At 37.2% G+C, this 121,896-nt stretch overlaps 1 long non-coding RNA gene across 1 annotated transcript; it reads right to left on the reverse strand.

Moving 5' to 3' along the window:
* Positions 1 to 48,176: 48,176 nt before the first annotated feature.
* LOC149919065 (uncharacterized) lies at positions 48,177 to 121,467 on the reverse strand. Its single transcript, XR_016464750.1, has 4 exons — positions 121,424 to 121,467; positions 58,027 to 58,210; positions 49,100 to 49,183; positions 48,177 to 49,009 (listed from the first exon to the last, which is right to left on the reverse strand). It is a non-coding gene; the product is annotated as an uncharacterized LOC149919065 (long non-coding RNA).
* Positions 121,468 to 121,896: the final 429 nt, after the last annotated feature.

A 121,896-nucleotide genomic window follows, 5' to 3' on the forward strand; every position in this document is an offset into this window, starting at 1 on the left:
ACGCCGGATTTAAATCTGTCTAAAGTTCATTATCCACTACATTAACTTTTATCGAGTTATTAAAACAAACTTTTCATAAATATGTTGTATTTCTACTAATGCTGTGAAGAGAGACAAAGTGAAATCCACAGTCCACCTTTCAGTACAAAAACATTCATCAAATTAAGTATCAACAAAGCAATATTTTATAGCACACAGGTATGCCTGTGCTTCTTTTAGCAGTCATCTTCCTCTTGTCTATAATCATCTTTCCAAGGGAGGTGGTTGAGCCACCATCCCTGGAGGTATTCAAGAAATTTTTAGATGTTGTACTAAGGAACATGGTGTAGTGGGAAATATTGACAGTAGGCGGACAGTTGGACTTGGTGATCTTGGAGGCCTTTTCCAACCTTGGTGATTCTATGATCTTCCTTAAACTAAATTAACAATGCTCTAGCCACAGAGAGTAAAAATTTACTAAAGTTTTTCCTGTCTATTTTTAAGCTGCAATTTTTGCTGTCTGCTTTGCATTTCATTGTAGGTTATTATGGCATGGGAGTGAAACTTGTCAGTTGTCAACCTCGCAGTGTTAGCAGCCTGGAAATGCTTGTGCTGCTAACTAGCAATTACTCACACAACAGCATGAAATCTGAGCAAGCACAGGCAACTCTGCAAAGACTTCAGAACTTCTGTTGCAGCTCCTGGTTCATGCCATTAGTGACAAACTACAAATCATGGAAAATGCTTTTTCAAATGCATGCATTCAGCTCAGGAGATTACCATTCGCCTTACTATAGCTCCAATCAAGGAACTTGAGGATGTGCTGATTTACATGGGACTTTACTGGCATTGCCAAGGCACCAGGTGGTACTTGGCCAATCAATAAATCAAAACGTGATTTTCAGAGAAGAAATGTGGCGCTGTACCAGGGCTCATATGTGATATCTGTATGCAAATGTATCAGAAATTTCTGCCACCAATGACTAAGTGCCAGCTGTAACTCAAAACTCATTTTTTCTCCCAAGGTGAAGGTGGTGTTTCTCACATGTGAGATGTTATTTCTGTGAGGAAATTTTGTTTGTTTCAAACTTACTGATAATGACATAGTAGTTAAAGCTGATCTTCTATTAATCAAAAACTTGCAAAAGATTTGCTCTTCTGTATAATATTTTTATTTTTCTCACTCACTGATTCTTTAATCTGTAACAAATCTTGTTATATTGTCTTGATTTTACATTTTTTTTCTTTTTTCGTTTTGGCAATAGAAACACTGAATAATAATAATAACTTTACACTGAAAATTTGACTGAAAGCACTGACATCAGCAAAATAGAAATTCACTTTCCTATGTTTTTAGTTTTTACCTGGCAGCAGGCAAAATGAAGTGTGGTTTAATAAACATTCTGTTTTAGATGACAATAAATCATTTAAGTGCATACAATTTTAAAATAATAATATCTGTTCTTAATCTAAACCATAGAACTCCTCTGAAAATTTGAGAGTTTTCCTCAAAAACCTTACTTGTTAGCTTTTACTCAGTTGTCATATCTATAACATTTTACATATAACAGTTACCTATCATCCAGCAGAACCATTAAAAAAAAAAAATTAAAAACCTCAGAGATTGTGTAATCTGTAAAGATTTTCTTCTACTTCTTGTACCTTTGATTACTGATAATACAGCCAAGCATGGTAAAACTTGTCATCCATAATCAGACTACAGTAATTAAAAATATTAACTGTCTCCAAGTACTCAAACATCTATTTTGAGTGGATGAACCATACAAGGTCCTTAGACTCAGTATTATAATCTGTGTTTTGTCATGAGCATCTGAGGATCACACAACAGAAAATAAGATTTGAGATTTTTCCTGACCTAAATTCTGCAGGCATGCATTTTATTCTTTGGAAAAAAATATTTATTTATTTATTTATTATTATTATTTTTTTTAATATATATTTTCACATACCTGGCTTCTCAAGCACAGGCTAGACTTGAAAGTACTGTGCAAAATTCACAATGATCTCAAAGCAAGATTCAAGTCTGAGGATGGCTAATGGCAATCCAGGGAAAAAGCTAGCCCAGTTCCAACCAGAAACTCACTCCATGATACCACACATGCACCATTACAAATTTTTAATTCCAAAGGGTGATCTCCTCCTGGCAATTCTGTCTCTTTTTAATGACATCCACATAAGACTTAGACAGTCATCTGCACATTCTTGGCCAAGAATCCCCTCCTCAACATTCACAATTTAGGAACATATGGGCTTCCTTGTCAGCTTATACTCAAGCCCATCTGTTCAGATGGCATGGAGTCTGCCTACAAGTCAGTCAGATGGCTGCTGTAGGGTACACGTGGCATGCAATAACAGGCTTAGATGAGCAGCCTGCTCAATACTAAAAATGCCTTTCCTGCTGCAGGATGCCTCTCTGCACCAGCAGTCAAGCGCTGGCACCACATGTCTCTTTACACTTGATCAAAGCTATCTGAATGCATTTGCAGAAAAGAAAAAAAAGAGCTATCAGCTGACCACTCTCACTGATTGTAGGAAACAGGGCTGTATGAGTAATAGAAACAGAAAAAGCACATTCATTGAATAAGCACAGCAGTCTTGGCTAATCATGCACACTCAGTACACAATGTATCTGAGAGGAATAGATAGGACCTCAACTGAGTAATTCAGTGAAGATAATGGCAAACCTAATATATAGCTAGAAACATCATTTAATATTTGCTTTTGTCTTTCACCATTGCTGGGAATATGTGGAGAACAGGCTTAAATGTCAGCAAAAAAAAAAAAAATTTTAGAGGAACAATCAGTCCCTCAACAAAAGTATGTCAGCCTCCCAGCATGGTGACACTCATGATGTAGGAACCTGTATTTCTTGTTACATGATGTGATTTGTTTTCATATTTTGAAGTAGTTCCTCCCTAGAAATACACTTCAAGGACTTCAGTAATTGACAGGGTCATGCACTGAGTTTTACTTGGGCAACCCATGGCATCAAAGGAAGAATTTTACATCTTCTGGGCTATTGGGCACAAAGTTAGATTTCAATACCTGTGCAGTTGCAACCCAATTAAGAAAATCTTACTACCTTCAATTAGAAGATTTTGAGATAGAGATGAAGAGACTACCTTCCTGTATGTCCAGCATACCATCAAATTGTACCAGAAAGGATACTACTATATACATATATCAGGACTTCATTTTTGGAAAATGAACTGTATATTTTCATCTTAACAGAGACTCCTGGCAGGAGTGTGAGAAATCTGCCAGCATTTGCTATATTGCTCTATTGCTCTTTCATTTAATTCAAATAGACAGCTTTCTTTGAACGTTTTTATATTTTTTTTAACAGATTAAAAACAAAATAATAGTAGCTAAAATTTTCAACTAGTATTTTCACAAATTAAAAATGCCTTTTCAGGTGTTTTTTTTCTGAATCGCATTAAAATTCTTCTTCGGTATCATGACAAATGTTTGCTAATCCCACTGAGTGGCATGTTATAGAAAGGGCCAGCATGCAGGCTGAAGTCTGAAGTGCAGATGACAAATGTTTCCAAACTCATTCCCATTCTGAAGAGTGTTTATCTTAACTACCTTAGAGATGCCTTGTAGTAATTAATTTACTCACAAACACACACACACTCAAAATTAAAAAAGTACAACATGTTGAGCTTGCACAATTCAGTCACCAAGAATTAATTAAACTGGTAGTTAAATTGCTAGAAATGTCTAATCAGAAATCCTCTAAAATGCTGCTTTACGTTATTTTTCTGTAGAGATTAAATTAGGAGACACCTGAACCACTTAATGAATATAAAACCACAAATAAGAACAAATACAAAGAAAATATTGTTTCAATGAGCAGAGATGATATGTCCAAGCCTAATACAGTTAACACTACTTGAATAGCATAAAGCATTTCAATTACATATTTGTTTAAATACTTTAGGTATTTTTGAATGTCCAAAAGAGTAATTTACCTAATGGAATCTTGTTAGAATCTGAAAGTACCTCCTTATGACTATTTTTTTTTCTCAAAATGTGGTAATGCAGAAAAGTTCACTAAGAATTTACTAACGATGAGCATTCTGCATGTAACATGTCACCACAATTTCACTATTGTTGAAACAACAGCTGCGTGTCCTTGCTATATATTCCTGAGTAGGAATTTATCTACAAGTTTAATAGGAAGCAAACTGCAAAATCTGTTCTACGATCATAAATATAAGCCAATTTTAAAATCTGTTCATAAATTAGTACAAATAAAGTATATGTTCAGGAAATTATAAAAATGTTGCAGAAAAGTACCCTTTACCTATCTGCCTATGCTATTCTGAGGTAATATTTTGTGGCCAATGTTTTTCCTAGAAGATAATGCAAACAGTTATTGCTCTAGTACTTGTGATCAAAAATAGGGGCCAACACAAGGTTTTCTAAGTAGCAAGTTGGAAATAAATCCTTCAGATTAATGTTGGTTTGCTCCTGAAGTGAAAAACTGTTCACTTGCACCTTGTTTCTACTACTTGAAGTACTTTTCTTCAAGAGCAAAGGAAATTAGAGTACCATAAAATGCATGAAAAATACAATTGCTAGATTTGGCCTTAGACCTTAGGAATCTGTAGAGCAATGATAAAGAGTCAAAATCCAATGTGACTCTCAAGACACTGGGCTTTACCTTCTATAACCTACTTTACTTAAGAGGAGACATAAAGACACCAATCCTGAATGATGTGCTATACAATTGACTCTTATCCAATATATACTACAAGGAAAAGCCATAATTTACAATAAGAATGTGAGGGCATTTGTAATTGAAACTGGCAACTCGAAAATAAAACTTCAATAACAGGTGAAACTGTGGTGATATATTACCTACAGAGTGACCACCTTTAGTAGATTCTTAGTGAACTTTTCTGCATTACTATGTTTTGGAGAAAAAAAAAATAGCCATAAGAAGGTACTTTCAGATTCTAACAAGATTCCATTAGGTGAATTACTTTTTTGGACATTCAAAAATGAATGCCACAGATCTAATATAAATAGATTCTGGAATACTTTTTTTCTCCAGCTTGCTTAAAATAAATACTAAATGCAAAGCCTAAGTATTCCTGTTGCACACAAATCAAGTAACAAAAAGGATTATCTATTGGCTTTTTTTTTTTTTTTTTTCCTGCAGAATAGCACTGCAAACTAAGGTTTTGAGCAAAATCCTAAAAATATGTTGACCGTGAAGTTTAACTATTAGTCCCTTGGCCCTTTAGAAAGATGACATAAAAGGGATATAACTAAATCTCTATTTACCAGTCAAATTTGTGGTTAGTCTTAACTGTGACAAACACAACATGCTGTACTATTCCAGCCCTTGTACTGTCCTGTTGTTGTAATATGTGAGCATTAAGTCTGCCTAGTCATTAACTTTCATTAACTTTTAGAATAGTAATATTTTACATTGAAGAAAAGAGCTGAAAAATTGGAAGAGAAAGTTGGCTGGTTGATGCATTACAATGATAAATTCTAGAAGATTTAATTATTCTGGATTTGTTGAAGGAATATCTGTTTGAGTGACTTAAGTTAATGGAAGAGTTGTTCAAGAGGAGGGAAAAGTTCTGTCTGCTTGAACAACAGGCTGTGTGAAAGCAAATATCAGGACTATTACAGAAAGGAGCTAGTCAAAAAGAAACAAGTGGGGGGGAAGGTTTGGAAAGGTGCATATTTCCATTTTAAATTCTGGAATCAGAGTTGGTGAAATCCATCCCTAATCTGCTGTCTAATTTCAGGATATCCCAAGATGTGGGGTAGCAGAAAAAAAAAAAAAAATCTGTCTATTTTCCAGAAATAATTTATCTGGTTTATATTTCTCTTATGTGTTCAAGTTTCTTTACTGTTGTAAAAGGTTTCATAAGTAAATAATTTTGCATGGTATGCAAAACAGAAATAAAGTAAGTTCAAATCAAAGTGCTCAGGATACAATGCTCATTATAAGAAACTCAATTCCTTAATATGTTAGTTAGTTTTTCACACATGCTCATTGACTTCCTTTAAATCAAAGAGCATAATATTAGCCTAACAAGAGAAAGAAACAAGTATGGAAAACGGTGTAATACTACTGGTGGATTTCCAGTTATAGACCTTATTAGATTGTTTCTGTTTGTGTTTGTTTAGTTTTCAAGGAGGAACAATTATTCATTATTAATGCTTATTGTGTGTGTGTATACATATATATGTGTGCATGTATTTAGATAGATACATAATGTATGAGCACAGCAAAGTCACACAGGTTTCAAAAGATGTCGAATGGTGAACTTCATCAGACTTGGTGCAATACATTCACTGTTGACAACTGCTATTTTACAGATCCAGATAAAGACTGAAGGAGAAATATTTTTTTCAGCTAAGGAGGATCTCTATAATATGCATGATAACTCCCTGATCATTCAACAGACCACAGTTTTGACTTCACTGTGCATCAGTGGTCCAACAGCTCAGAAAGTAGAGCCAGCTGGCACCAGCATTCTCTGAAGCAAGGTGAAGCATAAATTTCTGCATACCTATATATATATATTTGTATATATATATATTTGTGTGTGTGTGTGCATGTGCGTGTAACTAAACACAAGAATGAGGAGCAGAGAGTGAATGATTTGCAGTAAAATTACACTTCATGCTGGAAACTATTCAAAATATTGTATCCACTCTTCTGGATCCAAAAACAAGAGCATTTAAAGATGTCAGCTCTCTCACATGCAATCCGTGAGAAAAACAGATGGGCAAGAAAGATTTAGCAGACAGTTTCACTGAAGTCAGATCAGTAGTACCTACCCAACCCAAAAAGCAGACATGACCTATGTCCTCTCCCACTTCTGTAGAAGAAAAGCAATGCATGAAGATATGCTGCTTTTAGATAGCACTTGCTTTGGGTTATATCTAACATCTTCATCTAAATACATGCTATAAGAACTATGCAAAGACAAATATTGAGGGTATGGGTGTGCTTCTAAGCAGAACTCTGCAAAATGAACTTTGAAAAAAAGATGAAGTCTACTGATCAGGTTGGTTAGAAGTGGACAGCGCACTGATGGTTGGTTCTGCTTTCACAGTAACAGAAACTAGAACAAATGATCTTTTAAACTGGCAATACAATAAACTGTTTTCTATTAAGTGTGTATTTAGTTTAACTGTATGTGTAATTCTGTATAACAAAAACTGATAGGTTCACTGTAAGGCCACAGTCCTCCAGGACTCTGTCTTTGCCTTGAAATCTGAAGAAAAGAAGCCAGAATTTCTAGAAAAAAAAAATGTAAACTGCATATTCTCAACCTAAAAGAAGATGAGTAACTAATGAGAAACTCCTCAAAACAATGCAAAAATTGTCCATCAGCACTATCTGGCTGATTGAGCCTGGCCTGCCCCTGATAGGAAAGTGGAGCAAAGCAGCATGGCTATGGATGTCTATCTAAATGGTGTCTGTGCAGAAGACTCTGAAAAGCTAAAGCACTGTAATGGAGGGGCAACCTGGGACTGTCATATAGTGAATATTCATGGAACAAAAAAATCATTCAGTTTCCATACAATTAGGATTCCTGCAGACTGGAATTGATTATGCAGACCTGATCACCAAAGTTACTCAACCTGGAAACTGCACAGCCCACAGAAAAATATCTTCTGAGAAAGGTCTTGTGGCAAGGTTTCTGATTAGTATTCTGTTAGGGATTGATTTGATTATTCCAATTATAAGAATTAACTTACACGTGAACTTTCAAAAAATGAAACCATGTGGGAAGTCTCTTGCACTGCAACAGTAACACTGTCTTAACACATTCAATACATGACATTAATTTATTTAAAATTAGACTATTTATTTCATGTACTCACATAAAAAGAAAAATTTCTGCAAAATCAGAGCTAATAGACAAGGGAAAGTCCTTCTATTGCACTCGAAAGTTTAAAAGCATTTGTCCTTGAATGCAACAGAGGATGGTGATGCTCTAAGTTGAATGAGATGTGTGCAAGTGCCCACATCAATAAAAAAGGTTTGTACACCATTAAGCACAGTCCTTGGAGGTAAGCTAATTAGTAAACTAGAGAGTTTTAAAACTCTCAAGTGCAATCTTTGAACTGAAAAAAAGCTATCTACTAATGAAGTCCCCTGTGGGTTAACAGTCTAAATTTGGCAGCACACACATTGCTATAGCTGAATTTCAACTATGGTGATAGACTGATAGAAATAAGAAAAGTTACATTAAAGGACAGAAAAAAGGAAGAGTACATAATATACCCAGCAACCACTATCTCTCTGCACAATTATTAGTGTTTAAACTGTAAGGTGAGGAAGAGCAGTATAAAAGTCCTGCTGCTGAAAGAGAAGTGGCAAGCAAATACACATTTATGGATGATTGTTTTTAAGTAACACCTGAGAATTCTCTCACTCACAGGAAATGTAACAAAATTTATCTTTGTGAAAGTGGTGTAAGTATATACTTTCAGTGTATTCCACAGAAACATACAGCCTATCCTTTTCAGACTTAATTTCTTTTAAAAGATTATTTTTTGCTAGCTACTTCACATAAATATTCAAACTAAATCTGAATTAGAATTTGGACTGTCATTTAAAAAAAAATTAATAAAGAAAACCACAATCACCAAAGAATCTCCACCATAGTAATATTCACTTTGGAGCTTTCTGTAAATGACAAAATTAGCTTAATCCTTACAAGAATTTAGGACTATATCTGAAACAGTGTTACTCATTTCTTACTAGGAAAGCATGATTTATCACATTGCAATCAAAAGGTTGGTTACATGAGCTGCATTATTTAATAAAGATATACCTTTACATGGTGTTACGATTTCTTTTTTCTCTTCCTCTGCAAAGCCTGGAAAGTACACCAAAGTCACTTTGTGGAACAACTGAAACAAATCAAGCTGTGAAATTATCAGCTTCCTAGAACTTGCCACAAGTTTGAAATACAGAGGAAAAAAAGAGAGAGAGAGAAAGTAACAGGGATCTGGAATGAAAAGTTGTTTTTACTCTCTGGACGTAACACCAGGCCATTATAAAGCTGCCATCAAAAAAGCCAGGAATGTCAGGAAAAAGCAATGCAGAACTCTACACTCCAAAAGTGTCTGATAATCAGCAGGATTAGGATCACTGGAAGTTTGCATAAAGAAGGAAACAGGAGGGCTTCTCCAAAAGTAACACCTCTTATTTTGTTATGTTGGCCCACAACGTCACAGGCCAGTGTAGGTGGTATGGCAGCAGAGGTTGAACCTTCCCATCTATATTCCATTACATGTTGTTGCCATGTGACCCATGGCAGCAGAGAGGCAGTCTGACAAAATGACATCTGACATGGAGTGCATATGAAGCAAAGATCTGAAATTGTATTCTTCCATTCAGAAAAAAATAAATAAATAAATGTCATGCACTGACATTCACTGACACTTGCTGAACATTTTTGGAGACCAGAGGATGGGAACACAGTGAGCAGCAACAGGGATGTGAAAAATATGACAGGTTCTATGTGGTCATGCACAGATGTTACACCACTAACTCACAGAATCACAGAATTGCCAGGGTTGGAAGAGACCTCAAGGATCATGAATCTCCAACCCCCCTGCCACATGCAGGGTCACCAACCTTCCCACCTAATGCTAGACCAGGCTGCCTAGGGCCCCATCCAATCTGGCCTTGAACACCTCCAGGGATGGGGCATCCACAACCTCCCTGGGCAGCCTGTTCCAGTACCTCACCACTCTCTCTGTAAAGAATTTCCCCCTGACATCCAACCTCAATCTTCCCTTCCCTCAACTTAAAACCATTTCCCCTTGTCCTGCTGTCACTCACCCTTTCAAAGAGTTGATTCCCTTCCTGTTTGTAGGCTCCCTTTAGGTACTGAAAGGCTGCAATGAGGTCACCCCGCAGCCTTCTTTTCTCCAGGCTGAACAAGCCCAGCTCCCTCAGCCTGTCCTCATAGGGGAGGTGCTCCAGTCCCCTGATCATCTTCGTGGCCCTCCTCTGGACCCTCTGCAACAGCTCCCTGTCTTTCTTGTACTGGGGGCTCCAGACCTGGACGCAGTATTCCAGATGGGGCCTCACAAGAGCAGAGTAGAGGGGAACAATCACCTCTCTGTCCCTGCTGGCCACCCCTCTTTTGATGGAGCTCAGGATCCCATTTGCCTTCCGAGCCGCAAGGGCACACTGCTGGCTCATGTTAAGTTTTTCATCTATCAAGACCCCCAAGTCCTTCTCCACAGGGCTGCTCTCAAGGACTGCTCCTTCCAGTTTGTAGGGATGCCTGGGATTCCTCCGGCCCAAGTGCAAAACTCTGCACTTTGCCGTGTTGAACCTCATCAGGTTCACCCAGGCCCACCATTCTAGCCTCTCTAGGTCCCTGTGAATGGCATACCTAAATGAAGAGCATCTCTATCAGCTCATCTGTGTGAATAGGCTAATGGTGGCGAGTACTGAAAAACAGTGAACAGTAAAAAACAATAGCTGAGAATCTGCTTTATTGAGTAGTGTTATTTTGTTCTTTGTATCTCTTAGAGTTTCCAAAGAAATAAATAGGAAGCATTGCTTTTGGAGCAACCTACATATATTCCTCCAGTTTTTCTTACAAATAATGTTCAAAACACACATATGCCACACTAGTCTTGTTTCCTGACTTGAAGTTTGACAACCTTTTCACCTGTAACCGTGTAGGAGAAGAAGGAAGAAAGCATTCCTAGCATACATTAGAGAACATTGTATAGCTATAACATAAAAACTATAAGGGAAAATCTGGCCTCCAAGTTCTGTGGGCAATTTTATTTTTCATGTCATTATACCTCATCTAAATTGAGCTTGAAGTTTCTAGTACTGTAGGTTTTTGATTGCAACACACTTTTTCTTTTTGAAGTAAGTTAAACTTGCCTTGCTGACACGTCTGTTCTTTTATTTGCCAGATGGGACTAGCTTCAAAGGAGCGTTTATGTTTATTCAATCTCAATCTTTCGGCAGTTTACTGGTATTTAGTGAATACTTTAATCTAGGGATGCAGAAAACACATTTTGAGATGTGTTAAAGTCATCTGGGAAGAGAGAAAAGTGGCTGATACTAAATTTCTCACAGAACTGAATGATTTCATAGCAAAATATTCAAAAATGTATATTGCTGATAAAAAAAAAAAAAGTAGAAATGTCACAGGGTCACTATAAATGTTCTCATTCAAAAGGAAAAGGCTGTGTTGCTGTTCAGTAGGCATGGGCTCAGAACAGGCTTTTTTTTCTAGGAGGCTTCTGAGTTATTTGCTGCCTGTAGAGGTTGCAAATAATCCTATTATTTTTCCTCCCAGAACATTTACAAAAAAAAAAAAAAAAAAAAAAATATTTCAGAGCTGCAAAATGCAGCTGCAAAAATGTTAACTTGGATGCAGAAAAAGCACATTTGCATTAAAGATTTACTTTAGGAACACCTGTGTACTAATGCAATCAAGACAAAACTGAAGAAAAAAATCAAGGTTTCCATATACAAAAAGAAGTTGCAAAATTTATCTGCTGTGCTAGAGAAAAAAAATTGTCCCCAAGGTAGATCAACTGAAAGGACCTCCTTATTCATACCCTCTTCTCGTAGGCTTTAAGTTGCCTTAGCATTTTTTGAGATGCAGAGCGAGTAAAGAGACATCTGTCAGGTCACCAATGCCTACAGGTCAGGAAAGGAGAGGCCAGGAAGATACTTTTTTGTATTCTTTTTCTACATTCAAAAAAGAGTAAGAATTGCTCAGGAGAAAGTCAACTTTATCCAGCACCCTGCCTAGAAGCAGATAGTAACTGATGTGTCAGAAACAAGAGGGCAGTAAACACGATACACTCAGCTACCAGAAATCTATGCCTTGAGGTCTTACTAAGTGGCTGTTTACATCTTTGAGTTTAATAACTTGTGATGGATCTTTTTATTATTATTCTAGGAATTTAATCAGTAATTTTAACCTGTTTCAGTAAGAGTGGTTTTTTGTTTGTTTTTTTGCAGACAGTTGCCACTTGATCCCCTCTTGTTCTTCTACAGTGAAAAAAAGACTGTATTACCTCTCAACCATAAATGTGTCCTGGATTTATTTACTAACATATCAGTAACTTTAATGTGATCTCCGTTCCTTTCATACAAACTCCCTGCTATTGCACAGCTGAGCACCAAGCCAATGGCTAATGGACCCACATATGGTGATCCCAGGAACTATTTCCTGTGAAGCAATAGCTAATTTTGAAACAGTATTATTTTTTCTAATTGAGGCTGTTCCCCTCCCAAGCTTACTAACAGTGATCTGCATATGAACAGTATGCCAAACAAAGAAATATTACAAATCCAATACAATTAAAGGTCTGCCATCCTATAGAAAAGGTCAAAAACTTGCTGCTAATTGGCTGAAAAAATATGCACTTACTATATCTTATTGCCTGTAATCTGTGTTTCAAATAGCTGGCATTCATGCAGAAGAAGAGTTGTTTGAAAAGCAATGTCATGCTAATATAGACTGCATGAAACCTGAGGAGAAGAGTGGGAGAATCAAAGCTGAAAAAAAATCTTGATTTAGGAGTGAGGGGACAGGAATTGAACTAAGACAGGGAAAGCAAAAAAGAGGCCACAAATATACAGGAAGATGACTGCAGGACAGATTCACAGGTCTTCCTCTTATATTATTAGCTCTTATCACATAATTTCATTGCTGCTCAGCATGAGGCCTACAGGATTCTAGCCATTTATTTCATCTGTGAGGATATTTTAGAATGAAGAGAGGTGGTTCTGGTAATTAAAGAGATACCTCATAACTATTTAGGTATAGTTGTTTCTCTATAGATCCCGCACAGATATAAACAACTCTGTGTTAGAGAGAAGTAAACACTTAGCAATAGTGAGACAGTAATACAAAGTCTTCTCTAGATCACTTATGTATTCAAGATCTGGGGACCAAACAAACTAGAGAAACAATCTAGAGAGCTCAGGCGCATTGCATTTGTAGTGATTAGAAAACAAGGAATGCATTTGTTCCCATCTATTTCTTATAAACCTAATATCCCTCTCCAAAAGGATGTTTTCACTGAATTGAATGTCTGTTTTAAAAAACACAAGGTTTCTTCTTGTTTTTTGGTCTTGTCTTTTTGTTGGTTGGTTGGTTTTTAAGAAGACGTTTCCCAAAATAGAAATGTCATAGGTAAGTATCTACATAATTTCCAGGTCTTATTTTATTTTGCACTTTTGCATAGCCCTCATGAGATTACATTCAGACTAAAAGGAATTTTGAACTTTGCTAACATGCTTTTCATCTTCAGTCAGAGACTTCCTCAGAATGCACAGCTCATTAGAACATTCTGACTACTTAATTAACAAATCTTCATATCACAACTATCATCTAATTAAAATATATCTCATTTCAGAGCTTTATTGTGTATCATAAAGCTTCTGCCACAAGGTTATATGAAAATCACTGTTCAGCCTTCAGCTAATTGAATCTGCCAAATCATAGTTCTGCTATAAAGTAGCAGAAGCCAGAATACACCTAGGTAATATCACAAATTCTCCATCCAAAAAAATAGAGAAAGATCTTAGAAATGTTAAGTCCAACTTTACAGAAAACACATTGCATTGTATACCTTTATATCTACAACAAAACGATAATTCTGCTTTTAATAGTTCACAACACCTCTTGCACAACTAGAGGTGATTTTTTTAATATGAGATTGAATTACCATTATTTCTTTCAGGAAGAATATGACGTGTCACAATTTGAAACCAAACCCAATGAAAACTTCTCTTAATTGTATCACCTCAAAATCCATCAGCATAATACAAGCAGTGTCCCTGTACATGCATTTACCCACAGTCCACCTACACAGGGGAGACAGAAGAATAATTTTTGTGTTATGTCAAGCCTGCTTATAAATTGCAGGGGTGTGCCAAAAAAGACAACATAACTACGATAAATTATACCTAGCTCTGTTCCTCAATGTCACATACTCAGTATATAGATGTTCACCAGTCTGTCAGAATCTCTCACAGGAGAAAGAGGGAAGGGAGCCAGCAGATCACCAACTGAAGTGTTAGATAGAAGATGATTATCTCTTAATTGCATGTGAAAAAATGCATTTATAGAAGAAGCAAGCTCTTCTTTGTCAAAGGGAAAGCCCAAACCAGCTTAGGAAACGTAGACTTGGACAGAGATGTGACCAAGTAACCTACATTCACAGTGTATTAATTAGAAATTTTCATTGCTACTAAAGCTTGAACAGGAATATCACAAGGACAGCAAAACTGTCTCATACACACTGCAATGGCAGGACACTCTCGTGCTGAACTGCAATCACTACACAACAAAGAGAAGGGGCTAGATCTACAAACAGATAGAGTCACTGCAATTTTCAGCCATCAATGTATACTCCAGGTAACCCTGCTGCTGGAAGACCCTCTCATGAAAACAGAACACCATCTTTTAGCATTAAAAAAAAAAAGTGGCAGGATTCCAACATATCCACAGATAAAGGAAAGACACTTTCTTCTTCAGTTAGTTTAACAACAACAACAACAAAAGATCAAAATATAATTTTTAATTTAAATATAAATTAGCATAATTAACTTTAAAAAGAAAAAGAAATAAAACCAGCAATGGTTGGCAAAACAGATATAAGAGTAGTTTCTACTTTGGCGAGATCTCACATGGAGTACTGACTGCATCCTGATGTGGAATCCTCAGTACAGGAGAGACATAGACATGTTAGAGCACATCCAGAGGAGGGCCACAAAAGTAATGGAACACCTCTCCTATGAGGGCAGACTGAGATTCCTGGAGCTGTTCAGCCTGGGGAAGGTAAGGCTTCGGAGAGACCTGACAGTGACCTTTCTGTACCTAAAAGGGAGCTATAAGAAAGAAGACAGGCTTTGTGAAGCTAATGCAGCCAGCCCTATGTTGAAAAAAAAAGGAACTTTTGTTTAGCTAATTGATACTTTTTTAAATGTCAGATATGAAAACCCAGAACTGCTAGACATTTCCTGACTCATGTCTCTGCTCAGACATCACCATCATGGGACTCTCCTGAAGATAAGCATTGACAATAGCAGTAGGTTTTGCTATGTTGTGTTGTTTTTTTGTGTTTTTTTTTGTGTTGTTTTGTGTGTGTGTGTGTGTTTGTTTGTTTTTAAATAAGAGAGGAAGAGACAGATCTATTTTTCCTTACAGGTAATTGCTGTACTTTGGAATGAGCCTAAATCCTTTGGGGATTTGTATAACCATGGAGGAATTTTAAAATCTTGTTGTCAGCAAAAGAGTAGGACAAGAGGGAATCAAGTTTAATAAATATTTAATTAAAACACAAAAGAGGAGAGAAAGAAGCCAAACAAATAAGCAGAACAATATGACTCGTTGATGACATCTGGGAAACTTAAGCTCAAGATCCCACACCAGGACAATAAGTGCATAGGAACACTAAGGGAATAAGAAGAGGGTGGTAGAGGAAACAAGGATACATTGGTCTTGGGAGAGTGCTCTTCTCTCTGTTAGAGAAATTAGAACTGCATTTAGTTATCTGTATGTTTTATTTTCCTTGCAACGTGACATACAAAGTTGCAGAAATCCATACATCAGAGAAGCAAAGACAACAATACCTGCACATAGCAGCATCTACAGTACAAGGATAACAAATAATTTATTCAAATACAGTGGAACTTGACCTCAAGAATAATTCTCATTTTCATAGTAGGTCTAGAATTTTTTTCTACTGTATTTACATCCATCGTTGGTAAATTTGGCCTCTGAAATAAGGTCATTATTGTGCTTAACTGTTCCCTTACTCATTTCCCTTGGGCTTATATTACTTTCTTCCTAAATCTCTCTCTGATTATACTTGATTCAATAAGGAGGACCATTCTACATTCCTTCAATCCTTTGAGGAATTTAATTCCTAAATTGTAGCCTGGTCAGTTTACTTTAGAGGCCCAAAAGGCCATAATCACTTCTCATAAGAAAATGCATAGCAGCTGGCAGTCTTGGGTTCCGACTGAGCAATCTGAAGATCAAGACTTAGCACTGGAGTACTTGGGTAAAATATTCTGAAAGTTCACAAGTAAGATTAATTTTGTTCCCAGATCTCATATAGTAGTACTCTCGGAAACCTGTTAAAAGTGTTATTTAGCATATCAGTTCCAAATTCTAAATGGATGTTTTTTGCCAGTTTTGCCCTGGGGAAATCTTTCTTTTCAAGTATATGCTTAGACAATTTCTGATGTCAAATGGTAGACTGTTTTTGAGTCCTTTATTCTTTAAGCCTTTTCCTGGCCATCATTTTAATATAATTCCCATATATTCTATTCATTCACTTCCTTTACTTTGTCTTAATTTCTGCAGCTTTTATCATTAGTATTTACAAAAGCTTACTGCTGAAAAACATGCATGATTACTGGATTATGTAAAGAGAAAAGCAAGTAGTGAATACAATCTCTTGTTACTATGAAAAAATTAGATGAAGTTTTCAGGTGCTCCTCATCACTTCCGTACTTTGACAATTGCTGTGATAGCCTAATTTGAAGAGGGACAAATCAAAATGCAGGAAGTAATGGCAGCACTTTGACCAAAGAGGTAAGTTAAACTGGCATTGTAATTCCCAGGGGTGGCAGTCGTGTGATACTACATCATCCTGCAATAGCAGTACCTTTCCTTGGCCTACAAGAAATTGCAGACTAAAGGTACTTTGGATGTCACACTATAGAGAACAGTAAATAAAAGTAATTAAAGGAAATCTCATGCTCTCATTACCCAGCCTTTTAGGACTGACAAGACCTAGAACTGCCCCACTATTGTCAAGGTTCTGAAATTCTTAATTTTCAAATTATGTATGGAGTTTTTGTCAAAATATGTTCTACAGAAAACTGAATTATTACTGTTAGCTCAGGAGAAAACATGATATTTAATTCATAGGAAGAAAGCAACTGGGGAATTTAGACTCCTCTTATCAGTAAATAACATTAAAATAAGTGGCATAGAATACATTTCAACAGTCAGCCACAGGCTAAATGAGTGGGAAACAAAGCTTAATGAAGAAACATGGTAGATTGATTCATTATGTTTGCATACCATCAGAGCGTGGTTTACACCCTACCTTCAGTTAGAAGTAAAAAATAAAGGCAGACACTTCAACTTTAGCCTTCCTACAGTAATGAAAATATCAGTTATGTTCTCACAGGGAGGCTGTGGCAAAGATCACAGGCTGCTATATTAAGACAACAGCAGGAAACTGAAGTAGTAAGGTTTTTCTGTGCAAGTGTAACAATGGGAAATTCAAGTAGAAATTTATAAAAAAAACAAAGATGCACACAGTTGGAAACAAGTGGAAAAGATAATCCCCACCCCTATGACATGGAGAATACGCTTAAACAATTTTGTAGCATCTTCCCAACAAGGCATATTTCCCAGTGATTACTGCTCTAAACAGTACTCTTTGATTATTATTTTATCTTTTTTCCCCCAAGTCTTCTAACCATATCATAAGTTTTGTTTAGATGGCAATTCAATACTTGATTGCCTATAATAAATAATTCCTTGAGTGACAAGCAAAATAATGAAGTAATTTCAACCTCCTGTCATATGCTGAACTTATTGAACAAGTTTGGGTGGAAAAAAACCACAATCTATTAACCCTATTAAATTCAGAGAGAAGTAGCTTCTATTCAGAAGGTTGTTTTTTCTTGACGGAGAGAGAGTTAATTACAGCAGCAAAAAAGCATCTTTCTATTACTAACACTAAGCATTCTCACCTCAAGATCAGTAAAGAAAGCAGATACATTTGAGAACTTCAGTCAGCACAAATTACAACCCTTTCACATGATGGGCTTGAATGCAGAACATTTATCACTGAGTAAAAACATAACAGATGTAGGAAAAAAAAAAGATGGGGGAATCTACCTCCTTTTCACAGCTTCCTTCACATGGGGAAGGAAACGTTTGTAAGAGACAGAGTTGGAAACAGAAACAAACATCCTTAGTTTAAAAGACTTGCAGTGTTGGAGAATAATACCAGATCCAAATCCCTGTTGCCTGCAGCAAGAATCAAGTAAAAAGCCCACTTGTTCCTCCAATTAAGATTTGTGGTTTTCTTTTGTAGTTGTAACAGAGTTCCTTCCATAGCTGTTTTATGATGTTTTCCTGCCTGTGGGTCTCCAAGGAAAATGAAGCTAAACACCTCATCTTCATTAGCTATGACATTTATCACAATTAGTCTGCATATTTAAAATGTGACTGAGTCCTTTAAGAGAATTTTAAAAGGGGAGAGAAAAACAAAAATGATAAGAGCAGACAAAATCCCATGACAACAATTCAAAAGATATAATAAATGAAGCAATTTCTTGGATGCGCCGTCTAAGGAGACATTAATTCCTGAATAATCCTCCAGGAGTTTTCCAAGACATTGTATGAGAAGGAATACGCATTCTGGTTTCTTTTCTCTCTAATTTCCTAGTGTTTCCCTACATGTGCAAAGACAAACAAGACTCTCCTACTTTTGTTTCTGGGATTCCTTTGCTATTGTGTTTGTATTCCTTTGCTATTGTGTTTGTATGACTACATTCCCCAGCTAAAAACAGAAAGAAAACAGAAAAAGTTTACAATGAAAATAAGTTTAAGTAGTTTTAAAACATTTTCAGGCACCTCAAAAATGTAGAACTCAAAAAAAAAAAAAAAAAAAAAAAAGAGAGAGAGAAACAACACAACAAAAAAACCACTCTGCTGGAAGAAACATTTAGATAAAACAGCAAGGCAAGAATAGCTAGTTGAACCATAAATTCACAATATTTTTTGTAAAATGAATTAGGAAACAGCAATATATTATTTCATGTCTGTTGTTAATACATGTAATATTTCTGGTTAGTGCTGCAAAATACCCTTACAACTATCAACCTCATATATATTAGGAAAATGAATATTAAGAACAGTACACCACCTCCACTGAACTCTAAATTGATATCAGCAGGACCCTGGGATATGCATAAGAATTAATGCATTATTTTGTTGATATATTTTTCTAGAAAGATTTTGAAATTATGCTGGACATGTCCAATTTCATTACAAGCATAACTTCCAGTTTTATTGCATCTATCTTGGAATGCACTGGAACACTTCTTGTAGAAATATTTACAATGTAAAAGGGCTCTGAAAGTAATGCCTCCTATTTATTATGTCGGCCCACGATGTCATAGGTAGATGTTGGTGATAGAATAGAGGTTGAACCTTCCCACAATATTCTGTTACATTTTGTTGCCATGTGAGGAGCGGCAGCCCAACCAAATGGCATCTGACATGGAAGTGCATATGAAGCATAGGGGCATTGTTGATTTCCTCCATGAGGAAAAAACTGTACCCACTGACATTTATCAGTTCTTGTTGAATGTTTATGGAAAACAAACAATGGATGTGAGCACAGTGAGGTGGTGTGTGGTGAGTTTCAGCAGTAGCAACAGTGATATGAAAGACCAGTTGTGTTCCAGATAGCCATGCACAGCTACCACATCACAAAAAGAAGAGCAGCTCAGTTGGCTAATCTGTGCCAATCAACTTATGGTGGTAACTGTGTTGAAAAATAGTGTTTTGTAGCTCAGATTTTGCTCCATCAAATAGTGTTATTGTACTCTTTGTAACGGCTGAAGTTTCCATGGAAATAAATAGGAGACATTACTTTCAGAGCAACCTACATACATTCCCAGACAAACAACATTTGCTTACTTATAGCACATACTGCAGCCTGTCCAAGCTTCTTTCCCTCTCTTCTACGTTGGGGCCTGTAGCTAGACTTGCAGAATAATAAAGAAATGTGTTTATTTTTTCACTTATGGATGACTAAAAAATTTTGAAAGCCTAAAATGAAGTATAACAATCAAAGGAATCATCAGGGAAAATCAACATTTTAATCACGATTAAGCTCCATTCACAACTTTGCCATCCACACAATGTATGAAAAAGACTGTGTCTCCTTGAGATCAATGCCCTCTGGATTTTTGCTAGAATGCAATCAAAATTCTCATCTAATTCTAAAGCTTTATTTTAAAATAAAGGTATGAATTCTATCATTCTCTTCTCCTGATTACTCAAAAATCTTTGTATCATTCGTTATTAATCAGTTTCATAAGTTAGAACATTTTATCCACAATTGTCTTTATTACTTCAATAAAGAAGAATCAAAGTCAGTCTATTCACTTTCTCCAATTCCCTGCTCCAGATACTCAGCCCCCTCATCTGCTTTTATTAAGCATTATTTTATTTTCTGAGATAGAATTCACCAGCCTAGCAATGATTAAGCTGTCTCTCATTTTCGTTCCTTAATTTTTCTCCTTAATTAGCTGCTGAGGTGGTGGTGCAGGTGTCTCTTTCATGTTGTTGTTAAGCTGTTCATTCTTCTATTTCTTTGAATTAAACAGTAACAGTTTATTCACTAAGCATGCTCTTCTCACATAAATGTTTCAGCATTTCCTTGATAACTGCTATCTTTAAATAAAAAAAGTAGGGGTAGATTTTTGAACACAGGTTAGACAGTTCTATGCCTTTGGCCCTAGAAGTTTTGCCAGGTAACTTTGATGCTATATCAAGTCATGTAAATCTGGGGCTGTCTGCAGACAGAAAGAGATTCTCCCTTCAAGTTTATATCACAGCAATTGAAGGTCACATTTTCTGAGGTGTGAACACATCCAAAGACATTTTAATTCCAGATAATAATATGGCCTTTGTTCAGCTCCTACTATACAAAGGGGCTACAGTTTAGTGTAATAGTACAACAGCATGATATTGTGGCTTGGAGAATGTGTAGGAAATATCACATATTAAAACACAAATCTAAGTCACAGATCTCATTCTCTGTCCTCCAGACCAGCAGGAGTCTGAAGACTTCAGGGTATCACTTCATGGCAGCTGGAATGCTTGTATGCTCCCTGGTACTGGCCTAACAGCTTTCTCATTTCTGATCATGTCTTCTGAGAGAGGAAGGCAGAAAATCACAAAAAAAAATTATCAGCAGGCTCATTTACCCAAGCAGGAAAGTGCCTGAAAAGTTGCATTAGCAGACATTTGTGTCTATCATCTGTCCAAGTTATGATCACAGTGGACAAAGAATCTTTAAAAGTTTCCCAGAAACAAGCATTCAGAATAGATGAGAATGGAAAGAGAAACAAAAGTGAGATTCACAAGTTTTCTTAGCCAAACTGTTTAACGAGAAAGAAAAAAAAAACTTGCCAGCTCTTATTTTTCAAAATCACACAAGCATTTATCAGCTTTATTTTTCAATTATCCTTGTGGTTGCTTGCCACTGTTTTCTCTTTCCATCCCCTTCAGATCTAAGAAATTACTGGGCCAAATTGCTTTAGTCAGAAGCAGGTTGCAGTGTCCTTATAAATCTGCCATTAATTTTCTTCATTTTTCTCTTTATTGGTTCAACTTCTCTCCCCTGAAGCAAGTCAAGAAATCTTGCTTTATACTTAATCTTTCATGGAGCTAAAATCACTTATTTTAAAGATGTTTCCCAATCCATACTCATTTTGCATGTAGAGAGATTTTCCCAGTCTACACTCATCACGCATGCAGAGGGCTTGCAAGGTTAGGCTGCAAAGAAAAAAAGTTACTTGGAAAAGTGTTCCAGAAGCAGCTGAATATCTGATTTCCTAAGCTTATCAGATAAAGAGGCCATTCAAAATATATTGTTGGTCTAAAGCAGGAGTGCAGGAAAACCAGTTTACTTTTTTTTTTTTTTAACTGTGGTACATAAAAACAAACAAACAAACAAACAAACAAAAAACAAACAACAACAAAAAAAAACAACTCTAAAGGAAAGACAAGAAGATAGAAAGTTCCTTAGACTATAGTTCAAATATACTCTTTGTTACAGAATAGGCAGATTTGTGTCTCTGAATATGAGCAAAGTTTGCCCATGCACTCTTCACCACACATGCAATGTAATTAAAACCTTTGTGACGTTTTACAACATAGCCTGCTTTTTTTCACTAGTTCAAATTTCAAATTAATTCACATTCTGCTTTTGAAGTGGTACAAAAAAAATTGTGCCATCATTTTTCTTTGTCCAAAATGGAATACTGGGTGTTCTGGTGTGTCAGGCTGAATTCTTCCATCTTACAAGCATGCAAGCTTCTCATTTCTTCCAGCTCTTCCCACTGTACTATAATCCCTCTTGACTGTCTCTTCAAATTCTGAGACAACTGCCACATCAAAAAAGAATTGATGATCCTTAAGAGTCCCTTCCAACTCAGGATATTTTATGATTCTGTGATTATAGATTTCTAACTAATGGGTACAGTGACAGTGTAATTATCTCATAGCAGAAAACCTGATTCCTTTGTTATCAAATCAAGTAAAGTGCTACAGACAGGTAAAATCCTACTAAGGGTAAAATCTGAGATGTTGCCTGTGCAAAAAGATTTTGGAGAGCAGACAAAAGATCATTTATCCAACACTATTTAGCCTCAGTTATCTCAACAGAACTGGAAAACATTCCTGGTCTTTGATCATGAACATTTCTAGTCATCCAGGAGAAATTTCTGATCTTTCCTAAACTACATGTGTGCCTGGAGACAGAAGGCCAGATAGCCAACTTTCTTGTACCTCCTGTCTTGGGGAGCATCCCTAATAAACCTAAGTCTGTATGCTAGTTAAATTTAGGCCTCAACCTGAGATAAGAATAGATCTGATATTTACTGTCCAGGATTTGGACAAAGAGCCTGCTTTGAAAAGAGTATTTAGAGCATTCATCAGACTTGTTGACTACTTGGAGTTCATTCAGAGATAATGTCAAAAGATAAGGCTTTTGTTATTTTTGCATGATAGCCTAATGATCAAAATACCAAACAGATGGGAGACCTACTCCCACAGCAATGCTTCAAGAGTAGAAGCATATGGACGAAGGAAGTTTTGAAACATGAGACTACAAGGTTCACAGGTCTAGATAACTAACAAATGAAATGAGTATAAACCTACCCTTGATAAAAAGGACAAAGTAGGTCTCCGCTTCAAAAATATTCCTTGGTTTTATCCATTTTGTAAGTAATTTAAAAGACAAATTTTCCTAAGAAAATGCACCCAAAGAAGAACTAAACATAGAAATACTCTCACAGCATTAGATAATGAACAAAGAAATAAAGGTAACTGTTCTAAATATGCATCCACTGTGAATTCAAAATACTTTCTTCTAAGAAGAGGCAAACAATAGTGTACAAACAATAATTTGCTGAGAAAGATTACTTGATGAAGTAAAACAAAATAAAAATAACAAAAGATGGGTAATGTTAAGACAAATATTATTTCTCAGAAATTTTAACCAAATATAACAAAAATATTTGAAAATGGCAGTAATAGAAATTTGCTAAAAAATTTTGAGAAATTCTATTCACAAATTCTATTCAGCTACTACAAATACTCACTGGAATACATCATTTCAAGTTGAAAGCTGAAGAATAAAGGAATGCAAATATTCTCTCAAATCCTCTGAATTTATTCCTGTATCTTCAACTTGATAAATAAATTAATAAACATTTTATGCATAAGTTATGCTTTATTGGGCAAAAAGAAAATATAACTGCCTGCAAATGTTAGACACATTACTAGCACAACAGTGACAGAAGGCATTAGCTCAAAGGGGTGCAAAGTGACCAACTTGAAACAGCTCTCTGGGGAGCAGAATAGGCTAGCACACATTCACAGATGAAAAGTAGGAAAACATCAGAGACGGGGAATTTCAACAGCAAAACCGTGCCTTCCAAGGTATCCTGGAACTTCTGCTGTGCTATATGCTCTTTTCTGGGAGCCAAAATTCCAGTCACATCACTGAAGTTTCTCACAAGTAAGATAAAAATAAATACATGTGGCCTACAGATCTCATCAAAGAAAAGTTTTGCTGCACACTTTGAGAAATAAAAAAGTATATACGTACTACTTAAAAGATAGAAACAGTCCTTGTTATTTCTTCTTGTTGAACTCTAAATGCGTGTTTTGAATTGCTAAGGAATATACTTCTAGATACGAATTATTGTGAACTGCTGGTTAGAGGCCAGAATAATTAATTTAGAGGACTTAGAAGCATATTGCTAACTGACCAAGTAAACAACAAATCGTAAGACCTGAAGCAAAAATAGAAGTTAAATTTTCAAATCTAAGAATTGTACTAGAAAGGTATACATTTCTGATAATATTCATGTTATATGTTATACTGTAGATAAATAAAATATAAAACAGGACATTTTGGAAATAATTTACATAGTACTCCCATGATAAGTGAAGATCAAGTAGAATACTTAATCATCCTCACTGAGCCAAAAGAGATAGGACCAGCCACAAAAACACAGGAATAATAAAGAACTAACTGTAGCTGATTTTATCGAGAAATTCACAGTCAACTTAGAGAAAATATTGCCTTTAGTCAGAGAAATACATGAATAATAATGAGAAATAAAACATAATAAATAATCACTCTGATTGACATAAAAACTCAGTTATTACCAAGTGTTATAAGGGAAATTACTTTGTATAGGTTTATTTAGTCTCATTTCTCCAATGAGGTAGCTGGTGTGCCTAAAGAACTCAGTCAGTGGCTAAAGAAGACTGGGACACAGCTCAGCAGTCTTCTGCAGCTTCCACCTCATATTAAGTATGTACAAGGTTTTCAAGGAACTTAGCAAAAAAAAACTTGTTCTTCTTTTCTTAAACTGAACATCTGGGAATACTTTAGAGGGCCTGAGGAGATGCAGGAGTCATAAGCCTAGAGACACTGAACAGTGGGAGCTCCACCTTTTCTGGTAATTGGCTGTAGTGGATCATTTTGGTTAAGATACTGATGAATCTTTGAACAAATAATTCAGAGATTCTTTGCATGCCCAGTTCTAATAGAAATCAACAACAGACCTCTAAAATACTTGCTAGGATTTTAATGCCTATTCAACCACCCACAGACTGTATCTGGAACTAAAAAGCCTACATGAGAAAGGGAAGAATTTCTCAAGAGGCCAGCTGAGACACATCCTTTGTGTGCTAGAAACATCCTGAGGCCTATTGCCTGTATAAACATAGTTTTCCTCAAAAGAAGAGATGCTAAGTAAACAGAAGATATATTCCAATAGAAAAGAAGTTACTTGCCATATGAGAATTGTTAGGTCATGTCCTGAACCAGTGATTGAGCACCTGTTGAAGTGGTGTAGCCAGCCCTGGAAGCACAGGTGAAAGCAATTCACCTTTGTGACCAGAAGGAGTGGACTTTGGCTACAGCCCTCCCTAACTTCATTTGAAGGCTGGCAACCACAAAGGAAGCATCTCTACTTGGAAGTTATCTCCTCTGGAGTATTCAACAAGCTCTACTCCACAGAAAGAGGAGGCTATTCCTTCTTTATTACTGGATTATGACATCTAGATTTCTTGAGTGATCTGAAGCTGGTTTAAAGCAGCTATATCTGCTATTCCCTATTATTACATTTTCAAACATCTTGACCTTTTAAGAGATCAAGATTTAAGAAGTTGTACCTATAGAATATCACAGACAAAAACCAAAGCTATCTACCAGTAAAGAAGATCTAAGCCAACTTTGCTGAAAATGCACGGAATACAGAAGTATGGAAAAAGAGAAGATAATTATCTATAAAAGCCAATAAACAAAAATTCTCCCAGGAATAGCTAGAAAGTCCATTTTTAAATGAATCAACATAGCATTCTTTACGAAAATAAGCATAGATCAACACTCTACATGTAGACATCAAAATAACAGCTTCTGCCTTCAAAAAAAGGTATTATTTTCCTCAACATCCCATATTGCTTTTTCAGAAACCTTTGCTTAAAAGACTTTCCCTCACACCAAGGCACTTCTGACATATCAATCTCTTACAGAATGTTATTCTCATTATACTGGTGCTTACCTATGCCAGGTATGAATTACTTTGCTTCTCAGACTCACAAGGCACGCTCTGATCAATAAGGATGAAACATCTGTAAGGACTGTAAATTTCTCCAAAATCTTTCTGGTGCTCCTTTCTGTTAAAGCTTCAGTAGTCCATAACTAATAACAGTGATTCATGATGAGTAGGGTAAAAAATGCTACAGACTTCTTTGGCTTCCTATTCCAGAAGACAATTGTGATCGCAAGCTAGGTTTGGCTGGCTCTTGGGAATCTGTATTTGACAGATAACCCAAAATCCCTGCCTGACCTGCTGACTTAGCCCATGATTTTCAGGGTTCAGTCATCACCTTGGCCAAAGATCCAAGTGTTATCATGTTTGGACAGTGCTCCAGATCATCAACTGTGCTCTCTTGTTTTAGCAGTGAAAAGCAGATGTCCAGATTTCAGCTGGGCCAGTGAGTTGATTTTCTTCATAGTGTCTGTTATGCTATATTTTGGCTTTAGAAGAAAAACAACATTGATAACACACCAATGTTTTAGTTGTTGATGGGCAGTGCTGTAAAGCCAAGGATGTTTCAGTTTCTCAGCTTCTCATATTGTCCTGCCAGTGAAGGAACTGGGGAGCACTAGTAGCTGGGAAGGAACAGAACCAGAACAGTTTACCCAAGCTGGCCGAATCTATATTCCATATCATATAATAAATTATAAAACTAGTGGGAGTTGGCATAACAGGCAGCTGCTGCTGCTTGGGGACTGGCTGGGCATCAATTGGTGGATGGTGAGCAATTGCTTTGTATATCACTTGTTTTGTGTTTATATATACATATAATTATGTGTGTTATATATATGTATGCATACACACCATTATTTCTCTCTTCTTTTTCTTAATAGTTTCTTTCTCTTCTCTTTTCTTAATAGTTTTTATCTCTATGAGTTCTACCTTATTATTATTATTTTTTTTCCCCAGTACTCTTCCCCATCCCAGTGGGAGGAAGGGAAGTGAAGAAAAGTCTATGTGGTGTTTAGCTGCTTGTTGAGATAAAACACAATGGTAGGTTATGATGAAAAGCCAAAAAAAAAGGAAAGATTTTTTGTTATTGTTTGTTTTTGTGTGCATGTGTGTATCTGTTTGTTTGTTTGTTTTAAGAAATCATGCTTGGCAAATCTACTGGAGTTCTTCCTTTGCCTACATATGTTATATAAAAGATGGAAACAGGTTCATATAGAGAGAGAAAGAGTCCTATATACAGATTAACCTGCAAAAAGCAAAGCTTTTCACAATTTTTTATAAGCTATACCTTGTTATATATTCTCTTTAATTCTTTTTGACTTCTCAGTAAATGAAAGACTGCTGTTTACTCCTTATTAAAGTGCAGCCTTCTTTCAAATCTTCTGAAGCAAGAGATCCACCATGAAAACAAATAACTGCACAAGTGCCTTCTGTCCATTTTCTATGCGATGTAATAACAAAAATGTGAAGAGAAGGAATTACAAGATCCTGCTTCTGTTCTGTTCCAGCCCTGACTGAAGCACTCAATCTTCAAATAATGGCTCTTCTCTATATTTTGGATCCTGTTATCACATCTTTCCATGACCATGACAGAACAACTGTCTTCTCATCTCCTCTAAGAATTCCAGTTGTTTTGCAGAATCTGCAAGTGTTATTCTTCTTGGGCATTTTCATTACAGCCTTCATCCATTTAGTTTAAAACTTTCTCGTGCCCTATAGTGCCCCAGTATTTTGACATTTTTTCTTTTGTAGCTTTGACCACAGACACTGTACAAAAAAAATTAATCTGAAAAATTGAACAAATTGATGGTTGTCTAAAGAAATACCTTTAAGTTCTATTTAGTCATGATTTTCTATCACTAGTTTTCTTTAATTTATTCCTATTCCGTGACACTGATGGACTATCTTCTATGCTTGTCTCCAGTTGAAATTTGAAGGATAGGAAAAACACTTCAGATGATTTGTTGTAGTGAATTCTCACCAGCATAAATCTACTGGAGAGGCAGAGGTTTTAACCCACGTAATCTCTTGAAATAGCATATCTTCTCTGTCTCTAACCAATTTATGAGAGGCTACGTGGTAAATGATAGGGACAAAGAATCTCTATTCAAAATCCAGAATACATTAGTTTGTCAGATATTCATTGTGGTAGAGGAATGATATTTCAGTTGTTTTTTTTTTTGCAAGTAAGTCTGTATAACAGCATAGGTACTAAAAGACAAAAAGGGAGTTAAATTGTAAAATAATCCAGGAAGGGGATAAGCAGAGAATAAGCATTTAAAAAGTTATATTTCTGGTATTTTAATTGATGCTTCGTTTCATTTATTGAACCATTTAATTAGCTTAATTGAAGGTGACAATTACATATACTCTTCAATGATAAATTTGGACACCCAAATATATTTCAAATATATTATCAATTTCATTTCACATTTTTCAGTGCTAATTTAGGATAACAATAACTTTTATATTAGTTATACTATGTATATTATCTGAGCTTATTTTAAACATAGCACAAGAACAACTACAACTACAACTCTGAATTTTAATCAATGAGAATACAAGTTCCTGCCAACAGCAGGTATATTTGCAGAAACAAAAATTATTATTTGCCCACAAATTATTACTAAGTTGATTATTTCATTCCTCAATTAATAAAGGAGAAAATCAAAGGTGATATAAAATAAAATCTGAACTTATGGAAAACTCTGTATAAAACTACTATAAAAGAGAATAATTGTCACTATCAACTCCACTTTGGTTTCTGAATGAGAATAATTCTGATATAGATCTTGAAATTTTTCTGCAAGAATAGGTCCTAATTCAATATTTTTATCAGCATACATAATGGGATCATGCCTTACTAAATCAAAAACCTTGGCAAGGCCTATAGCTACTAAAGCCACCTTACCATTAGCTCTTTATTATAAATAATGGAAAGATATTGCCTGTCTTGAAACTGTTACAAAATATTTGAAATACATGCATGTATAGTAGCCAAAATCTGAATGTACAATCAAAAAAAAACAGATATTAAAAATATTCGCAATTGTAAGACCTAAAATCTTTAGTCTTAGGCATAAGAATAGTCTGATTTTCTTGAAGATAGCAGAGAAATCAGTAAACACTTTAATCATAATTTTCTCAGGTTTATTTGCAGGCATCATTTGAAAGTAGTCCAGGAATCTTTAACTCTCATTACTTCACATACTACTTTTTGAACAAAATCAGCCCTCTTTCATTATCAAGAGTTGACAAGGAAGTGATACATTTTTGCTTTGTGCTGTATGCTGTCATTTCCAAAATGACTGGTTAGAGGCAAAGATCTTCCACAGGTAGAAGGACATGTACTGAGCTTTCATCTGCATTTCATCTTTTCAAGAACTTCATTGTAAAAAAAAAAAATGTATGTCTATTTAGTCTCATCTAAACTATGACTTTTTCATGTTATCTGGCTTATTAGCAATGGATGTTCTTTTGTATGATTAAAATTACTTTAAAGCACAGTTTGTAAAAAGAAGTGGTATAAGTTAAAGGTAAGTATACTTATGCTTCCCACCGTGTTTCTAGCACCCACTGGTATGGGACGCTGTCCAAAATTCACATATCACTCATATTTATTTGTGGTGAATTTGCAATAAACTAAAGAAATTTCTTTTCAAAGATAACAATAGAAAAGATACTCAGATTTTCACCTTTTAGCCACTACATATGTCTTTAACTATCTCCCTAGGTAATGCTTTCAGTTAGATACAGAACAGAAAAACCTGGAGATCTTTGGAACAGTTCAGAGTAATATAGCTAGCACGACCTGCACTAGAAGAATGCACTAAGTGAAAGAAAAACAAGAGCTTTACTGAGTTGATTTCATATGTGAAAAGAGAAGGAAAAATGGAAATATAAAACATTTTTATCTCTGAAACAAGTTACACTGTTGTAGATGAGGGCACTTTACACAAGTATGTTCTCACAAAATGAATAGTATTTATATAATACTCCAATTACAAAGTCTCCTTCAAAGAAATTGCACTCGGGAACCTAAGTCAGAAAAAACTGCTTTCCTTTTGCTCCTTCTCCAAAACCCTGTAGCAGTGCAGGTATTTATCACAGTTTTGACAACGCTGTTTTGCCAGTCCTTACGGCTGCACCACAAAGAGCCTTTCAATATCACATCAGTGCTGAACTTCTCATAGCTAAAGAAACCCACGAGTTGTTGAGACAACAGTCAGTCTCAAAAGCTGTAAATGGGAGCTTGTACGGCTGCAAGCTGAAGTAACCAAGCTGCAAAAGAAAAATCAAACCTCTCTAGTTGAAGAATGCCAGAGGAAAATGTTACATCATATTTGCACTTTGCTACCTCACCGGTCTTCTGTTCCTCCCTGTAGCATTTTCTCCAAAGATTCAAGTTGTATCAGTTAAGTTCAGATCAAGACCAAGAATGTGCCAAAAGCCTGGAGCCCCTGCTGAGCCCTTTCTGTGTGGCACGGAGCCCACTGTTGTACAAGGAGCTCCAGCAGCAGCACTCCGGGCAGCTGACAGGCATCAGCCCACACAGTGGGCATGCGGCAAGAGAAACACTGACATCGGTGTCAGCCAAGTCATCAGGGTGTCTGAGCATAACAGAGGATGCGTGTTGGAAACTGTCCTGGCTAGACAAGTGTAAAGGAGTTTTTCAAGACATGACAGGAAACCAAACTCCTTTGGAGCTGGTGGAGAAAAAAAGAATGTGTCTCTAATATTATTCTCTTCCTGTGAGAAAGAAGAAAAATACCATCGTTACCCCCACATACTTCTCAACATATCTGTAAATAAAAGGCTACCATTAGTGCTTTTCACCAGACGTTATCTCTGTGTCAAAACTGTTTAGGGTGTGATTTGACATCCTCTCCTTTAGAGAGCATGCAAGCAAGAAAAAGCTGCCTTTGATTTATTAAAGATGAACTATCAGTACTGTAAAAGGCAGAATGGGAATATACATGCATATCTTAAAAGCAGGGCAGGATGAATACCAGCTTCACTTTTATATATAAAGCTTGGTCCACAGCCTTTCCTGTTTATTAGGCTTGTCAACATTCATGCAGCCACCATACATCTACACTGATATGTTTTGAGAAGTTTACCTGTGCATTATTCACCCATGATTGCACCAATTTAGAAAAAGAATGCTTCCCTGCACATTACGTATTGACTTGGAAATTAGGTTTTCGGAGGGAAATAAAACATGGGAAAGAGCACATGAAAATTAAAGGATTGTTTTTTCTTTTTTTTTTCTTTTTTTTTTTTCTTTCTTTCTTTCTGTTGTTGTTGTTAAATGAAAGGGTGACATTAATTGAAATTCAAGTACCGGAAGGAAGAGTAAACTGCTGACAGGCACGTGGATAGAAGCCCAGTGCCAGGCATTGCAGCGTGCGTTTCCAGAGTGAGACCAGTTCAGCATTGAGCTCAAGTCTCTGAGAGTACTCAGAGGCTGAGCAGCCAGTGCTTTGCTTTGAGCTGCACAGGAACTGATGGAGATATGCCCTCAAATTGTTGAATTTAGTCCTCAGTGAACAGGACAATGCACTGTCACTTCCAACAACATATAATGCAGTCATTCTTTCATTAAATCTATTAAGTAGAGTGCCTCTGGTGTCAGGGGAGTGTTGCACACTGCAGCTATTAAGCAGATAAGGCCTACAAGCCTTCATTTCCTCATAGGTGAAATGTCTTCATTACCCCTTGGCAGAGGGTGCAGGGTGGCTGCTGTATAGTGATGTTGTGATAATGGTGCTCCAGGTATCTCAGAAAACAGAAGTCCTGAGTCGGCAGTGATGTCAGAGCCTTGTAATGCCCTATCAGCTCCAACTTCCCACCACAATCTAAACATCCAGGATTATTCTGCAGAACAGAGCAGTTAACAGAGCAGCAGGAGGTAACTATGAGTCAAAACATATAAAGAGAATGGACAGTGGAACCAGTCATACAGCTCTTTGCATAAAGAGACACTTAAAACTCTATTATTGCACACTCTGTGCAAATGAAATGGGAAAAAAAGAGAAAAGTAAACTTGGTGTAAGGTGTTTTTTTATGCTGCTTACATCCCTAAAGCAAGGCTGCTCTTGTCTTTCACAACTGTCAGTGGCCTCTAGTCACTAACTCAACCAACATGAAATAATCTTCAGAAGCCAAGTGAGGAATAGCTCAGCGTGGAAAGTGATTGTTGGAGGGCTTTGTTGTCAGCACTAGTTTGGTTTCGTTTCCAAGCAGCACATTACAAAGTGCATGATGTTAGTGCTCTGCATCCCCTGTGCCCCTTTCTGCACTGCTGCTGCTAAAGCCATGTGCTCCCACTGGCAATAGCTGCGAAGAAGCAAGCATTTGCTCTGCCTCCAGGCATTTCCCCATGGGGAAGATAAGTGCTTGTCAGAGGTGGCAACACCTGCCAAGCTAAAAAGCAATTTACAGCGAGAAATGAGGGGAAATTATTGAGCATAACGAAGGCAGGTAGGTTCTGAGAAATGTCCCTCAGCAGAGAGAGGCACAGCCACATCCTGCCCTTCTGTATCAATACTTAATAAAGGTTAGGCTTCAGCTTAATCCTCGTGGAGCTCATGGCTCATTCTGGCAGAGGCAAAGTCTGCCAGAGTTCCGAGTGGCTTTCCCTCTCTAAATAAGCACTGTCAGGCTGTTACCACATTCTGTGCCAGATGGCACTGTGCTGCAGCAGAACAGACCATACCCCTGCCAAAACCGCAGCAGCCATGGCAAGCACTAGCCTTCACATCCAGCGGTTTGTGTCTGCCATTCCCTCAGGCAGGCAGAAGGAAAATGTGTTCTGAAATCTGGCACTTAGCTGTGTGGTTCCATATATTTTTAATATAGTTTTGAGGTGCCCGGCAGTGCTTTTAGCATTGCCTGAGGTAGCTAGGTTTACCTCTCATGTTTCTGTCACAATACTTAATTTTCCACCCATCTCTGTTGTTCAACAGGTAGGAAAATAAAGAGGCAAAGCAAACAACACAGCAGAAAAGGGCAACGGGAAAGTTTACACACGTTCCTACTCAGTGGGCCTGTGCAGAGTTCAGTATGAGAAATGTCCTGGTGACAGAAAGGGCTCAGCTGTAAAAGCTGGTCTATGATATGTGGCAGAGTCATCTTTGGCTCAAAGCAGACAACCAGTTCTAGCAATACAAAGTCTGCTGAAACAGGAGTGCAGTTTACAAGCCAGATTTAATCCATTTGCTTTATGGAGGTGTATGGCTGGTATACAAAAGCCCTGGAGCAAGGGAAACCAAGACAAAAACATTTCCAAGTTATTTTGGCTAGATGGTCTCCTGTGAAACCTTTGCTACCAGCCAGTTACGAATCAGCTCTCCTTGCATGCAACAAAAGTATTCTGTCAGATGGTTCCATTCCAATTAGCTGTGTCAGCACATCTGGGTTTGTATTTTGGCAACAAAGCATAGATTCTGGGAGAAATTAGCAGTAACAATGCTCAGCTTTAGACCATCTGAACGGAACATAGACATTTAGCCTAAATTAACAGCATGATTCAAGCTCAGAATTGATAAAACAACCTTTCCCTAAGCTATCCCTACTGTCTCATCTTTTCTATGCACAGTGTAGTACACCATGTCTACTATAAAAGCTTTCACCTCAAGACACCTTTCCAGTGCAGTATCATGCTAGGTCTCCACCTCTGACAATGTCTGAATGTGTCTCTCTTCAGATTCCAGCTATGTGTAACTGCCATCATTTTCTGCATAATGTATCTAATTTGGGGGTTTGATCCTTCCTGCTTTTCAGGTACACTGAGCATCATCATCCAATCACTTTATTTTCCATAGCCTTGTTCCCTGCCACCACCCTTCATATATTAAGTCTCACTCAGAACTGGAATATAGACTCCTCTTTCACTCGTAGTATGAACAGGAATCATAAAATACCACTTAATCTGCCAGCTATGGACACCTCTGGACACCTCTGTGGCTTTTTGTATGCTGACCCTCCTGTTTGGAAGCCGCAACATGCATAAGACTTTGGAAAAGTACTGAAAACTTGAAAGCTGCCTGACTCTTGCTAAGCCCCAGTGCCCTGCCACATGCTCAAGGCACAACATCCACAGCTACACCTGGTAGGTAATTCTGGCTCATGGCTTGTGCTGTTGCATTTGCTGAAGCCTCACACCATCAGGTGAGGACAGGCCAACCTGAGATAACACCTCAGTAAAAAGCTAGCTGTGCAGAGGCTGAGCAGCTGGAACTTAATTAAAAGAATCATGCAGCCCTGGCCATTTGCCTCCTCCTGTGCTCCTTGCAGAGCAACAACAGCCCTGCTACTCACCCCGGAGCACAAAGCTGATTCAGCATCATGATCACATTAGTGTCCAACCTCTTCCAACATATATATTTTGGGATAGCTACTGTTTTGTATTTTTCTCAGGCAGACTGTCTGCTACCAGTTGTACATGACATCTTGAGCATAGAAGAGACTGTGGGAATAAAAGTTTTGCAACTATTATGAAGAAACAATGCTTACAGAAACAAGAAAAATAGACAAGTAAAACCTGGTATTGAACATCTAACTCAAATAATGACACAAATAAAAAAAAAATACTATTAAAGGAAGCTAAATTTTCTAGAATAAAATCTAATGACTTTTTCTCTGCTTTATTTTCCTTTCCTTGAAGCCACATTTCCATGCATTAGGTTGTCTTGGGTTTCTGTAACACACCCAAGGAGGATTTGGGTACAAACTGCAGACCCTAAAATTTCTAGGAGAAAAAGCTCCATTCACAGTTTTGCCATGTCTGGTAGCATCTGTCCAGATGACATTAAAAGCAGAATGTGTGCAGAAAGGATGAATTTTTAACATCACTACTCTTTTTTGTTGATACTCTATATTATTTTTTCTTTTAAAATATTTTAAGTCTTCTTATAAGTTTTCCTGACAGGACAGATAGCATGATCATGCTGAGTATTTCTGTGAAATCACAGTTTGTCTTGCTGTTTCTCAGTACTTTTATTTAAGCCTTTTCATCATGACAGAAGGTAGCTAATGAGTGGCATTACAGTTTATAGCTAACAGACACAATTGAGAGCCATTTTCCCTACTAGTCATTTCAAATAACTCACATAATTCTTCAACACTGAAGCAAAGTTTTCCAAAGGTTAGAAGAACTGACCTGTTCATATCTACTCCTCAGGTTGTGTTCATGTTTTCAGAAACCATCTCTCGCTTTCTGTTTGCATTTCTCCACATATAAGTAGCATAAACCTTGTAACACTGTGAGACACAGTTTTTTGAATGATAATAGGTAGACAAGGATTATGTACTAAAGAGCAGACTACATTTAGGAAGGCTTTGCTCTTCTGTTAGTCTGCAAGTGCTAAAACATAATTTTAACATCTTTACATCTGTGTTCTAACATGAACAGGAATATTATGAGTATTTCAAAAAAGTATTCAGATGAGTTTCACAAAGTTAAAGGTATCGGACCAATTTCTCACAAGATTCAGAAGTACAGTCACAATTTTTTTTTTTTTTTTTAATCATTACGCCAGACCACTTCTTGAGTTTGGGAAGAGAAGGAGCAGAGGAGCAGACCTTTCTCTGAAATTATCTTTGCCTTCCCAACCTTGAGCTGTCCAGATTAGACTTCAGGTCTCAATGTTTTTCTTTTTAGAACCAACAAAACCAAAAGTGTTTTACAGATTAATATAAGTGAACCCAAATTAATAAATGTTCTCTACAGCCTTATTTCAACTTTTAATCACTGTTAGCAATTAAAATAATAATAAAAAAAAAAAAAAAAAGAAATGCACAAAACTTGCATTACAGCAGTCTAAGTATTCATTTCATCCTGGCTGAGAAATTCAAACCCAAGGTTGTCTTTTTGACTCCCATATTTGATCATGCATTTTTGACATAGCCATGCCAATGGCAAAAAAATAGCTTCCTATATTTTGTCATTTTTTGTGAGTTTAAGAAAGGCTATGCTTTTTCATTTACTGGCTCAAACTTCCCAAAATTCACAACATTCATTATAATTATTGTGTGAAGTGGAAGATAACTACTTCTATTAAGCATCAGCAAATACTGGATGTCATATTTATAATTAACACACCTCTAGATGCAGCATCACACTGTGTTGAGAATCGTAGATTTATATCCATTTTGTAGCTTAGGAGATATTAACACCATCTAAGTATCCGGCAAAACTACTTTCTCTGTCTTTTGTTTATGAAGCTAATCACTGATAAGTTCAAAGGTCTTCAAAGAACAGAAGACAAATAGGTATTTTCAAAAAATATTGAAAAACACATTGACATCTTGGTTTTGTTTATTCAAGGGAATTTAGAATCAGAATCATAGAATGGCCTGGGTTGAAAAGGGTCACAATGATCATCTAGTTTCAATCCCCCTGCTATGTGCAGGGTCGCCAACCACCAGACCAGGCTGCCCAGAGTCACATCCAGCCTGGCCTTGAATGCCTCCAGGAATGGGGCATCCACAACCTCCTTGGACAACCTGTTCCAGAGAGTCACCACCCTCTGAATGAAAAAATTCCTCCTAATATCTAACTTCCCCTGTCTCAGTTTAAAACCGTCCCCCCTTGTCCTAGTATTTTCCATCTTTGTAAACAGTCATTTCTCCTCCTGTTTATATGCTTCTTTCAAATATTGGAAGGCCACAGTGAAGTCTCCCTGGAGCCTTCTCTTCTCCACAGTAAACAAGTGCAGTTCCCTTAACCTTTCCTCGTAGGAGAGGTGCTCCAGCCCTCTGATCTTAGTGGCCCTCCTCTGGACCCATTCCAAGAGCTATATATCCTACAGGAACAATCAAAGGTATTTCTTAGGGTGGAGAGACATTGGAATAATTTACTCAGAAATCCAATGGATGTCCCAACCCTTATAGGTGTTCAAGGCCAAGTTGGATGGGGCAACTTGATCTTGTGAAAGATATGTTGGAACTCGAGGATCTTTAAGGTCTGTTCTAATCCAACCCATTTTATGATTCTATGATTGACTCCAGAAGTATTGACTGAGGTCTCTATCACGGCTAATTGGAAGTATTCCAGGGAACTGTTTTTCATGTGTAAATTAAGTTACATCTAAAGGTTAAGTTAATTTGTTAAGGGTGTCTCTGTTCCTCAAAATTGTTAAGTAAACCTCACATTCAGAAATGAAAATGTAGCTTTCCTCAGTGTTTCTTTAATGCTCAGTTCAACATTAAAAAGACCGCGGTGAACAACTGTGGGGCTGCACATACTCACCCTGAAGATAGATCCACCTCCTAGCAGGTACTCATCCATCAGTTACTTCCAGCAGCTATGCAAGCCCTCCAGTGTATGGTGAAAGCAAGTAAAGGCAAACAGACAGTATAAACATAGTCTCTTGAGTAAACATGCTGCAGAGAAGCAGAGAAAAGCTTGAAGCTCTTGAAATACAACTTTCATAGCATTGAAGTTAACATAGGTCAATGATGATCTTGTCTTAACTCATAAGCTCTGGAGACAGTTCTGAGGAATGAACTGTCCAAATGTAATCTGTTGGGTAGCTGAAATAATTAAATACAATTTCTCAAAACAGAAATGGTTACAAAATAAATTTGTTTTCAACATCTTGTAATAAATTTTATACTGTCATTAGTCATTACATCTGTGCTAACCATAAATGAAGTATTACGTTCAGGTCTTTCACTAGCTTACAGAATCTATTACTGCTAGTGATGCAACCCCTCCAACAGCAGATTTTATAATGTTGGTCTTTACTCCAGTTAGACCAGGATATAAAATATCTTACTGACCATATTCGACACAGCTTCTGCAATGCTGGCTTTTCAGAACATCTAATTTTGAACTTTTAAAACCACATGTGCAGACTAAGATTTTGCAGGAAACACCTTTACAATTAAATTTTCTTAAAAACAATTATCTATCAGTCTAGACATGTTCTGAAGACAGACACATGAGCTAGATCACACTGAGAACAAAGGAATTGCTGTCACTACTTCAACTTGACTAGGTTGAGTCATGCATTTCTGAGATTATGGATACAACTGTAAGTCTTTCTACTGTACTTTTTTACTAAGATATAAAAAAGTAAAATGACTTTTTTTTTTTTCTACAGATTCTGTGGCCAAAATAACACTAATAGATCATTTTAAATGTTTTTATATGAATCTGAGCTTAATAACAAATTTGGTTAGAATACATAGATTCTTTCAGTGACAGATGATTATAGGCAAGTGTTCAGGTATGTCAGGAACAGCCAAATGTTATCAAAAATTTCTTCAAAGATCTAATTACAATAATTACTACTCATTCACTGAATTCAAATTTTAAAAAATCTAAGTTATAGCTGCTGTGTAATTGCTGGATTGTGTTTCCTGCTGGCTTCAGTAGGTTTTCATCATTTAGAGTATTTGTTAATAATTTAAGAAATGCAGTGGTTCTTTTCCATGGTACGATACAAGTGAAAACTGCATGAGATCTTTGGAAAGAAAAATGTATGTTACCACATAATTGTTCAAAAATAACAAAATACTTAGAAGCAGCAAATATATGTTGCTAGTGTTCTTTCTCAGGGAGTGTTAAAAGAAAAAAAAAAAAAGTTAAAAGAATGGATTAATGAGAATGTACTAAGCTATAAATACCAGGCACCAACCCACATTTCAGCTGGGGAATCGAACATTTCAATTTGTTTACAGTTCTGCCTTCTCATTTACCTGAAATAATGTTGCTACCAAACCAACAATCCCAGTTTTTAACAGCTGACACAAGGCTGTTTATGACCAACACCTTTCTTCTTTTTTCTTTTCTTCTTTTTTCTTTTCTTTTCTTTTCTTTTCTTTTCTTTTCTTTTCTTTTCTTTTCTTTTCTTTCCTTTCCTTTCCTTTCCTTTCCTTTCCTTTCCTTTCCTTTCCTTTCCTTTCCTTTCCTTTCCTTTCCTTTCCTTTCCTTTCCTTTCCTTCTTTTCTTTCCTTTCCTTTCCTTTCCTTTTCTTTCCTTTTCTTTCCTCTCCTCTCCCCTCCTCTCCTCTCCCCTCCACTCCCCTCCTCTCCTTTGACTTTGGTATTAAAGTACAAAAAAGCAGTTTAATTCTATGCTTTCTTCTGCTAAGATTTCTTTTCTTCAAATAAGACACAAAAATTGCTTGTAGATACTCTGCTGTAGCTTTATTTTCTAATGCATCATATAAAACTGGATTATAGTGAATATCACTCAAATTAAATCTACTCCTGAGATGTGCAGTAACTTTCAATCAAACCACAGGCTCTCTGATTTCTTTAGGAACAAGACTATAATGCAGAATGAATGAATGTGGGTGAACACAAGAAATGTAAGACCATAGAGTCAAATAACTGGGGAAGAAACACTGCTGAATACAGACTGTTACAGTGTTAGAAACAGTATTTTGATTAGCGGAATAACTTGAAAATTATGTGTAATCTCACAAAAAAACATTTCTGAGAACGCAGGACCTCATAAATTTTCCTGGAGTGAAATTGATGTCTGAATTCCAGATCTAAATTCAAATGGCATACATTCAGAAATACATGAATTCTAGTTTAATTTTATTGCAGGAGGGATCGAGAATAATAAATAATTAGGAAAAAGTATGTAGTTTTTCTATTAGGCAGTTTCCAACCTTCTTTCTAGCTGCCTCTTGCCTACTCCATGCTAAGTAGGAAAAGTGGAGAGGTGAAAAAGACCAGAGCATTGAACCCATACTAGGAGAGCAAGTTCCCTCTGTACTTGGGCTAAAGCTCTTCCCACCAAATGCTGAAATTACCTATGTCTTGGGTGCTTCCAGGAGCAGGATGCAGTTCTGAGCCATTCTGACCACTTACCCAAAGTGCGCATACTGAAAGAAATTCCATGATACTAAAACTTCTGACACTCTCTTAGAGCCCACCCCATTTGAAAAGCCTGTTTAATACTTAAACCAAAGGGTCTCTTACTTTTTAACACCATTTTGGTGCTAACTATCCATTAGTTACTCTGCTGGTCAGACGTATATAGGACAAAGTAAAGTAACTGAAAATGTTACAGCTACAAGAGTTATGGAGAAATAGCATACTTTGAAGTTGATGTTTTCTAAAGTTGAGACAAGATAATTGCAAGGACTCTTTCTGCTTTGATGAATTGAAGGTGTTTTAAGAAAACTTTTCATTCCAACCTAATGCTTAATTGCTCATAAAAAACATATGCTCAGTGATCCCGTATTAGACATCTTATAGTTATACACAGACTGTGGTTTTGATTTAGCTGTTTGTGAAAATTGTCATTTTTATGGTGACTGGACCACTAAAAGTCTTTCTACCTGTTCTATGAAAAGGAGAAAAGATCTAACTGTCTAACTGTCCATCTACTACCAATATTTTCCCACTAAACCACGTCCCTTTGTATGACATCGAAATATTTTCCAACACCTCCAGGAATGATGACTCAACCACCACCCTGAGCAGCACATTCCAGCCAACTACATTTTTGGAGAATAAATTGTTCTTAATATCCAAACCGAAACTTCACAGTGACAATTTGAGGCCATTCCCTCTTGTCCTATCACTAGTTATGCGGGAGAGGAAAGAAGAAGATCAGGTTGGTCAAGAAGGACCTGCCTTTCATGAATGCATATGCTGGCTGAGCTCTATTAGTTTTTTCTTAGATTCCTTTAGACCTCAAATCAATTTCTTTATTCTGAAGAAAAAAAAAAAAAAAAAAAAAAAAAAAGCCTGCACATCGTGTAGCAACAAGTTTATAGGTTTAAACACAAATCATGAAAAGAAGTAATTAAGAATTGTTATTTAATATTTAGACCAAATGTAGCATTAAAAAAAAAAAGTCTACTAAGAATTGACTCCCTAGTTCTTTAGAAGATCTGTGATCCATATCCCTGGTGGTACAAACATGAGGAGCCTAGCAGGAAATTATAGATATGAATAATTTTGTGTGCAAGAGTAGTGCCATAGAATTTGCTGAAAATACACATTCCTATGTAAAGTTAATAGAGCTATTCTGGAATGTAAATTTACTTTTACACATCATTGGTTGCAGGCTAGGAAGGTAATGTTACATATTCCAGTCTATACAGTAATTACTTGCTCATCTTGCACAAACTGTATAGCTCAGTACAGTGTCTCTGGGTTACTTTTCGCAAGATAAAAGGATTTTAATCACAGTCAGCAAAAATTAGCAAATGTTACAAGAAAGCACTAGTTTCTGAATTTGTTGCTTGATTGTATCATAAAATTATTGCTAACTCAAGAAAGACTTAAATTTTTATCAAACTAGTTTCTCATAAACAAAACACAACTCACCTCCCCACAAAAAATCCTGAAGAATTCAGCAGGATACACACATATTAAGCTTTTGAAAGACAGAAATGGTCTCTTACTACACACCTGAGGATCTGCCAGTGCAAGAAGACTACCCGTTAATGTAGTCTGCAGTACAAATAACAGGCAATAAACAGGGGAAAAGAAATGATAGCTATATAAGTTGCTCATGAAACAAAACAGAATTTAAATGAGAATTATTTCTCGTATATATAGTCATATAATTTTTTCTCTGAATCTTTATATAGGTATATGTACACATTCTGTCCTTTACAGTATCACCTTTATTAAATTCTGTGTGTAAAATCCAAGGCAAATCCCTTCCTGTGAAGGTAACATTTTATACCTCAATTCATAGTAGCCTTCTCCACATTTAATGATTCAAATTCATGCAGCTAAAAATATCTCGCCTCATTGCTTATTAGTTCCATTTAGCTAAAAATTGAGCATCCTCAGATTCCACTGAAGAGAAAGGTCATGGGTATTGACCACCTCAAGGATGGGGGCATGGGGCCTAATTCATTCTGAACGTATTTATACAGATGTGTAGTATGTCCCAAGCATGTAAAATACATCTTCAATTGACTTAGAGAAAAGTTGCAGATACTCATTATGAAGAAATATGAATGTGGTAAACACAATTCTGTGTAAGTGGCCAGATTTGTGCCTGCAAACCTATTAGCTCAAATAGGTTTTGTGCATGCCCCTGCGGATCTAAGAATGAACCCTTCAGTGATCATTGGGTGTTTTTCTTTCCTAAGCTATCTGGCCTGCAGTTGAATCCTATGTTATTTATGTCCCAGGAGAACACTGTACCAATTTAGCTGAGTATTATTTTAAAGTTAAAGTGATGAAGGAAATTCAATAGCTTTGGCCTTTATTGTAACCCTCACTTATTTCAGATGTCTGGGGTTAGGTGAAAGTAGAGATGTTACAATAATATTATAGGGTATAAGGGTACATGAGCTTTATAATTAAAATGATATTACTGCACAGTGATACAACTTTATGATAAACTCCAAAATAGCATATAAGCTTGCAAGGTCTGATCCATTTGTTGGGTTTTTTTTTTTGTTGGTTTTTTTTTGGAACACAGGCACAAAGGTTTCTGCTGTTTGCCAGGTTTAACAAGCGAGACTGGTTAACATCTACAATGCACTGGTTTTGTAGCAGTTGTCTTTGGTAAGATGTGCAACATATGCCTGCTTAAAGACTCATTCCTCTATTTCAGGTTTCTGGAATTGTAAGTTTTACTCACTAGCCCACAGACCAAATCCTGCTTTGTAAGCAATAGATACACACAGTCAAGCAGCATGAGTCTGCCAGAGACTCAAAGAATGAATCAGCTTTTTTGGAACCCATCCATAACACTGGAGTCTATGACTTACTTAGGTTGTGCTACACCATGCCATATTTTCCACAATTTATACCGCTGCCATAACATTTGCCTACATGCAATACGTTCATCACTCAGCCCATCACTCAAGATATTTCCCAGTGAACATCCCTGACAAACAGCCTCCTTCTCTCCTACTAGTGTTTCAGTATAAGCATACCCACTGAGAGTCATATAGAAATTACTATTGCTTGCCCATTTCATTCCTCCTTGCTTGTCAGAAGTGTCAGAAGCAAAGTTCAAGCACATCTGACTGCTAAATAGTTTTTGCAAGAGATGCAAGGACTCTGAGAACCTCCAGTCAGTTGGAAAGAACATGATTTACTCTACGGTACAGCACTTCCAGCAGTGTTGGGTGTGCTACAGACAACAACAATAGCTCCGATTATAAACATTTTATTTTAACTAAATGAAATAGATAAATGTAGTAAAAGGTCTTGAAGGCTAATCTTTTCCACTGCTTTGGCAGTGCAGGCTGGTGCAGGAATGACATCACTGAATGCAAGTCATTTTAGTTAGACCAAACTCATTTTAAGAATGTAAAAACAGGAAACATGGATCAGTGCTAATTTAAACACTGTCTGTTCAGAGGACTCAAGAGACTGTGGACACCTATGCTAGCACAGAGTTGTGACTATTGGAATCATCTACTAGCACCAGTGGAAAGAACTTCAGAAGACAATTAAAAAGCTGCTTTCAAACACAGTATCCCTTCTGTTGAGTTGCAAGCCAAAGACATATCAGAGCAGAGTGTGTTTCTTCCTATAATGCACTGCACTCAGCTGTAGGCGTATACTTGATGTGGTCCCAAGATACAAACGTAGTGTGAGCTTTCATACATGTAGAGGGCCTTCTTTCTCTTGCCACAGACCAGACAGAATGGGGATGCAGCTCTGCTCCTTACAGGTGACTGCTTCTGTGTTCCTTGCAGAAAACTGAGCAAGGAAAAGATTAAACTTGGCAGTATCTTGCTCATGTAAGAAGTTTGAACAACATAAAAACTGCTCACTGTCCCCATGGAGGGAAACAGCCAGGGCTTTTTTCTGGCTTTTTTACCAAGCTTTCCCTGACAGAGCATTCTGGACTACACATGCCAGGAATGATACTGTTCACACCAGAAAGTCCTTATTCAATCTCACATCCATAAAATTCTCATAGCTTTCTTCTTCGGTACGCCCTGTATCATCTCCTGCTAAAGGCCTGCTTTACATAAGTGCACTGCTATGAGAAATCAAATTTAATAAATGACTACAGCCCCCCATCCCCTGAAAGACTTAACATTAGAGTATTGAAAATGTTAGAGGTGACCTCTAGCATAAAACGTAATGTAGCAGTAAAGGGGTTAGTATCTAAAGATACATTCAAATTCAAAGCATAGTAGTAATTCAAAAAATGGCAATAATTTTTCAAACCTCCTGTGTAGAATACACCTATCGTTTCTGTGACTATCTCTTTAAGGAGGTGAGTTACAGAAGCAAGACATCTCTTGAGAGAAGTTATAATAAATCTTTACTGACTTGTCTTTTAAGCAGGAAAAAAAATCCATTTATGAAAAAAGGTTTTAAGGCAAAATGTAATCTGACTTTAAAGACAAACTTTTTATTTACTGAAAGAGATATAAAGTTGTCTCCAGGTGCTTGATGTTACCTGCTTTGAGCAGTGGAAATAGTGAGTTAGTCCAGGGAAAACATCTTCCAATTTGGCATTGTTGATCTTAAAATATAACGTAGTTTAAAAACAAAATCAAGTCCATCAAACAGGTACTAATCCAGGAGAATAATTTACATGCATACACCGTAGTGCTGTGTAGGCACTGCAAAGAGAATCTTATCAGCATTATCTGATTTGCAATAGATAAGTTCAATTCATTATGACCCCGACCGGGGGACTGCAGTGTCAGTGTATCCACCGAAGCCCTCAAAAGGAGAAAAGTTTTCCAACCCATACCATTCTGTGATTCTGTGTCTGACGTTATCACTAGTTAAAAAGACAATTTGTGAAAGCAAAGTGATAGCAGAAATTTCAGAATTTCACAGGTGAAAAAAAAATCACTCAAAAATTTTTAGTTAGTCCTATAGAAAGTAGTAAAAACTTTGTGTCCAGAACAGGAGTTGAAATAGACATGGAAAATCCTTCAGTACAAAGGAAAAGGGATAAAACCTATTTTCTAGCTGCACATGTAATCTACAGCCAAATAATAAAACTTTCCCACAGATCACACGGAAACTCAAACTGCTATTAATTCTTCTATATCACTGACAGTCCCAAGATGGAATTTTCCACTTCATAACAGTAGGTTGAACAAGAGCCGATAGGAACAAGTCATAGAAAATAAAAGAATACTGCAGCTTACCAGTAAACAAAGGACAGGTTCTAAGCTTAGACAAGGAGACTGGCAGACACAGTAGTAGTTTTCTGAAAATCACATTAACATCAGCTGTATAGGATGTGTTGTAACAAAATGACTGATGGCACCCAAGGTCCTAGGTAAACTGCAGGAAGCTGGTAGGTTAGTTAACTAGGAGTTGGACTTCCCACTCAGAATATTCCATTCTGTGATTCTATGATTCTACAGCTCCATTTTGCTTTGTTACCTCACTGCCATTTAGGAGCAAAAAGAGGCCAGGGATAAAGAGAAGAAACTTTGCTTCCTTAGAGGCAAAGGCTGATGAGTTTAGGCAAGGAATAGAACTCAGCGATGACTTTCAGTAGGATTAAGAAACTCATAGCACACAGAAAATTGTGATTCATTCCACTTCTGATTAATGGCCAGGTGCTTCAGTGTGCTGAATAAGATTTTACTCTGCATCTAGTAGAACACTTGCCCAAGACTATTTTTTCTTTGGTAACAAGTATAAGTCATCCCAAGGAAATTATGACTCTGCATTGGTAATTTAATAGGCTCATCTCCTATATAATTGAGAATCTTTCAAGTCTCTTGCTCAACTCATCCCATGCTTTTGAGTCCTCATGATTGGACAGAAAAATAATTGTCTCAGAGGAACAGGGAACTGTAAATTATTTCAAATTTGAAGTCATTAACTGGAGCATATATAAGCACATAAAGCATGCAATAAAAGCAAGTAGTAACTGTTGCTTTTACATAGAAACAATCAAGTGTATAGTTATGAAACAGAGAAAAAGCAACTAATCAGAAACGCTGTTTAAAAGAAAACAGCTTGCAGCCCACTTACCTATAAAGTGGAGCTTCTTCTGTCCAAGCTTTCCACACACCTCAAAAAAGCTACTAGAGACCAGTCAACGTCATTTCCTTTAGGCTGTCAATCTTCAATGAAGCAGTGAATCAGAAAGTGTCCAAAAAGAAAAAAAAGGTATATATATATATATATATATATATATATATATGTGAACACCTTCCCCTCCCTCCCTCAAAAAAAAAAAAAAGAAAAAAAAGAAAAAAAAAGGAGAGCTGAAGTTCAGTTTACCAAAAAGAAGATTTAAAAACATAGTGTAATGATTTTGAGATACGTAAAAGTGAAAGGAAAAACTGTGTTTTGTGTTCACTGGTGAACAATATGTAAAAAATGGGTTTAAATTAAGAAAAGAAGATGTAAGATAAATGGCTGAAGGAGGAATCTGTTTAATTAGAAGAATAATCAGAGAATAGAGGATCATGTTAGAAGTTGACAGACCATCTTGGGTGGGATGCTATTAAGAGCAGCACATACAAACACCTACAAAGAAGGCTCTCAGTATAACTGAATCTGTCTTAAGAGAAGGAGGGGCCAGAGGATCTCACAAGGATCATTCTAGCCATATTTATCATGATTATATCATTTTACAGCTTGGATTCAAAGTTTGGATATTTGTAATATGCTTTGAATATATGTAATTATTATACTTAGGGATGGATTTTATACCATAATCAGTTTTTGAAAGGATAACCCATTATTTGAGAGAAATATAAGAGGCAATTAAGCTTCGCTGAGAATGAGAGGAAAAGTTGCTACTGCCCAAAATGAAAGCTACACATAATACCAGTCAGAAACTGAGTTACATGAAGAAAGAAATAAACATATTCACTGTGGACATACTGCAATTTCAGATATCTGACTGCTGTTTGCAGAAGCTCTCATATATCCAAAGCCTAAAATGCCAGATGCACAAACACAGAGGGTGGCAGGAGCACTTGTGTGTTCCAGAGAGAAAGCTACGAGGATTTTTGAATTGAAAGCAAGCTGCAAGAGGAAGAGAGACAGACAGACAGACAAAAAGAAAAAGGAAGGCTTGAATTGAGCAAGGAAACTTTCCTGTTATCCAGTTCCACTGCATTCGGAGGAAAAAAAGTATGTAAACTATGATTCTATCAAGGATTGTCTGGCTCTTTCTTGGTCTTAAAAACAAAAACAATATTCAACAAGTCAAATGCAGCATAATAAGTCTAGTCAATGAAAGTTCAGCAATAAACGTGAAAGTGGGTACCTGGCTGTAGGGCTGACTTTGCTTACAGAATCATAGAATGGCCTAGGTTGAAAAGGATCACAATGATCATCTAGTTTCAATCCCCCTGCTATGTGCAGGGTCACCAACCACCAGACCAGTCTGCCCAGAGCCGCATCCAGCCTGTCCTTGAATGCCTCCAGGGATGGGGAATCCACAGCCTTCTTGGGCAACCTGTTCCAGTGTGTTTCATCACCCTCTGAGTGAAAAACTTCCTCCTAATATCTAACCTAAACTTCCCCTGTCTCAGTTTAAAACCATTCCCCCTTGTCCTATCACTATCCACCCTCGTCAACAGTCGCTTCCTTACCTGTTTATATGCTCCCTTCAAATACTGGAAGGCCACAATGAGATCTCCCCAGAGCCTTCTCTTCACCACACTAAACAAGCCCAGTTCCCTCAATCGTTCATCGCAGTAGAGGTGCTCCAGGCCTTTGATCATCTTAGTGGCCCTCCTCTGGATTCGTTCCAATAACTCTATGTCTTTCGTGTGCTGGGTGCCCCAGGACTGGATACAGTATTTCAAATGAAGCCCCGCAAGAGCCAAGTAGAGGTGGACATCACCTTCTCTCCCTGCTGGCCACCCCTTTTTTAATGCAATTAATTAATTGTTCAAGATTTCTGTGCATCTTCGAAGTTAAACATATCATTTTAAGGAAAATAGCAACTCTGTATTTTAGCTCCAATTCATCCATGTTATTAAAGTCATGATTAGTCAAACTGATTGTGAACATACATTTAAAACTAGACCAGTACTTACATTTTGTGAACATGCATTTAAAACTAGAACTATACTTATATTTTTTATTGAGTCACCCCTGTAATGAGTGAAAATTGACTTAGAAATAAACCTTAGCCACATGAAGTTCTATTTATCTGTCAGCAGTCTGATTTTGAAAGTCTCAGACAATGCAGTGCCCATATTTAAATTCACTGCAAAATCAGTGCTTTTCTCTTGACAATCACATTCTGTTTTTGTGTTGGCAGTTCACTTCGGAAGGGTTAAGTCAGAATATAAAACTGTGAAGTCTTCATTGTATTATTCTGAAATAAAAGAGAGACTGGTGACAGAAAAAAAAATACTAAGTTGCAGAAAGAGAGAATTGTAAAAAGAGTAATGTGCTTGCAGGATTTTTGAAATATAATTTTCTGATGTTTGAGACAGTGTGAATAACTTAGTTCCTTTTCTATGATCCAGCTTCTTCTCCTGTTAATTCTCCCTTAAAAATATTATGCTTTCCTATGGCAGTTCAGTCCCCTGCCATGCAAATAAACATAAATGTAACAAATTCATCATTAAGACCACACACTGAAAAAGCAACAACAACAGTAAAAATGAGCTATAGAGAAAAGAAAAATCCTCTTTAAAAATACTACTACCACTAATATAATAACACAGTTTGACAACTGGAAGTCCTGCTTATCTGCCTCTTCTCTTTAGCAAATAAGGATTCAAATATAATTACTTTGTGCCAATCCATTGTAGAATCAATTTGTTTGAATCAGTAGGGCTATCCTCAGTTTATATGTTTCCATTCATTAGAAATGATCCCTGTTGGTATCTCATTCTACTGAATTAGGAATGTGGGAAGAAAGAAAAGTTTTGTAGAGGAGATTAGTTTCTTAGAAGTTTAATCTTCTGTGTTCAAAACCAGATTTTGTTTCCTTTTTGTATTTCCTAAAGATGCCTTTTACTAATAGGTAGTACACTTATCTGTCTCAAAAGCAAAATGTTGGGAGCAAAGCTACAGTTCCCTCATCATTTCCCATGTTCTCTCTTCATACTTTCAGAAAGACCTTTTTCAAACTACAAAACCCCAGCAGCACAGTAGATACAGTGTACTGCTACAAAAGCTGCTTGAAGAAAAAGTCCACCTCCATCACAGAAAACAGCCATATTCCAGATTACAGTAACTGCTGGCAGGGTAGATCCAACACTGTGAAATAAAATAAGAAAAATGAAGAGTAATAATTTTAAAAATCCACAACTTTTAGGACTATGCCCAAAACATTAGAAAACTACCTACCACTGATTAGCTACTTAACATGTATGTAGTTCTTTAGGATCATATTCTTCATGGATTTTTGTAAAGCTTCATCCTGCAGTTATTCTGTGGACAAGTAATGAAACAAGTCTTTATATATATCACATCATTTCTGAAGAATTCGAAACAGCTTTGAACCAACCTTAGAAGGCAAATGCAGTGAGACAGAAGCTTCCTAAGAAAACCTGTCTTACTGGTATGTGGAGGTTAGTTATGACAATAGACAATTCCGTGTGTAGAAAGAGAGGCCAAAGATTGAAGCTGGGGTGCAAAACTGATTAGGAGCTGACTGAAATGTTGGTAGCACCAGGAATAAGAAAAGAGGAAAAATCATAAGCAGTGCTACTCAGAGAAAGAGAAGGAGTAGGGAAAGGAGGAAAAAGTATCTTCAATTGAAGACTGGGGAGGAACAAGGACAGCAACTCCCCCCTCCCACTATCACCTAATAAAAATCAGGAAAAAAAGTGTACGAACAGTGAGGCAACTTTTCAAATGAGGTGTCATCCCATGAAGTAACAGACAGGAGAGGTTTGATCTATTTGTCTTAAAAAGACTGAGGAACTTTTTGGAGAAGGCAAGAGAAGGAAAGGAGAAGGATGCAAGACAAAGGAATGCAGAGCAAGAGAGCAGCCATGGTAGCAACTATGAGAGGGAAAGCTGCAGGCAAGAAAAGAAGGAGCTAGAGGGAAAAGGAGCTTGGAGGTGCAAGCATCAGAGAATGAGTAGTGAGATGCAGATGAACAAAGCTGGAAACAAATCAATTGAGTCGATTGTAAAAAAAAAAAAAAAAAAAAAAAAAACACTTGTGCAGCTGTCTTGCAAGAAAATGGCAGGCATCTCCCCCACTCAACATATATGCACCATCTGGAATAATATGGAGTGCATGTTTCTACAGGGCAATATGCTCTTCCACATATTTGCACACAAATTCTTGCAGAATCATAGAATCATAGAATGTCCTGGATTGAAAAGAACCACAGTGATCATCTAGTTTCAACCCCCCTGCTATATGTGAGGTCGCCAACTACTAGACCAGGCTGCCCAGAGCCTTGAATACCGCCAGGGTTAGGGCATCCACAATCTCATTGGGCAACTTGTTCCAACAGATCCATCAATTCATACAGTTAGGCTGGTCTTGATTTTGTTTAGCATTTCCATCATTATCAGCATATTCAAATCACAATGCAATACCATTCACAGTGTAACACCAGGCATAAGGAGAACAGAGTCTGCTGTGGGGAACACAGAACACTGGATAGCCTATGGTGTGGCTCTGGAGTGGAAACACATTGTCTGGGCCCAGGTCAGCATTTAGATGCAAGTCCAGCCATCACCTTTTTAACAGACAGATAATCCTTAATTTTTACATAATTGACACATCCACTTAATTTGGTTTAAGCACACCTAACACTTACAGAGCATCTCTTACTGAAAGCACCTGCCATTCCCACTATAACATTTTGTACTCAGAAATGGCATCAAGCATTTCTGGCAGTAGTAGGAAGCCTCCACTTGCTCCCATGTGGTACTACTACCTAACTTTTCTTATTAGACAAAGTTGTCTTCATAAAGCTAATATCCCACCACGTGTCACTCCCATCATTTCAGTGTCCTTTATCTTTTTTATTACCTACCGATTTTTCTGCCAAGACCTTTTGGTGATTGATCTGTTACAACTTTATTAGAAACCGTTCACTTAGAGAAGGCTTGTGGGGGAGGGGAGAGGGGGGTGTCACATTTATTCACAAAGTCATTAAACTGACAACAGTGGGGAAAAAAATCCCAGAAAAAAAATGAAACACACATTCAAAATAAATAATAAATTGCAAAATTACTCAGTTGTTTCCATATATTTTTCTTCTCCTCTGGATAGTTAAGGTCTGTACTGAGCCATGCATCTTGATCTTGTACACATCCTTTAGTATCAGGAGATATTAACAGTAATTACATTAGGATCTGTGATTTAGTTAATTGGATTTAAAATATTCTGATCATGAATCTGGATCAGATCTAATTTCAAATCACACACAGGTTGAATTACTGACATAGTAGCTGCGCAAGAAATAGTTGTTAGTTAAGTGCCCCATCTGCATTTCATTTATTATCTATTGTTACAATGGCAAAAAACATAAGGTAGAATCCGAACTCACTTAAAATTACAGTCTTTCTTTTTATGCTTGACTTATCTCACATCTCACTCTTCTGTTTCTTTTATACTATGTGAACTCTCACCACTACCCCTTACCTCCAATTCATCAGAGGTTAGATTATTGTACCATTTCAGAATTAAGTAATACCATTTCCTTTAACTAGTGTGTTGTGTTCATCTCTTCATCTTTTTATCCTTTCTTGTCTGCTCTTCATAATTACTATTCTCATTTTCTTCCTGGAAAATAGCCATGAATCTGCCCAGATTTGAGCCTTCAAACTCATTTCCACCTGAAAGTTCAGCATGGCCAATTCTTCTTCATTGTATTACTTACTGCTAGGAACGGCTCCTGGGATTTTCATGAGAGAAATGAAAAGAGTTTGTGACTAAGTTTTTTGATAAATGTGAGAGAGCAAATTTTAAGGACAAAGGGAACCTTCATTCCCTTTGCAGCAAGAAAACCCAAGCAGTTGTATGTGCTGCCCAGTTGCTAATATTTAAAAAATGATTTATTCATTTGACAGGCAGATCTAGCAACAGAGGGGAACTTGGAAATAGAACAGCTAAGTTTTAGGACATACATTTTGTAAGAGCATAAGCTATTTATTAACTAGAGATTACCAAATATTACATAAAAAAATCAATGCCATATTGGATTACCGCCCTGCAGCACCCAATCCATTTCATAGTATGCTACAAAAATGCACTTTTCTGCGACCAGAAGATAATCAGACTCTCACAGGTGTGCACCACGTAACTGTGAGTAAGCAGAAGGGAGCTCTGCTCACTTCAAACAGTTTATCTTGTGACCTTACTTCTCTATATATAAACAACTGATGTGATGTTTTAATGGTTTCCAAAGGCATTGTAGGAACAACCTAAATAAGCTGTGACCTACTGAAAACCCAACTTAAAAATCTCAGCCATAAGAGCGCTCTGTTTTATGCCAGTTTCTGTTCATAAGGTGTCATGGAAAGTAATTATTTTGGTTTTGAAAAATGTAGTCACAAGCGTCCTCTAGAGTCTGGAGTTGGGAAAATGCAGAAGACAAAGTACACTGACTATTATTTGCTAAAAGACAACCCAGGAAATACACTGGTGTAAAATTTGCCTTTGTAGGCAGTCCTCATGCAAATAAAAGGGGGACTGCACCATGTGGTTAGTGGTAGCTGTGCCTGTGCAAGTACTTATCAAAGAGCAAAATCATCAAACTTTGTATAAGTGTGCCGCTCAAACAGCAAGCCCAGTCCTTATGTAAACAGTACTGGCCAATCACTGCAAGCAGACTAAAGGTTGAACTTCCTTGCATAAGACGCCTGACAAAAAGTTTTGGTGAACACCAGTATAGCAAAACATCTCTTTGGAAGTAATTTGCTGGGGGAGACAGGCAGGCAGTGGATGCAGTTTAAGGAATAAATAGGCACTGTGATGTAAATACTATACCTAGTTATTTCTTTGCATCTTGACTTACTTTTGTCACATAGGCTGAAAATGCTTTGTTTATAGTATCTCCAGCCCCTAGGGAAAGATACAATATTTTCCATTTCCTTTCCTTTCTCTCCATTGTACATCCATATTTAAAGTTTTACTTCTACTTCATCTTCATCTTTATCCAGCAAATTTGGTCACTGTTTCTTAAAACAGTGAGGTGTGAGGGTCAGAGAAGTTGTGCAGGGACTTATATTTTGTGAATACAGGTTCTGTAAATTTCAGTGTATATAACAGCAAAATTTCTACATCCACATTGTACACTTCCAACAGCAAAAATGAATTCAGTCTTTTTGTCCTCTAGAAACCAAACATGGACCACTGCAATCTGCAGTCTCTTCTTCCATACTGCAGATCTTTTCCTCTCTGTTAGGATTAGGGAGAGATATGACAAACCCATCTGCTTAAACATGTTCTCAATTAATAAGCTATCAGCCATCCTGAAAAATTAGCTAGCTAATGTGAAATTCAAGCTAGTTAATGAGCACATGCACACACTTGTGCAAGTGTGTCCCCACACACATCAGACCACAGGCATGTGCACATGCGTGTGCCAGTGAGGGATCATTACCCATAGCAAAACAGATGAGCCACCAGGGAACTCCTGACTGACTGTCTCTAAGTCACCCATTATGTTTTATGCCTCCACTGGAAGCAGCACAGCAGCAATTCTTCTCTAGGACAAGTTTTTAGATTTGTCATGTCCACACTCACCAATGTAGAAGTTATGGTAGTGGCATCAGAAAAAACAATTAACAAGAATACTATGCAAGGGGCCAAGGGACGAAAGCTTTTATTTCATCAATTGGTCTAAGTGATTAAATAGGTACATAACACTGCTGTAAAAGTATCCCTTAAAAAAAAAAAAAAAGAGAGAAGGGAAGGCATGGAGGGAGTAATTACCAATTACTTTCTTTTTTTTTGTTCTTTTGTGAGACTAACTCGCATGACCAAGTAGTTTACTCCAAGACAAGCAGTTAACAAATTACCTACTCCCACTCAACAGAGTAGTTCCAGCAGCTTGATGATATCTGATGAAGATCTGAAGATCACAGCTGCACAGATAAAAGGCAAGAGCAACACAGAACAGACACTGCACTATCCCTGGGTGAGGAGTATGAGGGGAGGAAGTCCTACTAGTCTCTCATCAGCTCTCTCTCTCATATCTGAAAGCATTCATTGCTTCATGTAATGGGAGACGAAAAAGGAGAATGAGTTTTCTCATGATATCTTGTAATATATTTTGGGTTGGGGAACTAAGAAAGATTACACTCTTTCTATAAGATTTGCCTTCAGCTAGTCACATCTTCCTACCAAATGACTATCCACCAGATGGCAAAGACGGCATGCCAGCCAGTTAAAGTTGTTATCCTGTCCCCACTACTGGATGGCTGTCTGGTCAATAGTAAATCCCAAACTTAGCAAGTAAATCCCATTGATCTTGTGCACTCCCCTGAAAATGAGCAGAATCTGTTATTTGGGTATTTCACCTGTTCTACCTTCTTACTTGCAAGTCTTGTGATCACCACTGTATCTCCTGGATGTGGATAGCAGCCTATTGTCAACTTTACCACGGCCAGAACTTGCTGTTCCTGACTTAGATTAAGACAGGAGCTTTTTTCCAGGGTAGTTTCAATCCCTAAATCTGCTGCTTTTCCTTCAAGATATATTCTATTTGGCCTCTACTAGAAACATGATTGAAAAAATATCAATAGCAAAGTGATTCAGAGGCATGAAAACTAGTCCAAAATATAAAATAAGTCCAAGAAAAAGCCTTCTATTATTAAAATACCTCACAAAGAAAGAATCAAAATCCCTGGTCAGCTTCTATCTGTAGATTCCAGGCCAATACAGCATAAGCACATTTCTGGGAAGTATCCAAGGCTTTGAATACTTTTCTAGACCTTTTGAGTTCACCAAAGCATTAATGACTGTATGAAAAATGCAAATTAAGTACCATATGTGAATTCAAAATTAAAGCTTTATAGAGAACAAAGTAGAAATATACATTCCAGATGCATTCCTGCTTGAAGGCTAAAAGAAGAGCAGCTTTCAGGATTTTGCCAGGTTCCTCCATTGTAATTCCATCCCCTTTTTGAACAACTCTCTATGTAAATGATGACAGGGCAGTTAAGCACAGTGATTGTTAAATGCTTCCTACTGTTCAGTGTGGTTTTTATCAGAATTTTTCAATGCAGCATCTTTATCTGTACTGCCTTTCACTCAATGCTAAGTGGCTGCTTCTCACCAGCTCTAACAAATACCTCTTCTGTAAGTTTGATCTTTCTGCTGTCATAAGTATTACACAATATAAAAAGCAAGGCTTCTAATAGCTGAGAAGTAGATCCAGTCACGTGCCAGATGCATATTCATTTCTCATATTCAGTCCTTTCTTCCTCATCTCAGGGAATAGGAGCAAGTCACCTGGCAGTACACCAAGAGCCAAGGTCTTGCCTGCACTAGGCTGGAGAGTCTTATAATCACAGCAAGGTTTCCCAGGTGCCCCTACAATACAGCACATACCAATGAAACTAATCATCAGCAAGTACTCTGGAGTGATCACATCACTCAAGCAGACTGCACTTGACCCACACAAAGTTAATTGTCATGTTAGTCTCTATACACACAGGTCTCACAGTAACAAGCATTTCCAAAGGAAGATGTGAAGTTCCCTAAGTACTTATTTTTAAAATAGACTGTGTTATTTTCATGGCATTCAGCTGCATTTTCTTTTTTAATTTTTGAAAACACTACACAAAGGAATTTCTCATATTATTCACTGTCATCTGTAATAACACATAGCTAAATATGAAATGGCACAAGAGCTGCCATGACAGATAACACCATTAAAATCAGCAGCCCAGAGCAAATCTCTTCCATGCCCAATTTGCAAATATGTGAAACTCTTCACACTAGAAATTTGACAGAATAAACCAGACTGCACAGATGTTTGGAAGAAAAAAAAAGTTACATTATCAAACATCAACAAGCACTGAAAAACCATTTAGTGAAACAAGGCTCCAAAGACATTCTTTTTTCTTACACATACATGAAATTCCCTGAAGTATATATATACACTGCCAGAGGATGGCACAGCTCTGTCTCTCATTGCACAAGACATTCCTACCTTGCCTTGGGACCTGCTGACTGGAGCAAGCTATATGCAGTTGGCTGTTTCACCACCTTTCAACCCTTCAGCTGGAAAGTCCATGTCTGCGCCACAAATTTACTAAGAACTACTCACACAAACTCAAGAAAATTTTATGTTCTCTGTAGTTCTCTGTCCAGGGAAATCTACCAAAACTTATCTGAATTAACCTACAAAGCTACCCGGGCAGATGGAATTTTTCAGCTGCTAGTGTAGCATTTGCAGATCGTAGAGTACCTATAAACAGTTTGTGAAACATCAGTCAATGATTTTTCAGACTCACTGGCACTACACAAAAAAGGATTTTATGACTATGAAGACTTGTAGTTAAAATACTTTTGACTGAAACAGTCAGTTACAAAAAAAGTATTTCACTATGCGTCAAATTAAACCTTAATGGTTGAGGATGCAGAGGCAGAGTCATGTAAAAAGAGAAATTTTTTTTCCATACATTTGATACAGTGTTTGAAAAACAGTGCTTATATCCATCCTTAATCCCAAGTAAAACAAGTCACTTCTGTCACTTACTAAATCTCAGAGCTATCACAGAGGGATAAGGGCAAACATGTTACATAAGATGAGAGCCAATAAAAAATATGAGTTAGCCAGGAATGGGTTTGCACCAGAAGACAGAGGAAAGTTTCTCATTTATTGAGGAGATGAAATTCAGGCTCGAGAACAGTTTTCCCATAGGAACAAAGGAGAAAATCTAACAACTTTAACATAGATTTTGCCACACATATGAAAAAGATTAGAAGATCTGATATTTCAGAGTGATAAACTTTTGTGTAACACAGGAATCCCCATTCTTTCTAAATCTCCCGTAACAATTACCATTTATACAAATAATTTCAGGAGCAATGAAGTAAAAAAAAACAACTCATAAAGTGGTCTGTGTACAGCTTATAACTAGATCTATGTGCATGCACACAGAAAAAAAAAAAAAACTGAAGGTAAAATTAGGTGCTGTGTTTGAGCAGAGTTCTCTCTATAGAATAATAATCCTCACAGTACTATTATAATTTCCTACAGGAAAAGATAGTAAAGTAGTTGTGCTGGTCTGTAGAAGCATTCTTTATTGATTATATCATAAATGGCTTGAACTCTATCATGACAGGGCTTTGTGAGAGAACAAGAATTGCTAGTTATTGTGTAAAAGTCTCTAATGTGCCTAAGAATTCTAGTAGATCTGCAGAAGAATAAGAACAATATGATTAAAATTAGGGTTAGAGGTTTTTGAAGACCTTACCCTTTACTAATAAGATTCTCAAGGCTCAAGGCCACACTATTGATAAAAAACCATCTGCATGAGAATGTACACTGTGGCAGTGATCCCAGAATACATGGCAAATTTTTTCAAAGCAAAAACTTTTTGTTATTTTTTTAAGTGAAAAGAAGAAATATAGAACTGTCTCAGCTATGCCAAAATGAACCTTTTACATAAATCACTCATAAACTCACCTCAGCCACCAGCAAGTTTTGACTCACATCATCAACTTGCCACTTCTTCCCCACCAGAAGAGCCCCATCCTGGAGATCACGGATAGATCTTACCACACTGTGAGTTCTGCTGGCACCAACTGAGGGGATGAAGTGCTGAATAATGGGGATATTTCCACTCCTCTCACAAGTGTAACACATCAGGCAAAGCTTTTGATTAATGTTTACAAATGTTTACAAATAGAAACAAGGAAATTTGACTTTTATCCAGCCAGGTTTTCCTCAGTTTTCCTATGGCTCAGACCCTCCAGCTTCAGCAAGCCAGTACTGTAGCATATTTTTCTCAAATCATCTAAAGTAATTCCTTTATTTCCATGCTAAGGGCCAACAGAAATTTCCAAAGAAATAATATTTTTCTCCTAGGAACACCACTATATTTCCCATCTGTTTTGAAAAAGGCAGGCAAATATTCATCAGATGACAACTTATCATGCCTATCCAGATGAAACATACTCAGCTGAATAACCTAAAGTGAAACTCTCTGTTTTTCATTACTTACTCTCTAGCACATCTGTTCCTCTAAGAGAATTTCTTGTAGTGTTGAAGACTTCAGAAAACTGGAGAAGCTAGATATAAAAATGCGGTAGCCACCTCTGGCAGGTGCTTTTTACTTTTTTTACACACCTGCATGACTGACTGCTTCAGCAGCGTAGGAGTTGAACTTCAGTTCTCTTTAGTTCTTTCATCATGAAAGCTGACAGTGATAATCTTAGCAAAATTACTCCTGTGTTCAGATAACACCGATAATTGTTTGTCCAGGTCTGTGAAATCTCCTTCATGGTGCTTTTTAGCACCTTTAACAGCATGTCTGCAAGAGAAAAAAACATGTATTAATTGAACAGCTGGCACAGGCCAACCAACATAAACAAGAGAGAAGACTAACAGAATACAGGACTTTATATATACTATATAAAATACCCTAGAGAAACATGTTTAAAAGACTGCACCAGGGAGATAGTCATTATATACAGCGAACTTCCGTCAATAATGTATGATATCGTATACAATAGCAAAGAGAAAAACAGTTTAAAATTTTATCTAGAATTACATTATTCTTTGTACCTACACCCTTGAGAAAGTAGCCTATGATGATATAAAAAAGACCACATTTACCACTTCTTGCTTTTGGCATTTGGACTGGCAATAACTGTCCCTTTTTATTAACACTGTTTTTATCTAGAGCTGTAATGACCACTTACACAGGTGAAATGAAAGACATTTATTTCATTCGTAACACCTCACTGGAAAAAAAAAAAAATCAATGTATTGCACTAATTTGCTGAATAACTTTTTGTTGTTGAGGAGATACAGAGAGCCAGCCACCCCACCTGGCATGCTCAGAAACTGATTACAAATCACTGTGCCAGAAAGGTGGAGCCTTTCCATCATGTGTGTTATGGTTTGCAACTCTCCGCTAACATGACTAGCAAAGATGACATCAATTATAGAGAAGTTCCTTGGGGAAAACCTGAGCCTTTCCTAGAGCATTAATCAGCTTTTTCATAGAAAATTAAGAAGCTGTGCCTTTGCAGGCCCAAGCAGGCTGTCACACATTAGGCCTGCCTGGGTAAACTCACTGCGTTGAGATGCTGAGATGTTATCTCCATGGACCAGCAACCACCAGTAGTGAATTTAGAAGAGCTTAAGAAAACAATCAACAACAAAACACTCCTTACCACTCACTCCTTCACAGAGGAAGAGGGTTATTTACTGGACATGTTCAAACCAGGATTACTATCCAAGTCATGTAGGACTATAGTGCTGGTACTGTGCAATGTAACTAGTACATCCTACATCATTTCTTCAGACTATGAGCAACAGAGATGGAGCACTGCATTTCACTCAGTAAGAATGCTACTACCACATTTGAATGTGTTATTAATTTCTTACAGCTCAGAGCAACGCTCATGAATAGGATGAGGACTTGGAACAGACAGACCTGAAGAGCAGTGCCCTGATTTCTTGCTTGGCCAGTACTCATTACACCCTGAACATAGCTCATGTCCCTTTGCACAGAGTACAGGTTGTCATCACAGGAAACCATCTAACAGATAAATTTGCAGCCTGCTAGAAAACAGCAGAAAGATTCTGATACTCAACCAGCTCAGTTTCAGTTAAATTTTATTAATGCTTGTTCTTTGGCTTCTGGTATCATTTGCACATAGATCTCTATTTCCGCTGTAGGAAGAAGGGAGCCATTTCCTTTTAGCACTTGTGACTTTCCGTGCAGGAATGCAAATGCTCTTTCTTCACCATTTGGACTCTTACTGTCCACATATCAAACTCCAGATCTCAGAAAGCTGTGCTTCAAGTGTGGTAGTTTCTGCTCTCTCTATTACTAACATCATTCCTATCTTCTCTAACTTTTTAAAAATAATTTTGGATCATGGAGGCAAGAACACTATACTGCTGTGAAAGGACCAAATACCATATTAGGATGAAACCACAAAAATGTAGTTGGAAAATGTGTGAAGTCGTTGCATTCTTCTGTTTAATTCTGATAAAGCCCCCATTTGAACAGAGTACCCTGTTTTAGGGTTAATATCAAAGGAATGATGTAGAGTAACTGAAGAATAGTAAGAATAGTCACAAGGGTATCCAGAAGGCTGGAAAGCATGAACAATTGCCTAAGTTAAAGATAACATGACATAGTAGCTTGAGATATGTAAACAGTTGCTACAGTGAGGAATTGAGCAATTTGTTCTCCATGTTTATAATAGCTGGAGCAAGCAATAATAATATATAAATTGCAGCAAAAAAGGTAAAGATTAGACATCCAAAAAACTTGCAAAATTTCTTAGCGTACAGGTGATCCTATGTCAAGGTAGGAAGAAGAGCTATTAACCTCAAGCCTCCTCTGAAGCAAATAGTTCTACATTATGCAAGTAGACTGCTTCACAAACTTCAGCACCATTTCCTTCAGAGAGATGAAGATCTTGAGCCTCAAGTTACTAACTGAAGTAGTGGGGATGCTGAGTGTCTCCTCCTAAAAATTCAGCTCCTTGGAGAAGCAGGTGCCAGGATCAGTATAGTACATCCACATTCTACCTTGCCACCACTGTGCATATACACACATTGCATTGCAAGGAAAAGAAGAAATGAAGTATCAGGTCTCATCTTACAGAGATCAGTTATTTAAAACAAACAAACTAGCATTTTTCAGAGCTATTTGTATTTTGCATAGAATGTCATTCATATCATCTTACATCTACATCATGCTTGTACATGCTTGTACAACATCTTACATCACTTACTCATCTTTGACTTTTGTTATAAGTTCTTCCAATTACTATAGGCAGCTGCAGAAAAGTCTTGACTGGAAAATAGAAGCTTTTTCAGTAAGTTATCTTTCATCTATGTTTTAGAATCTAACATGTACAAACAAGAAAACTTTTAGTAAAACTCAAGATGATTACAAACAAAAATAGACTTAAAAAGAATTTACTACTGCTATCATGCCCTCATCTGTATAGCAAACAGTCACAGAAAACCAAACAAACACATGCAACAAAGTCACAATGTTGTGGAACTGTGAAAGCCCAAACAAAATTCTTCATGAAAATAACAGGTACAAAAATATTTGGCTTTACACTCTCTCTTCTAAAACTTTTTCTCAGTCCATATCTGCTCAGTTAAATCATAACTTAAGTCTTACTGACCTGTGTATTAGACTCTCAAGACAATGAAATCAGATGATATGCAGTGCATGTGAAACCTTTTTACTTCAGCCATGTGTTACTAACACTAAATAGACAGTTTCACTATGGAGGTTGCTCTCTTTACCCTAAGTCTCAGAAATGCCATAATTTTTCCTTAACACATGGCCATGTTCAACTTGTTTCTCAATCAGAGCCAGTTACACAGTGCGCTTACTTAAAAGGAAAGATTTCCTCAAATGGCTTATAGCTCAGATCTTAAGAAAGAAGTAAACTAATGTATTATCAAGCAAATTTTTATCAAGTTGTCATTCCACAGATGCTTGAAGGTCAATATTTTATAATATTTTAAAGCCACTGTCTTGCCCCAGGGCTTACTCCTGGAGCATCTCCACTATTGTAGGATTCAGTGGGATTTGAGCTGTCTGAAATGAGGTAAAAAAAATAAGGTTTCTTCATAACTAGATGTTTGGTAGGGAAAAAAAAAAAAAAAAGAGGCAAAACAACAGTTAATGGAAAGCCTAGCAAAATCCATATATCAAAAGGCATAGGGGAAGTGACTATACAGAGGCAAAAAAAAAGAAGGGAAGAAGGGCCAGTGGAAGTCTGCCTTGTCAAGGTAGGAGTTAAGCACACATGCTGGTAACATAAGATAGAAATTTACATATCATGAGGAAAATTTATGAATAGATTACTCCACTCAGATGACAGAAAAAATAAAAATGATACTGTGAAATAGCAGCAAAAGATTTTAAGTAATGTACAGGTGTTTGTATATTAATTGTTTCTTAGAACACCATAAAACAGTACAAAATTCCATCTCTTTCTGAGGTGTATCTGTGCAAACAAATATATTGCTACAACAGCATCGAAAATTCACACCTACGTGTTTCCTTTTGTTCTCTAAGAGGGTGTAAATTTTCTTTAATAGACTGTAAATTTCTGTTGTACAAATTGTTGGTGTGCATGAAAAGGCAGCTAGGTAGGTACAGATGAAACAAATCTCAGTCAGATATGGAAGGAAGCAGGACAGCTTAATAAAAGTAAGCTCCTGTTGGCTTTTCTTTATGTTCAGAATTCTAACTCATGCTGACCAAGTCACCCCATAACAGCATCAGCCAGGTATTACCCCCGTGTTGCAAGTAGGGTGACTACCATAGAAAAGGTAAAATGGGCTGTCTGTATCTGCAGAGTGTACCAGAGTGTGAATTCTCAGACAGGACTTTTTTTGTTCCTTGCCCAGTCCTTAAAAATTTGGACTCCCTTGCCATCAATACATGCATTTCTCTACTAAACTTTGCAAAGTAAACTCTCCCAGCTTTGCTGCCTTAGCAAGTCCATTCTCCTCAATCTCTCACTTGTGGCTTGAACCCTCTTAAGTAATATTTGAGGGGACAAAAGCAGCCACTGGTTGAGGTCACTGGGCAACCCCATTCCAAATCCCTGTGCACTGAGGAGAAACCCTTGGTCAGGCGATCTCTCTACGGAGTTTGAAAAGGCTTGGTGCCTTATAGAGGTACCAAGTCATAGATTTTCACAATCATTCTCTGCACTGGGGCAAGAAAACTTGCAAGGCAAGATGCTAGTGTTTCCCTCTCACTTTGTGTGTGTATTGTACCAGATTTGCATGCTCACACACTCACACCCTGCAGGGGACAATTTTTGTCCCTGTCAGTTACTTCAGTAAACATGCTTTATGTTCTCTCAACCAGTTATGACCTGTTATTTTTCAGACACATGCACAGGCAAAGCAGGATCTTCCTAATACCAGCTCTCTGCATGTTTACACAGCAGGGAGGAAATATACTGAATGCATATGCCAAAATAAATATGATTATTACCCCTGCCATTGTGAAAGAAGTTATTCAAAAGTGAGATCAATAGAAATGTGTTCCAAATGCATGATCAGGTGATTTTGCAATTAGGATAAAAATTTATACAGAGCTAAAGCAATGAACAACAGATACAGAATCAGAAATATTAAATTATCTTTGTTATGTGGGTGGGAGGTTTAACATTCAGGATTTTATTTATCTAAATATTTGTGAGCTGCATAGTGACTAACATTAAATATCAAAATGACAGCTAAACTCATGTATTAGTACAAAGAGGCAGTAGTATAATTACTAGGATGTATGAGGATATTTAAAGGCTGGCTGAGGTAGAAACGCAGCTTTAATGAATATACTCAGTAAAATACTCTGGCATTCAAAATGATGCATTTTAAGAAATAGCAAAATTTAAGACCAGGCCACTCTGAAATAGGGCTTGCCCCCTCTCCTTAAACACCACAGTTTGGAGCCAGCCTGATTATGAGATGACTGTGCGTTAGCTTCCAAATCATGTAGCTATTTCAGAAGTAATATTGTACCTATTTTGCTTATCAAAAAGTAAAGCTCTCTTCGGTGACCTTACATGCTGAGATTTTAAGACAAAGTGGATGCAGTCTCCTGTGGCAATAATAAAAATTATCTTCCCTTCTCCTTTCTCACATTCTACATATAACTAGTAATCAGTCTTGTGGTGTATAACAATTTAGAACAGTATTTCACAGAAACTTGATTAAAATGACACAGTTTGAGAGGTGGGGGAAGAGCAGAGCAAGACAAATTTCAACTGCTAGAGGAAAATGCATTAATCTTGGTGGTCTTCAAATTAAGTTGCTTTTTCACATCCAGACACTTCCTTTGATGTCCAGTGCATCCAGAAACTGTTTTCCCAGTCACTATGACTGACAACCACCTTGAAACAGCACGAACTCCCACTCAGAGCATGCACTCAGTTTTCTCTGTGTTGAAACAATGTGAGAGAAAGCAAGAAAGGAGAGAAAAAAAGGGAGCACTATAGAGGGGAAGCTTGTTAGATACATTAACCTCATCTTAATATACACATCTGGGATTGCAGACAGAAGGAACTTGAGAAATGTTCTTGTGGTTAGTAATATAAACCTTTTTTTAACTGAGCAGCAAATACTCATCTGATGCTCTTCAGCAATATTCACCATATTAACATCTAAACACTTCAAAAAAAATGAAATGCATTTCAATTTTCTTCCATGCCTCTTCACTGGTGAAAGACTAGGTTGAATAAAACACCAATTTAAGTTACTGAAGATAGCATGCAATGATAAAAGTGATGCTTGAGGAAGGATCGGTTCAGGAAGAAAAAGATCATGACCCAAACACTGTGGTGGAGATAGAGCCAGAAGTTCCCCTCCTAACATCTTGCCCTGTACTTTGGGAAAAAAACATTTCCTGCCACTTTCAGAGCCATTTTTGGAGTCCTGGATCAGGGTTGATATGCCCAAGCCTACAGAGAGAGCCGAAGATCACTGCTCAAAATGGAGATAGCTACCTGTATAGGGAGAAAGGGAAAGCAGGAGAGAAGGATAAAGGCCAAAAAGTGTCTGTGCAAAAGCTGGATAAGTTGTTATCACCAAGAAGAACCCAAGGCTCCCTCCAGTAAAAGAATTAATTATGCTTGAATCTGTTGCAGTTCCTCCTGCTTTCCCATAAAAGAAATAGGAAAAGGAAAGGATAATTATTTCTTTGAAGGAAAACATTACATGATAAAAGAAGACAAAAGCTACTCTGCCACATTTCCATTTTTTTCACTTTTTCACATTTTCTCGCAGCTATTTTGGGCCAACCATTCTTTTTTATTATTATTATTATTTTGTATCCATTTGCTCCACCAAATCTCTTTTTTTTTTGAAGTATACTGAAATGTCTCTTAGCCCTCAAAGAAGCTAGGACCTATACTAAGAACAGGTTTTCCCCTCATACCATTGCCTGATTCCTTTCTTATAGTCTTTTCAAACCACACATCACTTTTCCATCACTTTACTTTTCCCAAAGAAAATACTACCTCTAGTATCTACATAAAGCAACAGTAATGGGCAATTCTGAAGACCACTGCAAAAGTGGTATGGGAACTCAGCTAAGTCAAAGCACTGATGTTCTATCTAGTTCTTAGGCTACATAATAAATAACTTTCTAGGACGTATTTCTGGCCTCAATTAAAACAAAACAAAACAAAGGGCAGTCTATCTAAATTCTTTACATATCATATTTAGATTAAAGTGTTTTAGGCTCTGCACAAAACTTAAAGCCTAGAGAGGAGTCTTTCTATTTGCTTTTTTAATGCTCCAAACTTTAAGGCTTTTATTGGAGGTAAATAAAATATAACTCAAAAATTCAGAAATAATGGGATACTTTATTCATAAGCCACATTCAAAGTAATTAGAAAAGTCACGGAAGATCATCTACAGGCTGTTAAGATTAAAGATACAATTCCTGGCTCAATAAAATCAGAAAAACATAAGTTCTTACCAGCAATGTTTGGTTTTGACTGTTGTATTAGTTACACTACAGCCATGTTGCCCAAATACATTCCAGTTATTGGCACAACAAAAAAAAAAGCTACATAAAACATTGTAAAGCAGGAGGGGATGCCTACTACAGCAGTGATGAGACCAGTCACACAGCTCCTTTGCACACACCCGGAAGCCTCCATAAAATGTAGGCTGCAAACCTCTATTTACTAAACTCAAAAGTAACAACATAGACCATGCATTATTTTACTGATGGCCACCACAACAGGGGAGCCACAAGGACACACAACCTTGTGGTTTCCAACAAACTGAGAGCTTAATTTGTCTACCATTCTGCCACCTTCTGTAAATAAATGCTTCACAACCTGCCTGACTTCAGCTTCCAATTTTCATGAAACAGCCATTTGTACCTGCCATGAATGCACTTATCTCCATATGGAAATGAAGTCTTGGAGGGCTACACGCTTCTGTCTGGCAGAGACTTAGTCACATGATGTAAAGTCAGAAAATAATGAGCTTTCGCCTCCTGCTATGGTAGTAACCTTTTAATGCAAAAACCTCTGTTTCACCTGCAAATGCAACTTAGTAGGAGAAAACAAGTACAGAAAGAAAAACTTACCTCCTATTGTTCTTATTCTTCTTGATGTCTCTTTAGAAGCACTTCAAAGAGGTTTAATGTTTTCACAGAATCACAGACTTGTAGGTGTTGGAAGGGACCTCTAGAGATCATGAGTCCAACCCCCTGCTAAAGCAGGTTCCCTACAGCAGGTAACATTTTTTGGCCCTCTGAGTTAGTGGGGGGAACAAAAAACAGTAATAACAACAAAACTAAACTAAAAAACCCCACAACTTTCCAACAGTTAAGCATACTGAATTTATGCACTTTTTTTGCAGAAGTATGTCCTCAGTTTTGATAATGAAGCAACTACTGGACTCACATCTGCTGCTAGAAGACAAGCCAAACTCTGCAATCATTGCAGTAAATATAAAAACGTTCAGAGGAAGTGCAAAGAATAAAAGCACTGGAGAAAGATGCTTGTAATTTTTCATTAGGAAATATCAAAAAGGGAGGGAGGGAGGGAGGGAGGGAGGAAGGAAGGAATCTGATGTGTAAAATACTTTTTTTTATAAAACAGAAACAAGGTTTTCTAACACACTGTACAGTGGTAGAACTTAGCATATCACATTATACCATAGTGCTACAGTAAGACAAGTCTGATATATTTTTAAAATACATGCAATAAATGAGTTAAATAACAAAAGCGGAAGGGTTAGTTTTATTTTAAGAGCTCTTATTTCAAATTACAATAACTTGTTGCTTTCCTTTTCAGTGCGTGCTTCACTTTCCACACATAGCCATGTCTTGACAAAACAAGAAAAACTCCCATAAGCAATAGTGGCTTTTCAGTCCATATGTCTCATTGGCTTGCCCTGGATGCATCATGCAGGCCCCTGTAGATAAAAGTTTCTCTTTGATACCCCTGAAAAAATAATATACATGTATGCAAAGCCTCTATCACAAGCCATGCATGTGGGAGCACATACAATATTAATTTTCTAGGCTTATTTTACATTAGTATTCAAATACAATTCTACCTGTAAAAACAAGTTGATATTTCTGTGTGACTACATTGATAATTTTAACACACTAGCAAAAGTCTCGGTGACATGGGACCCGTGCTCCTCCCTTCTGTCCTACTTCCGTATCATCCTGTCCTGTTGGATATTACTTTCAAAACTTTAGTCCTCATGTATTCACACTAGACTCATGGCATAGAGAATAATGTGGATCACCTTAAAGATAAAACAGACATGTTCAACACGCAGCCTGGGACAGCTAGTAACACATATCCAGAAGGCTGTAAATTTTTAACATTATTATGTGACTTTTAGCAATATTTTTAATTAGTCTTTTGTGTGTAGCATGAGCATGGACTGCATAGGAAACAATGGAATGCTGGGGAGAGGAGGGTGCTGTACTATGCTAACTCTGCCTCTCACACCAACAACACACACTCAGACAAATAGAATAATCCCTTGTCTAACGCATGACAGCTGTTCCAGCTCAGCTGAGAGGCTCGGCCTGGCCTGAGACGTGCACCCATCATTGAGCCAAATCACTGAAGTGCTATTAGCACTGTCTCATCTGAAACCAGAACAGGGACAGGGCACAGTGCAGTTCTAACCACTTCTTGCACCCACCATACACAGTCAAATTGCAACCCACGTATATTACCCAGTACATGTGGTTATGCTGCTTGGTAAATAAAACATGGTGATATTTCAACCTACCCAATGTGGTCTCAAAAGAAATAAAAACTCAAATCTGGGCAGTCTAGGCTGATTTCATCTCAGCTATTTCATGTTACTAAAGCTTTGCAGACTACGGCCTTTCTCAGGAACCTGAAGAGCCAACAGATATTAGGGCAATTTTTTTTTTATTTTAAAACATCACTTCATCTTGACTTTATTTTTTTTCAGTCATCCTGTAGCACTGATCTATTCTGAACATCTGGACAGTGAAGAGAGGCTGGTCCCCTTTCTTGGGTCATGTATGCATTCAACATCCTGCTGACAAGATGGGCACTTACACTCCTGTTGTGGTTTAACCTAGCTTTCTGTTTGGGATAGAGGAGAGAATCAGAAAAAATGGATAGAACTCGTACTTTGAGATAAAGGTCATTTACCAAGACAGAGATGAAAGAAACAAATAATTGTAGAGATGATGATATACATACGTGTGTCTGTGTGTATATATATATATATATATATATACACACACACATATATATATATTTACAGAACAAGTGATGCACAACAATTGCTCACCAACTGATGACCAGCCAGTTCCCAAGCAGTGTTTGACCTCCCCGTCCAACTTCCCCATTATTATAGTTCTTCATGATGTCATATGACATGGAATATCCCTTTGGCCATTCTAGGCCAGCTGTTCTGGATCTGTTCCCCCACAGCCCTTGTGCATCTCCAGCTCCCCCTTACTGACAGGACAATAGTAGAAGCTGAAATGCCCTTGGCTCTATACAGCACTGCTCAGCAACAACTGAAACAGTAACAGTGTGTTATCAAAATTGTTTTACCCATAAAGCCAAAACATAGCATCTTACCAACTATGAGGAAAACCAACTTTGTGCCAGATGAAACCAGAACAATTCCTTTAACTTTCACCTGGCTAAGAGTCCCGGCTTGAGTGGCCAAGGCTTCAGATCTACAACAGATCCTAAAGTTATGAATACAGTTTCCTGACTTCTTCCCAAATGTTTTAGTGTTTCTGAGGCTGCTCATCATTAGAAAGGAGTGCTGTGCAGAAAGGCTGTGTTTCTTCAGAAAATGCTGACAGATGTTATTAGCAGGAGAGCAGCACTGAACACTGGACTCTTTGAATGAGAGACTAACTATACGAGCAAGCTTATGTCTTAGAAAGGAGATCTGACAGACCATTTAGAAATGTCAATAGAATGTCCAAGAAAACAAATATTATTTTGGTAGATTTCATTAATCTAGGACCAAATTTTTCTTCCTAGGAACTAGCACAACTCAGAATGGCACATGCTTTATCCATATGACAACAAAATAAGAAAATTGCCACCCAGGCTTAGAAAATGAGCGTTTTCCATTTTTAACATCCATTTATCAAGAAGAAATCATGCAATATCTGAAATTACGCAAGAGTTATCTGGAAAAAAAATTGTATTGAATCATAGAAGCTGTCAATACAGTCATAAGGTTCAAAGAAATACTTTCTTTTCAAAAGGAATCACCTTGCCTTTTGCAAGGATAATTCTTGTAGTGACCCATAAAAGTATTGCAGTACATTGCCACAGTATCCAATATTCTCTAACATGATTTTATTCCTTCTTATTGTAACTTGCTGATTCAAAGAATGGTATTTCACCTACATGTTATTACAACAAACAATTAGTAGTAAAATACACAAATTAGCATCTACTTTTAAGAAATCAAAATTTGAAGAATTATTGCTATGTGTTTGCATAATAATAGATAACTTATTTGAACAGTTCTAACACATAAATGCTTGGTTTTACCTTCTTACTTTATATATAGTTTCTAACTTTTACTTTTTATTAATTTATGCAAAGAAAAAACCAATGCCAATACAGAAAAGGTTGTTCAAAAGAAGAAAAACATATGATGCTTGGTCCAGCAATATATGCTTAAGACAACCCTAAATAAAGGTGAGAATGGTCTATCTTACCTATTCGTCTCTTAATACAGTTTTGCTGCTCAAGAATTACTTTGTACAGTTTAACTCAATTCATATAGACAGTGCTGCTGCTGCTACTTTTCTTGATGCTGTTTAGAACCTTCAGAAATTATGTTTAGAAATTACTCACAGTTTCTCATCCTTGGTTTTCTTTTGCTCACTTTTAGTCTATTTTTCCTATTAAAACTCCTCCCTTTACTATTTTAAGTTGCTCTCTTAAATCATGAATGTAAATACAGCTACACAGACAGTATTCTTTCACACAGTTTTAAGGAGGCAAAAAAAATCATTTAAACCAGTGAAAAATTCTTACACATCTATAATCAATGTAAGTTGCTTCACAGTACTAGAGTTGATTGACTTATTCAGAATGAATAAGGTACCTGATGAAGAAAGTCCTGTTCCTGTTCACAAAGCATCTGCAAACTGGTCATGATTTCTGTAGTTTTGTTGCTGAATCCTTTGACAAATTCCAGTATGGATTCCAACCTAATGGTTGAAGTAAACTATTCACTATTGCCTATACTTCATTTAAAGTTGTGATTGGAGGCCCATATTGCATATCATTTCTTCAGTCAAGAGAAACAAAAGCTTATTCAACAGTCAACAGAAAACATTCCTCAGGTATGAGTTTGTAAATGAAAACTCACTTAGGTAAAAACACATAAAACTCCTCATGTTTTAAACTGGTGGTGACCCCAACACTCAGAACAAGTGAGTACACACAAACAGACCACATTTTGTCAGAGATTGTCTGTGAAAACATCCTCAGGACATTCTTTTGGCTAACTTTGCAGAAATACTGAAAATGTCTAAACATTTCACATCTTTTAGCATATTGGAAAATAATACAAAGCTATTCTTTATGACTGTGAGGAAAACCATGAAAAGGACACATTTTAATACATCAAAAGATAAAAATCAATACACAATGTAGAATTTACAAGGAGGAAAACATTTGAATCAAATGGATAGAGTTCATTAGCCACAAAAAAAACCCTATTCTCTGAAATGAGGTTGATCAGGACATCATCAATGTGAAAAGAGCAATTTTCAAGAGCAATTATGTGACTTAGATGTCTTCTTGATAAACTAGATGTTTTTCCCTACAATCAGGGCTATGATTACAGTATATAATCCACACTAGCTGTAAAATTGAGCGAGTACTGAGAGGGCAATGAACTAACTTCTCACAAGCTATAGGTGTCACAAGGGACTTGCTGCACTTAATGATGCAGCCAGAATATGCCCCTCTCTGTTACTCCTCACATGGGGATATGAGGTTGTGCTTTCACTCCATTCCAACTGCAGGAGTCAGCATTTGTGCCTCAGACTTGCTTGTATTTTTTATGGGCCTTATACCACTGCAATCACTTTGCCTGTATGGTTTTTCTTATAACAAAGGCCAAAACAAGGAGATTAAAACTTTGTTAAGGAAATTAGGAATTTTACAAAGTTTAATGCAAATGGAAGAAGATTCCTAGTTTCCCTCACATTTAATGACTTTCTGTATTTTTGCTAGAGCAAACACTTAACAGTGATGTCCTAGCAGGTTCTTATTCTACATTCTCTTACAGAAATATAAGGCATTACGCTGAAAAAGTAGAAATGACAGAGAACCAGTCATCACATCAGCTATTCAGAAAATTGATCCTTCCGCTTACTACTTTCCCTAATTTATAGATCTTCCTTACTTTCCTTTATCTACCAACTAAGACTGAAAATATGACAACAACTACATCTTAAGTGCTTGCAGTCACCAGGCCAGTCAGAAAGCACACCCTTGAAGTTATGATCGAGTTGTCAGTGTGAGAAACATTAACTGTCCTCTGTGCCATCTGTATGTATATAATACTGTTTCTATTGTCTTCTTTACCAACTAAAAAGGTGTGTATGATGCAGCAATATAAAGGTTTTGAGCATCATTAATTACCAGCACTGCAAAATGAATACTATTGCAAGACACACTTCAGAGACAATGTGTACCAGATCAGCTATTCCCCTGATTCACTCACATCTACAATGTGAACAAGTATCTGAAATCCCACTGTACAAGCGAGAAAACATTTCTACATCATTTCATGAATAGGAGTGTAATGCTTTGATCTCCAGAAAATCCAGGATTTGGTGTTTCTTGAGCAAGGGACAAAATACAGTATGACAGTTCACAAACTCATCTCAGGAACAGTCCATCTGAAGTGTAGATTTTGAACTAATGATTGCTAATGAATCACAAGCTATTAATCGATCAGTCAAGATCCAAGTGACTGAGTGCTTTAAACATTTTTAGAGTATAACTGAACAGAATTCCAAGGTCATGTTTCATCTCTTCACCTTACACAAATGTATGTTCAAAGCACTCAGACAGCAAGTCCCAGGAATTTGGGGGAACAAAGGGTTCACTTAATGTGAATTTCACTATGAGATTGGCTGATGTTCTGTTTGCTTGCTCTCTTCCCTTTCTGTGCTGATTATTTTCTCAGTTTTAAGTTCCTCATTATTTTCTCTAGAACTTGTCCTCTTACATTTTAAACCATCCACTGCTCTTTCTCTGACCTTCACACCACAAATCCATTTCTTCAGCACTCTGTTTGAATTCCTTTTTTTTTTCCCTTGATGAAACTAGGTCAGCCTTGCTGTCTATGCCCACCAGTGCTTGGCATATATTTTACTCTTTCTGGCTACTGTGCACACATGCAGTCACCACAGCTGCTCCAGTATCCTGAAGGAGTTGAGCTGTTGCCAAGCCAGGGACAACTGACTTCTTACTATCAACATCTAAGGTAACTCAAGCTCCCCCCCCTCCAGCACCCCTTTGAGCTCAAAAGCATTTCAGCCAAGTTTGAGAAACATTGATCTCACCTCCAACTGTGGCCAATACCAGATGCTTCAGAGAAACAAGACATCCTGTATGGAAAAATATGCCAGAATTTGCTGTGATCAGATGGACAAAACTTACAGCTAAAGGAAGATGAAATGTCTCTCGTGCAAACAAGACCCAGAATCTAACCCTAGCCTGAAATATATTTCAACAACATCAGATTTGGAAAGAACTTCTTCCTTATGGAAGGAAGAAAAGAGAAACCTTCCAGACATAACCTGGAAGAAAGGATTTTGTTCATTTTGTTCACTGCTGATTTACAACAGTGAATCCTATCCAGATTTTCATTTTAAGCTAAGAGTTTATCTTTCCCGTAGTGTCAATTACTGGATATGTTTCTATCATGCTATTTCTACCACACTATTTGTTTTCTAAACTAAAGGAAGAGAAGAATATCTCTCATTTTTTATGTGTCTTAGTTCTAAGAAGAAAATACAATCTTCTCATACAATTTAGCACTTGATTCTAGATTTCCTTACCTACTCACATCCTATTTCTTTATAAAAAACTAGGGTACTGTAGCCAAATACTGTACTGCCTTCAATGAAGGACAATGTATCACCATCATTTGCATTATCCATACTGTTTTCTTCACAATATTATGCCTTATATTTTATTTTTTGGCCTCTTCTGTTTTGTACTCTAAGGCACACAGTGCAACAATTGATGACACTTTGTCATGCTGAAAATCAATCTTTTAATTCTCTTTTGTCTTTAACTTGCAATCCATGATGACACTTCAGGTGAGTAGCTTTTTAATAACTTTCTGACAGACTACGTCAAAGGCCTTTGAAATTCCAGATAAATCTTTTATATTAATCTCTGGGGCTCAGGAGGAGTCAAAACTCCACAGAACTTTAAAAAGTGAAGGTACTTCTTTATGGTTCTAATTCTCATGAGAAAATTTCAGATAGCACTTCAAATAGTATCTTAAAAATACCAAAAACATTTCATTTTCAAGACCATTCCCATACACTAAATTCCTAAAAGTGGCTTGTATCAGAACTGCTTCAGGTGAAGTACTACACTTGTACATTTCTCACTATTGATATTTCAAGCATTCTGTTGTTTCTTCATACATCATCACTCTCAGAAAAACATTCTTTGCTTCCTCATCTAAAATAGCAGCAGATGACATACTTAAGATTTTCCAGATAAGCTATTATTTCTGTACAGAACATCAATTATCCGTTCTGCCAGGAGCCACAAATCAGATGGAGGAAGAATTAGTAGTTTTATCTTATATAGCTTTATATAGTTTTATCAATCAGAACTCTTGTATCACCAGTGGCTGGCTGCATCTCTACTTCCAGTCTTGGTTTTCAGCAATATTACAGATTTAACAGCAAAGTTCTTATTCCTACCTCACCCTGTTTCAACATTATTAAATGTTAAAATGCACAGAGGAATGTCTTATAAGTTCTATCTGACAGCTGTACTTCTTTAGCTGGAACAGATAGAGATTCTGTGTCCTTGTATCTCAGCCTCTTCCCACATTTCCAGAAGGCAATCCAGTGATTTCTATTTCAAAGAGCTGAGTTATGTTTTCTCTCCTAATTTATGCTCCCTTCTCCAAGACAAATGAATAAATGAGTCACAAAAACAAATTTGTTAAATGAAATGAATATACTAATGCAAAAGAAAAAAACATCCATAAATAAGAAATCACTAATCAACACTACGATCATTTAAACTTTGGCAGCCCCTCTGAGATGCATATGTAGCCAAAAGGAAAGATGGGACAAAATAAAAAATTAAGTACTTTCTGATGCTGGAGAAAAACATGAAATTAAATTGCAGTTTGTGTTAGCTCTGAAAATAAAGTCAGACTGACAAAACAACCACTATCTTTGTCTTGTAGCACATTTATAACAGTGACAAACACTCTTGCAAAAAATTTTCCAAATTATGTGTGCAAACATTTAGCCATTGCTTTGATCTGATATGGGCCTATGAGGTTGTTTTAATCACATGCACATCCTTCACCACTCTCCAATTTCTAGGTAACTCTCATTCTTATATTACTGACTAGTGTATGTGTATGGAGGATAAATAATGAAAAAGAATTGTGTAAATTAAGAAAAAGTAAGTTACTTAAAAAAAAAAACAAACCAAAGACTGTCAGTAACTGTTGAAATATCTCAGTCATTTTACTGTGTGTCATTTGGAAGTACACAACCATGGGATTTGCCTTTGAGGTTAGCTGGGGATATTACTAAGTCTTTAAAGGCTAATATTTATAAACCTTAATTAAGAACATCATCATCATATCAGAGAGGCTGTACCTGACATAAGCTTTGTTTTGCACAGCTAGGTTTTACACAAAAGCCAAACTGCTGACACACAACTCTGTGAGCAGCATCCTCAAACAATGAAAACAAAAGCTCAGAGACACCTCCTCAATGAGAGCTGACACTGATGTTTTATATTATAACCCAGCAATAGCTAAGCAAGTTTACTGAAGTACTGCAGCCAGAGAGGCATTTGTTACATTTAGCAGCTATTATCAGTTTTGGACAAGAACGTTTCCACCACTGAATTGTAAACATCAGCTAACCACTTTTCCAAAATTAAAGTTAGAAAAAGATTGTAATTACCAGCAAGATTTCTTCTTCTGGCCAGTTACCTAACTTTTATTGTTGTATAAAAATTAGATTTCCCTGTTTCAGCATACATACTTTACTGTATCTCCCTTCTGCCCCAGGCATTCCACAAGTTTAATTCAATTATTCTCAGGAAAACTGTGGAAAGCAATATCCATATGATGAGGAAAAAAAAAAAGTGGGTGTGCTAAACCTATTATCCATCTGCAGAGTTACTCACCCACCTGCCATGAACTGGGTCCCTAAAGCCAAACTTCACTGCTATTGTAATGCTGCTCTCATTCAGATAGCATTGATGGCCATTGCAGTCATTACAGAAAGATTGTTTTGTGTTCTTTACATTAAGTATCAACCTTTTCAATTTCCCCAGAGCCTTTCTAATTTAAGGTGAGATGAGATGATGCTGCTAAACAAGGTGACAGAAATTCTCAAAGGCCAGGTTGAATGGGGCCCCAGCCAGCCTGATCTGGTGCGTGGCAGCCCTGCCCACAACAGGGGTTTCAAACAGGGTGGACTTTAAGATCCTTTCACACCCAAGTCATTCTGTGATTCTATGAAATATATGAGTTACACACCCAGGGGCTGACTACAGAAATAGATTATACTTACTATTCTTCAGAAAAAAAATAGATTTTGATATATTTAAAAAAAAAAAAAATTGCCAGCTTGGAATGAGTAGTGACAATTAAGATCAATTTTTATTATTATTTTCATTTCTTTTATAAATGGTTACTCAATGAGAAGCATCAAAACCTTTCTAGGAGAGGAAGAGGTTAACTGAAATGGTGGAAGCTAAGCGTGAAAAATAAAGACCCACGATGCATATAAAGGAATTACAAAAGACTTGGTTTCAAAATGGCTTACATTACTTATGAGTGACAAAATCTCAGGAGAATTTTGCAAATCATTTTAAGTGTCAATTAGACTGCCACGCCCAGAGACACCAACACTTTTCCATCTCTCCTCCTGTATTGCATTTCTGTATTGCTGCAGTTCCTCAGTGCTATTGGTCTAACAGAGACTCAGAAGCTTCTAAAATAAAGCCTAACACAAATGAAACACCATTACATTCTGGAAGAAACCCCTCTGGGAATTTCAACTACCTAATGACGTTCTGGCCCACATAAGTTTGGAGAACTAGGCAAAAGTGAGCTTATATCACTCTTATCTTCCCTTCCTGTGACATGCATTACTGTCCTTTTTAAGCAGCTTTCCTGCAGTTCGATTCATTTTTTGAGTGCAGGATTGCCAGCTCACAGACAAATATCCCAACCCGAGCACTGTTAATGCTCTTGCCCTACCACAGGTGCTGAAAGCTGCTCAAGGAATGTGCCAATAAATCTAGCAGAAAAGCATTTGTGGTCAGGGAGGCACAAGTCAGATGCAGTATGAGAATTAAGGTTTAGCACATCAATATTACTATCCCATTTATATACTGTAGATAAAACCCAATGCCATTGAGACAATAAGGTCCTCCCCTCAGACCATTCTCTGCCTACAATTTGAGCAGTCCCAGAAGGAACTATAACCAACAATGAAAGCAAGAACATAAATTAGAATACTTCAGAGAGGAAAAGAACAGCCTGTACCTGTGTCTGAAACAGATTTATGCACAAAAGGCAATCAGGGAAAGTCAGAAAGTCTTTCTGAGAGCTGTAGGTTTCCTCCTCCTCCTACAGACTGCTAAAGATTGCTGAGTGCTCCACCAGAAGTGAGGCTGTCTGCCAGGAAGCAACCCTGACCTGAGTGGTGGACAGTGGTAAGGAAACTGGCCTCTGCTCATTCTTATATGAACTCTGTATGGAATGTTACTTCACCACTGTGTCCCACAGCCAGGCACTTCATAAATAAATGGCCTTTGTCCCCTAAACATAAGCTTGTGTAAAAAAAACAAAAACAAAAACAAAAAAAACCTTAAAAGAAAACAAAAAACCTTACCTACTAGTCATAACTCTTACATGTCCATAATCAGTGTAATCAGACTGGAAAATGCTGATAACTGTCCTACTGAATATATCTATTGCCACAGTCAAACATGTTATTTCATAAGGTAAATAACTTGAATAAATAACTTGAAAAAATGAAGATCAACATTACAAAGAATGGACCATTTCTGACCTGAAACGTGATCATTCCTACGCATAGAAACAGGAATTAAAACAAATGCAACATACTGTTCATAGTCATCTTATTTTTCATCTTGCCACTTTCCATGAACACAGTTTTCAATTTATTTTTTTCTCTTTCACTGATAAGTGTAGAAAAAGATGAGAGAGAAAACTGATTAAGGCTCTGTCAGGCCTTGCCACATTTAATAAAGGTGAGTTCAGGCATTGCCCTCTAAATCAAACAGAACTCAGCAATCCGAGCGCTAAACTTCCTCTGCTGCAAATAGATCTTTGCACAGACAAACCCTCAGGCCTGCAAGGAGCTCACCAGAGATTTGGGATATAAATGACCATGATAACCAGCATGATGCAGAAGAATGAAACATGAACTAAAGAATGAAACAAAGGGAAGTGGTGCCTTGAAATAGGGAAGAATTCCCCTTGTCACATCACAGCAGAACTCTGAAATACTATGTGTAACAATATGAAGCATAAAACAAAACATGAAGCATATAAACAAAAGAAAGATTTTTTAGATTGGTGGTTACTCTCTACGATCAAAAGAGGTATTTGCACAGCATATAAAGTTTATTTTTCCAAAGGATGTTACTACACATGCTGTAAAAGCAAGATGTCCAACATAGATTTTGAGATGAAATGCTAAGATCTCTGTTAGATTTTGCTGCCTGTATTTCCCATGCATTTCCACTGAAGGCAGGTTGTATCTCAACATAAAAATTTTAATTACTTTGACTTTCTTTTAGTCAATCTAAAACCCTGGTTTAAAATTGCAGCCCCAAAGCAGAGTTAACCCTGTGCAGAAAAAAATCTTCTGGTTAGCATACTTATTGAGTGCCATGGGAAGTACATAGACTGGGTGGGTGATTTTTCTTCCATCTAGCTTTTGCAATCTAAAATGTAGGCTTATAGTGGACACTATTAGTCCCTTTACAATTTAGAAAAAGGCAGGGCAGTCTAATTGCAGGGGTGATTCAATTCATTAAAAAAAAAAAAAAAAAAAATTGGGATAAGCATCCCTCTGGAAGTGCTTAGTTTTCACTACTGCCTACAAAGAAAACCTCAAGACAACCTTAGGGAAGACACATCCAACATCTGTATAGCAAATACAATAAGAGTAATTCTGTCATTTAAATGGATAAAGGCAGATAAGGAAAAACATTAGTTTCATCATCTGTGGGGTCCATACAGTTACAGGTATAATTTTAATTCTGTAATACAATACTATATGATTTAAAGATTTCCCAGGAGACAGTTTCCAGTATTCTTCCTATTCTGGCAAGCTCATTCATAAATCAGAAAAACTAAGAGCTGAATTTGAGCCAAATGGTTACAGCATTGTGACAATTTAGAGAAGATTTTTCAAAATAAACCCAACTGAATTTAATTCACAACTTATACAACTCAGAAAGTGATTTAAATGAAACAGCAACCACAGAAAAAAAAAAGAAAAAGAAAATCTTATTAAAAAGCATGAACATCCACATAAAGACTTAAAAGATACTGGCATAAGCATTAGAGAAAAAAATAATAATAAAAGAGGTCTGAAGAAAAGATGGGAGAAATTACTGAGCTCAAAGGAGATAAATGACAGTTTATCATATTTGCATTCTTTTTCTAAGGTAACTTTAATCTCTTAAAGGCTAAAATCCCTAGCAGATGCTTCAAGAAGCTTCTTTATTTTCGATAATTTGTCTTCTCGAGGGGGTGGTCTTTTGCAGAACTTTGGCTAAAGGATATAAATGATGCCCCCAGATTTTACTGCTGGGTGAAAAAGCAGACCACGTCTTCATTTTCTCAGTTGTGAGAGTGAATTAAATGTGAATTAAATTTTGACACTCATAAATGGAAAAGGAGACCAATGTCCTGTTTAACTTAGTCTACAGGGCTTTACTTAAAAGTATCCTCATTACTTACTTATCTCTTCTTTACTACAGAAGGTAATGGCAATGCAACAGGAAAAAATATTACCCACTATATTAAAAACTGAATTAGATCATGGTTCAGTGTTATGTTTTCTAGCTACTTAGTACACAGTTTTTGGGTTATTGTAGAGAATACTCCCTCTTTTTTTTTTTTTCCTATGTTAATCTAAAAGAAACATAAATCCATAGAACTATTTATTAGAAAATCTATTTCAAAATAACATTTGCAAAGCCAAAAGAAGGCACATACTCCCTACACAAGGCCACAAAGATAGTCCTCATGCATCAGCATTGTGATGACAAGATGCCCTTCTAAAACACACCAGAATAAACTGATAGTTTAACTAGACTGTTGTTTCCAGCATTGGACATTGCTGCTTCCAAGAAGAAAACAAACTACCCAAAGGAGAACTAATTCTGAATCAATACATCTCTGAACAATATTTTTCCCCACAATAGATTAGTCCATACTCCACAGCACAGAAAATGAAAATTAAAAAAATTCCTATGATTTTTTTCCAACACAAGCTTTGTTGATTTCATTGTTTAACCACAGAAGCAATTTATGTTCTAAAATGACAATAACTGTTTCAATATTCAATATTCAGTAACAATTAGATCCCCCAGACTGGGCTACATCTTGGATGTAAAATGTGTTTTCTCTCTGAAAAGCTCTCAGGGAAGTGAACTGTCACTCAGCATGCTAGAATCCATAATTTTGGTCACAGAGGATCATTTATGAACAAAAGCAAGATAAGAAGCACTTTGTAGAACTACTCTTAGAAATACTTTTCTTGAATAAGAACCTTTTTATTTTGTCAAGGACTCTAGGCAAAAATGAGACTAAAACATCTTGAAATGTAACTAACAGCATAAACTAAATCTCGCGCTTTTAACACAGTCATTTTATTTACAGGCTAAAGGAGAAAAAACACAGGGGAGGAGAGATATGTTACTGAAAAACAAAGGATATGTATATTTAGGAAAGCAACATCAAGAGCATTAATACTATATGTAAACAATACCACAGGACAACAGGATTTTCCCCAGTGTATCGCAGAAAATGTCACCTCCAAATATTTAATTAGATAAATTGCCCCAGTTGTATTCTTTCAGGTGATCATTTACATCTAAATGTAATCCTTACTGGTCTATGTCACCACAGCCTTTGCTGCTATAAATCTTACTAATGACAACATCTCCACAGCTTTTTTGTTTCATACCCTAAGCACAACAAAATTGTCAGATCAGTTCATGAAGAAGTGACAAGCTATTGTTCTTCCTTGCATTCCTGAACACCTCATTAGCACAAATTTAATGCCCATAACATTTTAGAGGCTTCGATTAGGTACGAAAATCACTACACTGTGTAAGGGATAAAAGTGTGCCATCGCTTCACAGAATGTAACTGAACATGCACAAAACTCAGTTATTATTTTCCTAATTGGAAACTAGAAAAAAAACTTGCAGCTTCATTAAAAGCAATCCCTTCCAGCCCTTCCTTAAAGACAAATATTTCTGTCTCAAGGAAAAATCAGTAAATTATTTTATGTCAGTCAAAACAGAGTGGCACACTGCTCCATGGTTCTGTAGCTTCTACTCAGATTCAACTGACTATAAGCTATAAAAATACCCAAGGGAAGTTAGTTTCATTTGGATTAGCGCGCATATTTAGTGTATAATAACTCACAATACAGAAAGAGCTCATACTGGGATTGAAAGAATGCCTTTTAATAAAAGAGATCTGGATTGCAATGAAGCCATGAGAATTTCTAGTCAATGGCGTATGAAATACAATTTAAAAGTTGGATATTTCACAAGCTTCGGTACCATTGTAAGAAATAAATAGTCTTCACTTTTTCACAGTGCATTTCATCTGGGAGAAGTGAGAAGAAGGCAATTGAAAAAACAAGTTGCCCTATGGGGCCATATATATCAGTATATATCAGTAGTTAAAACATGTTAAACCAGTGAGGTTTAAGCAGAAGTTTACAGTTAGGTTTTCAGCACAGTGTTTCCTGAGGGGCCTAGTAAGCCAGTAGCGCTAGTAGTTTTTCAGTCATCTCCTCAGTTTTAAGGTCCACTACTCTCTTCCATCTGGAAAACTACTAAGAGAGAAGTACCACAAATACATTTCAAGTACAGTGAAAATGATTCAGGGATTATAGGACTGCTAAGGTCTGCAGGAGGTGATAGAGTTACAGTGTTGTTGTGTCGGCACAGAAAAATGAATGAATAAAAAAAGAAAAGACAGGAAAGAAGAATTTTTCTGATAAAAGCTCTTGCCTGAGATTTAGTTGGGGAACTCATTCTCATCTTCCAGTGCAACCCTCAGCCTCTGCCAGTTTGATCTAACTCCTATCCCATCTGCTCCCCTACCACAGTCAACTCAGAAAGCATGGATTTCAGAACAGGCATATAGCTCCAGCACTCTAAGTAAATGAAAATTAATAAAGCTACAGAAATTCAGTACGATCAGCTTGTAACCTACCAACTATATCCACCTTCAACCTGCTGCAGTTGTTACAGGTTTCAGTTTATAAAACCTGCACATTTTTCTTGCAAGACTCCCCAGCTGAGAAGGTATTCATCACTGCTTTACAGGCAGCTTCTGTGGCTGTAAGGCTAAGCATAATTTCTCAGTCCTGAAATGCTGTTCCAGTACGTGTTAGTAGTACTCCATGCCCACACAGATTTCCTGAGCTTTCAACAAGACTCCTACAAGTGGCAGTAGGAATACATCTTTACTCATTGAAACACTGAGGCATCTGCTTAGTATTTCCTTGCAAATCAAACCCAAGAGGAGAGCCTGCAGGGTTTCAAGGCACAACTGAAGCCTCCTTTCTCTGGTGGAGACAGCGTTTACAGCATCTTGTTTGCATGAATAATGCAAACCATGAGGGTGATGTTTGTGCACACTGAAAAGTAACAGCATCATGCTACTGTGCAGTCAGCGTCCCAAGGGCTTTCAGATAGAATTTTCACAGTTTACAAGCACAAAATGATTTTTCTCCTAGCTGCTAGCTCTGAAAGCTTCAACGGAAAGTTGGTCTCAAATTTGGGCAAAGCTCCCTTTTATTGCACATTGCAAAGATTTTGTGAGCTAAACTGCACTCTAAATTACAGGTGTGAAACTGCATTTGTCCTCAAGGTCTTCATTTCTGCCTTGGCAATTTGTCCCTGTAGCTGAAGCTCCATAAACAATTGTGGCTAATGTATGAGCCAGATGGAATCCATTTTGCCTTTCTATAACTGTAGGTTCAATGATTTGAGCAGAAGTAAAGATATAATAAAACCCTTTTATCTGCAAGAGTGATAACCATCATTGCTGAGTCAGAAAATGTCATTCCCACTCTTATATCTCAAGTACAGTTATAACTTCAGGAACCAGCAAGTATTAATTGTGTAATGAAGGTGGACTTCCTGAACAATCTCAAAAAAAAAAAAAAAACCTTTGAAAGCATAGTGAAACTGAAAGTTAGAAAAAATACCACCTTTCATGTGTGATCTCTAGCACTGGTTTCACACTACCAATAAACATAAAAATCCCAGCGTTACCTTCAGTGCAGTCATTTAGTGGAGGTATATGTAGCTAAGAGATAACTCACATTTCAGTTACACATAGATCCTCACTACAGAATCACAGCCCTGTTTGCCTGAAATAAGTGCTCCTGATAAAGTGTACCTGGTAGCTTCTCCAAATCTATTCCTCTCATGAAAATCTGTTGTTACTTAGGGTAAATCCCCAGCACTCTTTAGCTTACATAACCTTTCTGATACTGAGACATGTAAAGTGATAGCCAGATTATTTCGATTTCTTCTCCAACAGTGACTACAATATTCCTTTGGAGTTACGCTCTATTAGGCAACACAAGCAGAGATCAATACTTGGATCTTTATCTGTTTCAACTTTATTTGCTTATTCCCCACTGTGCTTTCTGGGAGAATGATATCTACTACTTTCTGGTTTACAGCATTTTGAACCACACCGAGAACTGTTCATCTGAATACTGAACTCATGGGTGTGGAGCAGAAATTAAGATAAAACTTTGTTTTATAGATGAAGAAAAAAGGAAATTCTGAGCCTTTTTTCTTTAGCTTTAACGTGAGTGCATCATATTATGCCTGCTTTATACAAGGCAAGAAACCTCATGACTGTAAACTGTAAAGAAGGAGGCTGTAAAGTCTCTGTAGTAAAACATGGGACAAGGCCCCTCACCCTGCCCTCCTCCCCAGTCTCTAAGTGTCTGCCCCTCCATCAGAGGTTGCTGTCCCTAGCACTTCTCAGCAGAAGCGAAAATCACCTTGTCCCCTCTTGGGCTGGGTGCTGATCAGGAATGAGAAGCAGTACCTCCCACCAGCTCTATCTTTTAGGAACTGGGCACAGATGGGAGAGGGCCAACTGTTGGTGGTTAGGTATTTGAACTTTCACATCTCCACTGACAGGTGTGGGGAACCCTAAGCTCCACCAGCTGTGACTGAAACTAGGAGTCTCTGCTAGCATGTGTCTGAACTCACGAGCTGCAGATGGATACCAGAACCCAGGTACTGAGCTGTGTAATGCACCTCAGAGCACAGCCCTCTGCACATGTGTGTGATTACAACCTAAACACTTTCAAATCTTATTTTCAGTTTTCACAAGAATGAAGAGACACATCTGGGGCAAAGGTATGAGAATGCAAATAGCTGAACTCTATTCCCAGCATCTCCATGCCTTCCTGTGCGTCCTGGGAGTTTACAACATGTCTCCTTGCCTTCTTGATGATGAGCAAGAAGCCCTCTTAAGATTGTGTTATAAACCTTAGCTTTCAGAGGAGCTCCATGGAAGAATCGGCATTAGCATTCATTTTTTCCAACATGCCTACCAGCTCATGTGTGATTAGTAATGTGCTTACACACTTCAGAGAGATGTACATGCTTTATAGATAAGCACACATGCAAATGCATTGTTGGATCAGGATCAGAGTATTCACCACCAGATGGCACCCACAGGTGGCCAGTTTTATTATAATAGATAATCATACTTTTATTATTTTTTTCTGTTGCACCAGTGACTAACATGAGAGCGTTAGACTCTCTTGGCAGCTGCAACTGTTCTTCCTTTGTCAGTTTAAGACAACCTAAGGCATTTTAAAACCACATTATTTTTATCTGCATGGGCATGCAAAAGCAGGCTTGTTTAGTTTACATATAGAGCTGAAGACATTTGTCACATCACTGTATTTCCCCCTTTTGTTTATATTCATTGTTACAACAAACATTGTTTGCAGATCCACCATAGCATAATAGATTTCATCTCATATGTACACACTCCCAAATCACACACTGGGGACTGAGATAGAAAGACCACACAGCATCAGAGGCGCCGACTTGAGACGCCGTAACTGCTTGCTGTGGATCATGTCATTGGGAGACACAGGTTAATAAGAAGGTCTGAGCACAATGTCTGCAGCATCTCCTTCTGAGAACTTACCAACAAATCATGTCAGTCTGGGCAGTGTCAAGCTGTTACCACGTCAGTAACACAAACTTTGATTTATCGTATGCGTTTCCAGGGCCAAATGCCACTCTGCTACAATAAGAGATGTTCTCAGGCACACTGAGAAATGGAACCACACAGCTTTTAACATCTTAAACTTAATTTAAACTTAGTTTACTTTAGCTTAATAGGAACTATTGTCAAACAGAGCGGGTGGCCACTAATCCCCCAGGTGTGCATAGTTCTTTGTCAGGCTTTGCTAGCAGAGCCTGAAAATGTGTTCAAATGCATTAGCATGTTCTAGTCATAGAACCTCAGCATTACAAGGCAGCACACCCCATCTACTGGCACCAGCCTACCCTTATGTCTTACTGTGTCACTCATTGAAGGAACATAAACAAAAAAGAGAGAAAAATCAACACAAAACCAGTGCTACATTTCCTTCTAGTGATGTAAAAAGCGCCTAGATCTCCATGACAATGCACTGCCATATTCTCCATACTCCTATGGTACATCTGTAGTCATAGCATCACAGTTCTCCTAAACTGTCTCCTGTACATACATTCTATTCCCCCACAGTTTCTCCTGCCTTAATCCCTCATATTATTAAGATAGTAGGAATAATTTATTCACACAAGAGGTGAAGGACTGGAACAGGCTGTCCAGGGAAGTGGAGGACACTTAGGGACATCATTCAGTGGTGGATTTGGTAGTGTTGATAGTTGGACTCTGTCACCTTAGTGGTCTTTTGCAAACTAAACAGTTCAGTCATTCTGTGCAAGTCACTATTATTGTTAATAGATCACAACTGTTTGTGCTGTTTTAATACAACTTCTGGTAAACACTGCCAGTAAGATTCAATATACATAAATACAGAAGGAAACAAGTTGGGAAAAACAGTTTCACATCTGCAGGAGTGGCCTCAGAAGATTACCAACAAGACTGAGATCTTCAGCTTTCAGTAAATCATTGGAAAAAAAACCCAGCATGACATTGAGCAGGAGCCAAATGAACAAATCAAGTATCAGAATCATGAGAAAACTAATAGACAGCTAAAGCAAAACACCTCTACATTACCACATATCTCTTCATGAAAACTCTGCTGTTCTTGCTTCTGTCTCCATATCAAAAAGCAACTAGAAAAAAAAAAAGAAACAGCAGAGAAGGAAAACAGCAATGAAGCCAATTACAGAAGTTGCCTGAAGGTAATTTCAGAATGGCTCCTATTATAAAGAACAAACAAAATTACTAGTCTCATTTCCAGTGTCCAGCTGAGGGGGGATTGCAACAGAGATATTTGAAACTGTGAAACAATGAACAAGGAACAAATGCTGAGAGGTCACCAGCTGAAACTAGCCAGTGGCAGGTCAAAAGTAAGCATGGCAGAAATACTCCCTATGAAAGAGGAAGTCCTCATAGAAGAGCACAAAAAAAGGAAAATAGTCGCATAGGAAGAATAAGTGAGCACAGTACTTTGCAGCCAGACTTACTCTTTGTCCTGCAGATATTCAAAACAGGATGTAGACAAAGATGACAGACTAAACAAAGCAGAAAAACCTAGTGTTTGGCACTGCCTTTTGACTGTCCAAAAAACTTTTGTTGTATATCTCAAACTACAAATGAGCTCTTGTGGAAGATAACCAAATGAAAATTAAAATGGACAGGGTGTGAAAGCTTAAACAAAAAGTGCCTCCAAAGCAACCTAAGGAAGTTTACCTGGAAGCTTCTCAGTTCAGTAACTCTCAAGAAACTGAGCTGGCCCATCTAATTTATTAGCATATTAACCCTAAAAAGCATCTTTATGCAGCCTTAGCAACTGCTAAGAGTCATTGGTCACATACTGCTTTTGCACCCAGGGTCTCCCATATACTTAAAAACATGTTTACATCAGATATACTAAAAACAGTAAATTACCTTCCTCTTGCCAAATCACAGCTACAAAGAGCAGAGAGAAGAGCCCTTGATTCTCTACCCTAGTGCAGAAAGACTGCTGGACACACTGATGAGAGAAGGAAACTGTGATAGCTTGCTAAGCAGACATCCACCCAAATCACATTAATTAGTTCTATTTAGTGACTCACATAATGCTGCACAGTAGCAGAAATGCAGCACTGCAGTGCACAAATGGGATATTACAGCAAACTGCTAGTGGGGATTTGTTCATTCCTGTTCGTCATAGCTCTGAGTGGATGAAAAGTGTTGGTGTTCTCCTGACTATAATGGAGCAGTAAAGGCTATCACCTCAAAAAAGCAGAGGTTATGACACAGGAAGGGGCATGAATAGAAAAAAAAATAGAAATGAGGGAAGTGCTAGATTGGTTTAAACCTAGAGAACTTAGACCATGCCGTTCACAAGTCTGGAAACTGACCACGGGATAGTACAAGCTGGAAATTCAGACAGATCTGCAGATTTTAAGATGTATATATTTATTTATTGTAATGATACTGATCCAAACAGTATTTCATTCAGCTAAATCATTACGAACTGTATAAACACTTGAACAGCAAATTTAGCTTTCCCAGTCGTTTGTCTGATTAAGCTGACAAGTCAGTTTAATCAAAGTCAGAGTAAAATAAGTTTTGTTTTGAATTACAGGCACAGTAGCTTTCTCTAGGCTACTTCTGGACTTTTCCTACGCTGCAGGTGTTGGGGAAGTGGTGGTTAAGACTGCTCTGAGACCTCACAAACGGCCTCTCAGCAAGGGATGAAGCATCCCTTTGGAGAGTTAATTGACAGATGCAATCCCACAATATCTATTCAAGACCAGAGCTCTACTGGAGACAGTTCGGCCAAAACAACTGTTGACAAAGCAACCAGTATCCAAATCAGCAGCTTGATTCAGCTCTCGCATACCTTAATTTCTGTTGCACTTGGGCTCAAATGGAGAAATCCTAGCTCCCTCCACAATGGAGAACTGCTGCATCTCCTTCATTTCCAGCACACAAACTAGCCAGTTCTGGAAGTGTAGCACACTGGGTTTGGTTCTGGTGTCTAGGTAAGTCCTATACTGAATCTCAGACCCATAATTCTTACATATAAGCTGACATTTGCATGATCTGAGTGAGAATATCTGATTAGACCAAGCTGCATAGCCAGAAATTGTTTGAAAAGAAGGAATAAGTGTTTATAGATGCATGCAAAACCTGCAAATTGTGTGCTTGCACACATTTAAACCTCTTTTGTCAGGTTAGAACAGTGCTCTCTGAGTGAATGAGCATCTTCTTCCTTTCAGCAGGGCCAGAACAATTAGCTAGATCTAAGCAGAATGACCAGGGCATTCTGACTGCAAAGTCTATTCTTAAAGAGTGTTGATGGATAAGCAATAAATAATACAGTGGAGAAAAGAAGAATACTACTTCACATATGAATGTTCTTTTTCCAGGCTCAGAATTCAGATCCTTTCACGTACAATGATGTGTAATGCCATGCCCATCTCAAAATAAGTCTACATCAGATTATGCGGTCTTCAAATTTTCTGTGTAAATTGGATAAGATTCGATCTGAAATTCACTGACACAAGCAGTGAACTCTAAAATGCTCTTTTCATCTAGATATTATTCAGAAAAGAACTACACTCAAATTACTTTCAGTTTGGACCAACACAAATGTCAAATGAAGGACAATGCAAAAGAGCACATGAGGTCATGCAAACTTATTTTCATTCTCAAAACATAAGATATTCTCCAGTATCTTAGATATAGCTAGCAGCTATTTTGAGAAGGAATGCATACATTTCCATCGATGTCTTTCCAAAATGACTTTCTTCACTGCACCTGACAGCCTTTGCAGATCTCTCCACAAACTATAAACATAATTAATTGATTGTGGGCTGTATTAAACTATTCCAGCAGGGGACATCATATGTGCAGCTGTCAGCTGCTGTGCTCGATTCTGTCCCTCAGAGCTTTGTCTTTCACATTTACATTATGCTGCACCTGGAAGACGTTTTTCACCATTACTAGGCACATATAAACAGTAGCTTGAAAGCATAAATAAACATACAGAGGGACTACTCATTAAGACCTCACGTCAATTAGAGAAAGTCTTCAGCACCATACAGCTCTAGACATACAACAAAGGATGACTTTTCATCCATTTTATTAATCCTGTGAAAATTTACAAGTCCACAGCCTGAAAGCATCTAAGTCTCAAATTTTCCGTTCTATAACTCATTCAATTACACAAAACATTACCTACTTGATGACTGTCTGCATTCTTCATAAGAAAGTGATGATCATTTTCTATCTCATGCACAAATACAACACGCTCTGCTTTCCACCTGGTGAAGTACTGGTGAACTGATGCAATTTCCACATCTAACACAGCACTGCAGATTGTCAAAGTTTTCCCATTTGTTTAGCTGCTGAAAATGTATGGCAGAAACTCAGATTCTGCCTGCTGTCAGAAACAGATGTCAGTGAATGAACGGTTACAATGAGTGACATTATTTTCCTTTCCTTACATATTGATGATCATCAAACATAAAATTACAACTTTCAGCTGATCTTGTACTTCCAAAAATCTGCTGAAACCTGCTTTAAATGAGAGCTCAAGAGGCAAGAATTAACCAACTTTTGGACCCAGTTTTCTAATGAGATCAAAACTGGAAATAAATAAAAAAGGAGTGCTTTAAACAAGTAATAATAATTTTTAAAGCCTAATAGTGTAGTAAAACTCAGAGTAAACCCATATTCTACCTTGTCTGATTAATGCATTTGGGCACAAAAGAGCCCCAGTATCCTCAGTCAGCACCATTATTTAAGCTAATAAAACTCATGAAACTATATGTAAAAACTGAGGAATGCTAATTATCTCAGGAGACTGGTCCAAATATTTTCCATACAGATAGGTTTTTTCCCTTGAATCTCAAATTTGGAAACTCTCATTCATTTCCTTTTTTCCCAAAATCTGCAGTGCTTTCCTCTTTCTCCACAATTGTAACAACTCTTGCTCTGTAAATGTGCATTTACCAAAAAAATAATAATTATAATAATGAAAATAATTTACTTGTAAAATAACTTTAGTTTTAAAAACAGAAATACATTTAAAGTGATAGTATTTAAAGGCTTCTTGTTTTAATATAAGCTATTGATTTTAAAATTGTTGTGTTCATCACAACAGCTAGTTCATATTTTCTAAGACACTTCAGACATCCTGACAAACTTTAAAGTGTATAATCCTTGTTCAAACAAGCACATTTCTTTACATAATCCTTAACCTTTTTATATATTTTGCACTGTCTACCTTTCCAAAAGCCGTTCTTGAATTTAAAATTTTATATGCACCCCTACATTCAACACAGTAAAAAAAGCCTTTTTGCAATTTATCTCAACCCAATTTATCCAATGATTCAGCAGCACTATTCCCTTTTATGGATGGCGAAACATGGTTGGAAGGTGCAGTGCCATAAGTAGCTGAGCCAAAGTAAATTTGTGCTACCCAAGAATGAATGGGTCTTTTTTTTTTTTTTTTTACCTCAGTTTGTGTTTTCCTGAGGTCTTCCTCCTCTGTGAGAGCTCACAGGGTCATAACAAGGTAGAACAATGAAAACTACTGAAAACTACTCAAGGGAAGAACTGAGATTAAACAAAGACAGAGACGGAAGCATCCTTTTACTCTATGTTGCTGCTTAACACAGTGAAATCTTTTATAGATTCCTCAAGGGCTGAGAGCATACAAACAAGATCCCGTAATACACGCCACATACACACTGCTGTTGCATCTGGCCTTGTATATCAGCTGTACTGTGTAAACATTACCACAGCATAAATGTTTAATAATGGGGTGAGACAATGTGATTGATATAACTAGAAAGCAAATCCAGTTGTGTATTGACCACACTATTCTACTTCCCCTGCAGCCTAACTCTGGGACTTAATGAAACAAAAGGAGTACATTAAATTTATGCTGACAACAACAACAAAAAAATGTAGCAGGGAACTTTTAGCTATTCCATGGACCATCTGTAAATGTTAGTTGGCTTAGAGCAGCAGTAAGCCTGAATCTTTATAGGGAAAATGTGTGATGATGTAATGTGGTCATCCCAAATGCATGGATATAAAAACTTTATAGTACATCATGCTTTGCAAGGCACTATAAAGGTTTTATAGCCGTGCATTTGGGATGAGTGCTTTGCTCAGGAGTAGTGGAGCCTCAAGTGAGTTATGCAAGTCTTTACCAGAGAAGTGGCATAGAACATAAACCTTTTTCTAGTGCTCCATACCATCTCATGAAATATCCTGGGGATGGACCTTTTCAGTTTCCAATTACATTTTTGTTGTTTTCCCACTGGAAGAACAGTGATTGGGAGCCACATTGCAATGAATGTGCAAAGAATGACAGAACTCACTTCCATTAACAGTGCCCTTCAGCAGCCATTTACATGATGAAGTTCTATCACTTCTATTTGTACTGTTGAAATTGGACTTACAGGTGCCTGGGTTATTGCTATCAACACAGATGTTAAAGATCTGTTCAGGAGAAGTAAGGAAGAAAACACTGGCAGACATAAATTTGCAGAACAAAGTCTAAACTATCCCTCTACATTCCTTTTAACAAACTCTGTGCTTTGTAGGTCTTTTGTTTTTTGGACCAGCCAATACAGAGCACAGTCTAGGAAAATTGCTCCTTTACAAATTTGGACCCCATCGGATTTCACTGTCTTTAATATAAGCCAATTAATTTCTGTCGCCTTCCCCACCTTACACTGGGCAATAGTAACCAACAGGCATTTCCTCAGATAACTACTTGAAAGGAGTGCTACTAAATACACTCAGAAATTCATCTCACATGCTCAAAGGGAACCTGGACCCATCTTCAAAGAACTATTTGGGAAGCCAGACAGTCTGGAGGCCACTATAAAGGGTCTGTCGAATTAAACAAAACTAAACTCCTAGAATTCAAAGCAAGCATGGTTTGTTGAAATTGTTTCATTTTTTTCTTTTTATGCTTATACATTGTATTAGTTTTGTACACAAGCACAGTGGTGGGTTTCTTCAGGGTTCGTTCGGCTCTTCTATGAAATAGAAATGCCTTGAGTACAGGCAATTTGGTAGAGAACTAGTCAGCTCATCTTAGTTAGCTGGCTGTCCTGGAAACAAGCAGTGAGATAAGAATTACTGGAACCTTTTATTCAGAAAACTGAAATTAATTGATTTTTAAGAACTCCTACTTTTCTCTTTCATGCAAACCAGTCAAACTGTTGGCCAATAAATCAAAACTACTTTGATTGCATGCACTTCCTTCCCTCTATCTCTTTGACTGATAAAACACAATTACTGGGATCTGCTGGGTTTTTTGTTGTTGGGTTTTTTGTTGTTGTTGTTGCTGTTGTTGTTGTTTTTAACTGTTGCTGAATATTTGGACTTTGGTCTGTGAAACATGATACATGCTGCTGCATGTATATATATGTACAAAGCATGATTTTGATCTGTTCTGTGATTTTATGATTATTTGAAATAAAGCAGAGCACAGTTTGAAAAGCAAACAATCTTCAACTGGCAGAGATGGGAGAACATAATTATCAGATAAGACGTGTATTCTGTGACAACTTTAGAGAGACCTACAAAAAAATAAAAAAAGAACAACAGGAAAAACAAGACTGAGTAGCTCATTCTGAGCAAGAATGACATACGCAAAGTAAAAAAGTGAAGCAAATTATTTAAGCGTGTTATATGAAAAGTAGGCTTATTCTTCTTTAGAGTACAATTTTTATCTGAAAAATACTTTGTAAAAAAAAAAAATATGGTATTTTCTCCCCACAGAAACCTGTAACCAGTGCAGCCTGCTTTAGAGACAAAAAATTTTTAAATGTGTGCTTTCCACCCATGTTCACATACCAAAATCAGTATAAATGTATGGAAGTTATTTATATTTCTTGTTCTCATGCATCAACAGAACCAATTAATATGTTCCAGCCACCAGAACAAAATTGCAGAAAAGACAGGGCTTTACAAACAGCAGTACAGGACCAGTTCAAACACCATAGACTTACTGTGGTGTAGCTGAAGGCTTAATTTGGCCCATGGTGTGCTCAGATGCTGACAGTTACATGGGAGAAGAAAAGAACCCAGTGTGAACTTGAAGTCCAGGCTGAGTTCACAAGGGCTGACAGGCAAGAAAAAAATAAGCACCTTTTTCACTGCACACTGAAGGCATTTGATATGAAAATGATTTAGGGATGACAGGCACAGAACCCCACAGTGCCATTTTTAAGATCATTTTTTCCAGTGTAGAGCTGCACTTTGAACTGCTGCCAGATAATCAAAGGCTTTTGGAACATCAAATGATACTACAGCTACCTGATGCTATTACCTTTTTGCAAGAGACTATCAATTTATGTCACTGAAAAGAAGAGTAGGAAAAGAAAACAAACAAAAGAAGGAAGATGAAAGGATGAGCCAATTGCTCTCTCTTTTCACACAGTGGCATGATCTAGGACAAACCATCAGCACGTGACTTCATAAAATAAGGTGAGGGGAGTCCAGAGAAACCCTCACAGGCTAAGTATGGCTCACAAAATGCTTTGGGAAGCTTCCTTGAAAACGGTACATGCATCTTGCACTGAAGTCAGTGTTGCATACCTCAGCTTGGACACTTTCCCAAACATCTAACCTTGATCTATAACCTACTAAGAGCTTCTGCACTGGGAGACAACTCAATCAGAGAAGCAACACTGGGGAAAGAGATGTATTAATCACTACCCATACAACTTTGAGCTGTCAGCTTCACACTGTTAGATGCCTGGGCTGTGCAGGGATCTAGTACAGGTAGCAGAGCCTAGTGCAAAAAGGAGCAGCCTCTTTTATACAGCTTCTTATAGCACAGGAATTACCTAAGCCAGTTTAGCACAGGGACCAGCACATGGAGGAACTGAGTGAGGCAATATTTAAAAATAGTGGGAGGGCAAATACAGAAAGGACAAAGAGCCTTTAAGAATCCTGGAAAGGTTGGTCAGGCAATGGCACCCCTCAGACATCCTTTCTCAGGAGTTTTCAATAGGTTCTGCTCTGCTTCTTTGAGGGAAGTTAAAACAACTTCACTCATAGAGAAGCATGAGATTAGATTAGGGAAAACATTCACATAGCTGTTTCCAAGACCCTTTCCTGATTTTTCTCTACTGCTAAATGGTAATGGATCTGCATTAAGGAGGATGCTGGACAAAAAAAAAAAATCACAGGGTTTTGGAACTGAGGAAAGTTCTTGAAAACTATTTGGAAATAGAGGGGAGTGAGGAACTAACTGAGGTACAACAGTAACCTCACTTGTTCTGGAAATGGAAGCAATGGGCCTGGTTTGGGTTACATTTTTACCTTAGGACAACTTGAGTGCACTAGCCACTCTCAGATTTAAATACATACATAAATCTAGTAAACATTTTCAAGACAAATCCACAGAAGGAGAACAGAAAGATAACTAACACTGAAATCACAACCACATCTAAGTGGCAAATCAATCATTTCTAGGCATGTGAACTACATATGTGAATACACAAAACAGAAGGAGGTGAGCACACCACATACGCCAACACTCAGAGGCTTGGCATCCACTGGTAGTTTTTTTGTATCGTGAATTTAATATTTCATACAAGAATGCTTTATAACATCCATTAGATTTTAATATATGTACGCACACACACATCCTTAGCTTACTGTCTTTTTTTTTTTTTTTTTTTAAATCGACACATGGTTCAACATGGAGCAACCCCATAAACTTGCACAGGAACACTGCAAGTATTATAAGATAGATTGAGCAAACTCAGTATAAACCTTACAGGTACTCACTGTTTCTCATTATAATAGAATGGCTTGGGTTGGAAAAAACTTCAAGGATCATGAAGCTTCAACCCCCTGCTGTAGGCAGGGCCACCAACCTCCACAGGCTGCCCAGGGATGCATGCAGTCCAACCTTGAACACCTCCAGGGACAGGGCATTCACAGCCTCTCTGGGCAGCCTGTTCCAGCACCTCACCACTCTCCCTATAAAGAACTTCCCCCTGACATCCAACCTAGATTTTCCCTCCCTCAGCTTAAGACCATTTCTCCTTGTCCCTCTGTTATCCACCCTTTCAAAGAGTTGACTCCCTCCTGTTTGTAAGATCCCTTTAGGTACTGAAAGGCTACAATGAGGTCACCCCACAGCCTTCTTCTCTCCAGCCTGAACAAGTCCAGCTCCCTCAGCTTTTGTAGGGGAGTGCTCCAGCCCCCTGATCATCTTCATGACTCACCTGCGGACCCACTCCAACTGCTCTCTTCCTTGTACTGTGGGCCCCAGACCTGGACGCAGTACTCCAGATGGGGTCTCACAAGGGCAGAGTAGAGAGGGAATCACCTCCCTCTCCCTTCTGGCCACCGCTCTTCTGATGGAGCCCAGGATACCATTTGCTTTCTGAGCTGCAAGAGCACATTGCCAACTCATGTTAGGTTTTCCATCCACCAGGAGTCCCCAGGTCCTTCTCCACTGGGCTACTCTCAAGGATTTCTCCTTCCAGTCTGTATATATACCTGGGATTCCTCCAACCCAAGTGCAAAACGCTGCACTTAGCTATGTTGAACCTCTTTAAATTCACCTGGGCCCACCTTTCAAATCTGTTGAGGTCCCTCTGAACAGCATCCCTTCGTTCCATTGCGTCAACTGTACCTCACAGCTTGGTGTCATCACCAAACCTGCTGAAGGTGCACTCGATTCCATTATTAATATCACTGATAAAGATGATAAAGAGCACCAGTCCCAAGACAGTCCCCTGGGGGACACTGCTCATTACCTGCCTCCACCTGGACATAGAACCATAGCACCACCCTTTGTCTTCAGCCTTTCAATCAATTCCTTATCTACCAGGTGGTCCACCCATCAAATTCATATCTCTCCAATTTGGAGATAAAGATGTGGTGGGGGACCATGTCAAAGGCCTTGCTCAAGTCCAGGTAAATGACATCAGTTGCCTTCCCTTTGTCCACTAATGATGTCACTCCACCACAGAAGGCCACCAGATTGGTTAAGCATGACCTTCCCCTTGTGAAGCTGTGCCGGCTCTCTCAAATCACATGCTCATTCCTCATGCGATCTAGCATGTCATCCAGAAGGATCTGCTCCATGATCTTCCCAGGCACAGAGGTGAGACTCACTGGCCTGTAGTTCCCCAGGTCCTCCTTGCTCCCTTTCTTATAATTGGGAGTGATGTGACCCTTTTTCCAGTCACCCAGGACCACACTTGACAAGCACAACTTTTCAAATATGATGAAGAGTGTTATATAATATTATAAAAGTGCTAAGAGCTTTGTTTCTGCCCCGTTCTCAGTCACCAGATCACTGGTCAAACTGAAGCTCTAAGCTCTTCAATGGGATTGGTGCTCACATATTTGATTAAAATTGATGATTTCTCTGACAATTTCCTGCTTATCTTGCCAGCTGAAAAGGGATTAACGTATTATTATCTTTACCATTCAGAAATGGGCACTTTGAAGAAAGAAAATGTCAGAACAAAGAGGAAAACGTGTGCAATTCAAATTTGAAAACTAACTACTCCCATTAGCCTCATTATTTAAACCAATGTGTTTAGTTCCCTCATAAATAAAGCTGAATTAAAATATCACTAGGCTTGTTTGAACAGGTCCAACATCCCCATGTGGTCTACCTTCTAACTGTACATAGTAGGGAACTGGAAAAGATTACAAGATGATGAAGAGCTACTTACGATATATCAAGCTATGTGATAACACAGGATGTGAAATTCAGATCTTGTACTGAGTCCACATTTAAGATGTGACTGGTTTTAAGATGAGACTGATGTCTCTCCTTTGGAGGGTGGGGGATAAAAAGAGTTTTTAAAAATTAGGCTAATATTAAAAAAAAGTATAAATATATATCAAATAGAAGTTACCAGGGAAATTTTTCTGACAATGGAAAACCCCCCAGATAGAAAGGGTAGAAGCCTTATTATTTGAGCCATTCAGTCTTTTGAAGACTGATGTTCAAGAGCTATAATCACACTGATAAAGCAATGGGCTACGTGACCCAAAGCTTTTCTGGTAATTACATGCCATTTTTCCCTTCCACACACTAGTATATATGCCCTGAAGTTTCAGACTAAGTGTTGCAGATGAAGATAAAGACACCCTGTAATCTGATCATAAGAGAATCCTCTACATAGGAATTGAACCTTGGATACACATCAGCTTGCCAGAGCTCTCCCTCCACCACAGAATGAGCTGGACCAAAGCACCATCCCTGGAGTGTCCTTCACTATTTTCAAGCAATAAGGACAAACTCCTCCAGTGCCTCTTAGGACCCATGCTTCCCTCACACTTGTGAGACAAATGACTCTACAAATTACAAAAATAACCACAATTTTTAGTTAAAAAGGAAAGGTGAATTTAAATTTGATAGTTTCAATTCAGTACTTCATATGGTATGATTTTCTTAGATACCTTAGAGGTGCAAATACAAATATCTCATCAATACTTTCTATGATAATAATAAACAATCTTCATCTCTAGCTTAACATCAGAAGATATTGGGCATTAAGAAAGTTTTCTCAGGAGAACATTCAGAAAAGTTACCTTCATTTTGGAATTAAATTTTCAATGAAGACAACAAATAATTAGCACAAAACTGACCAAAAGAGAATTAAGTAATTTTTTTTCATTGGCATGTTGTGCTTCTAATATGGCAAATCACCCTTAAATGCAAAGCCAAACAGCAACATTACTGTGATTTGAGAAAAGTAGTTCACCTTTCAAATACTACCTGCATAGACAAAGGATAATGTTAGATACACAAGCTCTTCCTGTTTTTCTGTTGAAAAGTTCCATGAGATCACTAGCTTCTTCTTAGGTCCAAGTCATAAATGAATAGATAAAGTGATTTATCTTTTTGCCTCATCTGAAGGAAAACATTTCCTAACAGACCAAAGAAAAAAAAAACCTGAAGGCTATATCCATACTAGTAAAGGAAACATGCCAGGACACATTTTCTGTCCCTAAGAGCAGCTGGCAAAACACAGCCATGTCTCTGCAATTAAGTTCACTTAGCCTCCAAAACAAAGGTCATCCAAACTGCCACAACAAGCATAGTCCCTGGCTTGTTCTGAGCCCCTCACTGTACCTGGACAGTGATTCAGAAAATGCTAACTATCGTGGGTGAAAACAGTGCCAGGGATCCTTCTGTCTGTGAATGTTCTACCATTGTTTAATTCAGCAACACAAGCGTAGCCTAAATCTCAGTTATCAGAAATAGATTTTAAATCTAGAGAAGTAGCAGCAAGGTAGGAAGTTACATCTGGAACTATCTTTAGAATGAGTGTCTGACTCATTATGAAAAAGAAAATCATTGTGAAAGTCACAGCAGGATTAAAAAAATCCTGACATTAGAGAGCTGTTCAGATCAAGGTTATCCAGGTCTGAGGCTGTGGTTAAAGTACCTATGTATCTGAAATGCTCTGTCGACATTAGTCTTGGCTAACAAGTATGAAGTACTCTCCCCCTGTATCCACCACTGTAAATACTAACAACAAGACATTATTTTTACACTGTCAATTTGCTTCAGCAAACAGATACAGGATTTGTTGTACCTGGAGAACTGCCTCTGAAAAATCTTAAAAGCAGCATGAAACTGACCTTATATATCCTCTCACTTATGAATGAAACCAACTCCAAGTCCTTATACCCTGGTCTGCAAGATTACAGAGGAAAATTGAACCACATAGCAGTAATACAGAGTTATTATGAACTGCCTCTGATTAGGTAGTTCAGCCTACATCCAAACATTTAATCAAATACTGAGCAAAAAGATCAAAGGGAATTAAAGATGCACAGCTCTGAAAGAAAGACTGAATTTCTTTCCTCTTTTCCCGCTGTGATCCTCAAGTCCTTTTATATCTGTAGGAATTGCTGAAGACAGTTGCCAGCAATAAGAGTTCATTCTACACGCGCTTCTGAGCTTCAAAAAGAAGCTCAAAGTTCAAAATCCATGCAGTCCTTAGAAATCTGTATATTCACTATACTCTTAAAGTTAAACCTACGCAAGGTAAATACATTCTTCAGATGCTCAAGAGAAAACCAATTCACAGAAAGTAGGAATCTTAGAGTGAATGATGAAGTATAGCAACTGCTATATTTCTATAAAAGCAGAGCCCAGAGAGGATACCAAACTGCATTTCATCTCCCCTAAATCTTATAGCTTGTCTTACTTCCAGAGCTGCAGCTACATCTCTTCTTGCTTTTGCAGAATCATGGGCAATCATGGGCATCATCTCTGCATCACCTGATACTGCAAGAGGTTCTACATGGGCAAAGGCCTGCAAGCCAACCTGCTTCTTCCCTAGGGACTGAGGAAGCATGCAGTGAGTTTAGTGTAATCTCTTAGAAAAGGGTGTGAATGTGAGCAAGCATCCTGCCCAAGCCAAGTAAAAGTAAAACATGAGGTAAGAGTAGCATCTGTGTGATGAAAAGCCCACAGGCAGAATTCTGTCTTAAGGACATGCCATGTTCTCAATATTGTAGTAGCTAGAAAGTTTGGGAGAAGTCTCATGAAACCTCTCATTCACTGTGATATCTGTATTAGGGGCACGTTGCCTTACTTGTTTCTTCCTCTGTGTATACATGTATGTTACAAATCCAAGGTCTGAAACTTAAACAGCTATTTGATGTGTCTGTATTAACTAACTGCTTCCTTCAACTTCAGCTGTTTACCAAAGCTCTGACCCTTGAACTTTATTTCCTTACTAATCTTATCTCTTATAGAACTCTAGGAGGCTGATGTGTAGGTCAGTGTCACCAGAGTGACTACACAAGGTAAACCTAATAATCCAGCCTGTTTTTACGTATTTACATAGAGGGTAAGAGCAAATTCAAGAGATTAATCTGCTTGATCTTGAAGGACATGCGAACACACTGTCCTGATTTTTCTAGACAGAGTCCTACTTTCTCTAGCTATGCCCTTACTGTAAGATCCTAGAAGTGATATAGTAAACATTATTTAAAAGATACATAAACAATTCATTTGAAGGCAACAGCTATATGCTAGGATGGATAGAAATTTCATAACAAAAAGGCAGAACAGTTACTTATTGAAAAGTTAGCAAGGCTAAAGTAAATACCTTTAAGCTTCTTTTTTGTTGTCAGTCTGAAATATTTCTGCCCCTAAGTATGTCAGTTCTCCTTCTGCTCCACAGACATTGAAATAATCTTGTTCTTGCTCCTGATCATAGCTAACAAGAGCATCAGAAAAAAACAGAATATATTAGGACTGGTAGAATAGAGGAATAAGGCAGTGTGGTGTCTTCTTCCTGTTCTTGTTCATATATAGACCTAACATCTTTTCTCTTCCTATGTGCTGAAGGCTAAAATGAAAAAAGTCAACATGTATCACAAAATAAATGAATGAATGAATAAATAAATCAGTAACACAGTGGAAGCTCTCTTTACCATCGTATGAAATTCAGCTGAAGTAAAGGTGGGAGGGTAAAGAGGTGTTTTCCTCTAAGGCAAATCTAAAACGTCAGTATAGATTATTAGTTAAAGTTGTGTTATTCTGTGCTCATTTCTATGCAAAATAAGTAGATATATAAAAATCCAAGTTTAATTGTAGAAACAAAACCATAGATAGGGGATAAGTGATACATTCCAATTATTGTTTCTTTTGGGGAACTGGTATAAGCAATATCTCTTTGCTGATAAAGCTGAACCTACATTAGAACATTTTTTATATATGTGGTATAGTTACCACAACAAACCTTTCCCATCGTTGTGTGAAGCCTAGTTTAGAAATCAGACAGAAATTCTTATTTGCCAGAGGAAGTGCAGAAAAAATACATCCGTTTCCTGCATTTAAGAAACATTCAGCCCTTACTCCATGTACATGAGATATCTATATTATTTATAACTATGTTAACACACACCGTCTGCCCTTCTACACACAGCCATGATATTTAAATTCAAGAATGGTACAGTGCTCAGGCAAACAACCAGGGGCAGACTGTGATGCTCAGACTTTTACCTTCTACATGCTCCTAGTGAACTAGAATCTGATGACTTCATGAATATCCCTAATTGGTAATGGACAAACATGTGGCTAAAACTTATTAACTGGTCAGCAGTGCCAAGACAAATGAGCTGGCCACATTTGTGTTCATCTGCTCTGGGCATGAGACTGCTGTGAAATACTGTCTATGTAACAAAATTACATGCTGGAATGTTCTTGTGGTTCATGCTCACCAAGATGTAAATTGACTGACAGTTCCCAAACCAGGCAGCATGGAGGGCTGTTACACTATATCTACATCAGAACCAAGCACTTTTTCTAAATTATGTAATTCCCTATACTTTTTATCAACAAGTATTATCAAATCAGAAATAAAGGACTTGCATAATCACTACCATTTATTTCCAAATAAGCATAACAATGTGAATCATTATGCTGGTTTTTATCATTTCCTACTGAAATTCCTCATGTCTAATAATACCTCTTTTTAATTTCTACCAGCAGCAGTGCTTCTTTTCGTGATCCACTTCTTCAGTTCTCCATTTTTCTCATTGTGTAAGAAAGTGTGTTCCAGACCCAAAACTCACAGTTTCCTTAAAAGTCTTCTGTAATTTTGTAATTAGAATGATACAGTGTAACAACATAGGAAAGGGAATTGGAGACTGACAGCATAAAAATGCCAGATTTATGTCATTATCCAAAACTAAGATTTGGTTTGGAGTTCTATTCTACTCTTCTAACTTCAACTTCTAATTTCCATTTTATTTCTGTTGTATTCTGATGTTGGAAAAACACAAAAGATCAGAGAGCCAAGATAAAGCAAGAGTCCATCTTAATGGTAGGCTCAGTGTTTTTGGAAAGTCTGAAGAATTCATTTTTGCAGCCAGCTTAGGTGGTTGGAAAATGCTGTCTTCACTTCAGGGTTTTTTTCCAAGCTATATTTTCAATGTTTTTGATATTCACGTATACCAAAATAGATCCTCTGTGTTTAACTAGATCACTAATCAACTCACATGAGGCTTTTTACATCACTGCATGGTACTGCAGTATTCACAACAGCTTTTGCCTTTCCAGGCACACAGTTCTCTAATACTTCTGCAATGGAGATTAATGCAAGTATAAAACTGAATGCTCTGTTCTACCAATTTAACACACAATAAACTGTTGGGCTTTAATCCCACAAAATTTTATAAATCTAAGAAAATTGGTTTCCTTGAATTATATGAAAAACCTCAGCAACCTCCCTTAGAAACTCACCTGTGGTTTTTCAGAACCAGGTTGTTAATCACACAGTAACATATGCTCTTCATTGTTGTTAGAGATAAGAAGATGATTATTTAGCATTGCCTTTCGCAGCAATACGATGTCACTCATACATTTTCATTTGCAATAATATCTACCTTTATGATCTATCCTCAGGGAGGCTTGTTTTGAATCTTGATAGTCTTAAAGAAAAAATTCATCAGCACATACCGTCATTGTGCTAACCCAGCTCATTTCTGCTGGGTGGCTCTGAATCACATGCTCTGAGGAAGCCAACAGCACTGAAAAGCTTTAGGACACTCCACTACACTGCCAGGGAGCCCCCAAGCCAGCCTGCCTTGCTGGGTGCAGCTGAGCTGCCCTGCCTGCACCAACTCGTCTTCGCTTGAGCTCCCAGTTTGACAGAGTACCGCTGTTCTGAAGAGTGAAATAAAAGCCACACAAACCAAGTAACTAGAGAGAAAGATTTTGATTCTGAATGAATCCTGATGCAATATCTATCAAGGATTATTAGTGCTACAGTGAAGAATTGCAAGCCTTCCTGCTAAGAAATCTCAATCACTGTTGTCCTACTTCCTTACCCATTGTGCTGTCCTAGTATTTCAGTTTTGCAATTATGAAGTCTAGCCTCATTAACCACATCCCACCTATCAAATCATCTTATGTTCCTAGTATAGTATTTGATCGTCCTAGTTCTGTTGCCCTGTATCATATAGCTTACCTTTTTTCATTAAGTTTACTGTTCTTATCCTAGTTCCTTGCCTTTATCTTCTATTATGTCACTGTTTAAGCACTGCATATGCATTTGCAATAACCTCTGTAGAGTATCTTGCATATGTATAGTATTTAAGTGAGAAAAAATTCAAGGACAAGTAGAGTTTACATAAAGTTACTCTACAAATTCAGTCATTTTTGCTGAGGCCACTAAGCAGTTATTCATACTTCTCAGCAACAATCTACTTATCATACAAAACACAAAGGAAGGCATGTTCCTTGCCTTGGAAAGTTTTCTTTTAAAATATTAATATCAACAATGTAGCTAGATTACTAAAATAAACTAAGATTATAATATAATAACATACAGTAAAAAAAATTACACTCAAACGAGATGGTTTATTCAGGGCCTCTTACCCACTTTACCTTATACCATTATTCAATTTTTCTTATTACTGTCTAGATGATTAGAATGATTGTTTTTCTAGAAATGTGTAAAATATTTCCATACTACAATAAAATTATCTGTATTAATATTGTTATCTGAAGAAAAGTTATTGATGTTGTGGTACAGATTACCCGATCAGGAGGAAGTAGGAGGTTAAGACTTCTTCAGAAAACTGGACAAAGTCACAAGCCCTTATCCTCATGGGGTACTTGAATAACCCCAGTATCATCTGGAGGGACTTTACAGAAGGGCACAAGCAATCCAGAAGTTTTCTGGAGTGTTTCAGTGACAACTTGCCAACACAGAAGAGGGGAGCTGGTGTTGTCCAGCCTGGAGAATAGAAGGTGCTGAGGAACTTATGAATTAGGTTGTCGTGATTTTGCTGTTTGTTATTGGTATTCCACATCATAACAATATGCAGTGAACTGGGAAATAAAGAGTTAATGCTGCAGCTCCAGACTCAAAAGAGAAGACTGCTTTTTCATTTCCGTCTTCTGGGGAGAAAGATAAAACTGACTGGAAGTCACTGGACCATCTCTTTGCTCCCTGGTGGATAAGAGTAAGAACTTCAGTTTTCAGAAACTCTCAAATTTACTTGATATATTAGCGTCAATCTTAATTAACTTGCATTTTCACTATTATAATTAGTGAACTGCATTTGTGTTCCTCCTTAGAGCATTGCTGCTATTTTTTTGTGTTTTTTTTTTTTTTCCTTCCCCTTTCCCTCCCTTTCTCCCCTCTTTGGGCTGATAAGCTTGCGGGCTTGCTGTCTTCCAGCCACAGACACAGATCTAGAGATAAAACCACAACATAGGTGCATAAGTACCTGATGGCAGAGAGTAAAGAAAACGCAGCCAGACTCAATGTTGCCAAGGACAAGAGACAATGAGCACACACCAAAGTACAAGAAAGTACACTTGAACATAAGAAAAGTGAAAAATCAATGCTAGGTACAATGGAGCAGGTTAAACAAAAGTTTTAGAGTTACCATTCTTGGAAAAATTCAAAATCTGACCTGCTCTAGGAGACCCTGCCTTGAGCAGTAATTTGGAACTAACTGATCTCCAGAGGAGCCTTCCAAACTTGGCCTTTTTTTTTCTAACTTTTTTTTTTCTTCTATCTTTATTCGAATGCTCAATGAGCAGGATCCAGTCACCCAGCCTTAGGCACCTTATTTGCACTTCCTTTGGTTCTCCAGATTTAAAGGTCAAAGTTCCCTCTCTAATCAATAGAAAGAGGCTAATGTCTTCAGTGACAAATTTTTATCTGTCTAAGCAGTAGGGGCATCTAAGTTGAAGCACAAGGCTGTTAGCTGAATTAGACTGGAATTTATCCATTGATTTTTCTGCTGACCAAAGTCTACAAATCCAAATATACTTTTCAATGGAGGTAATCTGACCAAAGTTCAAGTGTTGCACTTACCAGAGAGTTATTATTCAAATAAATGGAGCTAGACAAAAGTCTTATCCATGGCTGAGTTTATTGCATCTTACTGCCTCTCAGCTGATGCACTTACCCTTAAGTAAATTTTCTATACATCTGAATCAGTTCCAAGCATAGAGGTTACATGATGCAGATGAGCCTATTTAATATTTGCCATGATCAAAAAAGAAAACCATGTATGTATGCAAACATACATTCTGAATGTCATCTTTCTTAGCCCCACAACTCTACCTCTTCAGCACAAGCAGTAACCAATTCTAACACAGAAGGAAATTTTTAATTTTTTTGTTTTTTGTTTTTTCCTGTTCCACTAGATTGATTTTCTACTATTTGAGCAAGTTCGCATTGGCTTGGAGCAAGATCAGAGGAAGCACAGAGCCAACTCAACAGAGAGGTCAAGACTGCGAAGTGAAGAGTGAAAGAGAGGAAAATGAGGCAGAATGGGAAAGTAGAACTGCCTTGGAGGTATAACCAGACTTCTAGACTTGCTCAAGCCTGTCACATAGCTTTAACCCTTAGCAGTAAACAATCATAGTTCATAACACTCTCAGGCATAAAGAGGTGAGAAATTGAGATTGTCTATCACAGGCAAGAGAGAATATGGTAATGAGAGCTTTCTTCTTCAAGCGCAGGGACAGCACAACATATACAGGTGCTCAGAGATATCAGAGATATGTGCTTCACTCAGGACTTACACTCATTGTTAACCTTTGGACATAGTTCCACAGAATCAAAACAACTGCTGAGAACAGCATGCTGCACCAGGCAGTACATAGCACTGATCTGTATCTCCCAGGTTCCATTGCAGTTAAAGAAAAATTATTCTCAGTCATAACGAATCAAAAACAAACTTACTGAAGCTAAAAAAATAAAATACTAAATAATATATAACATGAAATACTAAATAATAAGACTGTTAGAAGTAGCACCTGTTCAGTTAATTCTACACAGACTTTTAAAACCCAAATTCTCAGAGTTGAATCATTCATGTAAGAGATAGAAATGCAAAATCTAAAAGGTCATTTTTGTTTAACTGCCCTGCATAAATACCACAGCCTGTTTTTTAGAGCACTATCCATTTTTTGTTTAAAACAAGGCCTAGGAAAAAGCTGTTAGAACTCAGTTTTCTCCTGGTATTCAACTGTTGTTCTAGACACACACTGTTCTTCAAATATTTTTATTTGCGCTGTGATGAAATGCACAGTGATACTTTTGATTTTTATTTAAATAACAACTTATTAAATATTTCAGTGTGGTGGAATAATCATTGTCTTCCAATTATGCATTGGGTAAAATATTTGGAAAATCTGAACTTAAATTTCATTAGTAACAAGTAAAGCAGAGCAGATTTCCTGAGAATGTCACTGCATAGCTAACAGCAACTTAATGAGAGGTTTTCTTGGAACTGCATTTGCAAAAAAAGTCCTGAGGAAGGAAGTAGTTTCCCAGCCCATAAGTATTTGTTTTACTTAACTACTTCAGTGCCCCAGTGTGATTTTGCCCAATGCTAGTTAATACTCTTATAGGTAGCAGACAGGCATAGTATAGAGGATGGTACATGCTTAGAAGTAGACCACTTATGTACACTAAACACAGCTAACCTATTTTTGGGAGAAAACAAGGTTAGATATGGAGAGAAGAGCCACACTAGGAGGGACACAAAAATATTCCTTGGCCTTTTATTGAGTAAACAGACAAAAATAAATAAATGATGGTATGTTCAAAAGGCATTATCTGCATCATGAACACTCAAGTAGTAATGCTGAAAATATCCAAATAATTTATCAGGACAGTATTTCTGATAAAACAGATTTTATTTGCAATTGCAAAGGCGGGCATCCTGCAAGCAGGAGAGCATGCAGAAAACAGCATTACATCTTTTGTGCTCTATTACTTGACTCTTATCTCTTTCTGCCCGGTTCCTCATTGGCTGAATACTTCAGGTTCACAATCTTCCTGACACTTAATTAAACATACAGGTACTGGATAAACATCAATTTTTGCTAGCTAAGCATATATCACTAATTAGTTAACTTCTCACATTTGCTCATTCAACACTCAATCATTGTTTCTGGACATCTGCTCATCCTTGCATAGATATAAGCTTGGAAGGATGGTAGAAGGGAGTATCTTCATGCCTGCCTGTTGCATCCCAACCTACCCACAGAGCAAAGCAATCCAGCCTTGTGGGGAGGCCCTGCCTGTTTTGATGTTTGTTAAGTCTGTTTTCATTGTAGAAAAAATAAAAAGAGGAAGGGAAGCACTGGAAAAGGTTGCCCAGAAATGTGATGGATATCCATCCTTGGAGACACTCAAGGTCAGGCTGGACCAGGCTCTGAGCAACCTGATCTAGCTGTAGGTGTCCCTTTTCATTGCAGGGGATTTGGACTAGATGACCTTTGAAGATTCCTTCCAACTCAAATGATTCTTTTAAAATTGTTTTAATATTCATGTCTGTGAAGAGCATAGAAATAACATTGCATGCTCCTCTCAAAAGTAGGCAAAAAGAAAGGGCTTCACATTTGCAACAAAGAACAAATACCTCATAAGGTTATATTGGGAAGGACTCTATTTAGGGAGTATATTTTTATTCATGGTGAAGCTATGAGAAGTGAGTTTTGACGTCCAAACGCTAATAGAATAAATATAGTGAATAACCAGGAGAAGAAAATCTTAAAATGATTTAATCACTGCAAAAGACATCATGAACTAATTCACTTAGCCATGAACAAGTACAGCTTCTAAAAGAGATGCATAGGGAAAAAATAGCATTGGATGTTACCTTGCTTGTGAAATTGAGGTTGGGTGGAAGCATATACAAAATGACAGAGATACAAGATGAGCAGAACTGTCCTGCCAATTAAGGACAGACTTAAATGAAGCAAAGTTTAAAGAAACTCTGCGAACTAATAGCTAAGACCTAGTAAGTCAAATGTTCTTTAAAGAAGAGGATGCAATCTCATCATGGGGGACAGAATAAAACTCAGTGAAGGTAGGTGGCTAAAATGATTGATCCTCCTGTGATTTGTGCATCAATTCACACAGAAACTGTAAGTCAGGAGGAATTGATAGAAATGTGTTTGAAACAAGAGCCTTTACAAGCTTTGCAAAAATGCAAAGATAGAGGTACAAAATGAGATATCACTAGCAAGAGAAAATAAGCAGATTGAGATGGAAGCCTAAGTGAATATTCCCTGCCCTGCTGAAGATAGCAACTTGTGATTCAATGTTACGTAGAAAGAAAAAACACCATTTTATGTCAAGCAATTAATATAATTAGCACAAGTGAAAAAGGAGTAAGACATCAGATGCAGCAGATACTTTGATAAATTAACTTTTTTCACATCAGTTGTGCCTAATGAATCTCACTCTTGTGTGAAATAGTATCTGAGCAATCTCAGAAGCATTAGCTGTTGTCATTGAGATATCACAGAGAATGAAGAGATAGTCCATAAAATAAGGCAAATGTGGTGCTAAAAACAAACAAACAAACAAAGAGGGCAAGAAGGAAGAAGAGAAACAGCTTTTCCTTAGGGAAAAAAAGATGAAGGGAATAATCAGTGTGTAAGCCCTAGAAAATAACAGCATGACAAATAGCAGTCAGGACAAGATAAGCTGATCTGCTCTCTTCCTATGACACAAATTATGGTTTTCATAGGCAGAGCAGAAGCAACAGTTTTGAAACAACTAGATTTCAGTGTGGTTTATGACATTGCCTCACCTGATTCTTTTAAGAAAGCATGAATTAGATGGTACAGCCAATGGATTCCCTAGAGGCCTGCTCTCAGTCTTCAACAACTTAATGCTTGCACTGATGGTTTGGATGAAAGAACTCATACTAGATGTGCAGCAGAGGACACATACCAGAGGACAGGATTAGGATTCTAAAGCTTGTTACAAAATATGACAAATGGTCAGAAAAAAAGAGGCACAGCAGTCAGGACCTTTTAAGGTCACTTCAATCTTCCCACCTACGACACTTCTGTGACAAATGAAACCCTCTAGTATAGCATAACATTGCAGCACAGCTCTTCCCTCACCAGTGCTTTCCTGCTGTTATGAAGGTAGCAGTGAGGGCTGAGAGCTGTCTTCCAATCAGCACCCATAGAGAAATGATCTTTTCTGACCTCTCTCTTTGGCCACTGGTACTAGAAAAAAAATCCATTCAAATACTGAACATGTGGTATGGTGCTTTGACACGTTAAAAATGAGAGAGAGAACTGGATATCCTGATTTCTCTAAAAACATTGTTTCCCCATATTTTTCTCACAGAATTTAGGAAAGAGGAGGGAACAGAGTAGTGTGACATCCACTCGGTAATACCAATGAAATTGATGTACGAAGTAGTTAAAGCAAAAGCAAATCAGGACTTGTAAAGTCATGTGGATAAACTTTACTCCCCCCCCAAAAAATGACCAAATAAATCCAAAATTCAATTCAGCAAAAGTAGCAGAGTGGGTTGGGTAAATAAGAGATTTTTTGAACCCTGGACAAAAGATGTCACAGTAATTATTTCAGGGAACAGCGTATGAAGGCTTTTCTCTTTCTGTGATTGCTCCACCCTCTAATTTGCTAAGATTTCTCCACAAGACCTCTGTACCTCTGAGGGAGACAACAGTTCTGCAACCTTGCTTAGTATGCATTTGAGTCCTAGACCCAAATCATTGATAAAAATATTGAAGAGAACCAGCCCTAAAACAGGGCCCTGTGGAATCCCACTACTGACAAGCCACAAACCTGATGCAGTTCCAATTACTACAACCCGTTAGGGCAATCTGTCAGCCAACTGTTTTCCATCACAATATGGTTTTCTCTAGCTATGTACTGGACATTTTTTCCAGAAAGGTACTGTGAGAAACCTTATCATGAACTTTACTGATATCCAAATGTTACATCAACTTGTACTGTAATAGCTTCACACCCTTCCCTTTGCTCTGAAGAAGCATTTCATCCCACTTTAAGACCTCATTTCACAAAATGGCCAGTCTGGTTTGAATCAAATATCATTTCTGGTTAAAAAAAATACAAGCTATCTATTTAATGGATCTCTTGATGCTGTGGAGATCTTCATTATACAAAACAAAACAGCAGAAAGAATACAAAGTCATCAAGAAGAAAATGAAAATGCTTTGAAATTATTACTGAAGAAAGTCCCAATTAAAATAAAACTTTCAGCACTGCTGTTTAATGAAATTACACCAGTAATAATTGAAGCAACAGGTATCAGAGTAGAGTTATTACTGAAAGAAACAACCTACATGTGTTTTAGATATAGAAATCAGAATACCTTCCATTGTTGCATTCTTGAATCTTTCACATTTAATTTAGCTACAATGCAGCAGAGTTCACACTGCAGTAATAGAATATTGATTGTACAATGTTCAGAGACAAAGAACTCATGTTGCTGAACTTAATACACATGCATGTTGTTACAGTAAGAAATTCTCATCAATATTGCTTACCAAATATACCCAACCAACACAGTGCCTGCTGGTTATTTAATTATAAGATATAGAATTTTTCTGGTAAGCAGTCAATTATACATTAAACTCAAATGTCAACTATGGAAGTGATCTTGAGAAAAGAAAAAGGTTAAATGTCCAAACTCAGGAACATGTAGTGTTCATTTAATTCTACTACTATGCTAGTTTATTACTGCATACGAGTAATTTCAGAGTTGCTAAGAACTTTTGTAAAGATGAGCAGTGTCCCCATAGTGCAGATTTCACACCAATTCCAAACAGCTTGCATTTTTTGCAGGTCTTCATTGGTTTGAAGCCTACTGTTGAGCAAAGAATAAGGAACCTGCAGTAGTCACCACACAGGCATTATTCCTCGGAACAGCCTCCTGATACATTTCTTCAAAACAAATCAAAAGCATAATACAGGAGTAACTTGGGACTGACACTGACTGCTCGCCTCATGCTCCTTACTCCTATTTCTCCTTCTGAAGACAAGCCACATATCCCATGCCACAGCTGCTGGCAGTTACATAATTCACAGCTGCTCAGCTCCTTACTTCTGTATCATTGCTGAATTTAATCAGCTTCAAGAAGAACCTCTTAACATCTCTATGGGTTTTCATGACACAACCATGAGTATAATACCAATTTTACATTTTTACATGAACTTTAAGGCAATTCCAATGTAGTGAATTTTTACACAAATACATGCATAGTCAAGCTTTGGTTTGAGACTGTTTCACTACCTGTTGGTGTGGAAGGGATTAGGTGTTTTGTCAGCGAGCACTGACAATTCTTAGACAAAATACTGGACTGATGATGTGATCCCCTAAAACAATTCCCATATTTCTGTTTTCATTTGATTTAGAAGAGTATGACATTATTCTGTTTCGTTCACTGAGCAATATCCTACTAATGATGTCATAGGAACACATACCCATTGAGCATGCTCTGAAGTTGTAAATTGAAAAGGCTTTACACTGCTAAAATCACTGTAAACAACTTCAAAATACTCAGAATACTTGTTGTAGCTTGTTAAATTGTACAATACACATAAGTTTATAAATAAATAACTTGCATACTCCCACAGCTTTGTCTCTAGATACATTACAGTACCCTATGGAATACTGTCTACCAGTAAAATAATAGTTTAGAGCAAGATCCTGCCCCCCATCTATTTTCTTCTCTCAAATTATGTTTCTTAAGCTTTTCTACTCTGCAGAGAAAAACATTGATTTCCAGGTCACGTGTGCTGCTCCCTACCAATTACTACTTCCCACTTCAGTATGTATCAAGAGGAGAAAATATATATGTATGTATGTATAAATATATATAAAACAATCAATGTATTTGTTTTCTGTCCTGCTTTCCCATTAATTATTAACTACAAAACTTGAGTTATGATTAATTTTAATTCTCTAGAGGATAAATCAATACAATCAGTTACTCAACCTCAATTTTCTACCAGTAAAAAAATATTTCCTTTAAAATACTTTAGTTAGTTAAAAAAATAAACATGTCCAAGTCATGTCAGATATCTGCTTTTCTGATTGGTATTCATTATGGTCTTCCACATGATTTCCTTAAAAATGCTTACAGATGATGCTACTTGCAACCAACTTTGTAATTCTGAATTGCCTCTTCAAGGCATTAGTTTCATATACTATTAAGTAGAGAAAGATGCCATTATTACAAGTCATTAGAATGGTCTAATGCCAAATGAAGCAGCATTTTTTCCTCCGCACAATTATTGTTTTTCTATTCAGCAAAATTGCACTAGGTAATGTTTTCTTTCAAAAAAAAATTCAATTCTGAGATACAGTGCAGAAAAAGACTGGAGAGTCTTTAGATTCGTTACTTTGTATTTGAAACCTTTTTCACAAGATCCAGCTTAACTAATTTTAAACATTTTTGAAGGATAAGTTCACCACCTTTATTTACCATTTAAGACAAAAAAATAAAAGGACTTTATCAACTAGAGGGGCTAATTTCCAAAAATAGTCTTCCTTCACCTGGAATTTTTTTTTTTTTTTTTTTGGGGGGGGGGTGTATGGACAAAGGACACTAACAGAGCTTTCATTTTGACAGCCACATTTTAATAGCTGTCAGGGTTCAAGAGACAAATGAATCAAGTCTCCCCTGAGTTGTTCTTGAGATCCTTCTGAAGGAATAAAAAGCCATAGAAGGGCTTTTGGGATTAGCCCCAAACTTTTTTTTTTTTGTCTAGTGGACAAGGAAGTTTTGCTCTAGTAGGTAGAAGTAAGGAAGCTTCAAGCAGGATAATATTCTTTAAGCCACTGAGTAGATTACCTTCCACTTCTTTCACTAGTCCAACTCCACATACTTGAGGAAATTTACTTGTAAACAGCAGCCCATCTCCTTTTGTAGCTATCTGGGGACAGTACAAGTGGGAGGAGATATAAAACAGGAGATTTAGTTCTGATTACCCAACATGAGCAGACTTCTGAGCTATTTCCTCAACACATACAGGGTCTACGGAGCCCAGCATTTGTTGCCAGGCCTCTTCTTCAGCACATTCCTGTTCGAAAGATTCTGCACTTGCATAGGCAGAGTTGTGAGTTGAGAGCTAAGCATCAGAAGACTTCTACTAAATCAACAAAGCAAAGTCACCACTCTTGCATATTGCATGGGGAAAAAAAAAAAAACAATAAATTTGATCCAATTAGAATGATAAAAACTGAAGAAGGCCCTGAGGAAATGAAGGGTCTCAAGAAGTTCCACCAAAACAAGAAATACGTATAAAAATTTTCCATATTATGGAAGCAATGGCCACAGTGCAGGTGATGGAAGAAAAAGATTGCTCAAATTTCAGTATTCTTTAGATTCTGTGAACAGCAGCAGTTAACAGACAGAAATAGCCCACATTCAAGGGACTGGGACGATGTGACATAAAGCTTCTTTAGGACTTCCAAAACAGAGAGATGTTACACTGAGAAACAATTGGTTGCTCTTAGCTACATCTCAAACACACACACACACAGAGAGAGAAAATTATGAATCTACAGTGTTAGTATCATTAGTCAGTTATGACAACATAAAAAAAAAATGGAAGATTGCAGTGAATCATAGTACTGACAGTGTTCTTCAACATACGCTCAGTAATGAGGGTCTTACAGAAAATCTGAGATCTAAACCAATGGGGCATAGTAACCATTGTGCTCTGAGAGCACTGGCTTAACTCTGTAAATGCTTTCCTGCACTAAGATACCCAAGAATACTAAAGAAATATGAGTTTAGAGATACATAAGTCCAGTCAGGATACTCACTCTCTTCTCAATGTGAGAAAAAAAAAAAAACAACCTACAGTTAGTTCATTAACAGAACAGGAAAGTAACTGAGGCAGACTTAAGGGAAAAGCAGATTGCATTTAGACCCAAAAGACTGTGTCAACTACATTTTTGCTCTAAAAATATGTGAGTATCCAAAAACGAAATCCACATGCCACAAGCATTAGAAGTTTTAAGAAAGATTTGTCAACTTATGCTGCAATTGATTCAGTACCATCTTGCTATTAAAGAGCGTGCCAATAAAAATTTACCACCACCAGGTTTTTGCAACAAGATTCAGTTTGTGTAGTCAAATGAAATGCAAGCAGTCGGTTTTAGAAATAAAGTGAGGGTGTGTTCCTGTTGGCTGGTGACACTACCTGTTTAGACTTGCTGTGGGTAGATAGGCCGTGCCAGTGCTATATCTGAAGTGCTCATTATAACTACCTGCTTTTAATTAGAGACCTTGCTCTTCCCAGCATCTGAGGAACTGATTTGTAAACTACAGCCATAAAAGGTAGGGTTAAAGCTACAATAAATTTTGAATATTTCCCCCCTCCTCTTTTTGAATGGACATTGTTGAAGCCCAGATTATTTAACTTAAGCCTCCTCCTTCCTCCTAGCCCAGCAGATAACAGCTTCCATGATTTCTGAGATCCGCTAACATGGAAGAGAGGCCTCCTCCTGACAAGTCACTAATAAAAAGTAAATCAAAACCTACCAAAATCCATTAATATATAAATACATAAGCCTGCAACATCAATGAGGGGCCTCATCATTGCCCAGCTCTTCCACTCTGACATCTCCCAAAATATAGTGCTGCATTAAGACAAACACATGCAACATTTAAAAAAAAAAATCAGGTTGCATGCTTTAAAAAGTACAGGAATTTCCTTGCCCAGAAGGGAAAAACACTACTAATCAGTAAGACTGAATTGCTAGTCCTAGTTCTAATTTAACACACTGATGTGAAGCCTGGAAACATTCCCACGTACAAGAAAGCATCAAAATGCCTTCAGAAACATGTAAACCAGGAAAATACCAGGCAAGCAGGAGATAAATTTTTAATGAAAGTTATCTCTTTCCACAGAGTTCAACAGCACTCTATTGCCAAGGGTATCTATCTAGAAAGAAAACACCTGGGACATGTTAAAAATGAAAGCATAGTCTATCAGTGTCAGTATAACATTGAGCAGATAAAGGGATGTTAAGGAGGTTGATGGGCAGTTGTCTGTTAAACAGCAAGCTGTGAGGAAACACACAACTGTTTCAGTAACAGATAACAAAAGGATGCAAAAAAGCATGAACCAGCATAGGCAAAGCACTGCTGTGGTTAGAACAATGTTTCACCTTGGAGAAGATTCAGAACTGCCCAGTGGCATTTAGGATGAAAGATGGTTTATTTATCAGATTGCAGTTATTGTTGCAATACACTGACTTGTCATCAATTGTAGGATTATCCTAGATGTGGATAGCAATAAAACCACTAAAATGGAATTCATAAGTAGTCAGGAGAATATTTGGGAAGACAATCTAGTCTTATATTTGAGGAGATTGGAGTAGACAGTTTGCAGCCTCATGAGATGCAATAAAAATTCTGTTAACTTTGAAAGCATCCAATTGTCTTACAGTTGCAAAAATGTACCTTTGGGATAGAAATAGTAATATGACTATGAACAAGCAACTTGAGATCACTTTCACTTTCCCTTTCTATTTTTTAAACTTTAATCACCTACTCCCTTAGTTAACAAAAATACCACTTACAACTTGCAGAATTCCTTCCTAAGTAAAGCAGTCCTTGCTGATTAAATGTTTACAAAACTTACTGTTCTAAAATACTCAAGACTTGAAGTAAATTTAACTTTATATGTGCTAACATTAAGATCGTGATATTGCAGCTATTAATTGTTATTCTAAAGTCTTTCCAAACATTTTCTGTGCAATGCTATTCTTCCTAATTATGTGTGTTTCTATAGTTCTGGACAAGCAAGGATTGTAAGTAGGACATTGAATTAACATCTTTACTGAACAATTCTTTTTATGCATTCCTGCAAGTCTTACAGATGTATATTTTTCTTATGATTTCAGACATTTTTAATCTCCATTTAATACAACTTATCTGTTCTCTTTTTATTGCAACTTATCTGAATGGCTCATTCATTAAAAAAAAGCATTTTTCTTCTGATTTGCAGATTGTATAAATTTAAAGGTAATGTATTCCGCATCAGCTCTCTAATAAGATAAAACATATAATGGCATTACACAGTAATTTGGTTATTTCACTGACTTTATATTCTGGCAGTATGTTTCATGCCTCATTTGATAGAAAACTCATTAGACTAGTGCAAACCATGCTTCAGTGCAATAGGTTCAGACTTTCCCAACTTGAGCCCCTGCCTCTTTTCTGTACTTTTATGCTTGAGCTAATAAGATTGCAAACTTTCACTCTTCTTTTTGCTCTGTTCTCCTTTATGTACTATTTATTGGTGGCTCTGTATTCTGACATAGAGATAAAAGATGAAAAAGAAATTATCCCTTTGGGATCATAGAATGAAGTTGTCCTTCAATAACCTGCATTCTGATGGAGCATTATATTTTACTGAGCTCTCAGTTTGTGAGAAGAGCATTTACTATAATTCAGAAATATCAATAGAGAAGAGCACCCAAGAGTAAACTGCTGCAATGTTTCAAACTCTTAAGAGTTTTCAGATAGTCCATTAACAACTACCTTCTAGTTAAGGTAGTTGCTCTACCAAAGCAGTGTTCCAGTTGCAGTTCTGTGAGAGCACATGGTACACGAAGCCAGGAAAATAAGCATAAGGATCTTGAGTACCTTTACCTTCACAGAGGTAAAGGGACATCTTCCTTTATAAAATCTGCAGCAGCCACTGGACCCCCATAGCCATTGGCATGTCTCTTACTGCAGCTCCTTGGCAAGGATAGAGCAAGTAATCCACATCTTAATCCATCCTGAAGACGTATTTACAAAACTTTATGAGGAAAGGCATATGGAATTACCCCCACTGATTTTACCAGGATTCGGTGAGTCATCACTTCCATGGTACATGTTACATTCAGGTGTTAGTGAATTGCAACCAAAACGAGCTGTCAAGTCACAATAGCACAAATAGGGAAAGAAAGCTATTGGAGTAATTTATAGGTCAATAAGTGTCATGGATGAAAGGAAAGGAAAATGATCTTGAAGTTATTTGGCATTGTTTATAAAAGATAAGAATGTGAACAATAATATAAGTTCACATAGAAGCGGTAGCCAGGGTTACAATTTCACTTTATATCTGTGATACCATCTACAACTTCTCTGTTAGTCATTTCAAAACAAGAGCAGTAAGAATGCTAAAATTGCTATATTGAAAATAAAATTAATCAGAATAAAATAAAAGATCTGACAAAGAAAATAAACCTGTCCTCTTTTTCTGAAGAACATTTGTCTCCCAGGATAAGATTGCTCACTTCTAGATAAGTTATTAATTTCTGAGATACACAGGTATCTAATATTCCAAAAGTCTAGAAGTTTTGCTAGGCATCATCTTACCACCCAACTCCTGATGAATTCTTCTGACTGCTTTGTCTTTGAATTTTAAAGCACTGGTTCTCCCATGCCATGGCATATGGTTTGTCTGGATCTAAATTATTGCTTTAGTGCATCAACAAATAACGTCAAGTTTTATCTAGAGATGTATCTTACTATAAATAAAATATCAACCTTCATATAGAAGTAGAAACAAAAATTTTAATAATGAATATAAACTATTTCTACACAGCACATAACAAGTGACAGACTCTGCATAAGGCTTTTGTGGTATTTATTGGGAAAACCTACATAATTTAGCTTTGTCTATTGCTTTCCTTAAGTAATGCAGGCATCTCATACTCACACTGATGAATTCTTTATAGTACACCATTGTATTTCCTTATACATAATGCATTGTGATGACTTTTCTAGTTATGTGCCTTAAACACAGTCCTATGCACTTCTCTTTCCCTGATGGACTCAAGAAAATACATGAACAGAAAAGAGTAAGTGTTGACACAGCAAAGCTTTTAATTATGGCACACATTCTCTTTAACTTAAGTTATACTACAGTTGAATAATTCCGGCTGAGCACATTTGTTTTAAAAAAACTGGACCTGTTTTAAAAGTTATACATAAAGTAGGAAGTGGGAGAAATTAAAATAGTGTTTACTATAGTGTCTTTAAAAAATGCTTTTTTTTTTTTGAGAAATGGCAATTCTGCCAACTAGTTTCTCCTTCACTTAACCTGGAAACTTTAAATTTGAAGGAGTAAGGTCACATCTGTAACACCCTATCCAGATTTTTGAGTGAAAAGGTGTTAAAGAGAAATTGTGTCCCAGAATATGACAACACAAAAAGCCAAGATTATTTGCCTTCCACAGTGTCCCTCCTGCATTCACTTCACTTCCTTTACCACAGATATTTGTTTCAAGAGCTTTTAAGGTTCTGTGACCAAGCTGCAATATTCTGAAGCTAATTAATCTGCAGCACATTTGTAAAAAGCAACTGCATCTCATTATAGATATATATTGCTGTAGAGGAAGAGAAGCTTAATCTTTCTAGTATCTTGTTTTACAGGGTTTATTACATAGCTTCTGGCATACTAATTTTTCATGTTTTTGACTGTTTTTCTAATGATTGATAAATATTCTTACTGAGATGCTCAGGTGAGTTCATTACTCTGTTTTAAGCTATTTCAATTGTGATTATTAATGCCTGTGAAGTGTAACCAAGACTAATCTGCCCATGTGAGGTCTGGGTCAGAATGAGAACACACAGTGTTCTTAGCCTGGTCCCCTGAAACAGTGTCCACAGGCTCACAGGGTGCTTACCAGATACTCTTAAGTCCCACAGGTAACAATAACCAAGAGAAATGGGACACTAGTAATGCAGATTATGTGACTGAGTTAAGTATTAAGACATCATCACAAGTTACCTTAATATAAGACAACCAACCATTTGTGACTGTTTTAATACCAGAGCAGGTGTTAAAAAGTGGGATTACAGAATACTAAAAAGGAATTGAGTTACATACCATTAATCACGTTGACAACAAATTCTTCTTCCCATATTCTATTCTCCATGTACTATTTTTTCAGTGGTAGGCATTTATAGCTACTGAATACAGTTCTCTGCAGCTGAAGTGTAAATCTTACTTTTTTATTATTATTAAAAAGGGAGTCTACTGTTCAGTTCTGATTTTTTTTTGTTTGTTTTTTAATGTTGATACTTCAGTTATATAGTGGAAGACCCAAACTCTAGTTCTTTAATCTAAGCAAAGCCCGGTCAACTCACACTTTATATTTGCCTTAATCTTCTCTTATTTTAAAGATTTTACTTTAAAGAGGTTTTATAAGTCATCTATGCTACCTATGGTACTCTTTAAAACATACATATATTAATAATACTGAAAATAATTCTTGGTGGAGTTTGAGAAGCAACTGCTGCACATGCAAATACTCACAGCTGTCTACATGCATGATTATCAGTGAACAATATTTGTGTTTCATTTGTGATCTGTTCTTTGCTGATTATTTCCCTCTCCATTTACATTATTTCAGTTACCCAATTAAAGGCAAGATAAATACCATATGATAGAAAATTTTGCACATCATAAATATTCATTAGGAGAAGTTGCATACAGAACTTCCACCTAAAAACTACTCAACCAATTTAGAAACTAATTATAAGCAATTAATACTTTCATGGAAATTATGCACAAATCATACACAGAGAAGGCCAGTTTTAACCGTAACATATTCACAAGGAGTACAATATGCATCTCCAAACCATATACTTTTTGGCCCCGAATATATTTTCCCAAGATAGTTGGGTTTTCCGTTGTTTTTTTCCCTTAAGCTATTTTCGTTTTGCTATCAGTAATTGCAGTATTCACACTGCATAGAAGAAAATAGCTAATTTAGGAGAATGAATCTCCAAACAATTTCAAAGCTTGTCAATATAGTATCAATACTGATAATTGCTATTGTTTATGTCATTAACAACCCATTCACATGGAGCTGCTTAACAAAGACACATATCAGGTGTGATATGTGGCCTTGACACACTCATTCTGGATTCCAGAAGGGCTGCAGACTTCAAGGGAAATCTCTCCTTACTAGCTTATCAAGCTGAGCTGTTGAAAACTTGACACTTCCAATTTACAGAGATATATGCAAACCTTTTCTTTGGCATGGATTCACATCTCCCGAATTTCACTGTGAGCTCTAAGTTTGAATTAGTCCAAACTACACAGTTTGGACTCAGTAATACTCAGCCAAGATTGTTAATTTATGCCAAATTCACAGAGCTTTGAATTGTCTCCATCTCTTTTTAAATCAATGCTGTACAGCTGGCTTAAAAATTGGCTGCAGTCTGGCAGTAAACTCTCAAATTAAATGTGATTCAATTCTCTACCCGCAGTAAACTGTGCAAACCCATACTGAGAACATGAGGAATTACTTGGGAGGAGCAAGCCTGGGGTTGATGAGAAGAGCTCACAGTCCCAAGGACCAAACACCTCTTTCCAACTTGTTTTTTTCCCTCAAGTGGCTTCTGGTGCCATATGGACTCTAGGTGAGGGAAGCACACCTAACTTTCTGCCACTGTGATTCTTCCTCCCCAAGCATCATCACACTTTCATTTCACATACATCATCTAGCTGATCTGTCCTCATCATGATAACAATCACTATATTGTTATAATCTAGCACTGACTAAATTTCCAGGACAAAGTCCCCAGATATCATTTTTCATCTGGATCTGAGCTGCTTGAGGCAGATCCATTGCTGTGCCAGCTGTCTGTTGTTCTGTTATCACCAAAAGAGAGTCGTCCTACCTTCAGCAATCTGCACCACCTCTATTCTCTCCTGCATGGTGAGAAGAGACATTTGTGCTACAGGCTGCTAGTAATAGAAGCCAAGCATGCAACTGAGCCATCCAACAGGAGAGGTCAGAAACTCCAAAACTGGGCTGAGCAAATGAAACCAGGAGCTATTGTGGGTTTCTCCTTTGCTAAACTTGCATCAATTCTGCAGGCAGCAAGTTAGAGTCAGGAAAAAAAAAAAAGCCTGCTGTATCTGAGTATTTTTGCTACAAAGTTTAAGATTGGATTTGCTAAAACTGAGACACAGTTTTGAAACACAAATACTTTCTAATTATGGAAAGCAAAGGTAGTATTACCCGGTACTAAAAAAAGTACGGCCAACTAACAAATTTATCTTGCTGATCCCAAACACAGACTTTGTCTTCATTTCAATGGTCTGTGACTGATGTACGAGGACTTTTCCAAAAGTGGTAAATGCCTCCTATTTCATTATGTGGGCCCACAACAACAGCTGGGGATATTGATAGTATGACAGTAGAGATCAAACCTTCCCAGCAATCGTTAAGTGTAATCCTCTGCTACATTTTTTTTTGCCATAATGACAGAGGGGCAGTCTAAGAAAACAGCACCTGATATGAATGTGAATATGGAGCAAGAGGTGTGGAACTAAATTCCAACACACAAGAAGTGACACAGATTGACATAATCATTATAGCAAGTGTGAACACAATGAGGAATTGGGTGATTTATTTCAATAGCAATGACAGCAACATGAGTGACAAGCCATATTCTGGATGGCCAGGCAAATTTTTATGATCACTGCATACAGGCTTTTGTTCATTACTAACAAAAATATACAGCTAATGGTAGCTACTATGTTGAGAAATAGTGTTTTGTAGCTCAGAACTTACTCCACCACATAGTATTACTGCACTTTTTGAACCTATTGTCATTTCCATAGAAATCTGAGGTGGCTACTTTCAAAGTTACCTGAAAGTGCAGGTACTTCCATAGAGAAAAAAATATATATATATTCTGAAGTTTACTTATCAAATGAAGAACGGACCCTTAAACCATTTTAGAAGTACTGTAACTTCTGTTTAGATTTTAATTACAAAACCAAATATATATATATATATATATATATATATATATATATATATATATATATAAAATATATATATAACTACATATCTTTTTCCACCTGCATGCTTATCTACGTGTAAAGCAACATCACTGTTTCTGATAGATTCTTTGCAATACCAGTCAAAGTACTATTAGGACTACCAAAAGTCATAAACAGGAAAAAACTTGACTCACCCAGCTGATAACAAGAACCTCTACTTGTACAACATTCCTTCCCAAAGAACATTCAGGAGACACTCCCTCTTCAGAGGCTAGCCCTTAAATGAGCCCAGGGAAGGTAGATTCAAAGTCTATGCCTTCACATCACCTGTGAAACACAGGTGAATTGCTTGCATCTGTGCTTCGTGGGCCAGTCATACCCCTTCACCAGGTACTCAATCATCAGTTCAGGCCATGGCCTGCAGTATACTTATCTATAAAACATTCCTGCATTTGAATATATTCACAACTCCCAAAACAAAGGATATTTAACTATATTGTAAAGTTAGTACCATCAGAAAATTCCAGTGGATGTTTAGATTAAACAAGTGGCCACAAACTTTAGCACAGTGTGCTCTCAAATCTAAGCTATAAAATTATTTGCCTTAAAACAACAGCTGTTTTAAACAAAGTAATACAAAAGTAAAATAAAAGTTTAGGAAAAAAAG

This window comes from Phasianus colchicus, chromosome 2 (genome assembly GCF_987193195.1).
Source record: "Phasianus colchicus chromosome 2, bPhaCol1.hap1.1, whole genome shotgun sequence".
Lineage (NCBI taxonomy): Eukaryota > Metazoa > Chordata > Aves > Galliformes > Phasianidae > Phasianus > Phasianus colchicus.